The following is a 144,179-nucleotide window of genomic DNA, read 5'->3' as shown; positions in this document are numbered from 1 at the left end:
CTTTGGCCTTTGACATTCTGATAAGTATGTGTCTTGGAGTTGATCTATTTGGATTTTTTTGGATGGGAGTATGTTATGCTTCTTGGACAGGGATCTCTATGTCCTTCAATAGGGTTGGGAAATTTTCTACCATTATTTCTTTAAATATTCCTCCTGCCCCTTTTCCCTTCTCTTCTCCTTCTGGGACACTCATGACATGTATGTTTGCATGCCTTTTGCTGTCATTTCATTCCCTGAGACCTTGTTCAATTTTTTCCATTCTTTTCTTCATCCCTTCTTTTGTATGTTCACGTTCAGAGGCCATTTCTTCAAGCTCACCAATCCTTTCTTCTGCCTCCTCAAATCTGCTATTGTATGATTCCAATATTTTTTAAAATTTCATTGATTGCACCTTTTATTACCATAAGATCTGCTATTTTTCTTTGTATGCTTTCATATTCTTCTTTGTGCTCATCCAATGTCTTCTTTATATCCTTAATCTCTTTAGCCATTTCATTGAATTTATTAAGGAGATTTGTTTGAAACTCTATAATTATTTGTCTCAACTCCTTTATGTCATCTGGAGGCTTATCTTGTTCCTTTACCTGGGCCATAAATACCTGTTTCTTGGTGTGGATTGTAATTTTTGTTGGTGTCTTGGCATCTAGCTTACTAGAGTATTTATTCTGGGTGCAGTTTTTCTCTCTAGTTTAGGGCTTCCTATTGTTTCTCCCTTGCTGGTTATGCAGTAGGAGCCAAGTGTGTAGTTGGTGCTGTATGCTGTGGAGGCTCAAGCTGCCCTCATTGCACCAGGGACCAATGAAGCTTCTTCCAACTTTCTCCTTTACCAGGGGTAGGGACAGAGTAACAGTTATATGGAATAATCCATGTGCATGCCTAGAGTATAGTTGCATAGAGAGACTGATGAAGCTTCACATCCCTTTCTCCCCTACCTGGGGCAGGGATGGAGCTGCATATGTGGGCAGCAATCTATGCAGTATGGGTCCTAAGATGACTGCAGTTGCCCTGGTAGACTTCTGATTTTTAGTTTATGCCAGCCAAAGTTCCTTGCAGTTACCTGTATAGGCTGGTGCAGGGCTCCTCAGCCTCCTCCCTGCCAGAGGCAGGGCTGAAGGTAGGCAGGCTGCAGGCTGATCTGCATGAAAGAAACTGTCAGCCCAGCTTCCCCTCAGATTGAGGCCAGAGTCAGAAAGGCGGCTACTGGCCTCTTTCTGACTTGGGCTGGTTCTCACCCCAGCTGTTCCCAGGGTTATCAGCCATCCAAGTTTCCCAATCAGTAGCTGAAGTTGGCAGCCAACCATCTCCTCCTCCCACTTCTGGGAAATGAAGCTTCCAATTCCCATGACAGAGCAGCTCCTGGGTGGCTTGTGTCACCAGAGTAGGATAGTCACTGGCCTCTGAGGCTTGGCTGGTAATTTCTTGGAGAGGCTGGTGCAGGTCCCTGCAGCTTCTTCCCTGCTGCAGGTGGCACTGGGCCTATGCTAGACCTGCAATATGATCTGGATGGGAAGAAGATGGTCCTCACCAGTACTGTGATATTCAGTCCACTTCACTTCCCCTCGTGCCAGGTATGGAGTTAAGATGGCCTCTTTCTGACCTGGACAGGCTCAAACCTTAGCTGTTCTCAGGATCATACCCACTGAATTTCCTCATCATAGCTGAAATTGGTGCCCAACTGTCTCTTCCTTCCCTGATTTGGGGAAGTGGATCTTTCAATCCCAGCCACTGAACAGCTCCTGAGGCGGCTTGTGCCTCCAATGGAGAATGGGCACCGGTCTCCGCGCGTGGAGCGCTCTACTTATGAGTCTTCTCTGCAGACGCACAATCTCCTCCTTCCACTCCCCCAAGGACATTGCAGGATGCTCTTTTGGTCTTCTGAAGCCCCCAAACAGGTGCTTCAACCAGTTCAGAGAGCTCTCTGGGTGTTTACTAATTGCCCTGTAGCAGGAACTGATTCTAGGAACTCCTTACTTCACCGCCATCTTGCTGGTTTTCCTGTTGGGAGATTTTTGATGACTTATTTAATGTCTTGTAATTGGTCTGTTGAGATCTATTTCTTCTAGAGTCAATGTAAGTAGTTTTTGTCTTCCTGGAAATTTGTCCATTTCTTCTAAGATGTCTAATTTGTTGGGTTCCAGTTGGTCATAGTATCCTTTTATGATCCTTTCTATTTCTTTGGGGTCAGTAGTAATGCCCCCTGTTGTAGTGTGGCAGACTGCTTGAAGCAGATACCATGAAATAGGTGGGTTTTAAAAATGGGAATTTATTAGTTTACAGTTGAAGCTTGAGAATTTCCAAATGAAGTCATCATCAAGGTGATTCTTTCTTCCGGAGGACCTGCTGCCATCAATCCTTGTTCCTTTGCCACACAGCAAAGGTACCTGTGGCAAAGGACATCTGCTGTTCTCACCCTTATCTTCTGGATTTCATTGATATCATCTTCCTGCTTCCATGGTTTTCTCTTTCTTTGTCTGAATTTCATTCTTATAAATGACTCAAGTAAGAGGATTAAGACTCACCTTGGGTTATACATTTATTGAAGTAACTTCATCAGAAGGTCTTACTTACAATAGGTTTATACCCACAGAATAGATTAGCTTTAAGAACAGTATTTTCTAGTGATATATACAGTACCAAAACGACTGCAATCTCCTCTATCATTTCTGATTTTACTTACTTGAATCTTCTCTCTTCTTCTTTGTTATTCTAGCTAAGGGTTTATCAATTTTATTGATGTTTTCAAAGAACTAACTTGTTAAAGCTCTCTATTTTCTTTTTATTCTCAATTTCATCTATTCTTGCTCTAATCTTTGTTATTTCTGTCCTTCTGCTTGCTTTGGGAGTAATTTGCTATTCGTTTTCTACTTCCTTCAGGTGCATATTGGGTCTTTGATTTTAACTCTTTCTTTCCTTTTTAAGGTAAGCATTTGATATTATAAATTTCCCTGACAGTACTTCCTTCACCACATCCCACAAGTTTTGATATGTTGTATTCTTGTTTTTATTATCTCAAGATAATTATTCATTTTCCTTGCAATTTCTTCTTTCTTGTACTGATTGCTTGAGTGTATTATTTAACTTCCATATATTTGTGTGTTTTCCATTTATTGATTTCCAGCTTCATTCCATTATGATAAAAGAAAATGTTTTGTATAATTTTAATCTTTTAAAATTTATTGAGACTTGTTTTGTGTCTCAACATGTGTTCTATCCTGGACAATGATCAATATGCACCTGAGAAGAATGCACATCCTGTCATTTGGGGGTGCTGTGTTTTATATATGTCTGTTAGGTCTAGTTCATTTATCATATTATTTATGTTGTCTGTTTCCTTATTGATTTTATGTCTAGATGTTCTATTTTTTTGATGAGGAAATGTATAGAAGTTTCCAACCATTTTTGTAGAGGTATCTTTTTCTCCCTTCAGTTACACCAATGTTTCACTCATGTATTTTGGGACACCATGGTTAGGTGCGTAAATATTTATGGTTATTAATTCTTCTTGGTAGATTGCCCCTTTTATTAATATATAGTGTCATTTGATTCTTATAAAAATTTTTGACTTAAAGTCTGTTTTGTCTGATATTAGTATAGTTATCCCAGCTCTTTTTTGGTTACTATTTGCAAGGAATTTCCACCCCCCTCCCCCGCCCCCATCCTTTCAGTTTCAACCTATTTGTGTGTTTGGGTCTAAAGTGAGTCTTTTAAAAATAAATATAGTTGGATCATGCTTTATTACCAATTCTACCAATCTGTGACTTTTGATTGTCTTAGAATAGGTATTAACATTCAGTGTTATTATTATAAGGCAATATTTACTTCAGCCATTTTGTCCTTTGGTTTTTATATGTCATCTCTCTTTTCTGTCTTTCTTTTCCTTTATTGCAACCTCCTTTTTCTGTATAGTTGATCTTTTGTGATCTAACTGATCCTTATCTCATTTCTGTATATTTTAAAATACTTTCTTTATGGTTTCCCTAGGGTTTATATTTTACAATCTACATCTATAACCTACTAATTTGAAAAGGTACCAACTTAGCTTCAATAGCGTACATGTTCTCTTTTTCCATATCCCTCTGTTTCTCCTCTTTATGTTGTTTTCGTTCCACTTTATTTTTTATATTTCATGCCCATTATCAGGAAATACAGCCTTTTCTTGTTTAGTTCTATTCTAATTCATATAGGAAGTAGGAGTAGGGTTGTTTATTGAGGATACAGTAGTGTTGGGTTTTGCATTTACCCTTTTAGTTACCTTTATTTAGGATCTTAATTTCTTCATATACTCCAGTCCACTCTCTCTTGTCTTTTCCTTTCAACCTGCAGAAATCCCTCTAGTAATTATTGTAGGGCATTCTTTTGTTGATGTACTCTCTCAATTTCTGTTTATCTGTGAATATTTTAAACTCTCCTTTTTGAATTAGAGTTTTGCCAAATTAAGACACGGACAATTACGGGACACTGTAGATCCCCCCAGGGCCCACTGGATGGAACGTGAGAGAGTCTGGGCTATGATGTGGACCATTGACTATGGGGTGCAGTGATGCTCAGAGATGAACTTACCAGGTGCAATGGATGTATCACGATGATGGGAGAGAGTGTTGCTGTGGGGGGAGTGGGGAGCGGGGGCGGTGGGGTTGAATGGGACCTCATATATATTTTTTAATGTAATTAAAATAATAATAATAAATAAATATTAAAAAAAAAAAGAATTTTTGGCTGGCAGTTTTTCTCTTTAAGTATCTTAAATATGTCATACCATTGCCTTCTCACCTCCTTGGTTCCTGATGTGGAATCAGCACATAGTCTTATTGAGAATCCCTAGCAAGTGCTGAATAGCTTTTCTCTAGCTGCTTTCAGAATTCTTACTTTATCTTTGGCATTTGACATTTTGATTAGTATGCATTTTAGAGTAAAGTTAGTAGAATTGTTTCTGTTTGGATTATGTTACAGTATTTTTGGTTACCCTTTCCTCAGATATTCTTTCTGCCCCCTTTCCCTTCTCTTCTTCTTCTGGGGCATCCATGACATGTATGTTTGTGTGCTTCATAGTGTCACTTAAATCTCTCAGACACTGCTAAAATTTTTTTTCTATTCTTTTCTCTGTCTGATCTTCTGACTGTATGATTTTGATTGTCCTCTTTTCTAGATCACTGATTCTTCTGCCTGTTCAAATCTGCTGTTTTAGGCTTCTACTGAATTTTTAATCTCTCTTATTGCACCTCTCCCCTCATAATTTCTGTTATATATCTTTATTTTTAAATTTCCTAATTTTATATTAACAGCATTTGTGAAAGGCCAATCCTACTCATTAGCCAACATTTTTTTTTGTCCAGATCTCTGGACAAGCTAGGTAATAGGGTAGAAGTGAAAAGAATATAATGCCTCAAACAAACATTCACACTACTCAAACACTTTGTTTTATTATAGTACATGCGTTGGGATCCATGGGAGGGTTGTAGATGTAGTGGGTAACAAATGCCCTCGTTAGTATCGGATGCCCATCCTGATGGCCATGAGTGTACTAAAGGTGCCGCCACTCTGCTTCATGGTTTTCCCAATGCTGCCCATCAGCTCCCGACCCCGCATTCCAATCCTGAGACAGGAAAAGGTGCCAAAGAGCACCCTGGCCACCATGCCCACAGTGCACCCATCACGAAGCCCATCTTCATGCTGTTGAAGAGCTTGGCTGGGACTGTCCATAGGGACCCAGGGCCACTGACATCTCTCTCACAATCTCGGTCACTCGATTCTCTATATTTCCTTATATACTTTTTCTTTTCAGTATCCTTTTAGCTCTATATCTATATTTCCTTTCATCTCCTTGAATTGATTTAGGAGATTTGTTTGAACTTCTTTGATTTGTTTTTCCAAGTTCTGGATCTCTTCTGAAGTTTTAATTTATTTGCTAGACTGAATCACATCTTCCTATTTATTAGTATAGCATGTAATTTTTTCTGATATCTGGGCATCTGATTATCAGTTTCTCCCTCTTGTTTAGGGTTTTATTGTTTACTGGATTTATGTTAAGGCTCTTCTTTGATGTTTGGTCCAAATTATCCTAGATATTAGGCTTATCCTGTGTTTAACTGTTCAGATTTTCTCAACCCTTCTTCATCTGATTCTTACCCTGTATATGCATTACAATTTTTAAGATTGCAGTTTTTTTTCCCAATTGTTTCAGCTGCAGGAGAAAGCTTCCTTTCCTCTGTTTCTTTTCCAGGGTTCTTGATCTGTTCTTTTTGTTTTTGTGAAGAATTTTCTTCCCAACCTCTATGATTTGTTTAAATTCTCTCCTTCACTCAGCCTCCTTTTTCCTTACGCTTTTCTTCTGGGACTTGTTCTGTCTTAGAGAAGTTCAGTTTAACTAGCCCCCTTTTTTGCTGTGAGAATTTTCTGCCTCCATTTTCTTCCCTCTTGGGGTATCCCACCCAAGGGAGCAAGATGAGGACAATCCAGAAAGATTGGTCACTCCAGATTGCTCATTAGTGATTGGAGAACAGTCAAATTTTTGTTTAGGCGGTCCAGCCAAGAGAAACTGGTTTGAGTGCCCTTGTCTCTTTCCATCCATCAGTTCTGCCATATCTCTCTGTTGTTTTTTTTTCTTCCCTGGGGGCCCTTTTGCATGCAGCACTTCTCAGTACCTTGTGTTCCACCCTGGGATTTTGTGGACTTTGATATCTGTGTCTGGATATGTGTGGGGTTCTAAATTGCTGCTTTGAGTGGCTCTAAAATCTGCATCTGCAGTTAGAGGGGCCTGGGCTGTGCTGCTTCTGTGCATCTTCTAAGCTGTGCAAAACCAAGTGAAAAAGAGTGGTCTGGACTGGCTGGTCTGGGATATAAATTTCCTACCTGAACTTGGTGATTATTTTTCTTTTTCTTTGATTTAGCATTTGTAGAATGCTTCTTCAGTTTCTGTCATCCTACAGAGTTCTAAGCAAGTCCTTTTATTAGTTGATTCTGAGTGGAAAGTTTTCCAGGGGATGTCTTAAGTCACCATGTTGATGACATCACCCTTGAATTAATTTTTAAAAGCAGAAATCCAATTTATTTATTTTTTAAATATAATCTTTATTGAAGTATATCATTCATGCATGAACATGCATAAACAATAAGTGTATAGTAAAGATTGTGGACTCACAATATAAACATGCATAACATTGTACAGGGGTCTCATACATCACCCCTCATCAGCCCCTTGCATTGCTGTAAACATTTGTTAAAAGCTATGCAAGAGCTTCATCAAAATATTACTACTAACTATAGTCCCTACCTTATATTTGGAGTATTTTCCTCCCATCCCACCCTATTTTTTAAAAATATATTTTTATTACAGAAGTTGTGAACTTCATTCACTTGTGTAGAATTCCCATACAACACCTCTTCACCAACAAAACACATTGTGGTAGGACATTTGTTACAGATTATGAGATAATATCATCAGACTCTTACCACCAACCATGGTCTATAGCATACATTTGGCACAATTTTTCTATATACCCCCGTTATCAACAAAGTATATCTTTGGCATGGATGCAAGAATATTATAATATTGCTGTTAACCAGTCTATAGGTCACACCAATTGTAGTTTTCCTGTTCTTCTGCACATTATCACCCTCCTGCAATAGTGATGTACATCTGCTGTAGCTTACAGAAGAACACTCTTGCATTTGTACCCGCAACCACAATTCTCATCCATCTCTGGGTTCACTGTGTTATTCGGTCCCTAGATTATTCTTTAGCTTTCTTTCAAATTAACATTTACTTCCCCAAGGTACTCTTTTCATCCACAATCCCATTTATAAACCAGCTGCTACTCACTATAATGTGTTACCATCAACTCTATCCATTTCCACACTTTTACAGTCATTGGTTAAAACTTCTACATACATTAAGCATCAGTTGTTCTTCTCAACCCTCTTCTTATCTCCTAATAACCTATACTCAAGGTTTAACTCCATTTGTTTATTCTTCATATTTAGTTCATATTAATGAGACCACACAATATTTGTCCTTTTGTATTTGGCTTTCTTCCCTTAGTATAGTGTCTTCAAGATTTATCCATGTTATCATATGTGTCCTAATTTCATTTCTTCTTACTGATGAATAGTATTCCATCCTTTGTAATAATAGTAATAAACATTTTCTTATTCGTTCATTGGTTGATGGACACTTGGGTTGTTTTCATCTTTTGACAATTGTGAATAACACCACTATGAACATTGGTATGCAGATGTCTGTTTGTTTCACAGTTTTTAGTTCTTCTGGATATATTCCTAGTAGAAGAATTGCTGGATCAGTGCAGTTCTATATTTAGCTTCCTAAGGAGCCACCAAACTGTCTTCCACAGAGCCTGCACCATTTTACAATCCCACCAACAGTGAAGGATTGTTCCTATTTCTCCACATCCTCTCCAGCACTTACTGTTGTCTGCTTTTTTTTTTTTTAAATAACGGCCAGTCTATGGAGTGTTAGATAGTATCTCATTGTTCTGATTTGCATTTCCCCAATAGCTAGTGATATGGAGGGTTTTTTTTTATGTGCTTTTTAGCCATTTGTATTTCCTCTTTGGAGAAATGTCTATTTAAATCTTTTGCCCAGTTTTAAACTGGCTTGCTTTCTCTTTTATTGTTGAGTTGTATGATCTCTTTATATTGAATAGAAATCAAACCCTTATTGGATATGTGGTTTCTTTTCTTTTTTTTAAAATATTATTCATTTTGTAAAAATATTACATTCAAAAAATATGAGCTCCCATTCAACCCCACCACCCCCACCCCACCATTCCCCCCACAGCAACACTCACTCCCATCATCATGACACATCCATTGCATTTGGTAAGTACATCTCTGGGCATCTCTGTACCTCATGGTCAATGGTCCACATCATAGCCCGACGTTCCATCCAGTGGGTCCTGGGAGGGTTTACAGTGTCCGCTGATTGCCCCTGAAGCACCATCCAGGACAAGGTCAAGTCCCAAAAACGCCTCCACATCTCATCTCTTCCTTCCATTCCCCATACCCATCAGCCACCATGGCCTCTTTTCCCACACCAATGCTACCTTTTCTCTGTGGACCTTGGATTGGTTGTGTCCATTGCACCTCTATGTCAAGAGGAGGCTCAGATTCCACATGGATACTGGATGCAATCCTCCTACTTTCAGTTGTAGGCACTCTAGGCTCCATGGTGTGGTGGTTGTCCTTCTTCAACTCTATCTTAGCTGAGTGGGGTGAGTCCAATAAATAAATAAATAGGAGCTGAAGTCTGTTGAGGCTCAGGGCCTGGCTATCATATTTTCAGTCCAGAGATTCAAATCCCCTAAATATATCTAAAACCCCAATACCAACTACAATTCCAGTAAAGTATCATGAAAGTCTTGTGAAAAGAGATCCCATCTGAGTCCAGTTCCATTACGTAGAAACACCAGCTCCAAAGAAGGGCCATCTGACATGGCAATGAACCCCATCTGTCATGACCATAGAACCCGTGGGTCTCTGTAGCCCTCAAAGGAACCAATACCTGGGGTTGTATCTACTTTATCTGTCTCTTAGACTCTGCTCAGTTGTGCATAAGGGCAATCCTTCTGACAGCCTCCAGACTCTTTTTTAGAGACTCGTAGCCATATAAACTCATTTCTCCTTTCCATTTCCCCCTTACATTAGGTCAAACAGCATTTTAAAGTCATGTTATTATATGTAGACAGGGATATTCTGCTAATCTGCATTGAACCTTTAATTCAAGGTCATTTTCTAGTTGCATCATCAGTTGGTACTTGGTAGTGATCCCTCAGTGCCAGGGAGGCTCATCCCCGGGTGTCATGTCCCACGCTGGGGGGAAGGTATTGCATTTACATGCTGAGTTTGGCTTCAAGACTGGCCACATTTGAGTAACATGAAGGCTGTCAGGAGGAAATTCCTAGGCACAGTGCTGCTCTAGGCCTTGTTCTTATTTCAGGCATATAGGCTCACAAGCATAGTCATTAGTATCATGGTCTCACTGTTGGACCCTCATTCCTTCCTGGTCCTTACCGTTGCACCTGGGGGACTGCCGCTGCTCCCCTAGGGACCACAACAGAGCACCCCCAGCCAGGAACCCAGTACCCCCCCAGCTTTAGTTTTTAATTGTTGCCACTATGAGTATATCCAAACATTACCATGCACCCTGGACATATGCCCTGTATAGCTCCCTGTCAGCCATATATCACCTGTCAATAGTATCCTATACCAGTATTCCTCTGCTGCCATTGTTGAACCACTCTGTGATCCAAAACTTCCTGAAAAGTGAAGCCCAATATAATGTCAGGATCCCTTACTAGTAAAATGGAATATAGCGATGGGTTTAAAGGTTAGATATAGAATACGTGTTGATTTGGAAAAATTCTACATCCTATCTTTTTCTTTTCTTTTTCCTAATTATTGAACTTCTCTTCACAGGAGCCCTAGACCACAGTAATTCATATATACAATATACAGTACTCCCACACATCTACCATAAAACCTTGTCCCTTCCACAGCGATATTCTTACAACTTATTCATATCATATTTACTTAAACTGATGTACAGACTCTGAGACAATAGCTTTCAAACAAGGTGACATCTGTGCTTACATTGTGGTCCATACTTTAGGGTATACAGTTTTCTAATTTTTTAGTCATCCTATGTTTTACATTATGGTTTACATTATTAGTCTGTTGTCCCCAATATGTTTATGGTGTAATATTACATGTTTTATATCCATCCTTGTGTACTCTCGTGAAACTCCTCTCTTACCCCACATTTACCTTGGTTCCACACATTTAACATCCATTTTCCCCTCCCCTTGGGGCCTACAGTGACAGCCAACCTCCATTTCCCGAGGAGCTACGTCCAGAGATACTTGCAACAGTGTTCAGGGCCTAACTTGCTCAACTGCCCCAATGCCCTGGGAGCCACCCTTTCTCTAGAGAGATACAGTTCCCTCTATTTGATGGCATTAGTCCTCCCCAGGATGTGGGTCCACACCCACTCTCACTACTTGGGTCTCTACCCAATGGTACAACCCACTCTGGCAAAATGAGCATTCAGACATTCCCCAGGAGCCCATCCCGCATCAGACCATCCCCTCCGAGCATCCTAAACAGGTAACCCTCCTAATTATATTTTGATACGATTTTCTCAGCATTTTACTCTCAACCGACACCTGACACTCTCCTATGTTCGTATGTTGCCCCTCCCTCCCCCCACTTTTTGGGCAATATTACCCATCCGCCCATCCCCAGCCCCCCTCAAACCCGCAAAGCCCCACCCAAAGGCAACCCCTTGCCCCCATTTTATCTCTTCTTTGTGTTCATACTTACCTCCAGCTCATCATAAATTCCACCTCTGCAGACGTCGGCTCACATCCTTCCTCCACCCCCCCGATTTCCTGTAAGCCTATCGTTCAGTCTCTAGCTCTCTGAGGCAGCTTTCTTGTTTCATATCATTGAGGTCATGTAGTATTTGTCCTTCAATGCCTGGGTTGCTTCACTCAACATAAGGTTTTCAAGATTCATCCAAGTTATCACGTGTGTTTGTAGTCTATTTGTTCTTACAGCCGATTAGTATTCCATTGTGTGTATATACCACATTTTATTGATCCACACATCTGTTGATGGGCATTTGGGTTGATTCCAACTTTTGGCGATAGTGAGCAATGCTGCTATGAACATTGGTGTACATATATCGGTTTGTGTCCTTGTTTTCAGTTCTGCTGGGTATATACCCAGCAGTGGTATTGCTGGGTCATATGGCAAATCTATGGTTAGTTTTTTGAGAAACCGCCAAACTGTCCTCCAGAGTGGTTGGATCCTTTTGCATTCCCACCAGCAGTGGATGAGTGTTCCCCTTTCTTCACATCCTCTCCAGCATTTGTATTCTGTTTTTTTCATAGCTGCCAATCTTATGGGAGTAAGATGGTATCTCATTGTTGTTTTGATTTGCATTTCCCTGATAGCTAGAGATTTGGAGCATTTTTTCATGTGCTTTTTAGCCATTTGTATTTCTTCTTTGGAGAAGTGTCTGTTTAAATCTTTTTCCCATTTTTTAAATGGGTTGTTTATCTTTTTATTTTCAAGATATAGGAGTTCTTTATATATGCAAGTTATAAGTTTCTTATCAAATATATGGTTGCCAAATATTTTCTCCCATTGTGTGGGTTCCCTTTTTACTTTCTTGACAAACTCCTTTGAGGTGCAGAAGGCTTTAATTTTGAGGAAGTCCCATTTATCTATGAGTTCTTTTGCTGCTCGTGCTTTTGGTGTGATAGTCATGAATCCATTTCCTATTACAAGGTCCTGTAGATGTTTCCCTACACTGCTTTCCAAGGTCTTTATCGTCTTGGCTCTTATATTTAGGTCTTTGATCCATCTTGAGTTGATCTTTATATAAGGTGTGAGATGGTAATCCTCTTTCATTCTTCTACATATGGATATCCAGTTCTCCAGACACCATTTGTTGAATAGGCCATTCTCTCCCAGTTGAGAGGGTTTGTTGGCTTTATGAAATATTATATGGCTATATATGTGAGGTTCTATATCAGAGCTTTCAATTCGATTCCATTGGTCTGTGTGTCTCTCCTTATGCCAATACCATGCTGTTTTCACTACTGTAGCTTTGTAGTATGTTTTGAAGTCAGGTAGTGTGATTCCTCCAATTTCGTTTTTCTTTTTCAGTATGTCTTTGGCTATTCGGGGTCTCTTTCCTTTCCAAATAAATTTCATAGTTAGTTCTTCTAGTTCCTTAAAGAAGGCTGTGTTGATTTTTATTGGGATTGCATTGAATGTGTAGATCAGTTTTGGTAGGATAGACATCTTAATAATATTCAGTCTTCCTATCCATGAACAGGGAATATTCTTCCATTTATTTAGGTCTTCTTTGATTTCCTTGAACAGTCTTGTATATTTCTCGGTGTATAAGTTTTTTACCTCTTTAGTTAAATTTATTCCTAAGTATTTGATTTTTTTATTTACTATTGTGAATGGTATTGGTATTTGTTTCTTGATTTCCTCCTGATCTTGCTCATTATTGGTGTACAGGAGTGGTACTGATTTTTGCACATTGATCTTATAACCTGCAACTTTACTAAACTCGTTTATGAGTTCTAGAAGCTTTGTTGTAGACCACTCAGGGTTTTCGTTTTCTATGTATAGAATCATGTCATCTGCAAATAATGAAATTTTGACTTCTCCCTTTCCAATTTGAATGCCTTTTATATCTGGTTCTTGCCTCAGTGCTCGAGCAAGTACTTCTAAGACAATGTTAAATAGGAGCGGAGACAATGGGCATCCATGTCTTGTTCCTGAGTTTAGAGGGAAGGATTTTAGTATTTCTCCATTGTAAACAATGTTGGCTGTAGGTTTTTCATATATAGTCTTTATCATGTTCAAAAAATTTCCTTGTATTCCGATCTTTTGGAGTGTTTTTATCAAGAAAGGGTGCTGTATTTTGTCAAATGCTTTTTCTGCATATATAGATATAATCATGTGATTTTTTCCTTCAGTCTGTTTATATGGTGTATTACATTGATTGATTTTCTTATGTTGAACCATCCTTGCATACCTCGAATGAATCCCACTTGGTCGTGGTGTATAATTCGTTTAATGTGTTGTTGAATACGATTAGCAAGTATTTTGTTAAGTATTTTTGCGTCTAGGTTCATTAGAGAAATTGGTCTGTAATTTTCCTTTCTTGTGGTGTCTTTGTTTGGCTTTGGTACTAGGGTAATGTTGGCATCATAGGAGTGCGGCAATGTTCTTTCTGTTTAGATTTTTTGGAATAGTTTCAGCAGGATTGCTGTTAGTTCTTTCCGAAATGTTTTGTAGAATTCACCTGTGAAGCCATCTGGCCCTGGCTCTTCTTAGTTGGGAGATTTTTAATGACTGATTCTATCTCTTTGCTTGTGATTGGTTTGTTAAGATCACCAATTTCTTCTTTCATCAATATGGGCTGCTTATGTGTTTCTAGGAATTTGTCCATTTCCTCTAAATTGTCATTTTTGTTGGAATATAGTTTTTCAAAGTATCCTCTTATGATAGTCTTTATTTCTGTTGGGTCAGTGGTGATATCGCCTTTCTCATTTCTTATTTTGTGTATTTGCATCTTCTCTCTTTTTTTCTTTGTTAGTGTCGCTAAAGGTTTGTCAATTTTGTTAATCTTCTCAAAAAACCAGCTCTCGGTCTTGTTTATCTTTTCAAGTGCTTTCTTATGTTCTATTTCATTTAGTTCTGCTCTTATCTTTGTTATTTCCTTCCTTCTTCTTCCTGTTGGGTTACTTTGTTGTAGTTTTTTTAATTCCTTCAAATGTGCTGTTAGTTCTTCAATTTTTGCTCTTTCTTCTTTTTTGATATATGAATTTATGGCTATAACTTTCCCTCTTAGTACTGCTTTTGCTGCGTCCCATAAATTTTGGTATGTTGTGTTATCATTATCATTTGTTTCAAGGTAGTCATTGATTTCTTTTGAGATTTCCTCTTTGACCCACTGTTTTTCTAAGAGTGTGCTGTTTAATTTCCAAATCGTGGTGTGAAATCTGGGCCTCTGTCCCTTGCAAATCTCCAGCTTGACTCCACTGTGGTTAGAGATAATGTTTTGTATGATTTCAATCTTTCTGAATTCGTTCAGCCTTTCTTTGTGGCCTAGCATATGATCTATCTTGGAGAATGATCCATGTGCGCTTGAGAAAAATGTATATCCTGCTGTGTTTGGGTGTAGCGATCTATATATGTCTATTAGATCCAGCTCCTCTAATATACTGTTCAGGTGTTTTGTTTCTTTGGTGATTCTCTTTTGAGATGTTCTGTCCAGAGTTGATAGTGGTGTATTAAAATCCCCCACTATAATTGTAGATGTATCTATTGTTTCACTTAGTTTTTCCAGCGTTTGCCTGACATATTTAGAGGCACCCTTGTTAGGAGCATAAATATTTATGATTGTTCGATCTTCTTGACAGATTTTCCCTTTCACTAAAATGTAGTATCCTTCTTTGTCTCTCACAATTATTTCACATTTAAAGTCTATTTTGTCTGATATTAATATAGCTACTCCTGCCTTTTTTTGGTTATTGTTAGCTTGTATGATTGTTTTCCAGCCATTCACTTTCAACCTCCATGAGTCTCTGGGTCTAAGATGTGTCTCTTGTAGACAGCATATGGATGGGTCCTATTTCTTTATCCAATGTCCCAGTCTGAATCTTTTGATAGGTGCGTTTAATCCATTGACATTCAGTGTTATTACTTTCAAGGAATTATTTGTGTTAGCCATATTTTGATTTGATTTGTGTTTGTCATATTTTGTTTGTATTTTTTCCCCTTCTATTTTTGTCTTTTTGTTGCTCTTATCCTCTCCTCCAACTCTGCCTGTACTGTTTTTTCCTTTCTTCCTGCAGAACTCCCTTTAGAATTTCTTGAAGGGGAGGTTTCTTGTTGGCATACTCTTTCAGTTTCTGTTTATCTGCGAATATTTTGAGCTCTCCATCATTTTTGAATGCTTAGTATAGCTGGATAGAGTATTCTTGGTTGGAAATTTTTTTCCTTTAGTACCTTGACTATATCATACCACTGCCTTCTTGCCTCCATGGTTTCAGATGAGAAATCAGCTCTTAATCTTATGGAGCTTCCCTTGTATGTGATGGTTTTCTTTTCTCTTGCTGCTTTTAGAATTTTCTCTTTGTCTTGAGCATTGGATAATTTGACAAGTATATGTCTTGGGGTGGGCCTGTTGGGGTTTATGACCAGTGGAGTGCGCTGTGCTTCTTGGATATGTACATCTGTCTCTTTCAGTAGATTTGGGAAGTTTTCAGCCTTTATTTTCTGCAACACTCCTTCTGACCCCTTTCCCTTCTCTTTTCCTTCTGGAATACCTATAATACGTATGTTTGAGCGTTTTGCATTATCATTCAGGTCCCTGAGTCCTAGCTGGATTTTTTCTACCTTTTAATTGACCAATTCTACTATCTGTTTGATTTTCGATGTACTGTCTTCCACATCACTAATTATCTGCTCTGCCTCTTCTAGTCTGCTGATATTTGCTGCAAGTGTATTTTTGATTTCTTGAACTGTGGTGTTCATTTCCATCATATCTGTTATCTTTTTGCATATGTCTGCAATTTCCCCTCCAATTGTTGTCTTCATGTTGTTAACCTCTTCCTTTACTTCATTAAATTTGTCGGTGATAAATGTTCTGATATCTTTCATTTTCTTGTGTGAAGTTCTGCTCCCCTTACTGATTTTTAGTTTGTTGATTGGATTCAGCCATGTTTTCCTGATTACTGGTTTGGTTTGTAGATTTTTGTTGCTGTCTGGTCATCATTTTATCTTGATGGGTTTAATCAGTTCCTTCGCTTCTTTGTCTAGTCTTGGGGATTAATTAGCTGTTGTTTTTGCGTAAGTATTATATCTTCTTTTTGCCACTTTGTTCTTCTTATTCTAATTTCTTACTGCTGGTTGAGTTCACTTTAAAGGAAAGTATTAGTGCCGGGCAAAGGCAATTGTGTAAGCAAGGAAAAAGTGTATAGTATTATTGGTGATAAATGTTAACAGAGCAACAATATGAGATCTGGGAGGATGGATATTAGATTCATATAAGTTGTGTAGAGTTATAACAGTAGATATAGTACCTATAATGAGGTAGTCGACTGAATATGGGAGGAATATGGTATGAATTAAAAAGCTAGTATTTTTGTGAGAGAGGGAAAGAGAAAAGAAAGATAGTAGTTTCAAGAGTGGATAACAGACAGAAAAGAAAACAAAGGTATTAGAACCTAAGAGTTAGACACTTTGTGGATCAAAGAAAGGGAGGTGGAATATAGGAGAGGCAGTAGATAATGGCAGATATCAAGATGTAGGGAAAAGGGGATAGTGTAGGTAGCCTAAATCAGTTCACACAGAAATGAGTCAGTGGAGGATGAGAAAACCCAGCAAATGTGAGGTGTTCCCTGCAGCACCTATTGTATAATTAAGTTAAAATAAAATAAGAAGAAAATGAGGGATGAGAGAGAGAAAAAAACAGAAAAAAAAAAGAAAGAAGAGAAGGAAGGAAGAAAGAAAAAGGGGGTGGGCAAAGGGTGGGGAACAGGTAGGGGAAAGAAAAAAAAAGCTATACACGAACCACAATTGCAACACCAACCAGAACACCAAAAAATCCCTAAATAACTGAGAAAAAAAAAAGACTTTGGGGGATACGCTGGGAGAAAAGACGAGGGGATAATGCAATATTAGCAATCAGGACATTAAAAAAAGTAAAAAATAAGATAAAATGAAAATAAAAACAAAACAAAATGAAACAAAAAAGAAAAAATACAAACGTTGAAGGCTAGGGCATTCAAGGACCTCAGATGGACCTCAGGGCATGATGGATTCAGGGATGGAAAGTCTGAGATATTGAAGACTCAAGAGTTTGTGAGTCTCTGGAGTGTGGGCCACCAGAGTTTAGGGGACTCAGACCTGGCAACCTCAAATCTGGTCAACCATATACTAGGAGTACCGCAGTATAACACAGCCCTTAGGGATCCCCGCAGCTGGGTGCCAGCCCTATGGGGGAAGTCAGATCCACAAACTCTATGTTATGTCTGAACCCTGCAATTCACTTACTCACTAGGGTCTATTTGTGTGGGTATATCGTCAATTCAGCTTCTGGACAGCTCCCACCCTGTGATCCCCCAGAGCAGCCACCTGAGGGCGCCTCTACACTGCAGCCAATTTAATGACACAGATCTGAAGCCAGGCCCGTGGGTGGGGCTTTAGCCCGAAACGCCGACAACAGAGTCCAAAACCAGAGTTCCCAAGCTTCGCAAAGTATTCCCCAATCAGCTTCCAGACGTGTCCTCCTCCCTTGCTGCACCCTATAACAACCTCCCAATTACATCCCTTTATTGCCAGCAATCTAATTCCGCTGCAGATCGGCAGCCGGGCTTGTGGGGGCGGGGCTCCAGGTGGAAGCGCTATTACTTGTGTCCGCAATCAAAAATTCCCCGCTTCACAACAAAACACTGTCTGTCTCCCCATCAACCCTCCAACAGACCGCCCAGGACTCGCGAATTCCCCAGCACCGCAGAGCCTCCAAAAAGCGCGGCCGCAGCACTGGTTCTGCGGCTCCACCCCCCCCGAAAGAGGGTGCAATCCGTGTGCACATCTCACCTCCGTGCAATAGAACCCCAGTTATATCTTATAGACCAATCCTCTCCGTTACCTTCCCACCAAATCGATGTCCAGACACTTCCTGCCCTGCAAAAATCCTGAAAAAGCCTGGTCCCAGAGAGCCTCCAATGGTGCCCAGCTGCCTCTTCCCAGGAGAGACCGCAAGGCAAGCTCACTCAGCCACCATCTTGCTTCCTTCCCCCTGGGTCTGATATTTCTCTCCTTCTTCAATTCTGCATCTGTGGAGCTCTTCTCCAGTCTCTACCATCCTCCAGAGTATCTGCGGAGTGGATATGTGGTTTCCAAATATTTTCTCCCATTGAGTGGGCTGCCTTTTCACCTTCTTGATGAAGTCCTTTGGATCACAGAAGTACTTAAATTTGAGGAGGTCCCATTCATCCATGTTTTCTTTCACTGCAGTGCTTTTAGTGTAAGGTCTAGGGATATTCCACCTAACACCAGTTCTTGAAGATATTTCCCTATATTTTCTTCTAGGAGATTTATGTTTCTAAGTTTTATATTTAGGTCTTTGATCCATTTTGAGTTAATTTTTGTATAAGGTGTGGGATAGGGATCTTCTTTATTCCTTTTGGCTATGGATATCCAGTTCTCCTAGCACCATTTGTTGATGAATAAACTGTTTAGTCTCAGCTGTGTGGGTTTGACAGGCTTGTCAAAAATCACTTGGCCATAGATGTGAGGTTCTGTTTCTGAACCATCAATTCAGTTCCATCGGTCTATATGTCTATCTTTGTGCCAATACCATGCTGTTTTTACCACTGTAGCTTGGTATATGATTTAAACTCTGGAAGTGAAAGTTCTTCAACTTTACTTTTTCTTTTTAAGATGTTTCTGGCTATTCTGGGCCTCTTACTTTTCCAGATAAATTTGATAATTGTGTTTTGCATTTGGTTAAAAAATGGTGGTAGAATTCTTATTGGGATTGTACTGAATGTATATATCAATTTGGGTAGAATTGATATCTTAATGATACTCAGTCTTCCAATATATGAGTATGGAATGTTCTTCCAATTATTTAGGTCTTGTAAAATTTCTTTTAGCAATGCATTATAGTTTTCTGAATAATAGTGATTTACTTCCTTGGTTAAATTTATTCCTAAATATTTGATTGTTTTAGTTGCTATTGTAATTGGAATTTCCCCCCTGACTTCCTCCTTAGATTGTACATTACAAGTGTATAGAAACACCACTGATTTTTCAGTATTGATCTTGTATCCTGACACTCTACTGAAATCGTTTATTAGCTCTAGAAGCTTTGTAGTAAAATTTTCTGAACTTTCTAGATGTAGGATCATATCATCTGTAAAGAGTGAAAATTTTACTTCTTCCTTTCTGATTTGGATGCCTTTTATTTCTTTTTCTTGCCTAATTGCTCTAACTAGAACCTCTAGCACTATATTGAAAAACAGTGGTGACAATGGGCATCCTTTTCTTGCCCCTGATCTTAATGAGAAACTTTCAGTCTTTCACCATTGGGTGTAATGTTAGCTGTGGGTTTTTCATATATGGATTTTATCATGTTGAGAAAGTTTCCTTCAATTCCTATCTTTTGCAGTGATTTTTATCAAGAAAGGATGCTGTATTTTTTTAAATGCCTTTTCTACATCAATCAATAAGATCGTGTGATTTTTCTTCTTTGGTTTATTAATGTGGTGTATTATTCTGATTGATTTTCTTGTATTGAACTACCCTTGCATACCTGGTATAAAACCCACTTGGCCATGATGAATAATTCTTTTAATGTACTGTTGGACTTGATTAGCAGTATTTTATTGAGGATTTTTACATCTGTATTCATTAGAGAATTATAATGGGTCTGTAATTTTATTTTTTGTTATATCTTTATCTGACTTTGTTATTAGGGTGATAATGGCTTCATAGAATGATTTTGGCAGCATTTCTTCTTGTTCAATTTTTTGGAAAAGCTTGAGTAAGATTGGTATTAAATCTTCTTTGAATACTTGCTAGAACTCACCTTTGAAACCATCTGGTCCTGGACTTTTCATTTTGGGAGCTATTTGATGACTGTTTCAATTTCTTGTGATTGACTTGTTGAGGTCTTCTATTTCTACTAGGATCTGTGTATGTTGTTGTACATTCCTAGGAATTTTTCCATTTCATCTACATTGTCTAGTTTTTTGGCATAAAGTTGTTCATAGTATCCTCTTAACGATCTCTCTTATTTATGTTGGGTCAGTAGTAACGTTTCCATTTTCATTTCTTCTTTCATTTATTTGCATCTTCTCTCTTTTATTCTTAGTCTAGCTAAGGGTTTGTCAATTTTGTTCATTTTCTTAAGGAACCAAATTTTGGTTTTGTTAATTCTCTCTATTTTTTTTTTTTGTTCTCAATTTCATTTATTTCTGCTCTGATCCTTGTTATTTCATTCCTTCTACTTGTTTGAGATTAAAGTTTGCAGTTCTTTTTTCTAGTTCCTACAGCTGTGTAATTAGATCATTGATTTTAGCTCTTCTTTTTTAATGTAAGCATTGAAGGCTATAAATTTTCCTCTCAGCACTGTCCTTGCTGCATCCCATAGGTTCTGATATGTTGTGTTCTCATTGTCATTCACCTTGAGATATTTATTGATTTCTCCTGAAATTTCTTCTTTGACCCATTGATTATTTGAGTGTGTTGTTTTACTCTATATGTATGTAAATTTTCCCTTTTTTAAATGTTTGTTGATTTTCAACTTTATTTCATTATGATTAGAGAATATGCTTTGTATAATTTCAGTTTTGCTGAATTTATTTAGATCTGCTTTGTGACCCAACATATAGTCTATCCTGGAGAAAGATCTATAGTAGTTTGTTATTATTGTTGAATTCCAAAAAAAAAAAAAATTGGATTGCATTTGTAAACTGGTCTGTCCTTACAGGCATACTAGAGTATATTGGATTCAGAGGTTTTGCTTTTATTTGATTAAATAATGATTTAGTCTTTGATTGGGCAACATCAATAGGATGTTGAGCCCCTGCCACCTTTGTGGGCAGGAACTCACAGAGAAAATTACATGGCAGAGCAGAGGAGTTAGTTAGTTTGATGTTGGAGTTTTGATGTTGGAGTTTTGAACTGGAGCCCCAGGAAGTGAGCCCACTGAAGAGCTTTGTCATGAGAAAAGAGAGAAGGCCCCAGGAAGAAGAGAAGCCATTTGCCTGATTGCTTGCAGTTGCAGAGACCAGAGAATGAGCTGCTGAGTCTAGAAGGAGGCAAGCCCTGGGAAGAGAAGAACCCAGGAAGTCTGAACCCATGTAGACATAGGCAGCCATTGTGCTCCAACATATGACAGTAGACTGGTGAAGGAAGTAACTTACACTTTATGGCCTGGTAACTGTAAGCTTCTACCCCAGATAAACACCCTTTATAAAAACCAACCCCATTTCTGGTATTTTATAGCAGTACTCCTTTGGCTGACTAATAGAAGATCCATAAGCATGTGAAAAGAATGTATATCATGCTGTTTTGGGGTGCAGTGCTCTGTATATGTCTATTAGGTTTAGTCTACTTATCATTATTCAAGCTCTCTGTTTCTTTGTTGATCTTCTGCCCAGATGTTCTATCCAATGCTGGGAGTGATGTATTGTAGTCTCCAACTATTATTGCAGTGATGTCTATTTCTTTTTTTTTTTTTTTAAGATTTATTTATTTATTTGTTTCTCTTCCCTTCCCTCCCCTACCCCAGTTGTCTGTTCTCTGTGTCTATTTGCTGCGTCTTCTTTGTCCACTTCTGTTGTGGTCAGTGGCATGGGAATTTGTGTCTCTTTTTTTTGTGTCATCTTGCTGTGTCAGCTCTCTGTGGGTGCAGCACCATTCCTGGGCAGGCTGCACTTTCTTTCGCACTGGGTGGCTCTCCTTATGGGCACACTCCTTGTGCATGGAGCTCCTCTACATGGGGGGCACCCCTGCATGGTACGGCACTCCTTGCGTGCATCAGCACTGTGCATGGGCCAGCTCCATACGGGTCAAGGAGGCCCGGGGTTTGAACCATGGACCTCCCATATCGTAGACGGATGTCCTAACCACTGGGTCAAGTCTGCTGCCAGCGTTGTCTATTTTTTCCTTCAGTTTTGCCAGTGTTTGCTTCATGTATTTTGGGGCATCCTGGTTAGGTGCATATACATTTATGATTGTTATTTCTTCCTGGTGAATCATCCCTTTTATTGATATGTAATGCCCTTCCTTGTCTCTAATAACAGTTTTGCTTTTAAAGTTTATATCATCTGATTTAAGTGTAGGTACTCCAGTACTCCAGCTTTTTTTTTTTTTTTGGTTAGTGCATGCATGGAATATATTTTTCCAACATTTCACCTTTAATGTATTGGTATCCTTGGGTCTAAGGTGAGTCTCTTGCAGACAGCATATAGATGGCTCATATTTTCTTATTGATTCCTTCAATCTGTGTCTTTTTTGGGGAGTTCAATCCATTAATATTTAATGTTATTATTGTAAAGGCAGTTCTTACTTCATCCATTTTGATTTTTGGGTTTTATCTGTCATTTTATTTTCACCACTCTTTTGACACTTTAGTTACTGTACCAATACAATCATCATTTCTAGACTCTCTTCCAAGCCTCTCCTGTCTTTTCTTTTCAGGTTGTAACACTCCCTTTAGTATTTCCTGCAAAACTGGTCTTTTTGTTATAAACTCTTTCAGTTTGTGTTTATCTGTATATATGCTACTCTCATCCCATTTTTTGAAAGATCATCTTGCTGAATATAAATTCTTGGCTGCCAATTTTTCCCTTGCAGTATCTTAAATACATCATTCCACTGTCTTTTTGCCTCTATGGTTTCTGACATCAGCACTTAATCTTATTGGGTATCCCTTATATGTTATGCATTGCTTTTCTCTTGATGCTCTCAGAATTCTTTTTGTCTTTGGCATTTGATGTTCTGATTCATTATGTGTCTTGGTGTTGGTCTATTCAGATTTATTTGGATGGAAATGTGTTGTGCTTCTTGGACAAGGATATCTAGATGGGCAGTCTCCTCCTTCCATACCTTCAAGGCTTTTGCAGGATACACTTTTGGTCTCCTGGGGCCCCCAAATAGGTGCTTTAGATAGCTCTGGGTGGTTATCAGTTGCCCCACAGCACAAAGCAACTCTACGAGCACCTTACTTTGCCACCATCTTGGCTTCCCTCTCTGAATTAATTTTTGCATAAAAATTATGCAAAACTATAGTGTACCAAGCACCAAATGATGATGCAACTAGAAAAAGACCTTGAATAAGAGGGGGAAATGGTACAGATGAATGAGTTTATATAGCTAAGAGACTTCAAAATGAGTCAGGAGGTCACCAGAGGCGTCACCCTTATGCACATCTCAGCAGGATCTCAGAGACAGCCAAAGTAGATACAATCCCAGTTATGGGTGCTTCTGAGGGCTACAGAGACATTTGTTCCTATGGTCATGGCAGATGGCTCTGGAATTCAGTCTTGCCAGTGGGCCGTACTTTGGAATTTGTGCTCCTGAGTGTGATGAAGCTTGATTCAGATGTGACTTCTCTACACAGGCCTCTTCTATCACTTTTACTGAATCTGTGGTTAGCACTGGAGTTGGTGTATGCTCAGAAGACTTGAATCTCTGGGCTGTCCAAGTGCCAGCTGGGCCCTGAGCTTCAGTGGAGTTGCAACACCTACTGTCCAGCTTGTTGGACTTACCCAGGTCAGCTAGCAGAGCGGTGAGGATGGTCAACCACCAAACCAAGGAACTGAGAGAGTCTACACCTGCAAGCAGGAGAATCCCATCCATCAGCAATGTGGGATCTAAGCCCCTTCTTGACTTAGAGGTGGAGTGGACAGCACCATCCCATGGTCCTCAGGATGGAGGAATAAAATATGGACTAGAGTGGATAGACTTACTGGTATTCTACTATAGAATTATTGTGACCCTAGCAGTAGAAGAAACTATCATTGATGTGGACAGGTGGCCACAGGAATTGCTGAGGGCCGGGGGTGGAAAAAAGGGATGTGATATGGGGGCATTTTTGGGATTTGGAGTTGTCCTGAATGATATTGCAGGGACAGATGCAAAACATAATATATCCTGCCATAATCCACTGACTGGACTAGGGGAGCATGTAAATTATAATATAAACTATAATTCATGCTGGGTAGCAGTGCTCCAAAATATATTCATCAAATGCAATAAATTTGCCACACTGCTGAAAGAGGTGGTTGATGTGGGAGGAGTGGGTTGGGGGTGGGAAGTAGGGTATATGGGAACCTCATATTTTTAATGTAACATTTTATGTGATCTATGTATCTTTAAAAAGAAAAAAGTTAATAAAAAATAAAAGTAAATCACCTGCACACAAGCAAACTGGTCTCAGAGTTTGGGAAAATAGAAATCTCACAACTCTGCAATGGCTGGCAAAACATCTTTATCCAGGGGAAGCCAGACTCCTTATAATCACCTTCAATGCCCCATCTCCATTTATCTCTTTTGATGTTTTTCCCATAATTGTTCTGCTCCAGATACTATGGCCTGCTTGTTCTTCACTGAGCAAGTCTGGAGCAAACCTGCCTCTGGGTATTTGCATTAGAGATGTTTTCAACTTGAAATATTCTTTAGAACTCTGCAAGGCTTGCCCCCAATTCATGGAAAGGTTTTTCTCAAATATCTTCTTTTCAGGAGGCCAATCTGAATACTTTATTTAAAATTACAATCTGTCCCTCCCAACACTCACTTTTCCATACTCCTTAAACAGTTATATTTTTCCAACTGCTATTATCTACTTCAAACATGAGACATAATTTAATTTCATTAATTATAACAAATGTAGAATACTAATTTAAGATGTTAATAAAGGAGAAACTGGGTTGGGGTAGGTGGGAGGATATATAGAAACTGTATTTTCTGAGCAATTTTTCTGTAAACCTAAAACTTTAAAAAAGTATAGATTCTTATAAAATTAAAAAAAATTATATAAGGCATGGGATAGTGGTCCACATTAATTTTTTTTTTTTGCATTTGACTATCCAAATCCCCAAAACCATTTGTGGAAGAGGCTATTCTTTCCCCATTCAGCGGACCTGGCTCCTTAAAATTCAGTTGGGCAGGGAAGTGGATGTGGCTCATGTGATTGGGCTCCTGTCTACCATATGGGGCCCTGGGTTTACTTCTCGGGGCCTTCTTGTGAGGGCAAGCTGGCCCGTGCCTGTGTAGAGCTGATAGCCCATGCCCATGGAGAGCTGATGGCCCACACCTGCAGAGAGCTGGCACAGCAAGATGACACAACAAAGGGAGACAAGCGGATACAGAAGAATATGCAGTGAATGGACACAGAGCATACAGCAAGTAACATGGTGGGGAAGGGGAGATAAATAATTAAATCTCAAAAAAATTCATTTGGGCATAAATGTAAGCTTTTATTTCTGAACTCTTAATTTGATTCCTTTGTGCTATAATGTCTGTCCTTGTACCAGTGCCATGCAGTTTTGATTTCTGTAGTCTTGTGATAAGTTCTAAGATAGGGATGAGAGAATCCTCCAACTTCTTTTTTCTTTTTCATGATGTTCTTGGCTATTCAGTGCCATGTGAATTTGATTATTGACTTTTACATTTCTGCAAAGAAGGCTGTTAGAATTTTGATTGAGATTGCATCTGTAAATTTCTTTGCTTAGAATTGACATTGTAATGTATAGTCTTCTCATCCATGAACACAGAATGTCCTTCTATTTATTTAGGTCTTCTTTGATTTCCCTTAGCAAAGTTTTGTAGTGTTCTGTGTATAAGTCCTTTACATCCTTGATTAAATTTATTCTTTTTATTATTATTATTATTTTATTTATTTCTCTCCCCTTCCCCCCATCCCAGTTGTCTGTTCTTTGTGTCTATTTGCTGCATGTTCTTGTTTTTGTCCACTTCTGTTGTCAGTGACATGGGAATCTGTGTTTCTTTTTGTTGTGTTATCTGGCTGCATCAACTCTCTGCGTGTGTGGCACCATTCCTGGGCAGGCTGCACTTCCTTTCTGCTGGGCGGCTCTCCTGACAGGGCACACTCCTTGTGCATGGGGCTCCCTACGTGGGGGGTACCCCTGCTTGGCAGGGCACTCCTTGCGCGCATCAGCACTACGCAAGGGCCAGCTCCACACGGATCAAGGAAGCCCAGGGTTTGTACCGTGGACCTCCTATGTGGTAGACGGATGCCCTATCCACTGGGCCAAGTCTGCTTCCCTAAATTTATTCTTTGATATTTGATTCTTTAGTTGCTGTTGTAAATGGGGTGTTTTTCTTGATTTCCTCCTCAGATTGTTCATTACTAGTTGTGATGTTCAAGTTCATGTGTCAATTTGGCCAGGTTATGGTGTCCAGTTGTTTGTTCAAAAAAGCACTGTTTCTGTAAGGATATTTTGTGGATTTGCACATTTAGTGAATTGATTGCACTTATAGTTGATTCTGCCTTCAACAATGTGAGAAAACTCATCGAATCAGTTGAAGTCCTTAAAAAGACAGGTGATGATTTAACCATCAGAAAAGAGAATTTCCATCTCTACTTTAGCCAGCCAGCTTCTCCTGGGGAATTCATCAAAAACCTTTATCAGTGTTCCCAGTTTATAGCCTGCCCTACAAACTTTGCATTTGTGTCCTCCCACATTATGTGTGAAAATTCTTATAAAAATCTCTTAATATTCATATATATATACATTTGGTTTGTTTTTTCTAGAGAACCCTGATTAATATACCAGTGTACTGGTTTGAGTTTTTTGTGGACCCCAGAAGTTTGTGTTCTGTATGTACAAGCCTATTGTATATACATAAGACCTTTGGTTAGATTCAGTTAAGGGACCCTTAGAGTAGATCACTTTTGATTAGATCAGTTTAGTTAAGGGCTTTTGATTAGATTGTGGGGTTCAGGGTGGATCCTAGTCCTCTCACTGGAGTCTTATATAAACTAAGGACTGAATTCAGAGACACACAGAGAAAGAGAGCTGCATTTTACCCTGCCATGTGGGCAGACTCCCTAATAACCTATAGTTGTAGAATGTCAGAGAAACCCCAAGAGGCTGAGAGAGAGGCTAGAGGCTGGAATTAGTGGAGCAGCTTGAAACTTGGGAAGAGATGAGCCATATGCCTGATGGTCCACAGCTGAGCTTGGGCAGAAAGTGACCCTGGAGGAGAAGCACAGACCAGCTGCCATTTTACATTGCCATGTGACAGGATCTGCCAGCAACAGATATCTGGTTAGACAACATCTGTGTGATGATAACTTAGTTTGGACATTTCCACAGACTCAGAACTGTAAGATTTTATCCTGATAAATTCCCATTATAAAAGCCAACCCATTTCTGGTATTTTACATTGGCAGCTTTTAGCAAACTAAAACACACTAGTGTATGGAAACATAAGTGATCTTTGCATGGTGACCAAACAACTGGGCATCATTATCTAGCCAAGGAGACACGAGCCTAACCATCGAAGTTGACCCCTTGTCAACTTGGCAGCCATAGACATCAACTTAATCCATACTTAATCTCTAAATAAAAACAATGAAAGACATATTTTTTGCCTGACAATACTCAAGTATCCTGTGTACAATTGGATATGCACTAAATCCCTCCAGAATAGGATGCAATTCTTTGGGTAATAATCACTCTTAAACTTGACATCCTATAACTTAATTCTACAACATGTAACTAATACACTTTATGTCATATGATAAGGGGATAAGATAGGGAAGAAAACAAAGATTCATTTTATGTACATATGCAGATATACTCATAACAAAACAAAGAAGAAATATCCATGACCATTACAGTCCTCATTTCTGTAACTGATCACTTGGTCCGAGTTTGTGTTTATTACTATCTTCTTCCACTGACCATTCCATATTTCTTTTACCCTCAGCAAGCATCTTAGCTAGCCATGGTTCCTTGCCTGGTGAGGTAACCCAAACCTTCATGCCTGAATTATCTGAGCCATTGTTAGTCCTACCTGGATTGGGTTGTTGCAGTTTTCCATTGCCTTTAATCACATGGCATGATAGCACTAAGATGCCCTAGGGGATCTCCTGGATTCCAGGTAAACTCTTCTTTACCTCCATTATGTTCATGTAACCCTACTTCATCTTGAGAGTCAGGATCAATCACCCCAACCAGTACAGAAATTCCCTTCTTTGCCTGTTGATTCATAGGCATGAGGAACCCAAAGTGGTCATGTGGCAGTTTCAACTTCCAGTTCAATGTAATTGTGTCTCCTGATGGAAGCACTCCACCTTTTGGAACTAAGACCTGTAGACCAGCAGAACTTAAGTTTGCAGGCACAGGAAGCAAAAATTTTCCTAGTGGACCACCAGAAAGTGGACCCTTGATACCGGATTCATGAATCCTGGCTATGGGAGAAACAGCACCATAAAATGGATGCTGATTTAGAGCATACACATTCTCCTGGAAAACATTGCCCCAGACCTGCTAGGTATTGTCACCTAGTTGACTTGTAATTGAGTCTTCCCTTAGGTCATTCCACTATCTATCAAACCAGCTGCTTCAGGCTAATGGGGAACATGGCTAGACAAGTCAATTCCATAAGCATGTGCCCATCTCTGCACATCATTTGCTGTGTGAAGATGGGTCCTTAATCACAAGCAATGTTGTGTGGAATACCGTGATAGTGGGTAACACATTCTGTAAATCCACAGATGATAGATCTGACAAGAAGATTGCATCCAGGGAAGGCAAACTCATATTCAGAGTATATGTGTATTCCAGTTAGAACAAAATGCTGTATCTTCTATGATGGAAGTGATCCAATGTAATTAACCTGCCATGAGGTAGCAGGTTGATCATCTTGAGGAATGATTCCATATCAGGAGGCTGAGTATGGATAAATCTCTGCTCCTGGCAGATTGGGCACTCAGCAGTAGCTGTAGCCAGGTCAGCCATGATGAGGGGTAGTCCATTTTGCTGAGCACATGCATAACCTCCATCCCTATCACCATGGCCACATTGTTCATGAGACCATTGGGAGTGGCTGGGGAAAGAGGCTGACTGATATCCACAGAACAGGTCATCTTATCCACTTTATTATTAAATTCTTCCTTGGCTGAAGTCACCCTCTGGTGAGCATTCACATGGGACACAAAGGTCTTCATACTTAGAAAGGTCTATCCACATACTTCTTCCCCAGACCTCTTTGTAACCAAATTTTCAATCATGTTCCTTCCAAGTCCCTGACCAAGCCATTGGCAACAGCCCATGAATCAGTGTAGAAATACACTTCTATCCATTTCTCCTTTCAAGCAAAATGAATAGTCAGGTGCACTGCTTGAAATCCCACCCACTGGGAGTACTTCCCCTCACCACTGTCCTTCAGGGACATCCCAGAAAGGCACTGCAGTACTCCAGCTGTCCATTTTCAGGTAGAAATTGCATATTGTACAGAACCATATGTAAACCAGGCCCAAGTTTTCTCTTCTTCAGTCAACCGATTGTAAGGAACTCTACAACAGGCCATTACTGTTGGATAGGAAAGAGAAGGTAATGTGGCAAGAGTGGTGGCCTTGGGCATTTTAGTCACTTCCTCATGCAACTTACTAGTGCGTTCAGGACCCACATGAACCCTATCTCATATATACCATGTCCATTTTATGATGGAATGCTGCAGTGCATACCCAACTTTATGGTTTGGCGGGTTAGATAACACACAGTTCGTGATAGGCAATTCAAGTCTTATGTTATCTTGGTGGCCTGTGGTTTGGTTTTTACTAAGGCCCAATAGCAGGCCAAATGCTGCTTCTCAAAAGGACAGCAGTCATTCTCTGTTGGGAGTAGAGGATGGCAGGGTTTTGCTTCAAAAGCTTAATGGTCAGCATTGTGATTCTCCTATAGGGAACTGTCAAAGGCTCCAGATGACATCTCTATTTAATACTGATATTTCCAGCACCATTGGATTTATTGGATTATGTAATTCAAGTGAAGGTGCAGCTTGCACAGCAGCCTGGACCTATCACAAAGCCTCTATTTCTAGTTCCTACTCATAGCTAGCATGAGAGGGCTGGAGAGTTGATATACCTCTGAGGTAAGACAGGGAAGGTATATTGCTAGCCTTGCCAGCTGAAGGCAAACTGTTTCTGGTGAACCTTGCTATAACAATTGAGAAAAAATCATTTGCCAGATCAACAGTTACATACCAGGTACCAAAGAATATGTTGATTTACTCAAGCAATGATACCACATCTGGAACAGCAGCTGCAGTTGGAGTCACCACCTTGTTAAGTTTAAGGTAATCCACTTTCATCCTCCAAGATCCATCTCTTTTCTGCAAAGGCTAAATAGGAGAATTAAATGGGGATGTGTTAGGAACTACCACCCCTATATCTTCCAAGCCCTTGATGGTGGCACTGATCTCTGCAATCCCTCCAGGAATCAAGTATTGCTTTTGATTTACTATTTTGCTAGGTAGGGGAAGTTCTAGTGGCTTCCAGTTAGTCTTTCTTAACATAATAGCCATCACTCCATGTGGCAGTTTGAGATTATTTATGAACCCCCCAAAATGAGGATTATGTTTATAACTGGTCTCTTCCTCTGGATGTGATACCCTTTTATTGCATTAAATTCAAATGTTTTAAGTTTACTTGATTAAATCAATTTATGGCCTTTGATTTGACCACATTATTAAGGCATGACTCAAGTTAATTCCCTGTCTCCTTTGGCCTGATATAAATGGATACACACTCAAGAAGATGCACTGGAAAAGACAGAGTTCCATAGCTGTAGAAGAGGAAAGAACTTTGACCCTGTTTCCCCAGGGAGAGATGAGCCATTTGTCTGATAGTTGCAGCTGAAGTGAACAGAGCAGCTGAGCAGCTGATAATGCCTGGAAATAAACTGTCCTATGCCAGACTGATATAGGAAGCCTTCCTGAGAGATGAGCCCTATGCCAGCCTACAGCTGAGATGGGAAGAACCTGTGCCTTAAGAGAAAGAAAGTCTGAGAGACCAGGCAGAGATTGCCCACCATCTTGCTTCAACACATGACCACTGACTTTGGTGAGAAAGCAACCTTGAGTTGGACTCATTAGGGCCATGTAAAACTGTACGCTTTTACCCCAAATAAATACCCTTTATAAAATCCAATAGATTTCTGGTATTTTGCATCAGCTCTCCTTTGGCTGACTAATACACTTCATAAGTCAGGGAACCTATGTGGGGATTTTGCTAGTTGCCGATTATGTCTAATCTAATTATGCATTCCATAACTGGGAATGGACCTGACCTAAAACTCTGTCAATCACTTAATCTCCATCAGCCCCTACTCTACCTGGTCTCCTGGAATTAATGTCACTTCTTAGCCAGTGTCTAATCTCTGAAATGTCTAATCATTTCCTTTCCCCCAATGATCAGTTACCCTGGTAAAAAGCTATAGTCTCTGAGGAAAACTGGAAGGAAGATTTCCATTCCCACACATATTCCCCTGATTTCTGTCTATATAAATTGGAAAACTCAGTTCTTTTGGAGTATGGCATTTTTCCTCATGTGTCACACTTCGTACCTCACCTTTTAGGGCTTGGTGAGACTTTAGTCTAGTTATAGGTCTAGAAGAAAAGAGGGATGGTGTGGGTGGGTAACCAGAAGGATTAAGTGTCTTGCAAGTCAATTACTTCAGGGAATTCCATTGCAGTTTCATCTGGTGAGACAGGATTAATCTCTTCAGGTGGAGGTTAGATGGTAGATTTCTTGGGGCACAATGGAAGTCCAGTGACTGTTTCTTCAGGGTGGCCTGGGGTTGGGAAGATATTTCCTCAGGGCAGACCATTACAGGTTTACTTGGCAAAGATGCATCAGAATTTCAACCCTTTATTTTTTTAAAGATGTATTTATTTCTTTCTTTCTCTCCCCTCCGCCCCCATCTCGGTTGTCTGTTCTCTGTGTCTATAACTGTGTCTTGTTTCTTTGTCCACTTCTGTTGTTGTCAGCGGCATGGGAATCTGTGTCTTTTTGTTGAGTCATCTTGTTGTGTCAGTTCTCTGTGTGGGTGGCACCATTTTTAGGCAGGCTGCACTTTCTTTTGCGTTGGGTGGCTCTCCTTACGGGGCGCACTCCTTGCGCGTGGGGCGCCCCTACGCGGGGGACACCCCTGCACGGCACACCTTGGGCGCATCAGCACTGTGTGTGGGCCAGCTCCACATGGGTCAAGGAGGCCCGGGGTTTGAACCGTGGACCTCCCATGTGGTAGACGGATGCCCTAACCACTGGGTCAAGTCCGTTTTCTCATTTTCAACCCTTATGTCTCCATCCCAATTTTCAGGATTCCATTCCTTTCCAATCCATGCCCTTACTTTAACAGCAGACATTCTGCGGAGTTGAGATTTTAGCTTCTGTTGTAACTCCACTATACAATGAGACTTTGGGTCTTGTTTTCAGAGATCCCAAGTCTGTAGGTATAAGAAACAAGATTTTCTTTCATGTGGCACTTTAATTGCATATTTGAAGCCTTCACCCCATCCCTTTCTTTTATAACTATATCCAGTGTGTTTATGAACAATAAGCCAACATCATTGTTTCTTCTAACTCCAAAAACTCTGTTAAGGTGTCAAAAACCCTCTCACCCAGAGTCTTGCCTCTTATAATCATGGAAGTAGCAAAATAGAGATTTCACATTTCTTTATTGCCAACTCATGTCATGGACTATCATTGGCCTCTTGATTAATGGACACATAGTCATTTATGACTTTGAATCTAATAAGAGCAGAGACCCAATTGCAAAAACCACAGAACCAACTTAGAAATTCAATTTTTAAGATTCTGTTTCTCAAGAAACAGCATTCTCTAGCAAAATCGAACTGACAGGAGATATCTGTAAATATTATGAGATTTTGTCTCACACAACATGGGGATGCATGAGTCCAAATTCCATGGGGCAGACTGCAAGCCAGGAACTTCAATCAAGGTCCTTGATAGGTTCCCCTGGAGAAGCTATCTGTCTAAAGTAGAGATGGGAATTCTCTCTTCCAACTGCTGAAATTCACTTCTTTTTTTTTAATGTTACATTAAAAAAAGTGAGGTCCCCAAAGAGACTGCACCCCCTTACCCCACTCCTCCCACATCAACAACCAACCTCTTTCATCATCGTGGCAAATTCATTGCATTTGGTGAATACATTTTGGAGTACTGCTGCACCACATGGATAGTGGTTTACATTGTAGTTTACACTTTCACCCAGTCCACCCAGTGGGCAGAACATACAATGTCCAGCAACTGTCCCTGCAGTACCACCCAGGACAACTCCAAATCTTGAAAATGCCCCCACATGATATCTCTTCTTCCCTCTACCTACCCTCAGCAGCTATCATGGCCACTTTCTCCACATTAATGCTACATTTTCTTCCATTACTAAACACAATAGTTCCAGAAGAGAATATCAGTAATTCCACTCTAATCCATACTCTATTCCTCCATCCTGTGGATCCTAGGATGGTTATGTCCATTCCACCTCTATATCAAGAGGGGGCTTAGATTCCACATGGATGATGGATGCAATTCTCCTGCTTGCAGTTGTAGGCACTCTTGGCTCCCTGGTATGGTGGTTGACCTTCTTCACTTCCCTATTAGCTGGCTGGAGTAAGTTCATTAAATCAGAGGTAGGAGTTGCAGGTCTGTTGAAGCTCAAGGCCTGGCTATCACATGAACAGTCCAGAGATTCAGGTCCCCTGAGCATACACCAAACCCCAGCGCCAACCACAGGCCTTCAACTGATTAGATGAGATGTCTTTCATTGCTGAAGGGAATCTCAGTTGATTTTAGATATAATTAGCCATAGATGCAATCAACTCAAAGAAGAGTTAAGTCCACAAAACGTCCTCATAGTACAATTTGGCCAGTACATGCTTGGCCAAAAAACTGGGCATCATTACCTGGCCAAGTTGATACTTGAGCTGAATCATCACATGTTGATTGAGTGACTCCAACACAAGTCTATTAGAAGATTCTGAAGTTGAGAAAGGAAGAAATGGAAAAGATTAATATTTGAAAAGGTAGTTGAGAATTTCCCCGAATTGAAACTACTCCTAAATATGGTGTGAGAGGAAACGGACTTTGGCCCAGTGGTTAGGGCGTCCGTCTACCATATGGGAGGTCCGCGGTTCAAACCCCGGGCCTCCTTGACCCGTGTGGAGCTGGCCATGCGCAGTGCTGATGCGCGCAAGGAGTGCCGCGCCACGCAAGGGTGTCCCCCGCATAGGGGAGCCCCATGCGCAAGGAGTGCACCCGTGAGGAGAGCCGCCCAGCGTGAAAAGAAAGAGCAGCCTGCCCAGGAATGGCGCCACCCACACTTCCCGCGCCGCTGACGACAACAGAAGCGGACAAAGAAACAAGACGCAGCAAATAGACACCAAGAACAGACAACCGGGGGAGGGGGGGAAATTAAATAAATAAATAAATCTTTAAAAAAAAAATAAAAAAAATAAATATGGTGTGAGATAAAGAAAACTCAAACTTAGATTTAATAAGTTAAACTTTAGGATGTAGATAATTAAGAGAAAATGTCAAAAAGGTACTAGTAAGAAAACTATTAGACTTAAAACAGTCTTCACTGCAGCAATAATTGATGGCAAAAAACAATAGAATAGTAATATCTCCAAATTGCTGAGAGAAAAATAAGTGTCAACCTGGAATTTAGGATTTGGAAACACACACACACAATTCTGTAACTAATAAATAAATACATATGCTATAATCTTTTCCAATACATTTAGGACCATCACAAAAATTGGCCACATGCTAAGATATAAAGGAAAACCTTAAATTACCCAAGATACTATATTCTCTAATGATAATTCAATTAAATAATAAATTAACTGTATAAATCAGTGAAAATATATTTGGAAATTGACAGGCAAACTTATAATAGCTATTGATTAAAAGAAGTCACTGTGGAATTATAAAATCTTGTGAATGAATGAATATAAGATGCCTCTCAAAATCTGTGGGATATAGTAAAGTTTACTCTGAAGTAAATTGGGAGTAATTAATATAATTATTAAAAGAAAGAAAGGGGGAGCAGGTGTGGCTCAAACAGTTGAGCACTGGCCTCCCACACGGGAGGTCCCAGGATTGGTTTCTGGTACCTCCTAAAGAAAATGTGCAAACATAAGCAAGCAATGAGCAAACAATGAACAGAACAAAGAACAAACACTGAGCAAAACAACGCATAAACAACAAGCAAACAGATAAGGGGGCCAACACAGGGGAGTCGATGTGGCTCAGTGGATGAGTACCGACTTCCTGCATATGAGGTCCCAGTTCAATCCCCAGTCCCGGTACCTAAAAAAAAGCAAGAACAAAAACTCTACCTATTTTAATTTCTCTGTTGCTAAAACAAATCTATACAATGGGTTGACTTAAAAACAGGAATTTACTGGCTCAAGATTTCAGAGGCTAGAAGTCTTGCTTCCTCCTGCAGTCAGTACCTTCTGGTTGTCTGGCAATGTTTGAGGTTCCTTGGCTTTTCTGTCATATGGCATCTTCTACTTTCTTTTCTGGGCTCTGTTAACTTTCAGCTTCTGGCTGCTCACCATGGCTTCTTTTTCTAAGTTTAATTTTCTTTGCTTTCAGGACTTCAGTCATAGTGAGTTAAGCCCACCCTTATTCAATTGGCACACCTTAACTAATAACATCTTCAAAGGTCCTATTTACAAATGGATTCACACCCACTGGACCAGGAATTGGGATCTGAACATGCTTTTTGTGGGGAACAGGATTCAATCCCCAACAATACTTAAAGAAAGTAGATGGAAGGAAATAATAAGAACAGAAACTAAAAGAAAATGAAAAACAAAACAAAACAAACAAACCCATAAAGCAAAAATAGGGGGTCAGCAAAAGCATAAGCTGGATTTGAAAAAACTGATAAAATAGGGAAAAAACTTACCAAGTCTAATAAAAACAAAGGCAAAGAGACTCATATGAGAAAAGACAGAAATAAAGAATATTAGGTGTTTAAAAGGCAATATAATTAAATTGGATGTACATGAAAATTATGTATGACTACAATTAAATAAAAACTCTCAATAATTATATGGAAATGTATTTGTAAATTTAGATCAAAAAAATTTTCCAAGAAAAACGTGTTCTCCAGATTTACTGAAAAAAAGACATAGAAATCTCCAAACTCACTAAAAATATAAAATATTATAGATAGATTTTATACATGTTTAGCTAAATCTTCAAGTAGTGTGTCATATACAAGTCAACTATATATCTCAAGAAAAAGTTTGTAATCAATAGTGCCTAGTGTTGAAGGTAAAATTTGATAAGGACTGAAAATTGATCATATCATTAGTAATGTGGGGTTACTGGTGAACTTTACAGAAGCAGTGTTGATAGAGTGTTGAGTGTGAAATACTGATCAGAATGGGTTTTAGAGTGAACGGATAAAGATGATTTGGAGGCAATGAAATGAATAAAGAAGGTTTTGAGAGCCTGACTAGATTTCCATAAAGTAGACCAGTCAAATGGACAGTATATGGAAGAATGATAATGTTGTAGGATCTGGGTATTTCCCACCCTGTGGAAGAATGAACAGCTTACTTATTTTTATGGAAGATAGTAGCCAGGCAACATCTAAAAGTAGACAAGAGAGGATTAGATCAAATACACAAGTGGAGACACTGATCTTGCATAGGAACAAGGCAGTTCTTCTATAGTAACCTGTGTGTACTAGGCAGAGTAGCAGATTGATGTTGGTTGAAGTGGTGGGAAACATGGAAATTTATGCCTGGCCCCATGTTCCAAAAGTCACTTTTTAAAGGGTTGAGAATGAAATTAGAAAAAGGGATGGGCAGATTCATTTGGGGTTGGAGTCCAGGAATAAATGATGGCTGGAGAATCTTGGGATTTCTTTGGTGAGTTACAGAAACAGGGATAAAGCCCTTTATGAAATTATTGATACTCTCAAGGTAGATAATGAAGGTTGAGTCTGTGGATGTTGAAGAAGATGGATGGGTGGGATGTTTTTTAGAAGCCCTTGGCAAATTTCTGCCTTTATCCTCAAACTTGAGGACCACTGAGACCTCTGGGTCACTTATCCCATTTGACTTTGCTATTCCTGGCTCCACTACTTTGGTCAAGGAGTCGGAGTTCAGAGAAGAGAGGTCAGTGCTAGAGATATAAATACATGTTAATTGAACAAAAATCTGAAAACATGATAATGATGGTGATGGTGATAATGATAATGGCTATAAATCATGATGTAGAGATAATGGCAGTTAATATATTTCTAGGTATATATAGTAGAGAAAGGTAAAATCATACTGCATGTACAGTTTGAAATCTGTTGTTTTCAGTTCTCAGTTAATATTTTGTGACTGTCACTGTCATTACATATTCATTTACAACATTATTTTAAATAGTGGCACATTTTAAATGGTTGTTGCATACCTTTCACATAGTTGATGACACAATTTGTTTGTTTGTTAGAATTTTTATTGGGATGCTCTACTAGCTAAATCTGCACATTTAAAAATATTTCCTTAGGATAAATTTCCAAGAAGTTGAAATTAAAACTGCACATTTTAAAGGCTTAATGAACATTATCACATTGCCTCCCAGAAAGACAAACTCCCATTAACAATATGTGTTAATGTGTGTGAGAGCGCTTTCTTCTCCAATATCATATATTATCTTTTTCTTATTTTATTTTCCTTTTCCTTTATAACAGGCTACTGTTGCTTTGAAAACTTCTAAATAATGTTGCTTTATATGAGGACACTTTGGAAAGAAAGGAATAGGAAAATATTTTTACTTCTGTTCCTCTGTAACTATTAATGAATACATATAAATGGGAAATGCATTGCTTTGTAAACATGAGTTGACTCGCCCAAAATATCCGATTCTAATTTCTTTAAGCCAAAGAAACTCTATATCATGGCAATATAAACACTAAATGTCATACTAATTCAGTTGGTGTAGCTACTTTATCCTCTATAAAGTCAGACTGATTAAAACCTCTCTCATATGCTAGGAAATCCAAGATTGACATAAAGATACAGAGAAGTACTGAAACAAAACAGGAAAATATTTAAGTAAATGTAAATTGGAAAAAAATTAGAAATATGGATTTTCACTTATGTTCCTTGGAAATATTTATTAATTTTCACTCATGAGTCCTAATGTCTTTTTAAACTTTATCTCATATTTAATATTTGAATAAGAAACGTTTTCTCTGGGGCTAGTAATAAAACCAAGTTAATGTCTCAGCATAAGGCTTTTATCCTCTTTTTATATTATGAATCTCCTTTCCTTGTTGAAAACAATACCCACCTGTGGTTCTGAAGAGCCACACTCGTATTTTCAAACAGGTCAGCACTGTAGAGGATGTATACATCAATAAATTTCTCCTGTCTCATAAACAGCGAGTTGTGAAACCTGAGTGTTTTGACAGCAGGAGACACTTACTGCTGAGTGACATGTTCTCCCACTCTGGAAATACTGTGAAAGCAAACAAAGCAAGATTATCAGAGCAGTGATGTGAAGATTTTTCCTTTTTCTTTTTTTCAAATTTTGTTTTGTAGGCAGAATTTGTACAACTATGTTTGAAGAAACAGAATCAGGAAATAATGGAGCCTGTTACTGCACAAAAGGACTGGAGGAGATGGCTCAGGTTAACATAGGCAGGAACTCGATCCACTTGGGGGTTGCAGGAAGGTGAATGGATCACCAACACCAATTCTATAGCAAGGAGATTCTCTAATGCCTAGGAAAAAATCACACACAACAGAAGGGATGAATGGGCAAATACCGTATACACCAAAAATAGAATCAGATTGCACATTTAAAACATGCATATTGATTACTTTCCACTTTTAAAAGTAATACATGCTTATGAAAGAAAGCAAAATAGAGGAAAAGTTTTTAGGAATTTTTTGCAATTTTACCATCTGAAGACTTTTTCCATTGTGATATATATATATTTCCTCTATTCTTTTAAATGTACAGGTTTAAATTTTTAAAAATTATGTAAGTAATTCATGTTGATTATAAATCAAACAACTCTGAAATTTATATTGGAGAGAATTAAAATTCCAAATTACCTGAAATTCAGAGTAAAGCACTGTTAAATTTTATTTATTTTTCTAGACTTGATCTACACACCTACCCTATATATATATATATATATATATATATATATAATGCAAATGTTTATATTATACATAGCTATAATCACATTATACACAGGTATAATAATATTTTATTATTATATGAGTCATATATTATATGAGTTATACATCTCAACTGTTGAATTGCAAACATATGAAAGTCTGTTTACCGTTTTGGCGCATGTATCTCCCAGTCATCTCCAGAGAAATATTTTTCCCCTCGATGTTCCCAGCACTTTGTCACCTTGGTCCATACTGAGACTGTTTCTATTTCTCTTTCTGTCTCTCAGGTAACAAGATCTATTTACTCTGTTCTTTTGACAGACCATTGGTAGTCTAATTATGTGTTTGAGTTTCTTATGGATCACACAAAGAGATAAATTGTGTACAAGTAAGTATTTGCATGTGTTGATTCGTGCATCATTTGGCATTCAGACTATAGAAACACAATTACTATTGTTACAGTTCATTTAAAAGAGTTTTCAACAGCATAAAATGTTATCATTTTAGAATTGATGGTCTTTGGAGGAACAGATATTATATATATATATATTTTAAATTCTCTTTCTAGAACTAAACAAAACTAACTGAATCATGCTTAACATAGTTTCTTGTATTTCTAGTTTTTTTTTTTTTTTTAAGATTTATGTATTTATTTACTTTCCCCTGCCTCCCCCGGTTGTCTGTTCTCTGTGTCTATTTGCTGCATCTTGTTTCTTTGTCCGCTTCTGTTGGTTGTCGTAGCGGGAAGTGTGGGCGGCGCCATTCCTGGGCAGGTTGCTCCCTCCTTCGCGCTGGGCGGCTCGGCTCTCCCTACGGGCACACTTCTTGCGCATGGGGCTCCCCTACTTGGGGACACCCCTGCGTGGCAGGGCACTCCTTGTGCGCATCAGCACTGCCCATGAGCCAGCTCCACACGGGTCAAGGAGGCCCGGGGTTTGAACCGCGGACCTCCCAGGTGGTAGACGGACACCCTAACCACTGGGCCAAGTTCGTTTCTCTCTAGTTTTTTTGACAAGAAGAAAGTTTCTCTTTAATCTTCATGATCCAGTTTTAAAGTTAGAAAATGAAAAATCTGTTTTTCTGCACCACTGAATTTTGTTGACTTCCTATAAATTCCAGTAGGTAACATAGCATGGTGTGTGTAGATAGGACCTTCTAAGGGATTTTTACACATTCATAATCTATCATGGGTTACACTTTCTCATTTGGTCATGGAAGGAGCCTGAAATTATTGTAAGAGATTTACCTTTGATAATGTCTCATAGACAATTTTATTCATATATTTGTCAAAACTTTACTTATGACATACTGACTGGTTTTTAAAATTTCAGTTATCACTTGAAGGGACAAACTAGTAATTACCATCGTCTGAGGAGTAGTATAATTGGAAATGATTAAGTGAAGTTACATGTAATCTTTCATGTATAATTGGAAATGATTAAGTGAAGTTACGTGTAATCTTTCATGTAGTGATAGAAATCAGATTAGTATTTGGGATGAGTTGGGAAGGAAGCCACTGACAAAAAAAGGACACGAGGAAACTGTGAGAGGATGGAAATGTCCTATATGTTAATTGGCTTGGTAGTAACACAGATATCAAATGTCACTGACCTCTACACTTAAATGTGTGAGTAAGCTATACCTCAATTTAAATAATTGTAAATTGCACATTAAAAAAAGGATGATGACTAACAGAACAAACAACCCTCTCCTTGATTACTGGTACAGTGGTCAATCCTCAAGCTCCTAACTCTGTGCTATGGGACAGTTTACTGATAGATTAAGTATGGAAACACCATTTTTAGATGACTTTCAATAAGAGTAACATGTGTGTTTACAATGAAATGCTGTTGTCTGTTGTAGCTGAGGTATTTAAATTAAGGAACTACAGGTAAAGTTATAATCAATTAAAAAGTAATTGTCACAGATCATTCCAAAGTCCCACTGCACTGATACCAGTTAAATTAACATATACTCTGATCAGTGAAACGTGCTTCATTTATGGCTGAAGACCAAGGACCCACTTGATCTCCAACTATAGGAGGAAAGTTGCTTCCACATCATGAACATGCCTTATAAACTGGGATTTCTTATGCACATTTTCTGTGTAGACCAAGGCAGCAGATACGTGGTTCACAATTTAGATTGAACCTATAGACATGTTATATATGGGTCACACATTCTTGGTCTGCATTGATTAAATTACAACTTTTTTGCTTTATTAGAGAAATTGTGAGTTTACCGAAACTGCTAAAATATAGGATTTCCATACACCACTCTATTATTAAATCTTGCATTGGTGTGGAACTTTTGTTACAATTGATGATAGCACATTTTTATAATTGTACTATTAATTATATAGTCCATGATTTAACTTAGGGTTCACTGTTTGTATAGTGTAGTTCCAGGGATATTCTTTTAACACTTTTATTCTGTTACTTTATATACAATCTAACAAATCATTTGCCAACAGGTACTCTTGGAGAATTCCCATTTAAATATATTTCACTTAAATAATCTCAACATTTGGCATAATGAGTCTCATTCTCATGTGGTATTCTCTGTACTGCCACAGTTCACACAATTCCCTGTTGTGTTTCCCTACCCTAAGGCTAAGTGTCTGCTCATTCTTGCTAGGGAATGTATCATTTTATTAATCTTATAATTGAACCAACTTTAACCCCCCCCCCCATTGTTTGTATTCCATTTTATTACTTTTTGGTTTTTATATTTTCTTTCTACTTAATCTCTGCTTTATTTTATTTCTAATTCAAGATTCTTGAGCTTGGAAACATAGATAATTGATTTTTTTTCCTGTTCTTTATCCCAGGTAGAAATGGAGTCTGCGGAGAGTGACTCAGGATGATTCCTTCACCACAACATAAAAAGGAAATCAAGTTCATGACATTGATGGAGGACGATAGTACTCATATAAGGTGGTTTTGACCCTAGATTTGTTCTTGACATTGGTCCTCACCTCAGGCTGCCAGGTTTCTCCATACAGGTTATATGGGTCCAGTTGTCCCTAGGATATTCTGCAGTGGAGACATGACAATGGACAGCAGCCCTAAGAGAGGTGAGCAGATGTGAGAGTCTTTAGCCTTTCCCTACTGATCCCACCCAGTATCTGTCTTGGGGGAGGTGAGGAATTGGTTCCTATAACCTGAGGCCTCTGAAGCCACCAGATCTGTTTCCCATGGGAGCATGGAACTCCTCAACATTTAGCCTTCTTTTTTTAATTTCTAAATTTCTAAAATTTATGAACTCTCTACCTACCAAGGAACAACTCTTCTTGTCCACTACTCCCATTCTCTGGTAACCTCTAATAAATTCTCTTGTCTTTACAAATTTGCTATTTCTACTTTGTATAAGTGGAATTGTAAAACCTTGTCCTTATGTGCCTTGCTTATTTTACTCAGCATATTGTTTTCAAGGTTTATCCATTTTTAGCATGGACTATCCACTTATCCTTTCATTTTTTTTTCTCTTTTTTTTCTCTTTCTTTCTTTGGATTAGTTAAGTATTTTTAATGTTCCATCTTATTTCCTCTGTTGTCCTTTTTTTTTTTTTGCTATGACCACTTAAATATATTTAGTGGCATGCTACTTTATATCATCAGAGGATATTTAGAGTCTCACCCCTTCACATTCACACTTCAAGTTTTATCCTTACCTTTTTCTGTTTAACTCCCTCTTCCCCTTTTTATTCATACTTAAAATTTATCACATCCCACTTCCTGATTGACACTTCATATTCTCCCTTCATGTATATAGTAATCTTATAGTAGTGTAATTTCATTTACATTGCCTCCTGTCCTTTGTGAAATTGTTGTCACAACTTTATTTCTATATACATTAAAAACCCCATTTCTCAGTGAGTGCGTCACTTTTCTTTTAAGTAAATTAGGAGAAGAAAGAGAACCTAGTCTTTCATATTTACCCTTTTATTTACCATTTCTGGCACTCTTCATTCCTTCCTGTATATCTATGTTTAATCTGGTATCACTTCCCTGTGGCCCAAGGACATCTTCGGCATTTATTTTACTGCAGGTCTGCTATTGACACATTGTCTCAGCAGCATGTCTCTGCAAATGTTTTTATTTTACCCTCATTTTCACTGGATATAGAATTTGGGGTTGATAGTTACAATTTTTTTTCCCCCTTCCATTACTTTAAAGGATGTTGTCCAACTGTGGTAGGGGAGGATCATTAGTGTGGGGCTTCTGTGATAGCGGATGCATGGGAGGAGGTTCACCTGGGACATACCTACAGGGCATATGAATGAGTTCAAGTGATCATGGGGCATTGTCTTGGTGAGTGGACATAATAACTGAAAGAATATCGAATTCCCATCCTGGGGAGTTCTGCCACATTCTCTAGTGGGGCAGCAAGAATCCCCTGGTTACAGGGGCAGTGACTAGTGAAGGAGGATGGACATTGACAGGCCCTATATATTAATGACTATACTTACAAATCCTTTCTTTTGAAATTGAAACTTAACCAAGTATTACAGGTTGCCTAAGAGTTACCTCTTGAGAGCCTTCTTTTTGCTTAAATGTGACCTCTCTCTAAGCCAAACTCAGCATATAAATGCATTACTATCCCCGCCCTGGTGTGGGACATGACTCTGGGGAATGAGCCTCCCTGGCACCAAGGGATTACTACCAAGCACCAACTAGCATGCAACTGGAAAAAGACCTTGACCAAAAGGGGGAAAGGATAAAGACAAATGGGTTTATAAGGCAAAGAGACTTCAAAGTGAGTTGGGAGGTCATTCCAGAGGTTACAGTTATGCACATCTCAGCATGATCTCATTGACTGGCACAGTAAATATAGCCTCAAATAGCAGGGATCCTGAGGGCTCTTGAGACATCCAGACACTATAGGCAGGGCTGACAGCTCAGGAGTTTGGTGCCCTGCCAATGAGCCCTACTTTGGAATTTATGCTCCCTAGTGTGAGACAGTTGCACTTAGGTGTGGTTTCCCTAAACATGACTCTTCTGCCCCTTCTATTTGAACCTGTAGTTAGTACTAGATGTGATAGCTTTATGCCCAAGAGACTTAAATATTTGAGCTTTCCATGTGCCAGATGGGCCCTGAATCTCAACTGAGTTGCAGTATCTGCTCTCCAGTTTATTGGACACACCCAAGGCAACTAACGAAGAGGAGATGATGGACAATGACAATCCCAAGGAACAGAGAATCTACAACTACAATCAAGATAGTCCCATCTATCTGCCTCATGGGATCTAAGCCCTCTCTCATTTAGAGGCAGAGTGGGTGTCACTATCCCAGAAACCTCAGGTTTGGGGCATGAACGATGGACTAGAGCAGACTTACTGTTATTCTACTATAGACATAGCTATTTATATCAATGGAAGAATTTTATCATTGATGTGGAGGCAGTGGCCACTGGAGGTTCTGAGGGGAGGGAGAGGGAAAAATAGGCCTAATATTGGGGCATTTCTGGGACACTGGAATTGACCTGAATGCATTGCAATGACAGATATAGGCCATTATATTTCTTATTATAACTTACAAAATTGTGCGCGAGAGAGTTTAAACTATAATGTAAACTATAATCTATACTTAGTAGCAATGCTCCAATATGTGTTCCTCAATTGTAACACACACCCAAAAAAGGATGTTATCCTATTGCTTTTCGGTCTCTATTATTTCTAATAAGAAATAAGTACTATTTTATTTCATTGTTCCTCATACATAATGCATCTTTTTTCTCTGTTGCTTTTAATATTTTCTCTTTAGATTTAGTTTCCAGCAATTTGTCTGTGGTATGTTTAGGTGTGATATTCTTCATACTTATCTTGCTTGGGGTTCACTGAGATTCTTGGATTTATGTGGTGGTTTGTTTTACCATATTTGAAATATTCAGGCAATATTTCTTCAAACATTTTTTTTATGCCCCAATCTCTCTCTCTTTCCATTTAGGCACTTCAATTACATGTGTATTGCTCCATTTGTTATTGTCTCATGGATCCTGAAGCTCGGTTCATGTTATTTTCAATCTTTCTTTATCTTTTTAAGAGTGGATGATTTCTTCAAGTTAACTAACTACATTCCTTTTAACATTCCAGGTTTTGTATTCTTTTGATTTAGAAGTTCCATTTAGTCATAGTTTCTATTTCTCTGCTATTTCCATTTCATTGAATAATTTATATAAATAGTTTCTATTTCCATTTCTCTATTTACTCATTAAGGTCATATTTTCTTTTACTTATTTGAACAAATTTTCTTTACATCTTTGGATGTATTTATACAAGCTGCTTTAAAGTCTTTGAGTGCTAAGTTCAACATCTAGTTCAACTTAGTTTTGGCTTCTATTGACTACATTTTTCTTGATTATGGATCATCTTTTCTTTCTTTTCATGTTTACTATTTTTTATTGAATATTGGACAATGCTGATAATATGTTATAGAGAGTTGTGATTCTATTATCTTTTCCTGAAGAGTTTTGTTTCTTATTTTAGAAGATAGTTCAACTGTTGATTGATCATCTTGAAATTTTGTAGGTTGTTTTTATGCTTATTAGTGCAAATTTGTGGGACATGAAGGGGACTTCTAATGCCCCTCTAACTTGGTGGGTTTTCTGAAATCTTGAAATTCTGTCTCCTACGTGGTCTTATTAGGGTTTGTTTTGGGTTTTTTTAAAGTTGATCTGGAGTAGGTCATACTTTGTAAAAAGTTCTGACTCTTCATGCCCTGTTTTATTTATTTATTTTTGGTGAGTGTGTGTTTTAGCCTTCTTCCATGGATACTGAGGAGGTGTTATGAAGGTGTTATGAAGGTCACCCTGCTTTGGAAGTGTCCCAAATATAATGTTCCCTGAAAGTCCTTAATCTCTAGTATTTCTGTTCTACTTTGAAAATACTGGAATATTTTGTCCAATTTTATATTTTTGTATGGTGAGAGTCCTAGTCCAATGCTAGATACTCCATTACGACCAGAGACAGGTTTCCTTCCAAATTTTGAGTAGGTCAGGAGCAGGCCTTGCCTCAGGCATTGGATGAAAAGTGGTGATGGGGCTCTTCAGAAACTATTGGTAAAAAGAGTAGTCCTCACTCTAGAAACTAGGAACACCTGTGGAAGAATAGGTATGGAAAGCATAAAACTAAGTAGATTACAAGGAACAGAATGTAAAGAGGGGGTAAGGAATGTCAAAGAAAAAGCTGCACCAGACAATAGTAAACAGGCAAAAATGACATTATAAAGGGGATGCTACAGTAGGACAGAGAATAGTACTCAACACTTTTGAAACAAAAATTTTTAAGGGCTGGGAGTAGGTTGGAGGAAAAATACTGGAAGATGGTAAGGGGGTTGGTCACTAGGATGAATGAATGAATTTACTGAGGTTGCAATTTGGATGGGTTGGTTCCACCAAGATAGGTGAGGGATTTACTAAGGTTGTGATTGTGACCACGTGGTTCTGAGTGTTTTACTTTGTAGTAATTAGGCTGCCTGGAGTCTGTAAGGGTTGGGAGGGAGGAGGAGGCTTTGTCAGGAGCCTTTCAGGCACCTGAGTAGTGTAAGGGCTAGGGTGAGAGCAAGAGGGGTGAGGATGACAGGGGCAGGATTTATATTTAGAATACTTAGGCTATGAAGTTGTCTTCTTTCATTTTTTATCTGTAGTCAAAGTTGTTTTTCTCTGCAATTCCACTGCTGCAATATTTGTTTCAAGGTAGTCGGGATGGGGGAGGGAGCAGGTAGGGGCATGTGGACGTAAGGGTGGCAGTGTGGTTAAGAGAAAGGTAGTCTTGACCAGTCCCTCTTCTTGTTCAGGATAAACATCAGTTTTTCATTGAATAACTTAGTTTGCTTTTGCTAGATTTTTTTTTTTTTGGTAGAGGACAAGTTTGTTGAGAGGTGGTGGCAATAGGTCAGTTGTGTTAAGATCAGGCATCTCAAAAGAGGGATGTCTAAAAGGAAAAAGAGAAATATGAATGTAAAAGATTGTCTTCAAGTCTAAGGGGTCAGTGGATGAAACTCCTTCTATTATGTAGCACTGCTCTTTTAAGTTTTTTTCCTTCCCCTCCTCCTCCTCTTCCTCTTCCCCCACCCCACTGTTTTTGCTGTCTGTATCCATTTTCTGTATCTGTTTCTCTTTTTGTCTTCTATTCTTGTCTTTCTCCTCTAGGATCACCAGGATCCAATCCTGGGGACCTCTGATATGGAGAGAGGTTCCCTGTCAATTGTGCCACCTGCGTTGCTGGTCTCTGCTGTGCTTCACCTTGACTCTCCCCTTTGTCTCGTGTCATCATCTTGCTGTGGGACTCACTTGTGCAGGCACTGGCTTGCCATGAGGGCACTCATGTGGGCACTTGGCTCACTTCATGGGCACTTGGCTAACCATCAGGGCACTCAAGTGGGCACTTGGCTCATTGTGTGGGCACTTGGCTCACCATGTGGACACTCATGTGGGCACTTGGCTCACTGCATGGGCACTTGGCTCACTGTGCGGGCACTCGTGGGCACTTGGCTCATTGCATGGGCACTGGGCTCACCATGTGGACACTCATGTGGGCACTTGGCTCACTGCATGGGCACTTGGCTCACTGTGTGGGCACTCGTGGGCACTTGGCTCATTGTGTGGGCACTTGGCTCACCATGTGGACACTCATGTGGGCACTTGGCTCACTGCATGGGCACTTGGCTCACTGTGCGGGCACTCGTGGGCACTTGGCTCATTGCATGGGCACTGGGCTCACCATGTGGACACTCATGTGGGCACTTGGCTCACTGCATGGGCACTTGGCTCACCATGTGGACACTCATGTGGGCACTTGGCTCACTGCATGGGCACTGGGCTCACCATGTGGACACTCATGTGGGCACTTGGCTCACTGCATGGGCACTTGGCTCACTGTGCGGGCACTCGTGGGCACTTGGCTCACTGAGGGGGCACTTGGCTCACTGTGCGGGCACTCGTGGGCACTTGGCTCACTGCATGGGCACTGGGCTCACCATGTGGATACTCATGTGGGCACTTGGCTCACTGAGGGGGCACTTGGCTTACTGTGCGGGCACTCAGCTTGCCACACGGGCATTAGCTCACTGCACAGGCACTTGACTCGTCATGTGGGCACTAGCTCTCTGTGCAGGCACTCTTTCTCTTCTTCTTTTTCACCACAAAGCCTCATGAATTGAACTCAGGTCTTCCCATATGGTAGGTGGAGGCCCCATCACTTGAACCACATCCTGTTCCCTCAAGTTTTTTGAAGTTAAGATATAGATGCTCTTGTTGATGATTGTTCACAGTCATGGTTATCTCTCATAAAAGAGCATATATGATTTGAGCATTTTATCAGATATTTAGTGACCTGGAAGAAGCTTGTCCAGGGAGAAATCTGGCTCACACCCGGTTAGATGCCATGGTAGTCCTTTGAGGTCTGTATTAAGTTGTTGGGCTTTAGCTCATAGTACTCATTTAGAGCCTGGGGTAAAGACCAGCTGTAAGACAACCTAGAGTCTCAGTAATGATTGGGCAATCAGGTTTTAGTTTTCAGTGACATTAAGTCAAGAGGGTGGGAGGAAAATTGAGAACATTAGTTCGGAGAATTGTAGCCAGATATTGAAGAAAACTGCAAGAATTGAAAACTTCCATAAAGGCTGGTAATATGTGTGAAATGACAGGATCCAATTCAATTACAGGTCAGTAACAAAATCATGCAGTTGCCTGACCTTTATAAAGCAGGTGTAAAATAGATTAAAGATAATAAAAAGAAGCAAAATCTGATAACCCACAGGAATATGTTATAGTTTTCTGTTGAAACACAAAATTTCTCTTACAGTCAACCACCTGTTGATCAATGATAATCTCCTAGTTGTTATTCCTGATTATACAATGAGGCTGTTTTATTACATTTGACATTATAATTTCCACAGATACAGCAACTGTAGTAATTTATCATATAGGCCTTTGTAATTTTGCTTTTGTTGGAAGTTTTAATAAGTAATCTCAGATTGCACTTTTTTTCAACAAATCAATTTTATTGATACATATTACTAAAGCATAAATCCATCCAAAGAGTACAGTCAATGGTATTCAGTGTAAACACATATTTGTGCATTCATCACTTCAAACATTCCAGAGCACTCTCATTATTTCAATAATAATAATAAACAAAAAACAAACAAAACTTATCATCTGTCAATCTCTCTATGCCTTACATACTGTACATAGCTGCTTTATTCTTTTTGTCTAAGCATATTTGTATTTATATTTTGTATAAACAGTCTTATGTATGCAATATCACCCATAGTCATGTTTTACATGAGATTTTACAGTTTTTAACTTTCCTTCTGGTAATACACATGACTTTAGACTTTCCCTTTCAACCACTGTCATACCCATACAATAGCACTGTTACAAATATCATGATATGTTTTACTCACTTCAACTCATTTCCAAAGGTTTACAAACAATGTTTTAACCATCAGATTGTACTTTCAAAAGCCATTCAGGCTAGGAAGCCAAGCCAAGAATTTGCCATCATGTTTGACACTAAGTCTATAAATTTTCACCTCAGAATTGTGCTGTCATCAGCTCTCTAGCACTTGTAGTTTTCTGTTTGCTTGTTTTTTTTTTTTTAAATTATGGCCATTCTTTAAGGTGTGAAATGATATCTCATTTTACTTTCGATTAGCATTTCTCTAGTAGTTAGCAATGTTGACCTTTTTTTCATATGCTTTTCAGCCATTTGTATTTCCTCTGAAAAAATGTCTATTTAAGTCTTCTGCCCATTTTATAATTGGGTTGCTTGTCTTTTTATTGTTAAGTTGTATGATCTCTTTTTTTATAACAGGGATATTAAACCCTTATCACATAAGTGATTTTGAAATAAATGTTTTCTCCCATTGAGCAGGCTGTCTTTATTTATTTATTTTACTTTCTTGACAGGGTCTTTCTAAATGTTTAATTTTGAGGAGGTCCCATTTATTTACTTTTTCTTTTGTTGCTCATGCTTTGGATGGGATGTAAGATTTAAGAATCTACCAAATACCACAGGACCTTGAAGATGTTTCTCTATATTTTCTTCTAGGAGTTTTATGGCTCTAGCTTTTACATTTAGGTCCTTGATCCATTCTGAGTTAATTGTTGCATAAGTTGTGAGATAGGGGTACTCTTTCTTACTTTTGGATTTGGCTATCCAGTTCTTCCAATATCATTTGTTGAATAGACTGTTCTGCTCCAGCTAGGTGGGCTTGACAATCTTGTCAAAAATCATTTGACCATAAATGTGAGGGTCTGTTTCTGAACTGTCAGTTAGGTTCCATTGATTGGTCTATCTTAATGCATTAAAATCCACTTGCTTCTGTAGTGTAATTCTTTTCATGTGTATTTGGATTTGGTTTGCAAATATTTTGTTGAGGATTTTTGCATCTATCTTCATTAGAGAAATGGGTCTGTAATTTTTTTTTCATATTATCTTTATCTGGCTTTGGTATTAGGGTGATGTTGGCCTCATAGAATGTGTTTGGTAGTGTTCATTTCTGTTCAATTTTTTGGAAGAGCTTGAGCAAGATCAGTATTAAGTCATCTTTGAATGGTTGGTAGAATTCACCCGTGAATCCATCTGGTCCAGGGCTTTTCATTTTGGGGAAGTTTTTGATGACTGCTTCAATATCTTTACTTGTGATTTATTTGTTGAGATCTTCTATTTTTTCCTGGGTCAGTGTTGGGTTTTTGTGTGTTTCTAGGAATTTGTCTGTTTGTCTTCTTTGTCTAGTTTGTTGGTCTAGAGTTGTTCATAATATCCTCTTATGATCTTTCTTAGTTCTGTGGGGTCAGTGGTCCTCCCTCTCATTTCTGATTTTATTTATTTGCATTTTCTCTCTTCTTTTCTTTGTCAGTCAAACAAAAGGTTTTTTTATTTTGTTGATCTCCAAGAAAAAACTTTTGGTTTTGTTGATCCTCTCTATTATATTTTTTGTTCTCAATTTCATTTATTTCTGCTCTGATCTTTATTTTTTCTTTCCTTTGACTTGCTTTGGGATTAGTTGCTGTTCTTTTTCTAGTTCTTCCAGGTGTGCAATTAGGCCTTCAATTTTAGCTTTTTTTAAAATGTAAACTTCAAGGGCTGTAAATTTCCCTTTCAACACTGCCTTTGCTGTATCCCATAGATTTTGATATGTTGTGTTCTTGGTTTCACTTGTCTTGGGATATTTATAGATTACTCTAGCAATTTCTCCTTTGATCCATTGATTATTAATAGCATGGTGTTAATCTCTATTTATTTGTAAATACTCCCTCTTTCTGGCCATTATTGATTCCCAGCTTCATTCCATTATAATCAGAGAAAGTGCTTTGTATAATTTCGATTTTGTTGCATTTATTGAGATCTGCTTTGTGACCCAACATATGGTCTGTCTTGGAGAAGGATCCATGAGCACTTGAGAGGAAATTATAACTTGCTGTTTTGGGGTGTAATATTCTGCAAATGTCTGTTCGGTCTATCTCATTTATCATATTACTCAAGCTCTTTGATTCCTTATTTCTCCTTTATCCAGATGTTCTATCCCATCCTGAGAGTAGTGTATTGAAGTCTCCAACTATTATTGTAGAGATGTCTACTCCCTTCAGGTTTGCCAGTGTATGCCTCATGTATCTTGGAGCACCCAGTTGAGGTGCATAAATATTTATTATAGTTATTTCTTGTTGGTGAATTGCCCCTTTCATTAATATATAATGACCGTCTTCATCGCTTATAACAGTTTTGCATCTAAAATCTATCTTTTTCCTATATTAGAATTGCTACTGCAAATCATTTTTGATTACTATTTGCATGTAATAATTTTTTCCAACCTTTGACTTCCAACCTCATTGTGCCCTTACATCTAAGGTGATTCTCTTTGTAGATGGCATATCAATGGCTCATATTCTTTTTTCCATTTTGTCAGTGTATGTCTTTTGATTGGGCAGTTCAGTACATTATCATTCAATGTTATTACTGTAAAGGCATTACATACTTTGTCCATTTTATCTTTTGGCATTTCATTATCATATCTTACTATTGTCTGTCTTTTTATCCTTTAAGTTTCCTTACTAACAATCTTCAAAAGACTCTTCCACAAGCCTTTTGCTCTTGTTTATTTCCCTTTAGTATCTCTTGTAAATATATGTATGTTTTTTTTGTTTTTTGTTTTTTGTAACAAACACTCTCAGTTTTTCTCTCTCTATGAAGACTTTAAACTCATCCTCATTTTCGAAGGATCATTTTGCCAGATATAGAATTCTTGGTTGGCAGCTTTTCTCTTTCAATATTTTAAATACATACAACTGCCTTCTCACCTCAATGTTTTCTGATGAGAGATCAGCACTTAGTCTTTTTTTTTTTAATATTTATTTTATTTATTTCTCTCCCATTTTCCCCCCTCCCCCTTGCCCCAGTTGTCTGTTCTTTGTGTCCATTTGCTGTGTGTTCTTTTTGTCCGCTTCTGTTGTGGTCAGCAGCATGGGAATCTGTGTTTCTTTTTGTTGCGTCATCTTGTTGTGTCAGCTCTCCGTGTGTGTGGTACCTTTCTTGGGCAGGCTGCACTTTATTTCGCACTGGGCGGCTCTCCTTATGGGGCACATTCCTTGCATGTGGGGCTCCCCTATGAGAGGGACACCCCTGAGTGGCATAGCACTCCTTGCGCGTATCAGCACTGCGCGTGGGCCAGCTCCACACGGGTCAAGGAGGCCGAGGGTTCGAACCACGGACCTCCCATGAGGTAGACGGACGCCCTACCCACTGGGCCAAGTCTGCTTCCCAGCACTTAGTCTTAATGAGCTTCTCTGCTTGTGGTACATTGCTTTCCTCTTGCAGCTTCCAGAAGCTTCTCTTTATCTCTGATACTTGTCATTCTGAGTTATAGGTGTCTCAGTGTAGGTCTTTTCAGATTTCTTCTATTTGGGGTGCATCGTCTTTCTTGGTTTTGATATTTATGTCTTTCATAAGGGTTTGGAAATTTTTGGTCATTATTTTCTCAAGTACTCTTTCTGCTCCTTTTCCATTCTCTTTTCCTTCTGGGGCACCTATAACACATATGTTTGCATATTTCATGTCATTCAATTCCCTGAGACATTCAATTTTTTCCATTCTTTTTTCTGTCTGTTCTCCTGTATTTTCAACTTCAGGTGTTCTGTCCTTGATTTTCCTTATTCTTTCTTATGCCATTTCAAATCTGCTGTTATATGCTTCTTGTATTTTAAATCTCATCCATTATGTCTTTTATTCCCATAAGCTCTGTTACTTTTCTTTGCAGGTTTTCACCCCATGTCTTGTTAAAATCCTCAATTTCTTTAGTCAAATTTTTGTTCAACTCCTTGAATTAATTCAGGAGGTGTCTGTGATTATCATTGATTAGTTATCTTAAATCCTGTGTCTTGTCAGGATTTTTGGTTTGTTCCTTTGGCTGGGCTGTCTCTTTCTGTTTTTTTAGTATGACTTGCAATATTTTGCTGATGTCTAGGTATCTGATCATGTTGAATTTACTCTGACACTGAATTTCACTCTCTTGCCTAGACATTTTGTTCCACCATTCTTTGATATTTGGTTCAATTTATCTAAGACTTTAAAATTGTCCAGCTTAGTTTGGGTTGGTGTATACTCAGGGGACCTGAATCTCTGAACTGTCCATGTGACAGCCAGGCCCTGGGCCTCAGCAGACTTGTAGCTCTTACCCTCTGGTTTCTTGGACTTACCCTGGCCAGCTGACAGGGAGGTGAAGAGGGTCAGTCACCACACCAGGGAGCCAAGAGTGCCTACAGCTGCAAGCAAGAGAATTGCATCCATCATCCATGTGGAATCTAAACCCCCTCTTGATGTAGAGGGGGACTAGACATAGCCATCCCAGGTCCACAAGGTGGAGGAATAGAGTATGGATTGGAGTGGACTTACTGGTGTTCTGCTGGGGAACTATTGTGATTAGTAAGGGAAGAAATTGTAATAGTGATGTGGAGAGTGTGGCCACAGTGGCTGCTGATAGTCGGGAGAGGGAAGAAGAGATATGGTATGGGCACATTTTCAGGATTTGGAGGTGTCCTAGGTGGTGCTGCAGGGACGGATGCTGGACATTGTGTGTCCTGTCGTGGCCCACTGGGTGAACTGGGGGAGAGTGTGGACTACAATGTGTGGACCGCTGTCCATGTGCTGCAGCGGTTCTCCAGAATGTATTCACCAGGTGCAGTAGATATGCCACAATGATGGAAGAGTTTGTTGATGTGGGAGGGGTGGCGTGGGTGGGGTGTGGGGTATATGGGGACCTCATTTTTTTGAATGTAACATTTAAAAGAAAATAAAGAAGAAAAAAAATTGCCCAGGTTAAATTATCAAAATAAGTTCAGGGACCCACTAAAGGGATGCAGATCAGATCCAAGGTGTCTGGGACATGGCAGACTCCAAAAAGCATTTTTTTCCTGCAGTTTCCTGGCCTATCAGCATATGATGCTCATTGGTAAATCTTTCCATAGAGGTGTCTCCTTCTACCTCCACTTTCCCATGTTTATGGTCTGGCTAGAGCTGAAGTTCAAGGTAGGCTCTGCTGGCCAAGCTCACTGAAGAAAAACTACTCTCTGCCCTTCACCACATTCTCCCTTGTTCCTAGGAAGGAAGATGTCTATTTCCCCCTTATTTGACTGCAGAGAGTCATGGGTATTACCTAGGCTGTTTGTCTTGAGGGTGGGGAGTGGGTGCAGTTCCAAGCCATGTAAGTGAGTAACTCAGGGTTTTCATTTCGGCTTCTTTGTCTCTCTGTCCTTCACTCTATTGGATGATGCCTGGTACTCTCTGGTCTGCTCATTCTCAGAATAGCTCCCTTGGACAGCTTTTTGTCCTTCCTCCATTGTTTTTCTAAGAGAGATGAGCTCTGCCTACCTACATTGACGCTATTTTCCTCAAAGTTCCCTATGTAATTGATTCTTGTTGCACTTGATCTTGTGTTAGCAAGCTTATGAACTCATCAGCATTTCCCCACAGTTCTAGAAATTTTGACTTAGTACGGTGGTATGATCTTAAAGTTATTTAAGCAATGTTATTAGAAGCCTGTGCCCAAGAGTACTTGACATAGTCCTTTCCATATGTCTTTGAGACAGTTTTAATTGAAGACAAAGCATTCTGGTTTGAAACTGATGGCAAACAATATCAGGGAAGTATTAGAGTAAAACAAAGACCTATCTCTAGATGACAAAAGTGACTGTAGTTAACTGATTACTCTTTTAAAAAAGTGAAAGCTCTAATGAGGATTCATTATAAAAATAATGAAACTGACAAGAAATTTGGTTGTTTCCATGCCATGTAACATTTTTAAAGAGTAACTGAAATGATAGCAAATATCATTTTATAGTTATTGCCTAGTGTCAGTCAAAGCAGTACCAAGATATATCATGGACAATGAGGAAATTGATACATCGCTAGGAACTTTATTTTGTCCTTTGTCTGTTATTTTATTTTTTTAAGCTGAAATAATATTTGTCTAAAAATGTTTTAAATATTTAAATGAGTAAAATTTTTATCCATACAAATTTAGCCAATAGCAGGTTAAGCATATATTTTAATTAAAAAATATATATTTATTTTTCTAAAAGATACTTAGATTACACAAAATATTACACACAAAATATAAGGGATTTCCATATACCCCTCTACCCTTACCTCCCACCCTTCCCAACATTAACAGCTTCTTTCATTAGTGTGGTACATTCATGGCAATTGATGAACATATTTGGAGCATTTCCACTAAGCATGGATTATAGTTTAAATTGTAGTTTACACTCTCTCCCACTCATTTCTGTAGGTTATGGCAAGATATATAAGGCCTTTATCTGTTGTTGCAGTGTCATTCAGGACAATTCCACGTCCCAGAAATGCCCCCATATTACACTTCTTTTTCCCTTTCCCTGCCTTCAGTACCTCCAGTGGCTACTGTCTCCACATTTGTGTTATAATTTCTTCCATTGCAGGGAAAAGGTTTTATGGTGGATCTGGGGAAGTACTGTATATTGTATATATGAATTTCGGTGATCTAAGACTCTTGTGAAGCTGACATTATGTTGGGATTCACTTTACAGGAAGTTTTGAATATAGAGTGGTTCAACAATGGCCGCAGAGGAATACTGATATAGGATGTTATTGACAGGATATATATGGCTGACAGGGAGTTATACAGGGCATATGCCCAGGGTATATAGTAATGTCTAGATATACTCATAGTGGAAACAATTAAAAACAACAGCTGGGGCGGGTACTGGGCGCCTGGCCGGGGGGTCACGGTCATGGACCCTGGGGAGCAGCGGCAGTCCGCCAGGGGCAACGGCAAGAACCAGGAAGGAAGGAGGGCCCAACAGTGGGTTCCTGATACTAATGGCTATGCTTTTGAGCCTATACATCTGCAATAAGAACAAGGCCTAGAGTAGCACTGTGCCTGGGAGTTTCCTCCTGACAGCCTTCATGTTACTCAAATGTGGCCACTCTCACAGCCAAACTCAGCATGTAGATGCAGTGCATTCCCCCCAACGTGGGACATGACACCCGGGGATGAGCCTCCCTGGCACCGAGGGATCACTACTACATACCAGCTGAAGATGCAACTAGAAAATGACCTTGAATTAAAGGTTCAATACGGATCAGCAGAATATCCCTGTCTACATATAATAACATGACTTCAAAATGCTGTTTGACCTAATATAAGGGGGAAATGGAAAGGAGAAATGAGATTATAAGGCTATGAGTCTCTAAAAAAGAGTCTGGAGGTTGTCAGAAGGAATGCCCTTATGCACAACTGAGCAGAGTCTAAGAGACAGATAAAGTAGATACAACCCCAGGTATTGGTTCTTCTGAGGGATAAAGAGACCCACGGGAGCTATGGTCATGGCAGATGGGGTTCACTGCCATGGCAGATGGCCCTTCTTTGGAGCTGGTGTTTCTACATGATGGAATTGAATTCGGAGGGGATCTCTTCCCACAAGACTTGCATGCTACTTTGTTGGAATTGTAGTTGGTGCTGGGGTTTAAGATATATTTAGGGGATTTGAATCTCTGGACTGATAATAAGACACCCAGGCCCAGAGCCTCAACAGACTTCAGCTCCTACACTTTGATTTATTGGACTGACCCCACTCAGCTAACATGGAGTTGAAGAAGTTCAACCACCACACCATGGAGCCTAGAGTGTGTACAACTGAAAGCAGGAGGAGTGCATCCAGTATCCATGTGGAATCTAAGCCCCCACTTGACATAGATGTGCAATGGACACAACCAATCCAATGTCCACAGAGAAAATGTGGAATGGGTGTGGGAAGGGTAGCCATGGTGGCTGCTGGGTTTGGGGAATGGGAGGAAGAGATGAGATGTGGAGGCATTTTCGGGACGTGGAGTTGTCCTGGGTGGTGCTTCACAGACAATTACAGGACATTATAGACCCCCCCAGGGCCCACTGGATGGAACGGGGGAGAGTGTGGGCTATGATGTGGACCATTGACTACGGGGTGCAGTGATGTTCAGAGATGTACTTACTGGGTGCAATGGATGTCTCACGATGATGGGAGAGAGTGTTGCTGTGGGGGGAGTGGGGGGTGGGGGCGGTGGGGTTGATTGGGACCTCGTGTTTTTTGAATGTAATTCGTAAAAATAAATAATTTTAATTAAAAAAAAATAATTTCTTCCATTGCTGGAATCACAATAAGTCTATAGTAGAATACCAGTAAATCCACTCTAGTCCATATTTTTTCCCCAACCCTGAGGATTCTGGGATGGTGATGCCCACTCCATCTCTAATTGAGAGGGGGCTTTGATCCCATATGACTGATGGATGGGACTCTCTTCCTTGCAGTTGTAGACTCTCTTGGTTCCTTTGTATGGTGGTTGTCCATCCTTGCCTCCTTGTTAGTTGTCCTGGGTGAGTCCAATGAACTGGAGAGTAGTTGTTGCAACTCTGCTGAGGCTCAGGACACAGCTGGCACATGGACAGCCCAGAGATTCAAGTCTCTTCGATGTACACCTACCAATGCCTGCACCAGCTATAGGTTCAAATAGAAGGGACAGAAGAGGCATATGTAGAGAAGTCATGACCGAGTAACTCTGTCACATTCAGTAGCACAAACTTCAAAGTAAGGTCAACTGACAAGGAACCAAACTCCAGAGCTATCCGTGATGACCGTAGGACTAGGTGTCTCCAGGGCCCTCAGGAGCCCCACTATTTGGATAGTAACTACTTTGGCAGTCTCATGAGATCCTGCTGAGACATGCATAATGTTACCCAACTCACTTTGAAATCTCTTAGCCATATAACTCATTTGTTTTCCTTTTCCCCCATTTATTCGAGGTCTTTTTCCAGTTGCATTGCTAATTGGTGCTTCGTATAATAGCAATTCCTCAGTTGTAGGGAGGCTCATCCCTGGGAGTCTTGTCCCATACTGGGGGGAAGGTAATGCATTTATATGCTGAGTTTGGCTTAGTGAGGGGCCACATTTGAGCAACATGGAGTCTTTCAGGAGGCAACTCTTAGGCAACCCACAGCACTAGGTTAAATAGCAATTTCAAGAGCAAAGGCTCATATGCATAGTCATCAGTATCAAGGGCCCATCAATGGACCATCCTTCTTCACTAGTCATTGCCCCTGCCTTTTGGGAATTGTTGCTGTTCCATTCGAGAATGTGGCAGAGCTCTCCAAGATGGGAATCCAATATTCTTTCAGTTATTGTGTGAATGTCAACCACTGTGACAATGCCCCATGAATATTTGAACATATTTATATACCTTATATGTATGCTTAGCTGGACTTCCTCCTGTGTATACCCCATTGCTGACACCCCACACCAATGATCCTCCCTTGCCACAGTTGTAATTTTCCCATGATCCAAAATGTCTTCAAAAATGAAGCCAAGAATATTGGCAAATACAATGAACAGAAAATGAAATAATAATGATAGATTTAAATGTCAGAAAAAAAAATAGTAATTTAGAAAAACTAAAACAAAATTTAAAAATGGGATGTTAAAAAATAAAAATATTAAAAAAGATTTTTGAAGTTTTGCCTGTCATCACTGTACTATCTGTTGTCCTTTATGTACATTGACATTTTCTTCCATTTCTTCCCCAGTGTGTTACTTTTTTTCATTTTGTTTTCAAAGAAATTTTAGGTCACAGTAAATTCACACACAGAACACAGGGATGCACATATAACCAACATCCTCACCCCTTTCCCCCTTCCTGTATCAATAACCTTTTTATATGTGGATGGGACATTTGTTACAATTGATGTACAAATATTGATACATAGCCACTAACCATGGTCAATATTTTACATTATGGTCTACACTCTAGACCCATCAGCAGTGGAAGAGGGTTCCCATTCCTCCACATCCTCTCCAACACTTGTAGTTCTTTGTTTTTTTAATGGCTGCCAGTCTAATAGGTGTAAGATGATACCTCATTGTAGTTTTGATTTGCATTTCCCTAATAGCTACTGATGTTGAGCATCTTTTCATGTGCTTTTTAGCCATCTGTATTTCTTCTTTGGAGAAGTGTCTGTTCAAATCACTTGTCCATTTTTTAAATGGGTTGTTTGTGTTTTTATTTTTGATATATAGGATTTCTTTATATAGGCAGGATATTAGGTTCCTATCAGATAGATAGTTACCAAAATATTTTTTTCCCATTGCGTAAACTGTCTTTTTGCTTTCTTGACAATCTCCTTTGAGGTGCAAAAGTTTTTAATTTTGAGGAGGCCCCATTTATCTATTTTTTCTTAAGGTGCTTGTGTTTTGGGTATAAAGTTCATGAAGCCATTTCCTATTACAAGGTCCTGTAGGTGATTTCACCCATCATCTTCCAAGATCTTTATGGTCTTGGTGCTTATATTTAGATTTTTGATCCATCTTGAGTTGATTTTGTATAAGGAGTTCCTCTCTCATTATTTTGGGATATCCAGTTCTCCAAGCACCATTTGCTGAAGAGGCCATTCTCTCCCAGTTGAGTGGGTTTGGCTACCCTATCCAATATCAGATGACTATATATGGGAGGATTTTAGAACTGTCAATTCAGTTCCATTGGTCTGTATGCCTATTTTTGTGCAAATACTATGCAGTTTTGACCACTGTATCTTTGAGTATGTTTTAAAGTCAGGTAGTGTGATTCCTCTGATTTCATTTTTCTTTTTCAATATGTCTTTGGATATTTGGGGCCTCTTTCCCTTCCAAATAAATTTCATAGTTAGTTTTCCCAATTCAATAAAAAATGCTGTATTGACTTTTTTTTGGGATTGCATTAAATCTGTAGATCAGTTTGTGTAGGATAAACATCTTTTTTTTGTCTTTATTTTTTTTAATATTACGCTAAAAAAATATGAGGTCCCCATATACCTCCCACCCCCTCCCCCCATTCCTCCCCCCATAACTACAGTCTCCTCCATCATCATGAGACATTCATTGCATTTGTTGAATACATCTCTGAGCACCGCTGCACCTCATGGTCAATGGTCTACTTCATAGCCCACACTCTCCCACATTCCACCCAGTGGGCCATGGGAGGATATACAATGTCCAGTAACTGTCACTGCAGGATCACCCAGGACAACTCCAAGTTCTGAAAATGCCCCTACATCTCATCTCTTCCTCCCACTCCCTACCCCAGCAGCCACCATGGCCACTTTCTCCACACCAATGCCACATTTTCTTCAATTACTAATCACAATAGTTCATGAATAGAATATGAGTAAGTCCACTCTAATCCATACTCTATTCCTCCATTCTGTGGACCTTGGAATGGTTGTGTCCACTCCACATCTATATCAAGAGGGGACTTAGATTCCACATGGATGCTGGATGCAGTCATCCTGCTTGCAGTTGTAGGCACTCTTGGCTCCCTGGTGTGGTGGTTGACCTTCTTCACCTCCATGTTAGCTGAGTGGGGTAAGTCCAATAAATAAATCAGAGTGTAGGAGTTGCAAGTCTGTTGAGGCTCAGGGCCTGGCTAGGATAGACATCTTAATGATTTTCAGTCTTCTGGTCCATGAACAGGGAATATTCTTCCATATATTTAAGTCTTCTTTGATTTCCTTTAACAGCGTATAAGTCATTTACATCTTTAAATTTATTCCTAGGTATTTGATTCTTTTAACTTCTATTGTAAATGGTATTTTTTTCTTTATTTCCTCCTCAGATTGCTCATTATTGGTGTACAGAATGATATTAATTTTTGTGCATTGATCTTATAACTGACTTTACTGAGCTCATTTATAAGCTCTAGAAGCTCTGTTGTAGCTTTCTCAAGGCTTTCTGTGTATGGAATCATGTCATCTTTAAATAGTGAAATTTTGACTTCTTTTCCAATTTGGATGCCTTTTGTGTCTTTTTATTTCCTAAGTGCTCGAGCAAGTACTTCTAACACAATGTTAAACAGGAATGGTGAGAGTGGGCACCTTTGCCTCATTCCCAATCTTAAAGGGAAAGCTTTTAGGATTTCACAATTTTATATGATGTTAGTTGTGGGTTTTTCATATATATCCTTTATGATGCTACAGAAGTTTCCTTCTATTCCTATGCTTTGCAGTGTTTTTATGAGGAAAGGGTGCTATATTTTATCAAATGCTTTTTCTTCATCTATAGCAATAATCATGTGATTTTTTTTCTTTGATCTGTTTATGTAGTGTATTACATTGATTGATTTTCTTATGTTGAACCACCCTTGCATACCCACTTGGTCATGGTAGATAATTCTTTTGGTATGTTGTTGAATATGATTAGAAAGTATTTTGTTGAGGATTTTAGCATCTAGGTTCATTAGAGAGATTGGTCTGTAATTTTCCTTTCTTGTGGCATCTTTGTTTGGCTTTGGTATTAGTGTAATGTTGGCATCATAGAATGAGTTAGGTAATATTTCTTCTACTTCTATTTTTTGAAAAAGTTTAAGCAGGATTGGTGTTCTTTCCAGAATGTTTGGTAGAATTCACATGTGAAGCCATCTGGTCCTGGGCTCTACTTAGTTGGGAGGTTTTTGATGACTATTTCTATCTTGTTTCTTCTGATTGGTCTGTTGTGTTATGAATTCCTTCTTTCATCAATTAGGCTGCTTGCATTTTTTTAGGAATTTGTACATTTCCTCTAAATTATCTTTCTTGTTGGCATATAATTTTTCAAAGTATCCTCTTATGATACTCTTAATTTCTGTACATCAATGGTGATACCCCCTTCCTCATTTCCTATTTTGTGTATTTGCATTTTCTCTCTCTTTTTCTTTGTTAGTCCAGCTAAGGGTTTGTCAATTTTATTGATCTTCTAGAATAACCAGTCTTTGGTTTTTTTTATTTTTTCTAGTGGTTTTTATTTTCTATTTCACTTAGTTCTGCTTTAATCTTTGTTATTTCCTTCTTTTTACTTCCCTGGGGTTTGTTGTTCTTTTTCTAATTCCTCTAGATGTGCAGTTAGATCTTTGATTTTAGCTCTTTCTTCTTTTTTATATAACAATTTATGGCTATGAATTTTTCTCTCAGTACAGCTTCTGCTGCATCCCATAAGTTTTGGTATATTGTGTTGTCATTTTCATTCATTTCAAGGTAGTTACTGATTTCTTTTGTAATTCCCTCCTTGACCCACTTTTTGTCTAAGAATGTGTTTTTTAACTTCTATGTCTTTGTTCTAATCTGGTTCTCTGGCCCTTACTGATTTCTTCATTCCTTTGTGGTCAGAGAAATTATTTTGTATAATTTCAATCTTTCTGAATTCCTTTAGAGTTGTTCTGTGGCCTAGCATGTGGTCTATCTTGGATAATGATCCATGTGCATGAGAAGAATGTATATCCCATTGCATTTGGATGTAGTGTTCTGCATATGTCTATTAAATCCAGGGTCTCTAATATATTATTCAAAAATCTTTGAATAATATATTGATTCTCTGTCAAGATGATTTGTCTAATGGTGATAATGGTGTATTAAAGTCCCACCGTATATTTGCAAAGGCATCTATTTCTTCACTTACTTTTTCCAGGTTTGCCTCATGTATTTTGAGGTGCCCTGGTTAGGTACATAAATGTTTATGATTGTTCTTTCTTCCTGAAAGATTACCCTTTTTACTTATATACAGTGTCATCTTTGTTTCTTAAAATAATTTTGCATTTAAAGTCTATTTTGTCCAATATTAGTATAGCTACTCCTGCCCTTTTTGGTTGTTGTTTTCTTGTAAAACTGTTTTCCAGTCATTCACTTTCAGCATTCTTGAATCCCTGGGTCTAAGGTGGGTTTCTTGTAGACAGCACATAGATGGGTCATATTTCCTTATGCATTCTGCTGATCTGTGTCTCTTACCTGCAGAGCTTAATCCATTAACATTCAGTGTTATTACTGTCAAGGAATTACTTATATTAGCCATATTTTCTTTGGGTTTATGTATGTCATATGTTGTTTTTATTTCTTTTTGTTTTAAAAATATTTTTTTCTTACAATCTTCTCCAACTCTCTTTCCTGTGTTTTCCTTTCAACATGCAGCTCCCCCTTTAGTATTACTTTTTTTTTCCCATCTGGTTATATAATCATCTTTTTGGTGCAACTTTGCCATGCATGGCCTGTACCTCACAGTGACACACAGGGGCCTGTGCTTCACCATGGAAATCTGGGACACATTTTTTTCTTTTTTTTTTTTTACCAGGAGGTCCCAGGATTGAATCTGGCCTCTTCATATGGTAAATGGGAGCTCAATTGCTTGAGCCACAGCTGATTCTCAGCTTTTAGTATTTCTTTAATGGCAGGTCTCTTATTGGCATACTCTCTTAATTTCTGTTTATTTGTGAATATTTCGAATGTTATCTGTGAATATTCCATTATTTTTGAATACTAGCTTTGCTGGATAGAGAATTCTTGGCTGGAAGTTTTTTCTTTTAGCAGATTAACTATGTCATAGAACTGTGTTATTGCCTCCATGATTTCATATGAGAAATCTGCACTTAATCTTATTAAGCTTCCCTTGTATGTGATAGTTCTTTTTTCTCTTGCTGCTTTCGGTATTCTCTCTTTGTCTTGAGCATTGGATAATTTGACAAGTATATGCCTTGGAGTAGACCTGTTGGGATTTGTACTGCTTGGGGTGCACTGTGCTTCCTGAACATGTACGTCCATCTTGCCCAATAGGGTTGGGAGGTTTTTAGCTATTATTTCCTCCAACATTCCTCCTGTCCCTTTTCCCTTCTCTTCTCTTTTTGGGATGCCTTTAATGCATTTCGTATTGTCATTCAGATCCCCAAGCCTCTGCTGGATTTTTTCTATCTTTTTAGCTATTTGTTATACTATCTATTTGATTTCAGATGTACTGTCTTTCACATTGCTAGTTCTTTCTGTACCTGTTCAAATCTGCTGTAATGTGCTTCCAGTGTGTTTTTGATTTCTTGGATTGTCCTTTCATCACCATCATATCCATTTATGTATATTTACAATTTCTTCAGTATGTTCTCCTGGAGTCTTCTTAATATCCTTAATTTTTTCCTTAACTTCATTATGCTGGCTCATGATATTTGTTTGGACAGCTCTGACTAGTTGTTCCATGTTTTGCATCTCATCCTGGTTTTTAGTTTGTTCATTGGACTGGGCCATATCTTTCTGTTTCTTGATATGGTTTATAATTTTTGTTGGTATTTAGGCATCTCATTATTTTGATGGGTTTATTCAGTTGATTAGTTTCTCTCTCTCTCCTCCAGGGTCTTATTTAGTTTTTGTTTATGTGTGTTTGGTAAGTTTTCTCTTTGATACTTTGTTCCCCTTATTATATTTCCTTGCTGTTGTCTATATTCCTTGAGAGGAAAAGACTAGGGCCAGAGAAAGGGAAAGAGGTAAGAAGAGAAAAAGAGTAATAATAATAATAATATAAAGGGAAGACGAGGAACTGTACAAGACCTAGTAAAATTAATAATTTACTCATGTAAGAAGTGCAGAGGAATAAGAATAAAAAAGTGGGGTACAAACAATGAAATGAAAAACTGAATAAAGAAAAATATCTAGAATGGATTAAAGGGCAGAATGATAAGAAGAAAGGGAAAGAGAAAAGAAGAGGCAATAAGAAAAAAGTTAAAAAAAGAAAGAAAACAGAATAGAGGAGAGAGAAATATAAACAAGAAAAATTGAAGACTAAACAAAGAGAGATGGAATGTAAGAATAAAAACAGAAAGTAGAAGATAGAAAGAGGAAGGAAGGACAAGAATAGTGTAGGTAGACAAAATTGGTAGACAAAAAAAAGGGGGAAACAAAGGAAGGGGGAATATAGCAAACAAGCCAGGAGCACCTAATTAAAAAAATAATGGGGGGTGTGTGTGAGGAAATGGGGAAAAAAAAGAACAAAAAACAAACACTCAAGCAATCAAACACAAATTTAGGAAAAAGAGCCTTCCCTCTTAGTCCCTTGAGGAGCTTCTCAGGCTGTGGGTGTTCGTCAATAAATTACCCTGCAGCCTGCCCTCTGCATGTTTTGAATATGGTTTTAGCAAGTAAACCAAGTTAAATTTAAAAAATGAACCTTTTTTAAGAAAAAATAAGAGACCCCAGAGAAGCTAAGACAAAAATAATGTTGATGTGTTCCCTGTCCTAAAGTATCTGCTGGGTGTTTGAGAACCCAGTGGATCACTACTTTAAGGAGAGCTGGGAATTGAACCAGGGTCCTCATATATTCAAAGCAGAGACTCCTCCACTGAGCTAAACTTTTTTGTTGGGTTTATTAGCTGGAAAGCTATCCAGTCATTTTCCCAAGGCAGGTTTGACTCTGCAGTAGGGTAGACTCCTGTTGATTAAGATCCTGTCTATCCCTGCCCCCTTTCCATTCTTATTTCTTTCTCTCCAAGGGCAGCAGGATGCAAAAGCCTATGTGATTGGATCCCTCCTCACCTCTCTTGGTCAGGTTGAGTTCCCTTCTGAAATTCAAATGGGACCCTGGTATCCAACTAACTGTAGAGAAGTGATTCTCAACCTCTTCCAGGCCTCCCCCTCCTCCCAGGGTTCCCTAAATAGATCCTTGGAAGGTTATTGTTTCCTGCTGCCCACCTCCCTTAGGAGAGTTAGAATTTTGATTGTTTTCAGGACCCAACTGAAGTCATTTCCCTGACTCCTGCCCTCTCCCAGTCCAAGTTCTTTTCTCCCTGGTCAGCTAGGTAAATCAGGCTGCCTGAGCAGATTTGCCTCTCCTCTCTTACTGGAACCACCTCTTGCCAACTGATATACTCCCTAAAGTTCATACGGGGTCTAGGTAACCAAACCTACACAAAGGAAACCCCTCTCCACCTTTCACCAGAACCCTCTTACTCCCAAAGACCACTCCCTCCCACTCAGTGACTGGTGGGAGTCGGGGTTCACAGTGGCCATTTCTAGCCCCTGGGTTGAGAAACTCATGGTAAAAAAAATGCGTGTTTTTACCTCTTTGTCCTGTTTCCTCCAGATCAATGCCCTGAATCCTCCTGGTCTGTGGGTTCCCAAAACTGCTCACCCAGGGAGAATCTTACCCCTTCTCAGCTGTTTTTTTGCGAGAGAGTTGGTGATTGCCCAGTTAAAGTGACACCATCTTGCTGGATCTCTCCCTGTATCTTTTAATTTCCATGCAACTCATACATATCATATGAACCTAATTTTTTCAAGCACCTCTATTTTAACAATGTGAGTTAACAAATTCTTTGTGGTTTTCCAGGGGCCCTCTAGAAAATCCCAAAGATAGATGAGATCAAGAAGACATTATTTAGAATTGGATTTGGGGGAGACAAAATGTCAGAAGTTGTCCTGAGATTTAAAAGCTTGGTTAAATAGGATCATGGGTCACTTTGAAACAATACTTGGTTCTCTATTTAACCCAAGTATCAATAAAAAATTAAAAAATATTAATATATATAGGAGGTAAAAAAAATAAACCCTTAATTCTTTTAAAAGGTGTTTAATTCTCAAACAACCAAGGGCATGGTAAAGTCAGCATAAAATACAGAAAATTATTCTGATAAGACACAGAATCTCTGTCTTTCATTTGGAAAGTAAAGAAAAACATTTTATAACTTCTTACTAAAAGGAGACCAATAGGCCAAGAAAATTTTGTCAGTTTAACAGAGAAAAAAACCAAGTTCTAGTTTTGCATCATTGTACTACTTGATACTAAAGCACTTACAAAATCTTATAAATAAATCCATTAACTCTTACTGAATTTTGACTACAAGAAATAAAATTACTTTTACACAAATCTTCTACAACTTTTCACATCCATTCAAGTTTTATCCTACAATTTCCTCTTTAATATTCTGTAACAACCAGTCATTTTAATTTAGGACAGAACTACTCTCTTTTTTCTTAACAGAAACACACCTGCATATCTTGCATACATAAAATAGGATAAGCCTAAGGTTTTCAGTTATCAAAAGATCTTGGAATCTGTTTTTAAGCGGACATCCTCTAAAACACAAAATTGAAATAGAGTTTTCAGAATAATAACTCAGGTTTGTTATCTTTTCTGCAACTTTAAAACATCGATTGCCTTACTCCAGTTTCCAATAATAGTTACAACATTTCCTTCTAAGACGTTATCAGAAATATCTTTAAGCTCTTAATTCCTACCAACAGTCTCTGCAAAGCACTCTTGACTTTTTTCCATCAAGCACCTCAGAATTCCTCCAAAAAATACCTCTTACCCATTTATAAAACCTTTCCAGCATTTTTGGTAATTACATCAGATGGTACCTCACTCTCCTGTAATCTCTGTATTTGTCTGCCAAAGGGGGTGCTGATGCAAAGAATCAGAAATCTGTTGACTTTTATAAAGGTTATGTATTTGGGGTAAAAGCTTACAGTTACAAGGCCATAAAGAGTCCAACTCAGGGTTGCTTTCTCACCAAAGTCTTTCTCCAAGTGTTGAAGCAAGATGCTTGCTGATCTCTGCCTGGGCTCTTTTTCCTGGGCTTCCTCTTCCTTCTGAGGCTCCTTGGGCCCAGCTTCTTCCCAACCTCAGCTGTAGGCTGGCTTAGGACTTGTCAAGCAAATAGCTCATCTCTCTTGGGGGCCCCAGGGTAAAACATGACAGCTCTTTCTCTCTTCCTGTGTCTTCCTGAGTGAGTGCCATTATGTAGGCCCACCAAGGGGGTGAGGACTCAATCTGAGTCATGCCTTACTGATGTATTGAATCAAAGCCTCAGTCTTAAGAGGTAATTTAATCAAAGACATCTCAGCTGAATCTAATACAATCAAAGGGTATCATACCCACAGGAATAGATTAGTTTACAAGCATAATGTTTTTCTTTTTGTGATTCACAAACATCATCTCAAACTCACAGTCTGAGATGAGTGAGTGATTTATTAAGGCTGCAATTCAGATGATTTAGTTCCTTTGAAATGGGCTGAGGGATTTAATGAGGTTACCTTTGGGACAAAGGTTCTGAATGTTTTCCTTTGCCATAGTTAAGTCATCTGGAGTCCATAAAGGCTGGGAGAAAGGAGGTGGGTGATAAGGACCCTCTTAGGATCTTCTCTGGCACCTGATTATAATGGTGTAAGGACAGGGACGAGAGGGAGTGGGGAGGGGATGCTGCCAGTGAAATTGATAATTAGAATAGCTAGGACTTTGTGGTAGATTGAATTATGTAATCCATTTTAGGCATGTTCTTGATCTTGATCTGCATTCCTGTGGGTATGAACCCATTTTAAATAGGAACTCTTGAGGATGTTATTTTCAGTTAATGTGTGGCCCAATTGATTGAGAGCGGGGCTTAATCTAGATTACATGAATCCTTTATAAACAGAAGAAATTCAGACATTGTCAGAAGCCATGGGGTGGAGCCAGAAACCATAAGTCAACAAAACCTGGAAGAGAAAGGAGAGAGCATCTTGGAGTGACGGGAGACAAGGATACAAGCCAAGGAAATCCAGGGATCACCATTAGCCAGCACAGATTGTTACAGACTTTGGGGAGAGAGCATTGCCTTTCTGATGCCTTGATGTTGGACTTCTCTTACCCTCAAAACTGTGAGCCAGGAAATTCCCATTGTTTAAATCAACCCATGTAGTATTGGTGTTAGCTGCTCAGGCAAATTAAGACAGGTCTGAAGTTGACTGTTTTCCTTGCAACCCAAGTTGTTTTTCTGTGCAGACCTGGAGGTGCGAGACTGATTTCCAGGTAATCAGGACAGGGGAGGGAGTGTGGAGGGATGGTGAGGAGGAAGGCTGACATTGTGGTCAAGAAAAATAAAATGTTAAATTCGATGAGTAAGTGATAGTTAAGATAGGGAAGAGGCAGATATCAAAGTTAAAAAGAACACAAAAACTGAAGAGTAAGTAGGTCAGTATCAAGTGGCACGTGGGATACGTTGAGGGAAAATTCTAAGTGAACATATACCTTGTAAAATATAAAAATTGATGTGTAAGGATGAAAAGTCAAACACATTAGCTATGCAGCTGATAAAGAATTTTGTGTCAGGAATGTGAACGTTGATCCTTAACAAAATTATGAGAGAAAATGAGCCCCCAAAGGGGTTTGTAGCTGAGAGTAATAAAAAGCTGAATAGTAAGCATTTAGCACTGGGCAAACTCTGACACTATTAGATACTTTCTGAAAATATTTCTTAGCTGGAATTGGCACCAAATACACCTGAACAATGAATAGCTGCTGGATGTGTGAGGTTGGGGAGGGAACTTGAGTGCTAATGACAGTGACAGCTTGAGTAGCTTAGACGGGCAAAGTAGACAAGATAAATACCTTCTCTGGGTTTAATACAATTAAGGAAGTTAAAGCCCATTTCCATCTCTCCCATATCATAAGAAGTTACGTCACTCACTTTAATCTAAGGCAGACTTGGCACTGCTTTTGGCTGGGTTCCTTATATAATATTCCTGGTAAAAATAACATTATTGGAAGAGGCCTCACCTGTGTTGCAAATGGGATGTTTGACAGTGCTAGGCTGAAATAGGATGCTCCTGTTCATGATATTTGAAAAACTATACGAATGTTTTTAGAGTGATTATGTAATGCAGTGGACTCCTTTGAGAATCCATTTATGCATTTTTTTTCTTACCCATAGAAGTAAGTTTTCAGATACATTTGCTTTTCTCTTTTTATTCTTTTTTTTCTTTCATTTTTTTTTCTGTCTCAGCATGTGCTATGCATGTGCTCTTAGAAGCAGAGTTAGTGCAGAAAAACAGGAATGGAAGAACAGCTTATTTATTTATGTTTTATCAAAGATAAATTCGATAAATCTCTATTTATGAAATACATTGTTCAAATAGGAAGTTCTAAATGCTTGAGACCAAATTAAACTATAATATATGAATGACATATTGTAAAAAAGCATAAGATTCCAATTTTGATTAGTTACCTATACCCTTGGACAATACCTTCAGAGAAAATTTTGTATTTCCTTGGAAGTTTGAAAGAAAACAAAAGGAATCCTAATGTAGATAATGTAGATAATCTTGAAGCTTTAAGAAGAAATGGTTTATAAAATATATGTGTGTGACCAAAAGTGTATATATCCAGGTACAGAACTGCCTTTGGATTATCTCCAGGACATTTCATATGTTTATTTCAATATTCTCTTGAACAACACATGTTATATTCATATTAAAAAAAGGAAAATCAAACAATTTTGAGGGTGTTAGGGATAAAATAGGAAAAAGATGGTATAATAGCAATAACATGTCTTCTTATTCTTATACGCTGTCCTCAGGTAGACAATTTCTCAGGAAGAGATTTTTTTTCTCTCATTTGTGCCTTATAATGTATAAAGGATTCTTTTTACTTTCTTTTGGGATCCAATTATTTGACTTGTTCTCAAAGAGGATGTTGTCAAGTTTGAGCTGGATCTCAAGCTATCCTCTCAAAAGCAAGATGTGTGCTGAACACATGCCAAGGTGTGACCTCCAACCACTGTTTTCTGGCAGAGTACAATCTTTTCCTAACTGGTCCTTCCTTCCTTCCTTCCTTCTTCCCTTCCTCCATTCCTACCTCCCTTCCTCCCTTCCTTTCTTCCTCCCTCCCTCTTTCCCTCTCTCCCTTCTTCTCTCCTCTCCCTCCCTCCTTTTGTGTTTATTTTTTTAAAAATACTTTTAAAAATTGTTTTTAAGGATACTTTAGATTACACAAATGTTACATAAAAAGTATAGGAGATTCCCATATGCCCCACTCCCTCCCTCTCCCATACTTTCCCACATTAACAACATCCTGCACTAGTGTGGTACATTTGTTACTACTGATGGACACATATTGATGGTCCTTCTTTCTTAAGATTGCCACTTGGAAAGTGAGCTTTTATGTTCACTAACTTCTTGATGCTTAAGATTCAGTCAAAGTGGTTCACAGACTTACAAATGAAATAGTTTCTTAGAGTAGGTTTCACATTTCTTCATCTCATGTTATCTTTGGTTTTAAGCCTAAAACATTATAATCATTTTGCTTTTATTTTCCCAAAGGTAGAAAACAACAGCAACCATAAAATTGTTAGGAAAATTCTCATACCCGTTATAGGCACCAGCTTAATTTTTATCCCAACTTCCCAAGTTTAGAATTTTAAGAAATGTACTCCATATGAGGAAATAACACATGTATGAGAAACTTGATTTAGAAAGTGGTTGATATCTGTGCAGTTTTAAACAAATTCTGGGTTATATTTACAATATGTTACTATACAATGGGTCCTTGGGAATCTAAGGTCCAGAGAGGAAAAGTGATTTGTTAAACATCACCCAGTTTCTCTTGAGAAACAGAACCAACAGATTATATATGTGTGTGTGCGTGTTTGTGTATATGGATATATATGAAGAGATTTATTATAAGGATTTGACATGTGATTATTGAGGCTGGCAAATTCAGATTCCTTATGGCTGTAGTGTTGAAGTCTTTAGTCTGAGTCTGTAGGGGAATAAGTCAGGAAGGAGTGGAGGGTATAGTCTTGAGGCAGAATTTCTTTGGATTCTTGGAACCCTCAGCTCTTCCTTTTAAGGTCTCGAATGGATTGGATGAGCGCCACCCACACTGCTGAGGTTAATCTCCTTTACTTAAAGCTAATTGCTTTATGAACTACCTCCACAAGTAACAACTAGGCCAGTGTTTGACCAAACAATTGGACACCATAACTTAGCCAAATTGACATACAAAATTAACTGTCATACCCAGTAAGTATTCCTGGTGTCCTAGTTGTCATCCCAGCTTTCTCCTCTTCTCAAGGCTATAGTTTACTGAGGTGGTTAAGAGCATGGGTTGGGAGTCAGACAGACACGGTTCAAATAACTTTTAAAATAATTGTGAACTGCATGGCATGTATAAAATATTTAACCTGAGCTTTAATTTTCCTGTCTATAAAATAGGGATAGTGATAATGCTTATGTCAGTGTTGATGTGTGGATTAAATGAGTTCATGTCAAGTATTTGACTCTGTGTTTGGTACAAATTATGTAATAAGCATTAATGATTATTATTATTATTCCATTACAAAAGTAAATATATGACAATGAAATTAACTCAATACTGTTGAGCCAATAGTTATATTGATTTCCTATGAAAGGTAATGTGTTTGGGCTAAGGTGCTTAAAATCTCCTGGCCATCATTCTTTGTTGTTACTGATACATTTAATAGAAACACAACTTCCAAATTTCAGTGGTTTAACACAAGTGTGTTTATCACTCATTCTATATAGTTCAGTGCAGGTTTGTGGTGGGTTTTTCTCTGCACAATCATTTAGGGATTGGTGCTCCTTTCATCTAATGGCTCCATCAATCTCCAGGCTCTGGCATCCTGCCCTGGCTCCTCTCCATATGGTCTACCATGGAGGATCATGTAGGAAATTTCTAAAGGTCTGATTTGGAAGTGGTAATCACCCCTTCTGCTCACATTTCAGAAAGCTTCACTAAAATTAACTTCATTTCTACAGGTTAGTGCTCAGAAATTCCCAATTTTATTATTAGCAGTATCACTGAGATAATCCATTTAAATAATTCAATATTACAATTTAGGGAATTCATACTTCTGGATACCACATTTACATGCTATTTATGGTCCAGTTTTTACTTTATTAAAAAGTTAGAAAATTTAAAAAAAATTATACAACGCATTTGCCTAAAATCCATCAATTAGTAAAATTCAAGCATAGTATTGTCTATTTTGGAATCTAAACATTTGGGAGTCTGGGAATGTAGTCTAGTGACAGGTCCAGGAAGAAAAGGAAATGAGATTTGGGGAGCATGTGTCAGTTACTCTGCAATAACCAATGTACAAAGTGCAACACACTAACTCACATGTAAAAAATAATAATGAATGTGTACATAATGCTGCATGCCTCCCAAAAATTATGTAATTTGAGTTTTACAGCATCACAGTAACTTTGATATATATTATCAGATGAAGAAACTGAGATGTAAGTTTCCAAGGCCTCTGTGTCTACTTGAATACTTTGTCTAGATGCTGTTATTTGTTTAATTTGGTTTAAGTAGCCAGGTAATCCATATAAAATGCTTCTTGTCTTTTTAACATTTGCAAAACTAAAACTTCAGTCCTACATCCATGTTTTTTTGGAGGCTGCATAATAGATTTCCTAGATCCAATATTTTGCAGGATATTTCTAACTGCCTATAGGTTGAAATTACTTCTACATGTTTCTGCTCAAAAATTTCAAACTTCATTAGTTAAAGGATTCACTTAAATAATCCATATAAAAATATTTATCATTGCCATTAGGATATTCATGCTTCAGAGAACCAAATTTTCATGCCATTCATAGTCCAATTTTTACCTTATTAAAACATGGAAAATTAAAAAATTATACAATGCATTTGCCTAAAATTCATCAAATCAACAAAGCTCAAGTATATAAATTGCCATTTTTGGAAAATTCCTCCAGAAAGAATCATCTAGTTTAATTAATTAAGAGCAGAATTTTTAAAGCATTAAGCCATTTTAAACTCTTATTTAGCTAATGAGATTTAAACAAATGTGCATTATGCTATCCAAAATGAAATTTTATTCAGTCTTCAATTTATTGCCCCTTAATATTTTATCCCAAGGAATTTAATTCTATCATAGTTTATGTACTGGACTTTTATGAAAGGCAGATTATTAACTAACTACCTAAACTGACAGTGTGATGAAGTTGACTCTTAAATAAAATTTTAAGTATATTTTTCATATCAATATACATATATTTACACTTTAGAAATAGGACTTATTTCCAAAGTAAATTAAAATTTCATATTAAAATCTTACCAGAAATTTTCCTTTTGTCTTAAGCCTTTTGTTTATTTCTGCAACCAGCTAGTTGTTCTTCCATGAATGTCATTGTCCTCATTTTCTAACTTATACAGTAATGCAAAAGCACTGTACAATTTTCTTTGAGGATTGTTTTGCCATGTTACATCTGTTGTTTTACATTTTCCTGTAGGGTAGGGAAAGGAAATATCTGTAGCAATTAGGGAAAACTTCCTTTGGTCTTTTGCAAAGAGTCATGTAAGATGACCAGTGAGAGTACTCAATGGATGAGAAAGGCATTAGCAGTTTAAACCTCCCACAATTTACATGTTAAAGTTTCTGTCTCAGCTCCCAGCAATTTATTATTGCCATTTAGGAAATTTATGCTCAGGGTAACAAATTCAGGGATAGGGCTGTGACCCATCCAAGACTGGGTGCCAGGGTGTGGGATCACATTATTGGAGTAGAGATAGCTGGCCTCAGAGGGAAGAAATGAGAGAGAAGCTGAGCAGATTCATAGAGAGGAGTAGACAGGGGAGTGGAGGATAGCCATGATGGTGTTCTGAGTCCTGTGTTCTAGCTCGCTGTGGAGGCCAGCCCCAAACCTCTCCTTTGGTTCTCTGCAACAACCAGGATCCTTTTGATTAAGATTCTCTCTGCTTAAGCTCTTTTAAAATATATATCTGTTATTTATAATAAAAATCCTAAATAATATGGAACTGAGGTATATCTTAAAATCAATTGAATTATTTATTGGAACATGATCTCCCTGATAACAGAGTGCAGGATTGCTTCTTTTATCCTCATATGGTTTGGGAAAACAGCCTTGATTCCAGGCAAATCTCCCATAGGGAGATCTATGAGTCCTGCTTAACCATTTTTTTTTTAAAATTTAATTTAATTTTTTATTTTTTTAATTGATTTTGTAAAAATATTACATTAAAAAAATATATGAGGACCCCTTCAACCCCACCACCCCCACCCCACCACTCCCCCCCCAGCCATTTGTTTTAATAGAGGATATGCTGTTCTCCACAGCTAGTTGAACAGTATGACATATTTTGCTGACTATAGCTGGAACTACTGAAAGAAATTCATCTAAGATAAAGAATACGTCTAAGTGTATTTGGAAGCCAATATATATCTCCCAGGACGATAAATTGCTCCTCCAGAATATCAGTGATAGAAAATGTATTTTTGTGACCTCTGATAGGAAACTGAAATTTACAATAAGAGAAAGAAGAGAACCAACCTTCTACTTAGAACTCAAATATGTGAAGTCATACTTCAACCCTTTATCTATAATATGCTGTTTACATGAAAAAATAAGACACTGGGTTTTGTGTTAGTCATCATCTCACTCAGCATAGGGAAAAGGAAGTAATAAGAATTGGTGATTTATAGGAAAAATATTACTGACATTTTATCTTCCCCATTGAAAATAATCAATCTAGGAATTGGTTAGATTTTTAGCTGTACACATAGAGTGGTTAGGGTTAGTCAAATTGATTGTTTTATTTTGGGAGGAGAAGATTAGCTGTGTACTTCCTTGAGTTTTTAAGTCACTAGTTAAAGGTTCACCAAGGAAGACTTCTCAAAGGTGCCAAAACTCCAAAACGAATGCCTTCAAATGTATAGGCTCATTCCACTCTAGTTTTCATACATGTTTTTGAGTCCTGTTAGTGAGGTAGAAAAATTAATAGGTGGTTTATTTTTTAAAAGTTCTGAGTTAACCAAGCTAATGATCTTATCCTTTCTTTGCTGTTTTTTGTGTGGCACATACACTTATAATCTCAAGTCATTTGCACATCACAATTATGGAGGCAGGTCATTGCTAGTCACAGGTTTTATTCAGATTTTTCCATAATTCCCTTATTTTTCTCTCAGATTCTTCATCTCAGACTCTACTACTCTAAAACAGAGGATTTAAAAGCTTGTTTCAAAGCTTTTAATATTGTTTAATATTGTTATTTTAATGTATAATTTATTCGGTATAGTTTTATAGTTCTTATTTAAAATTATAATTTTAAAATCCCACAGAAGTACTTATATTTGAAGCCATACTGAATTAAACACATCTTATTTTTAGGAAATGATCCTGGCATTTCCTCCACAAAGTTGACCTGGGACCAAAATATAAAGGCTCAAATTCAATGGATTCTGGCATTAATAAGCTATTGCTTCTTGTGAAAAATTGCTGACAATTTGAGGCACTAAATGTACACTATATCAAATGATGATAAATGTTCTGGGTAATAACACTTTTTTCTTCAATTCTGCTCCCTAAGATTAGATGTTTATATCTTTCCTTTTCTACTCTTAGTGTTCTGAGTTTGGTACTTTCAATCATAAGCAACAGCACAAAGGCCAAGTGTATAATGGATACAGACTTTACAAACAACAAAAACAAAACTCCGGTTTTAAACTGTACTGTTTCAGTATGGTAGTCCCTATTCTCTGCCAAACATTTTTCATAAAATATGTGGTTGGAAAAATATTTGATTCCAACATTACCACCTTGCTTTTTAATTGATAGTGGTACCTATTGTTTTTAGACCTTGAGAGATAAAGTAGATGCCATAAAAATAGGAGATTCCAAGTTAACAGGACTGTCTGTAAATATACTATAGGGCAAAGGGGTGGACAGAACTAAATTAACTGTTGATATTTTCTTATTCTACTCCTGTGATAAATTACTATTTTTTCCTTCTGGGGGAATATTTAGCCATTTAACAAATCTTGCTCCACTGAACTCATCAGGGAAGGGCTGGCAAGGTTTAGAATAGGGAGTCGATGATAATAAGTCTGTATTTATGTGACTGAACATAAATATACATTGAAATGGATGGTGGTAATTTTTAAAACAAGACTGCAAAGATAAGCTGAGCTATTAATAAAAACAAATTGCTCTTGATTCGTCAATATGAGAATTTGTGAATTGTGATGAAATCACACAAAATGTGTTATTAATCCTCATGTGAACATATTTTTATAGCAAAATAATCTTTTTATTCAGTGCATATCTATTTAAAATAAATGCATGTGAGTGAATTTTATACTATCAGTACTAGGTTGTTAACATAATATAACTAAATTAGAAATCTGTCAATCTTGGTAATTGTTATTAAATGCTAAGGCTCAAAAACTAAGCATAAATCACCTTATATAGTGAAATGAAACACAACGTCTTCTTTAGATAATCCAAGGCTTAGCTCTAATGAAGGGAAAGTTCAATCAAAATCTATTTCTACTCACATTTATCACTATGATTTCTGAATTGAAATGCCATTTCAGTTTGCAAAACATGAGCATGTTATGAGGGAAAGCTAAGATAAATTTTTTATTGCAATGATTGCCTTTTTTTTTTGGTTTAACCCAATAAAACATAAACTATCTGAAGACAAGGTGTTTTTCTTGTTCAATGCTGAATCTATGGAACTCAGACCAGTGCCTGGCATATATAAATGCTCAGATAATCACGCCCATTTCCCAAAGGTGTTTAAAAGTGTTTTTATCTTAAATAATTGTATAACCCATGATAATTTGGAAGGGGAATTATTATGCACCAGTGACCCTACCCTGCCTTATTTGTGGAAAAAAAAAAGCCTTCCCATCATTGTAGTTTTAACCACAGACGTACGAGTCCCCAGAGTTCACCTATTCCTTCCTTCAGTCCTTCCCGTTCCATGGAGAGTCCATCCCAAACCCATGCAGCTCACCCTCACAATCCAGCACCATTGACCTCACTGACATCTCTGTACCACCATCACCCACTCCACTGCCAAACCACCCCTTTCCACCTTACCATGGGTTTTGCCCATATTAAGCATTGGCTCACCCCATGCTACTCCCTTTCTGTCTCCTGATACCTATCTTCCAGACTCTACCTCTGTGAGTCTGTTCAATAGGCTTAAATCATATCAGTGAGGTCATGCAATATGTGTTCTTTTGTGACTGACTTATTTCATTCAATATGTGGTCTTCAAGATTCATCCATGTCGTCACGTGTGTTAATACTTCATTCCTTCATATAGCTGAGTAATATTCCATTGTATGTATATACCATATTTTGCATATCCATTCACCCAATGATGGACATTAAGGTTGCTTCCAACTTTTGGCAAGAGTAAAGAATGACGCTGTGAACATTGCTGTGCATCTATCTGTTGTGTTCTTACTTTCAGTTCTTCTGGGTGTATACCCAGCAGTGGGAGACTGTTGGATCATATGGCAGTTCTGTAGTTAGCTTCCTAAGGAATTGCTAATCCATCCTCCACAATTGCTGCGCCATTCTACATTCCCACCAATAGTGGGTGAGGGTTCCCTTTCCTCCATATCCTCTCCAACACTTGTTTTTTCTGTTTATTTAATAGCTGCCAGTCTAATAGGTGTATCTCACTGCAATTTTGATGTACATTTCCTTAATAGCTAGTGATATTGATCTTTTCATGTGCTTTTTAGCCATTTGTGTTTCCTATTTTGAAAAGTGTCTATTCAAATCTCTTGTCCATTTTTAAATGGGTTGTTTCTTTTTATTTTCAAGTTGTAGCATTTCTTTATATACACCGGACATTAGGTCCTTATCAGATAAGTGGTTCCCAAATATTTTCTCCTACTGAGTAGGCTGCCTTTTTAGTTTCTAGACAAACTCTTTTCAAGTGCAAAAGTTTTTAGTTTTTCTGTTTTTTCTTTCATGGCTTGTACTTTGGCTGTTAAGTTTATGAAACCATTTTCTACTACAAGATCTTGTAGATGCTTCCCTATGTTATCTTCTAGGAGTTTTATGGTCTTGGCTCTTATATCTAGGTCTTTTGTCCATCTTGAGTCAATCTTTGTATAGGGCACGAGATGGTGATTTTCTCATGTTTTTGACTATGGATTTCCAGTTCTCCAGCACCACTTGTTGAAGAGACCACTCTGTCCTAGTTGAGTTGGCTTGGTGGCCCTGTCAAATATTGGTTGACTGAATATGTGAGTATCTATATCAGAACTTCCAATTAGGCTCCACTGGTCAGCATGTCCATCCTCATGCCAATATCATGCAGTTTTGACCACTGTAGCTTTGCAGTATGCTACAAAGTCAGGCAGAGCCCCCAATTTCATTTTTCTTTTTCAATATATTCTTGGCTATTTGGGGCCCCTTGTCCCTTCAAATAAATTTCATAGCTGGCTCTTCCAATTCAGTAAAAAATACTGTTGTAATTTTAATTAGAATTGTATTAAATATACACATCAATTTGGGTAAGACAGATGTCTTAATGATGTTTATTCTTCCAATCCATGAACATGGGATATTCCTCCATCTATATAGGTCTTCCCGATTTTCTTCAACAATGTGTGTAGTTTTCTGTGTATAAGTCCCTTACATTTTTAGTTAAGTTTATTCCTAGATATTTTATCCTTTTAGTTGCTATTGTAAATGGTACTTTTTCCCCCAATTTCCTCCTCTGACTGCTTGCCATTAGTGTACTACTGATATTTTTGCATTTATCTTAAATCCTGCTACTTTACTGAACTCATTTATCAATTCTAAAAGCCTTGTTGTAGATTTTTCAGGGCTTTCTGTGTACAAGATCATATCTTCTGCAAATAGTGAAATTTTTACTTCTTCCTTTCCGATTAATATGCCCTTCACCTATTTTTCTTGCTTAAGTGCTCAAGCAAGCACCTTTAACACAATGTTAAATACAAGTGGTGACAATAGGCATCCTGTTCCAGATCTCAGAGGGAAAGCCTTCAGCATTTCACAATTGAATTTGATGGTAGATATGGGTTTTTCATACATGTCCTTCGTTATGTTGAGGAAGTTTCCCTCCATTCTCACCTTTTGAAGTGTTTTTATCAAGAAAGGATGTTGTACCTTGTCAAATGTCTTTCCTACATCAATAGAGTGATCATGTGATTCTTTTCTATTGATCTGTTAATATTCTCTATTACACTGATCGATTTTCTTATGTTGAACCATCTCTGCACACCAGGAATGAAACCCACTAGATCATGGTGAACAATTCATTTGATTTGTTTTTGAATATGATTAGCAAGAAGTCTGTTGGGAATCTTAGTATCTAGTTTCATTACAGAGATTCATCTGTAATTTTCTCTTCTTGTGGTGTTTTTATGTGACTTTGGTATTAGAGTGATGCTGGGCATCATGGAATGAGCTTGGCAATGTTCCCTTCACTTCTATTTTTTTGGAAGAGTTTAAGCAGGATTGCTGTTAGTTCTTTCTGGAATGCTTGGTAGAATTCACTTATGAAGCCATTCAGTCCTGGACTTTTCTCATTTGGGAGGTTTTTGATGAATAATTCAACTCATTACCTGTGACTGGTCTGTTGAGCTCATCGATTTCTTCTTTTGTTAATGTACATTGCTCATATTTTTCTAGAATTTTTTCCATTTCATCTAAGTTGTCCATCTTGTTGGCATATAACTTTTCAAGGTATCCTCTTATGACACTCTTTATTTCTGTTGGATCAGTGGTGATATCCTCTCTCTCATTTTTTATTCTATTTATTTGTGTCTTTTCTCTTTTTTTCTTTGTTAGTCTAGCCAAGAGTTTGTCAATTTTATTAGTCTTCTCAAAGAACCAGCTTTTGCTTTTGTTAGATTTTCTAGTGTTACTTTATTCTCAGTTTCATTTAGTTCTGCTCCAATCTTTACTTCCTTCTGCTTGCTTTGGTATTAGTTTGCTGTTCCCTTCTAGTTCTACCTTTCCAATCTGTGTGCCTTTCATTTCTTTCTCATCTTATTACAGCAGCTAGAACTCCCAGTACTGTGTTGAAAGAGTTATGATGTATATATTTATTATTGTGAAGAAACTAGTTTCTCTGGGTAAGCACCAAAAATAATAAACAAAACCAAGTTATCGGTTTCCCTAAACTCATACATATTTTGACCCATCAATGGTTGTATGTCTAATCATAAGCACTCAGAGAAAGTTATCATCATCATTATATCATGTTGTTTTTTTCATAATTTAAAAAACCACTCTTTAATGGTTTAAAAGGTATTTATTCTATGAATTCATTAAGATTGTTGATTTGTTATCTCAAGTTTTGGGGATCTAATATGTGTTTGTTTTGACTTCTGACTCCAACTCATGGTGGGTTGTTCTTTTTGTGTTTTAAGAATTTGTATTATGAACTCATTTTAATCATAAAAAAACTGCTTTCTCTTAGAGAGGTTGATATGACAAGTTTTGGCAAATGTTCTTGGTGGTTTCAAATTTGCTTTTGCCAGATACACTGCCCAACTTTAAAAAATAATTTATTGGCTTGTCATTTCTCCATACCACCTTGTGAGAGATATACCTGTGATTTCCCACAAGAGAATTGTCTTTCTTTCCACATCTAGGACATACCTATCCTTTTGTCTTTGTTTGGTACCTAAGAAGGAGATCCTAGGGTAAGGATTCAAGTCTACATAGGATTCAATTCTTCAATTGGGAAGTTATCCCAGTAGGGGAATGGCAAAGTGAGACCAAGAAGGGAAGGAAACCAACAAAGTATACATTGGCAATCAGGTTACCATTGTGGGCAATAGAAGTTCAATCCTGCTGGAGCTGTTGGACAACATACCCCTGAGTTATCCCAGTTACAAAGGGAGAAAAGGTATAATATTTATTTGCCAATTCTCTATCATTGATTGGATCACTCCTGAGGGCCATTCTCTCCAGTTGTTCAATCATGCCCTATTCACACATAAACCATGAATTCACACCAAACCCTCAGGAAGAGAGTCACAGGTATAAGTTGATTGGAGATATGGACAGGCATTGACAGCCTCTACCAAACTTTCCTTGCCATTTCCCTGAATCTGTGACTACTTTAATTCCGTAACTTTTCAGCAAAGAAAATAATTTTGCCATTTATTTAATTGGAAAATAAATTGTGTAATAAAAATAAAACCAAACCACAATGACTAAATAGATCTGCAAACTTTGTGCTTTGGCAAACCAGGGAAGCTGAGATTAAAGGCACTATCACCACTTGGACAGGAGAAGAAAAAAATAAGTCCTCACTTCTAACTAAAACTAACACCATCCATGGACAATTATTACTTCTCAGCTCCTTGGCTAATGAGGGGTGGTTAGGTGCTGCCTGGAGATATCAGTATGCTAATTAGGACATGTTCATGAAATCAGAATAACTGGATCCTTGGAATTTGATAAACGCTGACGCTTAAAATGTACAGTGTCAGAGTCATCTTGGGATACTTGACTTCACAGATTTCTTGCATTGTTGCCTGGAAGGGCTTATCTCAAACCAGCCCAGTTTATCTCTGTTAAAATGAGCTTCTATTTCTGACATTTCAAATAACAAAATCTCCCAAGCTCTGTGTCAACGTGGCTGTATTTGCAATCTTTCTATGTGAACTGAGAATCGACTTAGCTCTTTTAAAGAAAAAACGATCAACTCTGATGACAAGTATGATTTAGTTCCATTAAAATACAATTCTCATAAAATTTAATTCTACACACTAAAAATAAAGACGTTCTGACTGAATGAAATTTAACTAATTACAATGTAATATATTTAAAATCTTAAGCTTGAAATTTGTAAATTTTAAAGCTAGTAGCTGAATGGAAATTTATTTTGTTGTTATTTGTAGATAAAAGATATACTAAAACATTAATAAAAGAAATATTCAAAACTATCAGAAAGAATAATTTTCAGGCACACCAAAAGCAATATTTAATACAAATATAACTTACATTCTAAGGAAAAACAATGATGTAATTATAAAACTTTTCCTAGATAATCCTCTTTCTAATATTTGTAGTTGCTTGAAAGTTTAAGAAAAAAATGTTTTTCTCTTTTAGAAATGCAAATTCCATTTTTAAGTGAAAAATAACTTTCCATGAATTAGTCATAATGGGTTTTGTGTGGTTTTATTTTTGTTTATATTTACTTTTTTGCATGTTGAGAATTTGTTAGAAGTAAATTTTGTCTTCCAGAAAAACATTTATCTCCAAAGAGAGTTATTATTAATTCATTTCAATCATTTTTGCTTTTGTTGGTGGAAGGGGATATTTAGATGTAGGCACATCTGATTTTTTATTTATTTTTTGGTGAGAGAGAAGGTGAGTCCTAATGATTTTTTAGTTTATAGGTATTATCGTCCACAGTGCTGTCTTGACCCACTTGCTTTGGTTCAGTAAAATTGAGTCTTTATGAGGGACATTTGCTATTCATCACATCAACAAATCTCTCTATCCACTAAAGTTCTACAGCAATTATTTTGTGTTCTTATGATAGCATGTATCATGTAGTGAATTGTGTTATAATCTTTCATGTAAACTCCTTGAGGTAACTGAATCTGTCTTAAGTATTTTTGTGTGCATTCATCCTCAAAACCAAAGTAATTAGTGTGGGATTTTGCACATAGTGAAAAATAAAGACATGTTTGATTGAAATTACCAGTATTTCTCAAGGGAGAGGCAACATAAGGCCATGCTAATGAGAAGAAATAACCCTAGAAGAAATCTCCAGAATAAGTGAATTCATGTCACACAGGTTACAAATTGTACAACTTACAATAAATTGCACAACTAAGTGACATTTGAGAAATATTTGAATGTCATAAGAGATTGAAACATGTAGATATCTGTACTTTACCCATCTTGTTAATTGAACTATTTTTTGTGCCATTTGCTCTACTGAGCTTTGAAGATAAAGTGAGAAACAAATCCTGCCTTTAAAAGTAGTGGGAGAGGCAAAATCAAGCAAATAATCATAAATGAATGGATGATTAAAACTGGGACAAGTGTTTTGAATGAATGTCGATGATGTTTTAATAATGTATGAAAGAAAGCCCTTGACCTAGTTTCAAAGTGTATGTCTAAGAAGACTCCCTTGAGGAAAAAGTGATCTTGAGCCAAGATCTGAACAGTGAGTAGAAATGGACTAGATAGAGAGTGTTGCAGAGAGAAAGGAGCATTTGGGTAGGATAGAGGAGAAGGACGTGCCAGTTGAAAGAACATCCTGGGCAAAGAGCCACCGTAGGTTGACATAGGGAGAAACCTAATGAAGGTGGCTCGTGGCTGGAGCCCAGAGGCTGAGGGGCAGTGTGGGACAAAACAAGCAGGCTCACTGCCTTTATTGCTACTAACTGACAATTGTACTCTGACATTTTCAAAGTGCATTCATATCTGTTTACTCATTTTGTTTTCACTTCACCCATGCGATGCTCTTTTTAAATATGATTGTTAATTTTCTTTCTCCTGATTATCAAAAACTTTGGTTTTTAAATATCCTTCAACTCAGAATTGTTCTCTTTATATTGATTTATGAAAATGTCTTATGACATTACCTCTAGTGTATACTACAAATTATAGAAACACAAAATATCTCTAAGAACTGGTAGATGTATCTGGAGACATTCTGTAGAGGGAGTCAACAAACCAATTTGTCTGAATTCAATATTCTCTTTTTGCAGATAAAAATTCCCTGAAAACGACTTCTCTGGAAAAGTTTCATGTTAAATTGTCATTTCCAACTTAGCATAGAATTACCATTATGTGGCTTGTTTATGGGATTTTTTTATTCCTTTCAAAGCAACTAGCAATTCTCCAAAACATCATTCAAAAGTCAGGTGTATTCATATAACCCAAGTACAAATTTGCCTATATTGATTTTACATCCTCTTTAAAAAGGGAATGCTTCCAATAAAAGAATCAGTAATACAGAATTCTACATTATGCATGTGGCTTTAGTATATTATTAAAATTCTAACTATATACCTCTATGCTTACAATGAAGTTACTTTGGCGAACATAATTTATGAACATTGCATGAAAAACCATCACTGACCCTCTTTTGTTCCCAAATGACTTCAATTTCATACCCATTTTTCTCTTCTTAGAGAAAGTATTTTAAAAATATTTTGTACTCCTTTTTACTTTTGAATTGTGCATTCCTTCTGTCATCAGATAGCCATTTCATCTGATTCCTTAAGTTCTAATATGTAACTCTGTCACACCCCATGAATGAGATGTGCAAATATTCTACAGCTAGAAACCTACAAAATTTCTATAAATACAACTCAGAAGTGCTCCTGACTGCCTGGAACATCTGCTGTTATCTATACACTAGTTACAAAAGAATCAGTTATAAGTCCTAAGCCCAGAGATAAAAACTGACTTTACACTGTATCTATGAAATGAAAAGAGTTAAGGAAATGAGAAAGCTAAGCAAAATTGTAACCAGGAGAAGACAGCTTAAGCAGGCTGGCAAGAAGAGGGTTTCAGTGTTAGGAGAGGAATTTTGACTGTATAAAGATAATTAAGACTTAACATACCTAAAAAGAAAGCTAAGATGCATAAGTCCTATAATAGAGCTGAAGACATAGTGTTTTTTTGAATATATTTTTTATTTATTTATAAAAGACAAATGGATCACACAAAATGTTACATTAAAAAATATAGGAGATTCCCATATGCCAAGACAGGAAGAAGGAAGAGAAGACCAACATCAGCAAGCCTGACAGAAAGGCCAATTCAAAACACTATTTAATAGTGACCTTACCTCTCGCCAGTGAATTCTGGCATTGCATAAATCTGAAAAGCTTGCATTCATGTATTTGTCTAATATTAAACCTCCTTGTCTTTATTATGCCCTTCTCAAAAGAGATGAGAGGACCTTGACATATTGTGTGATATTTACTTATGTCACCTGGATATGAGAAATACTTCAGTTATACTAGTGAGGTTGTCATGGGCCCTGGTAGAAATGATGTGGCATTCCTCTTCATTTCAGATTGCAAAACTCTAATATTATCCATCTAGCACAACTTTCTGCCTGGATATTCAATCCTGTAGCATTCTATAAGCTCTTAAACAAAATAAAAATAATATTTTTCTTAGGACTGTCATCTAATATTCTTCTGATAAAAAGTCTTCATAAAAGCACTGTAAAAGTTCTAGGGAAGATATAACTTTGTTCTGTGATATTGTGGTCTAAAAATTGTGTTTATCAGGGAATCTAGTACAATTAAGATATAAAGTGCTTTATTATAAAACTAAAAAACATTCCAGAGGAAAATTGCTATGATTGCTATTTTTTTGAGGAAGCAATAAACTTAAGAATCATAGAAAACTACAGAACAACAATGAACTTAATTTTCAATGAAAAATTCTATTGATACTCATTATTCAAACATTTATTGAGCGTCCTGTGTCATCCGCTGTGCTAGGGGATACAGATGAGCAAAGAAGTGAGTTTAGGAAATATCTCTAGGATGCATTTAGGAAGAGCAGTGTCTTAGAATAATCTCTGGAAATAGTGCCTGAGACAAAGATTTATGGGCTAGCAATTTATGAAAGCCTTGTTTTCAAGAGAAACCTGGAAGGAAGTAAGGGAAGCAGGAGGGAGAACCTAGCTAAAGAGGTGCCTAGCTAAGGAGAAATCAAGTCTTAGTCTGATCCTCTGGGGAGTTCTGGACTAAAAAATGGTATTATAAATGAAGTTGGGCTTTTGTACCCCTCATGCCAGATAGGTCATTGGATACTGGACTTGTAATATGGAGATCATAAGCCCTATTATGGACTGAATAATTTCTTCCACTATGAATGACATTTGTAAATAGGATCTTTGAAGGCACTGTAATTAGTAAAAATGAGACCAAATTGAATCAGGGTGGGCCTTAACAGAATAAAAGTGGGGTCCTTATAAGCCGAGGAAATTTGGGTACAGGGAACAGGAGATAGGAAGAGACAGATGGGAAGAGAAATGACTATGTGACAGAGGCATTGAGTTATGGATTGCCTGCAAGCCACCACCAGAATGTGCCAGAGGAAGCATGGCCCTCCCCACACCTTGATTTTGGACTTCTAGCCTCCACACCTGTGAAATAATAAGTTCCTGTTGTTTAAGACAACTAATCTGTGGCTTAAACTCTGTTTATAGCAGACCTGGCAAACTAAGAAAACCTCTTTCTTATTTCTGGGGAAGGCAGTGTCCACTGACTAAGGGTATGCCTCCAGAGAAGGTGGCAGATGAGAATCATTAGCAGTAGCATATACAATAAGTGGTAAAAGGGAGTCTAAGGATTTGGACACAGTACCACCAAGAGTGTCTTTTACATGTAGTTGACAAAAGATGGGGAAGAAGTTGTGGAAGGCTATAAGGAAAATTCATGAATGTGCAAAGGGAATTGGTAGTTTTAGATTTGAGAAAAGATGGAGAAGTGGATAATGTATTCTATTTTGCTAGTATTAGTGATGACAAACTCAAATCACAAAAGGCATGGACCCAAAGAAGGGATGTGGAGTTGAGCCTAATAATAATCTAACACTATACCAACAAGTGCCCAAACACTTCTGAATGACATCCTTCATAGATACTTTTCTAGAAAGTGGGTGTACCAGCTGCTCCTTAAGGTCATTGACTTTTATGATGTTGCAAACCCATGTCTCTTTGTGTTTCTGCACACTACTTAGAAAAATTTGTATATTGCCATGTTTTGGAACAGTATTCTAGAAATAATGAATATACTTAAAATTTTGTTGAAATGATAATGGTATATATCTACAATTATCAGCCATCTTAAATTTTCCTGAGACTCTGGTTTAACAAATTGTCCAATAATTTCAATAGTTTCCAGCGGGAGGTAAATACATTTAGGAATAAGATAAGACTGATCTACAGAGAAGGACTGGGAATTAATTATTAAATACAATGGATATTAGTTTCTCAAGGTGAGTCATCTTTTCTGCCAGGATCAGGTACTCACAGGAGCTCTGGAATCTCTATCTTGGGCAGAGAGTTTTTCCTTTGAGAGGAAGTTACAATTTCTGACTCCTCCTGTAAAATGACTTCCTAATCATGGTAGAGATTTTAATTTTGGAGTCCATAGCTGGGCTTGTGACTTTTTGATTTAGCAGGGTCATTCTGGTCTTGCCAGGAGCACCAACACTTTTGGTGGCCCCATTCTGAAATGTGGCTTTATAAGACCATCCTGGACTTCACCTTAGAGAATCTTTGGAAAGCTAGTTGCACTGTTTATTTGGCCTTTGGTCCTCTAACTAGGCCCTATCTTCTCTTGCAAATATCTCCATTTTGAAAAGACAGACTATAAAGTAGTCTGCTCAAGTGACACAAAGTAAGCATCACCTAGTGGCTTTTTTCATGCAAGTGCAAGATTTCCTTTTACTAGCTATTTTTGTCAGAGACTTGATAAGTTTAAATTCTGCCTGAACACAAATGTTTCATATTTCTGTTCCTTCATGAAATTTAACTCTTGTGCTATGGTTTCCCCCCATAACAATATATAATATCCCAGGTTTGACAATTAAATTCAGAAAAGGACATTGTAACTTGCTAGTGAATTATTTATTTCCACTGAGTCATGCATAATATTATATTCTCGGTAATATGATGAAAATAATTCTGGAGAGAATACTTTTAATATGCTATAAATTTCAACGTTATTTTAGAATGGATAATTTGATTTCCAAACAAAACAAAGCTTTAGCTTAATGAAATAGAGCAATGGTCTGGGGAACACTCTTCAGCTTTCTCGATTAAAGGTTACGGAATTATTTGCAGTCTTGAAATGTGACTGAAGGTCCTTAGAGAATGCCACATAAAATTACAATAACAAAAATGTATCAATGTGCTTGGTGCTGATATTGCCATCGACTTGATTCCATTTCAGTAGCATAAGGTTCCTTATCTCTTGGGGCAACAATAGGCGTATATTCATACTGCAAATCTTCAAAAGTTGACTTTCTTCATTCTTCTGAAGGAAGCATTCACCTAATTGAAAAACTACAGAATTTCCCCTGTTCTCTGATGAATAGGAACAAATTGCCCAAGGACAAAAAATATTATTGCATAACTAATACCATATTGGAAATAAACATAATTTTTAAAGTATTGAGTCCTTAACTTTCTATAAGGATGACTGATGTACTGATTGATATTGTTTATCACACAACTGCTTAATGGCAATGTTTGGCAACAGACCATAAAAATTAATGTGCTGAATGTCTTGGTTGTTTTATGGTTAAGGCTAAAGCAATTAACAAATATTATTTTCCATCAAATTAGTTTGTACATGATTAGCACGGTTTATGTTTGCTTATAAAGAACTTGGAAGAGAGGATGTTCTTGTTCTTCCTGGCCCCTAAACATAACTGGTTTGTGTAACTTTTCTAGGGACTTGATAAGTATGTGCATTTGTGTGTGTGTTTTAATTGGCTTTTTATAATAACCTGTGAGACACAGTAAGGTATCATTATCCCTAGTTTAAAGATGAGAAAACCAAAGTCTACCAAGACCTATTAGAAGTGTAAAGTTCTTTGGGCAGAAAAATGGAAAGGAAACCTAAATACATAAATTTCCAAAGATTACATTCTGTTCTGCCATTTATTGATGTTTAGCAAGGAAATAGAAGCTCAGATTCACTGAGATAGACAGAAAAACAAGGTACTAAATATTAAAGAAACTACAATTTTTATATGTAGAGGCAGCTTAACTAGTACCTCATTTAATAAGCACCTATTTATTGCTGGGCCCATTCATATACAAGAATGATTTGATACCCACAGGCTGTGGTATGGGAAATATTAGACCTCCAGGGGTATCTTTTTCAATATACTCATGCTCCAAGATTAAGCCTCTCTGGGAAGGGGGTATCTTTTGCCCACTGTTGCTGATGAGAGCATGTCATCTAGTGCCTGTGACTGAGAAACAAACTAAATGTTGCTGCAAACTGGGACATGCATTGCTCAGTGAATCCTCATGGGTTCCCATACTTGGCTGATCAGCAGAATCATCAGCTGCTTAAAAAAGAAAAAAAATATATATATACATATATATATATATATTCCTGAATCTACCACTTGAGATTTGGATTCAGAACATTAAAAAATGTGTAGTAACTAAAAGTTCCTTAGGTGATTCTACATGCTAGAGCTGTCTGGGAATCATAAGATTACACATGTGGCTTGTCTCAGCTGAGGGAGCATTATCACAATATTTCAGTTAACTGCAGAGTAAATAGGAAGACCCCCCCAAGGACATCCCAAAAAAGGATCAGCAGTTCAAAGGATCTGTAGTGACTTGAGAATTTGATGGTTGAACTAAGGTTCCCAACACTGATCCTTTGTGTTCTTTAAATACTTTAGCTCTGATTCATCTTCTGGGTTTTAAGATTTTCATTCAGCTTTGCCTAGACATGCTACTACATCGACTATAGTCCCAGAGCCAAACTCAAAGTCTGTCTGATTTGGCTGGACCATGTTCCACTTTTTGGCAGAGGAGAGAATGTGTTCAGGTGCATCCTCAGTCTTATATGTAGGAGAATGATACACACTGTCAGTATAGATACTGAAAGTTGGATTTTCCCATTTGGGGGAAGTGGTCTCAGACAGCTATGCAGATATAGCAGGTTGTTAATAACAAGGGGCAGCAGCCATTGACATTAGGGTGGTCATCATAGTCAAATGGGAATATATTCATGTGTTCACAGAGCATAAAAAAGGGCAATTCAGGGCTGCTTAAGGGTAATCTCTTAGGAGACCTTCAGACCTTAGCCAATCCTTAGGAAGAAAACAGACAAGAAAATGGCAGGGTCTATATCCTAAACTCATTAGTGTACAAGGAGTGTGCCCCAAAGAGAATAAGTAGTAGAAATTCATTTAAAAGTCTTGTCCTTAGCTCCAGCCTGCAGATCCAACCATGGCCTGCTGTGGATCTACTGGTATCCCATACTTAACAAATTATAGACATGATCATGCCACTCTCCTTCCCAAGTTACTCTACTTCAGAAGAAAGCAGAAGCTTCTGTCTAAGTGCCAGAGAACTCATAAAGCAGCCTTCTTGGATTTTTATGCCAGGCACTTTACATTTGCTTATGTATCCGGAACTCCCCAAAGTGAATCTTTAGAAGGCTGTTCTAATCATAACACTTACCTGTTACTAACCAGGTGTCAGGTATTGCTCTAAGGAATTTGTATAAATGATCCTCTAAGAATTCTATGAGGCAGGTCCTATTATCGTTGACATTTGGTAGATGAGGAAATTAAGATGGAGAGAGATTCAGTAACTTGCCTGAGGTCACATAGCTAGTAGATGGAAAACTGGAATTATAGCATAGTTAGTCTATCCCCACAGTCCACGCTTTTTGCACTATACTATATTACCTCTCAGTTCTATCATACTGCCAGTTTGGGATGTTATACATGTGTTTCAGGATGTTAATAGGAATCACCTATTAACTTATAGTGTTTTGTGGTAAAGTGAGATTAGAAATGTTGACTTCATGCAGATCTCAGGGCCGTAATCTGTTATGGGCATTGTGAATCTCCTGTTGGGATGGGTATGTTTGTTGGAATGTGTCATGGAGCCAGAATTCTGCAAAATGCCCTTTAAGAAAAGCTGATGTTACTTATTAAAGCAGCTAGTTTTTGCCTATCAGTGTATTTCTTCCAGCAAGGAGTTTCATAGATAAGCTGAAATGTTGTTCTTTCGTCAGAAAACAGTTATTAAAAGTAACCAATTACATTTGCTAATTATTCACTAAGAGTCTGTGGAAGTCAGGGCTAGAATTGTACTCAACTGGAAATTCTTATTCCCAACAGTGTCTGTTGAGATTATCTTCATCTCTCAAGAACCAGGCTCTTTTCTCCATGAAGCTTTTCTAGTCTACATTTGAAAAACAAAATGACTTCAGTTTTCTGTTTACTTTAAAACTTCTTCATGAAGAACCTGGTAGAGCAGTGATTTTTGTACTTTTTTTTTTGTTTTTTTTTTTTTTACTCCTCTATTATATCAGGAGCTCCTGCAGAAACCATGTTTAGACCTCAAAGTAAATTCCCATGACATCTGTGGAAGTTGAAGCTCTATTTTTTGTTATTTGTAGCTTAATGTATTTTAATAGCAACCTTTTAAGGGACAGAACAAAGACAGACACCATTAAAAACAAACATGTACTTGCATGTAGGATAACTCAGTTAGAAAATTGTAGTGACTAGATGGAATCTTCTGCATAATAGTAAGTAAGAAACTTATTTGTTAAAAAAAAATCCAATTGCTGGCATTGCCTAGAAAAATATAACAGGTTTATTTATAATCACTGTAAAATTGAACTGTTGAAACTTGTTCACTGAATCATTTTGACTTGCATTAACGCTTTATGTACCCACATTTGTATTAAAAATTCACAAACAAATGAAAATGGGAAAAGTGCCAATACCTGATTTCTGCCCCCTATTTTTATTTTTTTTTAAGGTACTAGGCTGGGGATTGAATCAGGCACCTCATCTGTGGGAAGCTGGCACTCAAAAATCACTGAGCCACATTGGCTCCAATAAGTTGGTTTTTTTGTTTGCTTGTTGTTATTTTTTGTTGTTGTTTTTAGGAGTCACAAGGAACTGAACTGGGACATCCCATGTGGGAAGCAGGCTCTTAACCACTTGAGCCACATCTGCTCCTCTGCTCCCTATTTTTTCAATTCACAGTAATATACTTAGATACCTTTTGACTCCATTGGGAAAAATATCTAATGTTCAGAACTACCAATAACAGGAAGAAGAGAAAACATTTCTTTTTGAGAATGAAATATTTCCCATCCTAGTGGATTCTTAAGCTTGTCCTACAGGTATATGGTAAGCCAGCTGGAGGTCTTTTGTCATGGGTTACACACAGGTTGGTGTCTTCAAAAAGGCCGGCTAGATGGGACTCATTTGCTCCTGCAAAGCACCAATAGTGGCGCTCAGGGAGCACAGATCTGTTTTGAAATACTGAGCAATTTCTTGCTCCAGATCCTGGAAGGGAAGTTGGTGAATTAGAGGCTCAATGGACTTCTGAAAATGCCTAATTTCATGGAGTGCCACAGAACCAGGCCTGTAATGATGAGGTTTCCTTTACTCCTCCAGTAGAGGGCACACTCTTGCAAGCGGCATTTGTAGCCAGTTGCTTTCTGGGTGCTTTACTGCTGGTTGACTTGTGGGCAGTGTGCTTTGAACAAGCCATGGTGTAAAGACCTCTATACTTACCCCCTTTCTCCTTTGATTGGAGTTTGATGAGCTAGAGGCTGCACGGCAGCTGTGAACACAATTGCAAAGCTCTGTTTTTTGTTCAGTGGATAAAAAATAAAGCTCATGGTTTTTCATCTTGATTTGAAAAACTTCTAGATGGGCTTTTGATTTCTTTGGGGTATGTTTTATTCTATTGTTATTATTAGTTATAATCTTAATCAAAGGTTGAGGAAAGAAAAACATCCCTAAAGCCATCAATCAAATGCATCAGACTGTTTATTGTTTTCTCTGATGGTGGTTAATATTCCTTGCCCCTATAACACACACACAAAATTTTATGTATTTTTGTTTCTAATGCAGACCTATTTTTAGTCTTAATATTAAAAAATCTACAGGGTGTATGTGTATATAGATATATGCATATATATTTCTATTGAGGATTACATTTATTGGCTATATGGAGTTTCATTCAAGAGATGTTCCATAACTTTAAATAAGTTTGCCATTAATATTAGAAATACATATAGTGTCCTCTTTTTTCCTATTATAGTTATCACTAAAATTAAATATATCTGATTATGACATACTCTAAAAAGGGGTTACAACTATCAAAGGGACAATACAGTGAAGGATAGATTAAATTTTGATAGCTGTTTTCTAAAATATCTGTTGCTTAATCTAGCATAAATTTGGAAAGGAAAGTTAATGGAATGAAATTCTGTGATGCTACACTGCCAAAATATGACTGCTTATAATATGAAAAATCATTTATGCAAGTGATTATTTTACTTAAAATTTGAAACAAAAATAGAAATAGGGCATTTGAATAAAATTTTGTTTTATATTAGGGACATCCATTTGAGAAAAGGTCATGGAGCTCAAGTAAAGAAAGCTAAAAAAAAAAAAAAAGAGAGAGAGCTGAGTAAACACTTGGCCCAGCCCAACTCAGGGAAATGTTGACTAGAATAAGGGCTTAAACTCACACTAACAAAGTAACTCAGAAGCAAAGAAAACGCAGCCCTGACATATTGGCCCTGCCGTTGCCCAGATTGGAGTCTTCCCAAAGGGCAACAGCTTTGAATATAAAACCTAAAGTATTTTTTTTACCCTGTTAGAGTAGAGAGAGTAAGGAAGGGATTGTGAGAATTTTTGTGGTTCTGCCTATAGTTTTTCTTCATTCTTTACCTCTTTCTTTCTATTATCTTATTGAAGGCCTTCTGTGTGCTAGACTTTGTCTAGGAGTTGGAGTTATAGCAGAGAATACCTCTGCTCTCATGCAGCTTACATTCTAATGAAGGGAGTCAGAAAATAGATACATACATATACTACCAAACAGGATAATTTCAGATATTGGTAATAAAAATGAAATAGGCTGATGTGATAGCAATTGACAATGAGTGTTGTGTGTATCACTGCTTTAGATTAAGTAATCTGAGCAAGTTAATCTGAGGAACTAAACTTGAGTTAAAAACTTCAGAGTACAAAAGTATAACCATTAAGAAGATTCAAGTTGAAATTTTCCAAACAGAGGAAATAGCAAATGCAGAGACCCTGAACCAAGAATGAGTTTGAACCAGGGGTTGCAATGTGTCTGCAGGTGCCAGTGGTTGAATCTCTGTGAACTATGAGGTGAGGACGCCTGGGCACAGGGACAGCACCGTGCGGTGTGGAGACCCAGAGCTGATACTCTCCGTGTAGAGGAGAGAACACTGAAAATTTTCTCTAAGTTATTTGAAGAGAGTGACTAAATGCAACTGGATCAGACTATCTGTAGTTATGAAGATGTTGGGAGAATCTAAGAACATGAAGGTGAATGGCAGGAGAAATAGAAGCAAGTTGTCTAACAACCATCAGCAGAATCAATCAAAATTATAGCAAACAGGAAGGGACACCTTGAAGACTGGCAAAAGTGCATTTGAGAGGAGGTCAACCAGATAGTTTTATGCTATTCATTGGAACCATAACTGTTCCATGTCAGATCAAGTTACTGCTTCTGTACAAAACCAGGCAGAAATCCTTGCCTGGGTTAGGAGTTGGGAGAGAGCACAAGACTATGTGGACACATCCCTAACCTTCATTTTGTCTTACCCCTCAGTATTTGGTGGGAGCCTGAAGGAATTGAGAAATGTAGTAACCATGTAGTAATATTAATTCAGGATTTGAAGGACAGAGTCATTTGGTATGTACCTTCTTCTGGACTGTCTGGCAAGGAATTTTGTGAAACTGATGACCTTGCTACTAGTTTAGTTCTAGGTCCATATTTAGGTTTTCATAGAAACAAAATGAATGCTAGTGCCTTTCCCTCAAGGAGCTCAAGGCATTTTTCAAAATCTGACAGTTTTTCCTTACAACAATCCTGTGAGATTTTGGCTTATTAAACTATAGCAAGAAAAACTAAAGGAAGCAATTGAACATTTTTAGAAAGTTGAACACTTGGAGAAAGCCTTAAAATGTTTGACTTCAGGTGAATAGGCATTACACTATTTTCTTATCAAGAACAAAATTCAAGAGAAATTGTTCAAGGAACATATATATATTTGCTTGTGAATACTTGCAACTGACCGTGGATGTGAAGTACTGCCTTGTAATGAATAAGGGATACTCTTCAGAACAAAACAGAGTCAAAATAGTTATAATAAAAGAGTGGAAATGAAATGACAAAGCATAACTATTGGTGAGTTGTATTAGCGTACTTTCAGAAATTGAGGAGAACATTGATACTTAAGACTTGGAGCAAATGACTTCAGTGTCATGTATTCTGCAAAGAAAAATTGTGCTTGACTCTGTCTTGGTCACATGGTTCATAAACCATGACTGCATACCTAACTAAGTCTGTGTCAACTGGTTGAGTTGCAACGTGTGTGAGACTGGGAGATATTGAACCTGGAGAAGAAGTTTTTTGCTATTAATGAAGATGGATTCTTTGGAGAAAATGATGCGTTCTGAGAGCTATCCTTGTGAAAGACAGAGAACTGGCATTTTAAATCCAGAGTGGAACTGCCTGTTCCTACTCCTGTTATCAGTAGCAAAAATGGACTTGTAGAAACTGATAAATGTTTAAAGAGTCTTGAAAAGTTAAGTGACAGCAGCAAAAATTTTGACAGTTAATCTGACAGCTCTCGCACTGATGCAGATACCACTCAGGAAAAAACAATACAAATAAGTAAGGGAGGGGGATTTGATATACATACTTTTTAATTTAAATATTTCATACTTTTTGCTTTCCAAAGTATGCTTTAATAATTTTGAACTTTTAAACATTGAAAGAAACTCTGGCACTCATGAGCTTCAACAACTCTGAAAAATTTGAGAAATGATTTGAGTACAAAGGCAAAGTCTTTGTCCCACCTCCAAATTCAGTACCGTACTCTAGACTGACTTGTGTGTGTGTGTGTGTGTGTGTTTAACACCTGGTAACTGGATATAGAATTCTTCATCGTGTGTTCCAGGGTCATCCTATGTTTGAGGGAAACATTTCAGGGTGGTTGTGACTCTATAATGCTGTCGTCAGGCCCGCTGAGAAGACATAGGATGAGGTAGAATCATATAGGCACTATACAAGGTCTAGTGCCTAGTCTGTTATGAAAAAGTGATGCACTTGGGGAGTTCATAACTTTGGCCTTGAGGTTTTAACCTTTTTACTACTTACTTGTCTTTTTCAACATGAACTGACCCAATCCACCAAACTACCAGTTAATGGACTCAGAATTGTGGTAGAGGAACATTTTGTTGTATTGGCCATTACAGAAAATAACAATATGCCATTACAGAAATGTACAATTGAAATTGTACAGAAATGTACAATTACAGATATGTAACAATTGGCCATTACAGAAAATAATATGAAAAGGAGAAACAAGCTTTGAGATACCAGTTGTGTGTGTGGGCAAAATCAAACGGAAACAGGAAAAAGAGAAAGGAGAATAAACAAAGAAAAAGGAGAAAAAGCCTACATAGGCAAAAGAAAATACACCATGTTTGTGGAGCTTTGAAGTACTGGAAACTTTCTACTTGCTACTGTTTCTCATCTGTACAACACCAGTTTTCTCTAGTTGCCACTAAAGCAGTAGCCTCTATATTCTCACTTGTCTCTTATAGATATGAGAAAATGATAATATAAAGTTTTATCTTGGTAGATCCCCAAAGTATGCCTGTTTTGGTGCTGTGTGTCCAGATAAGACTTCTTATGATTTCTAGCACTTAGGTGCCGTCCAAGGAAATGATTATTTTAGGCTATTCTTACCTTCAGATGTTTTCAGCCCAACACTGGTGCTTCCTTACCTACAAAAAATCCTGAAGCAAAGAAAAGGTGTTTTTCCACACGGTAAATATCACTGTCATGAATTCCTGACAATCTACCTGCTGCTGGAAGTCAGAGGCCAGGTATGTAATCTCTGTAGCATAAAAACAATAGCGTGCCAAAGTGAACAAAAGAATACAGTTAGGCAATCACTTTATTGTTGATGGTTGGTTTTTACAAGAAATGCAGTGCAATGGAAAAAAAAGAATGAATTTAAGGGTCCAAGCAATAAGAAGAAGACCAGTGTGGCAGGAATATAGTGAAGCACACTTAGAGAAAAGCAAGTCAATAATCTATTTCCTTTGGTGAGAAAAATAGAACTCTCTGTGGGAATCACACCTTTACAGCAAGACCAATGGGATGGTTTAAAGAACTTGAGATGGTTAATAGAAGCAAGAAGCATTATAGCAGAGCATGATTTTGCTGTTCTTCAACTGTAAATCATGAAAAATCCTTCCCAATGAACAAAATTCTATACTCTTAAGTTGAGTTAGATCACAAGTTAACAGGCAGCATATAAATGTTTGATGCCTAAATTGTTGTATTTGTCATGCCAGAATGAACAGAATAATGCTTGTGAAACTTAATCATTCAGTAGGAAAGAATTCCTTGATGGCATGGTTGATATTTAATTTAACAGGTTAATTGAGGAATAACTCAGGCTTACATTTTAGAAAATCAATTTAGCATTCAATTTGTTAAGGCAAAAAAAATGAAAGGCAGTGTCTGGTTATGGGATGAGGAAAAACACAATGGGATTATGAAACTGCCTTATAGATTTCAGATATTTGGCAGGAAACACCAAAAGATAACACTGTCATCTCTTAAAAACAAAATTCTAAAAGAAAGCATGGATTAAAATAAGCATATTTTACATGAGTCTGACTCAATTTGTGAAGAAACATTAAATCCTCAAATTTCTTCATATATTTGAAGAAAGATGGGCTCGTGCCATGGAAAATGAGCCATAGATGGAATTACTGTTACACTGGGAAATCTTTCAGTTGAATTTCATATAATTTTCTTCAAGCTTTGATATAGCTTGCATTGACTATAGACTATGTAAATTCTAACATACACATCTTGTTTTCTCCCTTATAACTGTTTATATATATATCTTTATTTGGAATTATTGATGAAATTACAAAATTCTTTAATGAGAGAACATGTTATCTGTTTCTTTTTCATGATGTTCTATAGTCTAGTCCCAAGATAATATTATAAACTTGGTAAGCCAAAGGGATCATTTGCTTTGCCTTTGTGTTTTGTAATAAAATCACATAGAAGGGAGCAGATGTGACTCAAGCAGTTGAGAACATGCTTTCCATATGGGATGTCCTGGTTCAGTTCCTGCTGCCTCCTAGAAAAAAACAAACAAACAACAAGCAAAACAAATGAAAAAAACTAACTCAGGGGAGCCGGTGTGGCTCAGTGGTTGAGTGCCAGCTTCCCACATACAAGGTCCCAGGTTCAATGTCTGACCCCTGGTACCTAAAAAATAAAATAAAATAGAATCACATAAAAGATGGTTTTTCTAAAATATTTAATATATGCTACGAACTATAAAGCATCCTAATTTAAAAAATATAGTTGACACATGCTATAAATAAATATTAAATGTATACACAATGGCACAAAAATATATTGTGTCCTGTTGATTGGAAACATGAAGAGTTGCAGGAAAGACTTTACACTGAAGGCAATGACTGAGGAGACAGCAAAAGGCAGAAGGCATTTGCAAGATAGAAAAGGCAAGAGAAGGGGCATCAAGAAGAAATAATGCAAAGCACAGATGCATGAGAAAACACAGTATTATTTGTAATTAGAAAAAAATTAAATGTTTTTAAAAATCCAAGTAGAGGGGGCACATTTTTTCAATTTGATAATTAGGTCTTTTAACAAATAGTGAGATTTCCCTTTCCCCTCCTTTAGGATTATTCTTTGTATTTTTATTTGTCTTAAATAATGTGCTTACTTTAAAAAGTTCTCCTTTATAATAATAACACATAAAGCTATGACTTTGCCATGTTAGTGCCTATGCATACCTTTTGACATAGGTAATCTCAGGTTGTTTATTTAAGTTTTTATTCCTTTTATTATATTCTTAAATGGTTTCATTTTATTGTGATTTGCTATTGTGCCTTGTGTAATTTCAGTTTTGGAGAATTTTCTTAGCAAAAAAAAATATTGCTTATGAGCCTGCTCTTGCCTTCGTCCCCCCTGCCTGGATTAGCATGCAGGTAAACCTAGATATTTGTGATCTGTAATGGGAAATTGTAGTCTGTAAATCAGCCCTCTTTATCTCTTTTCAGACCCTTTCCTCTCTACCTGGGACCCATAATCTGTTATTTTCTCCCATTTCCCTTCTCTCCCTTCCTTAATGAATTATTGGCCTAACTAAACTGGCTTACACTTAAAATTCATTTTTTATTCCTTAGCCAAAACCTAGAGAAAATCAAGCAACAAAACTATTGGAAAAGGGAAAAAAAATTTCCTAAACTCTTTGACCCACCTAGCCCCCAGGGCATTCTTTTTGCAAGAGCTTTGAGGTAGGGGCTATATGTGGCAGATTAAAAGGCTGAGAAATAATATTCTTTCATAATTTTGTAACAGTCTCACAGCAATGCAAGGTGTTGGTGGGAGGCTGATGTATGGGACCCCTGTATGATGTTATGCACGTTTGCTTTGTAAATTCACAACTTTTCCTATACATTTATTATTTACATATGTTCATGTATAAATGATATTTAAAAAATAATAGGGTGGATTGGGGGAAAATACTTTGATGAGTAGAAATGTTCTGAGGATACTCTTCAATCATTATTTAATGTTTTGCAACAATGCAAGATATTGGTGGTAGGGTGAAGTATGAGAGCCCTGTGTGATGTTACATATGTTTGTTTTGTAAGTTCACAACTATTATTATAAACTTATTGTTTATGTATGTTTATGTATGGCTGATATACTTCAATAAGTTGAAAAAAAATCAATTTGCCCTGTAGCCCCCTAAATTAAACCTTTCACCAGCCTTAAAATAAGGGTGGCTAATAATCCAATTGTCAAATTTCGGTAAGTAAAGGAAAAGTCCTTGAAAGCTACAGAGAAATCTTTTCTAAATTATGATTAAAACAAATTAAACAATTATAATGTATTCTAGAACCTAGCAGTCAGTATACTTTTAAGATTATTCAGTTTTAGAATTTTATTAAAGAAAAGAGATTTAAGCCTCCTAAAGAAAAGAAAAAGAACATTCCCTGCATAAACTATAATGATTTCAATTTTATTTAGCTTGGGTGTTTATAGGATACCAATTAAATAAATTAACATATGTATTAAATCTTTAAGATGCTGAAAAGTGTAAGTTCATGTGTAGTGAAATTAAGCTAAAGAAGGAAATGTAGAGCTGCCCTCTCTTAAATGGATAAAGTAAACTTCGTTGGTTGCTAATTACAATATAACAAGCTTATTTGAATGTAAGGTAACTAGTCTATTGGTTATGGTTAACTATAAGAAGTTTGTAAAAGCATCTTGTAAACTGAAGCACTTATTTGTCTAATTTCAGGAAGCCATTATTTACTAGAAACCTAAATTGATAATGATAACAAAAAGTAGCTTCTTAATAGGGAAACCTGTTGGAAGCCACATCAGTCTCCATGTTTAAGTGGTGGTAAGGAAAGATAATTTTGATTCCATTTGGAATCTTAGATTTTCATAAAATAATTGAGAAAGTAGTTTTTCCTCTACTGCTAACCTAAAATACCTGTTAATTAATGTAATCATAGTAAAGGTGTAAAAGTAAAAAGCAAGAACTAAAAAGTTAAGTTCATTTGGTATGTTATACATTGCATTGGAATTTGTATTAGTCAGCCAAAGGGGTGCTGATACAAAATACCAGAAATCTGTTGGCTTTTATAAAGGGTATTTATTTGGGGTAGAAGCTTACAGTTACCAGGCAAAAAGCATAAATTAATTTCCTCACCAAGTCTGTTGCCACATGTTGGAGCAGGATGGCTGCTGATGTCTGTGAAGAGTTCAGGCTTCTTGGGTTCCTCTCTCCACAGGGCTTATTTCTCTCCAGGCTCAGCGGCTCTGCTCCTCTGTGTGCTTAAATCCTGGGCTCCAGATCAAAACTCCCAACTCTGTCCTTTGCCATGTCTTTTCTTTGTGAGTCCCTGCCCCTTGGCGGGTGGACTCAACACTCTACTGACATGGCCCAATCAAAGTCCTAATAATAATTTAATCAGTTAAAGTGATATCCTCAACAGACCAGTTTAAAAACATAATCCAATAACTATTGTTGGAATTCATAAACAATGCCAAACTTCTACAGAAGTGTTTAGAAAGTATATGAAAATCAAAAGATATAGACTTCAGTGTTGTCAAACTTTCTTGTACATTCAAACCAGGCCTTTAATACACTGCATTTTGCCTCTCCATTTGAATTACTGGCTAGGTTGATCACTGATCTCTAAAACAATAAAGGTATCTACTTCATCTCTGGTTGTGTTCTGGAAGTAGGTAGAGACTATGTTGCAGTTTCAAACTCTTGCAGCAGCCAGCGATGGCTCAATATGGCCAGATGCACAATGGATCTTGCCTCCAGACTGGCTGTGTTTCATAGTGCTGAAGGGTACTATACACCAGGCTGGTGAAATACTGGAGCCTACTTTCCTAGCTTCTCTCTAAGGTCAATGGTGCTGCAGCATGCTGACTGTGCGAAGGGCATACCAACAACTACCAGAGTGGAGCAACAACTACCAGAGTGATGTAAACAGAACTTAAACACAATTGACATTATGGCCTGCCCCCATGGAGAGAGAGCAGGTATGGTATTGCAAACCTGGAGCTTAGAGCTATTAATTGCAGCTCAAAGAGGAACTTGTGCATTGATTAGCATTCAGTACTCTATCTATATACCTGTTGATTGTGATGATATCTTTTCTATTCTAGATCATAGGCAGAGGGATATTAACATGTTAAAAGTCCTGGTAAACTTAATACATTTTCTAAGTAGTTAATGAACATGACTGTAAGATAAAGGAATGGCTCTCTTAAGTATTGTCTTTATTTTGCTTGCCATATGTTTGTCTTGTTGTTGCCTATATTGTCTTTGTGAGTTTATGTCTAGGGCAGTGCCTCTCTTCATACCTTTCCTAGCTGTCCTAAGTGTTACCACTGCTGTGGGACCAAACTCAGCAGGTCCACCACAATCTCTCCCTAGAATTAACCAACAGCATAAAAGAGCTCAAGGAAGAATGCTGTTTCTCATCAACTTTGGGAGAATGCAGCCACTGAAGGCACCCGGCCTTTCTCACTCTCATGGTCCAGTATGTCATGCCTGGCCCCCTTATTGGACCTGCTCACCACCATCTTCTTTGTCCTTTTAGCAGGACCATGTATCTTCAAAATTCTAATTAAGATGATTTCTTACAAGATCAATGCCTTATTAGTTATGCAGGAATTTCATCTAGTTCCAACCAGGTACTGGACCCATCTTCCCTCAACCTCAATAGAATAACCAGAGAGGTTTATGCTCTGTCATGCAGGGACTACCACCCTGACCAGCAGGTAGTAACTACAGAAGAATGACCATTGCCTGTAGCACTCCTTTAAGAATAAGGGCATGAACTCTTTGAGGGGGCAGTTGAGGCAGATTAGTATAGTGAAAAGGAGGAGGCACCTGGCCCAGCAGACAACATGGCTACAAGACCCTGCCGAGACCTTGAAGTCCCAGTTGGGACTCTTTTCCGGGCCAAGGGGCAGCCCCAGATATTCCAAACTGGTCTCACCATTGCCCCCAACATTGGTAGGGTAACCAATGACAGCTGGAGCCCCTCTCCTTAGCATTAGCAAAGGGAGGAATAATTAATAATTTAAAAGGTGACCACACAAGGCAGAGCTCATTCTCTCTGCCTAGAGGAGCCGGCACCAAATTTCACTGTCTGTTTCTGAACTCTCCTTTTTTTCAGTGAGCTCTGTTCTTTTCTTCTCCTGATAAATTCTTTTTACTGGCCTAAAAAAAAATGGCTTATGATCAATTTTTGAAACATTAAATGGGAATAATTTCATTGAAAAGCTAAGAATTATTTATGTTTCTTTCAGTATTGATATTTTATAATTCTCATTCTCTAAGAATCATCTTTGTTTCTGAAAATAAAAGAGAATCATTTGTTAATGTTCAACTTCTCATCAGATTTAATGGACTACAAATTTCACTTTAATACTTAGCATTAGGCAAACAAACTCAGAGAATCAAGGACTTCCAGACCATTGCACATGCCCGCATTCATGTAGTTTGTTTTAATTTTTAAAATGATGATTAGTGTTGAAAAACAAACAAACATTTTAAACCATTACTAATACTGTTAAAAAAATAGAGAGTTAATGTAGTATTTCTCTTTCCTGCCTCCCCAGTTGTTAACAGAAGGCTCTAGGTTTTGGGCTTCTAGGTTCTTGGCTGTGTCACAAAAAGGAATTTAAGTACATACCATAGGTAGGCAAGGGAGCAAAGAGTTTATTGAGAAAGAAGAAAAGAAAAACAGTACACAAACTCAGACATGGGTGTGGGCATGCTACAGGGTAAGACAGCACCAGGAGCCCTAGGTTAGGCCTTTTTCAAGCCTTTCCACTTCCCCTTCCCTAATGCTGGGAAGGGACCTTAGCTGTTTGCTGTTCTGATTGGTTGCCTGATGATCCCCACCTGTTAGCTCTCAGGGGACCAATGATGAGGCCTTTTCTTTGGAGTTATCTGGGACCAATGGGGAGGCCTGTTTGGAGTTATCTGGGGCTTCCCTTTGACCCCAGAAAGAGTTCCAAATAGGACCTCATGGCCAGGGTCTTGGTGGGGGCTTTCCAGCCTTGTTATTAGTAGTAGCCTTCCCTCAGGAGGTTTCCAGGTGGGGGGTCTCATGGCCACGTTCTCTGCAGGGTCCCAGCTGTGACTGTCTTTTCCTCTTTTCCCTGTAGTAACCTGACTCACAGTATCTAAGATCGGAAAGACACTTCAAAGAATGTTGCTATTATCTGAAGTTTTAGTTAAGTCTTCCACATGGTGATAGAAAAAAGTAAGTTAGATTTGTTTCTCCAAGGATTATGTGTAACAGCTGTAAAATGAGATATCAGTGACTCGACATTTGATACCATTAGTGAGATGTGGTATGGGTAGGGTTTTCCTACTTCTGTACTTTTACTGGTAGACTATTTTCACCAAGATTTCTTATAATGTGTTTTAAAACATTGCATTTACCAAAAATAAAAGGAAAATTCTGTAAATATTGCATATTTTATGTATTTGGATCAATAGGGTATAAGTAATTAAACAAAAGTGGTTTTTGTACCAATTTTATTAGATCAACTAAAACCACCAGACCTACAATTTTTTTTTAAAGTAAACATTATTATTTACTAGCATGTGTCCATCCTGATTGTTTAGAAATATTTGTTTATATTTATTATTTGAAATAACAATCTAAGTAAACTTTTAAGATTAACAATGAAATGAAGTGAACCACCTATGAGTCAGGATATAAATAGTAAGAGTAAAGGCAAACTTTGTGGTCGAAATTCCTATTGGGCAAAGTAAAAAATCATAGACATTCTTGTGCTGAAAAACTATGTAAGGCAAAAAATAGTGCTGAGACTACCTCAAATTTTCCAGTGAGGAAAATTGTCATGAACATCTTTCTAGGAAAGAGGGTGCTCTTACAACTTGACCTTTTCAAGCCCTGTTGGAGGAATCAGGGAAGTGATAGATTATAGGCTCTTTGAAGAGAGGAAATATGTCCTACTCATCTCTTCAGTGTAGGATATGATTGGTCCTAAATAAATGTCTCTTGAATTGCAATAATGAGTAATCAGGTGTGTGTACAGCAAAGTTAGACTTGGACATGGCGTCTAAAGGTGTTGACTGGGAGCGGATGTGGCTCAAGCAGTTGAACATCTGCCTCCCACATGGGAAATCCCAGGTTTGGTTCCTGGTGCCTTCTAAAGAAAAAACAAACAGACAATGAGCAAAAAACAACAAGCAAACAGACAAGGAAGCCATCTTGGGGAGTGGGGTGTGAATCTATAAAGATATTGACTCTAATCAATGCCTTAACTGTCTACTCAAAATTAACATTTCATTCCTCCTTCGGAATTGTGGCTGGGCTGGCTGCTCTTGTAGCAGGCATGAACTCTTTCCATGAATCCATCCTCTGTCCTTCAAGAATTGATGACTCCATTGCACACAGGTCTCACCTGAGCTAGTGCTCCTCTACCCATTTTCTCCAACCTACTCGTCTTCCAGCAACCTTAAGTTTCTCAAGGAAAGAGACTGTGTTGTATTCACCATTGAATCCTCCATAGCTGGGGCAGTGCTATGACCATGGTTAGATGGCCAGTAACTCAAAGTTGAAAGAAGGACTGAAGCACAGTTTCACCTTCCTTCACCCTGAAAAGATGCATGTGCACACACATACATTCAGATCCACATTTGAACTCTGTTGCTCACAATAAAATAAACATTCAGATTCTAGACTTTTGTATAATTTCATGTAGTATATGTCCCTGATTTTTTAGACTTAAAAGTACATTATGGGAAGCAGACTTGGTCCAGTGGTTAGGGTGTCTGTCTACCACATGGGAGGTCTGCGGTTCAAACCCCGGGCCTCCTTGACCCATGTGGAGCTGGCCCATGTGCAGTGCTGATGCGTGCAAGGGTGCCGTGCCATGCGGGGATGTCCCCCCATAGGGGAGCCCCACGTGCAAGGAGCGCACCCTGTAAGGAGAGCCGCCCAGCGCCAAAGAAAGTGCAGCCTGCCCAGGAATGGCGCCACACATACGGAGAATTGACACAAGATGATGCAACAACAACAGCAAAAAGAAACACAGATGCCCGTGCCGCTGACAACAACAGAAGCGGACAAAGAAGAACACGCAGCAAATAGACACAAAGAACAGACAACTGGGGCTGGGGGGAAGGTGAGAGAGAAAAAAAGTACATTAGCCATGCAGTCTCTTAGAATGTTTTATAACTGTGCAAAATGAAAAGAATAAATTTGAAAAATACAGTAAGCTATGCTGAATTAAAATACCTGAGATTATTGTGCCACATCAGGCTCAGAATAGGACATTTATGGAGAATTCTACACACTTAGTAGCCTTTTTGGTAGGTGCCATTTGTAATTCTTTCTAATTCCTCACTATGCAAAGAAGCATAGGCTTCATTGATTGAATCCCCCCCCCAAATAGGAGTAATTTTGATTAAAACAGAATTATTGAAGCTAAAGACCAGTGAAAATATTCATAAAATGTACATTAACTTCTTGAGAAAGTTTCTGCTTTGCTTTGTATTCCTTAATAGACCAGAATATGAAATGTGGTCTACTTGGTTTAGAGAGGCATATTTCCATGATAAAATTTGTGAGAAGGAAAGAAGAACTCATTGTGTGAATGGGCAATCCAGAAAATGTTCTGAAACTGTACCTATAAACATAAACTCACATGATGAAACAGTTCAATACTTTTCAAAGCATTAAATGTGAGTGGTTTTCTAGCTGTGTTTTTCTCCTCCAAATCTTTTTTTTAGCAGTGCTTGAAAGAAGCAGTTCTGAGTCACCTAAGCTTTTTAAAATATTGGAAACATTCCTTTAAAAGTATGAATCTTCTACTGATCCGACTCTTTTAGTTTGAGCTTGGTTGTGTCAAATATAATGAAATGGAATTTTAAACCTCACTAGAAAAGTCACCTGTGGATTCCGCAGAATCAGATTGATTTCAACCACAGAATGATTTTTACAGTTATCTGTGTCTGAGCATAGATGTCCCTCTCCTGGTTCTTTGTGCCTCAGCAGTTATTACATTAGGAAAAGCACCACTGTGGGATTTGGAACTGTTTCCTGGGAGCAAACCAAGTGAAGCAGAATGGTATATATTTATGTTTCCTGATAGGGTATATAGTCACAGTAGGACTGGAACTTTCCTGAGGAAGGTGTTGGTACTGGCCATGTTCAAATTGAGACCAGTGCTAGTTGTTGTCATGAATTGCCTCTGGATGGGCTGATTAACATCCTTATCAGATGGTGGATCTTGAGTTTCTAAAGCACTGAATCCTTGTTACTGGAAGGTGAGAATGTAATTTTATTTTTTCACAATAATTATCCAATGTTTGGTCCCCTACCCTGAAATGAAAAAAGAGTGAATGAATGTATTTACAGTAAGTGGATACATACCAATTTTGCATGTTTTATGTCAAGGTAGCTTTAATAATTGGTAATGATTTGTTAAAAATAATGTATTTAAAAATGTACAGGTGTAAAAATCTAAAGTTAGGTTTATTTTCTATTTTTATGTCAATACTACATTTTCATTTGAAAGAAAGCGAAAATTCAGATCACTATGTCAACTAACCATATTAGAATCACAGCACTATAGAAACAGTGCTAATAGTCTTAAATCTTATGGGAGAGTAAGGGGAGCAAAGAGAGTCATCAGTAAGTGTATTATTTCTTCATAAAATTCTAAAAATACCTTTAAAATAAAAGACCTCACTGCAGCACATCTCTTAAAGGACAATCTTTCCTTTAAGAACTGACTTAGAATTCTACTTGCTTTGTGCTCTCCAGCAGAACATTTATTTATCATACAACGCAAGAGAATATTTATGTTTGGGAAACTGATAGACATGTCAGTGCCGATATGCCTATATTTTATTCAGAACTACATCAATGCAGTAAACCTAGAGTATTTGGAAAGTTTGATAATGCAAAGTAATAATTCATAGCATTTCAGTCACCAAACCAACAGCAGTTATTTGATGAATACTGATTAAGAACAGATATGTAATATAAATTTTTCCATCATTTATATACAGAGCAATGAAACCTGAGTGTCAGACCACTAAATTATAATGAGCTTTGTTTTCTGTATACGTGTTTGTTTGTAGGAAAGACATTTTTGCCACTGGCTCACTGCTTAGTAGCTGTGTGAACTTGGATGGCGTGCAGAATTATAGAATCTTCTGAATGACAGGGATCTTGAATGTTACCTCACTGGTCACTTGTAAGATCCCTAAATCTTCTCGTCAGCATCCTCATAAAGTAGTTGTCTAGGTTCTGTTTGATTCCTCTTAATGATTGGCAAATTAGTATCTCCTAAGGGAACTCAGGCCTTTTTTGGATATTAATATGTCTTTAGGTTTCTGCCTTAAAGTGATAGACTGAACATATGCTATTTAAAACCCTAGTAAATTGCAGGGACAAATGTTGGACATTGTATGTCCTGCCATGACCCACTGGGTGCTCTTGGGGAGAGTGTAAATTACAATGTAAACCACTATCCATGTGATGCAGCAGTGCTCCAAAATGTATTCACCAAATGCAATGAATGTGCCACGATGATGAAAGAGGTTGTTGATGTGGGAGGAGTGGGGTGAGGGGGGTGAGGGTATATGGGGACCTCATATTTTTTTAATGTAACATTTAAAAAAATATAAAGAAGGAAAAAATAAGTAAGCAAAAAATTAAGATATGACATCAAAATATAAAAGTCAAGTGTATTTCTACAAAATCGTAAATAACATTTATAATTAAATTTAAAATAATAAAGTTTACTATAGCAATAATAAGAATAAAATAGATAAGGCAGAGAGAGGGAAGAAGAGGTGTGATATGGGGGCATTTTCTGGACTTGGAGTTGTCCTGAATGATATTGCAGGGACAGATGCAGGACATTGTGTATCCTGTCATAACCCACCGAATGGACTGAGAAAGAGTGTAAACTGCAATGTAAAGTATAATCCGTGCTGTGCAGCAGTGTTCCAAAAGGTATTCATCAAATGCAATTAATGTGCCACACTGATGAAAGAGGTACATTCAGTGGGTTATGGTAGGATATATAATGTCCTGCATCTGTCCCTGCAGTATCATTCAGGACAACTCCAAGTCCCAAAAATGCCCCCATATCACACCTCTTCTTTCCTCTCCCTGCCCTCAGTAACTCACGTGGCCACTGTCTCCACATCACTGATACAGTTTCTTCCATTGCTAGAGTCACAGTAATTCTATAGTAGAATACCAGAAGTCCATTCTAATCCATATTTTATTCCTCTGTCCTGAGGACCCTGAAATGGCAATGTCCACTCCACCTCTAAATCGAGAGGGAGCTTAGATCTCACATGGCTGATGGATGGAATTCTCCTGCTTGCAGCTGTAGCCTCTCTCAGTTCCCTGGTGTGGTAGTTGACCATCCTTACCTCCCTGTTAGCTGACCTGGGTAAGTCCAATGAACTAGAGAGTAGATGTTGCAACTTTGCTGAGGTTCAGGGCCCAGGTGGGCACATAGATTCAGGTCTCCTGAGCATACACCAACTCCAGCACCAACCACAGGTTCAGTAAAAGTGACAGAAGAGGCATGCTTAGAGAAGTCACATCTGAGTTCAATTCCATCACACTCAGGAGCGCAAATTCCAAAGTAGGGCCCACTGGCAAAGCATGGAACTCCAGAGCCATCTGTTAAGACCATAGGACATGGGTGTCTCTATAGCCCTCAGGAGCACCACTACCTGCAGTTGTATCTACTTTGGCTGTTTCTGAGATCCTGCTAAGACATGTGTAAGCCCTCTGATGACCTCCTGACTCATTTTGAAGTCTCTTAGCCATATAAACTCTTTTGTCTTTACCATTTACCCCTTTTATTCAAGGTCTTTTTCTAGTTGCATCACCAGCTGGTGCTTGGTAGTAATCCCTCAGTGCCAGGGAGGCTCATCCCCAGGAGTCATGTCCCACACTGGGGGGAAGGTAATGTATTTACATGCTGAGTTTGGCTTAGAGAGTGACCACATTTGAGCAACAGAATGCATCAAGTTGAAAGAGAAGTCAATGGAATTTCTAGATGACTCACCTCATGAAGGCAAGCAGGTGAATGAAACAGCTGAAAACATGTAGAAAGGTGCTACATGGGGGTCAAATTTCCTAGGGAACCAGTGGTGTACTTGTGCCAGTTCACACTGGCCAGTAAGCTACAATTGTGCTTCTCTCTTCCCTACTGCAAGTTCAGTGATATCATATGGGTAGTTTGTGCTTCATGCTGGAAGTGAAAATCAGGGCATCTATCTATCTATCTATCTATCTATCTATCTATCTATCTATCTATCTATCTATCTGTCTGTCTGTCTGTCTGTCTATCTATCTATCAATCAATCAATCTATTAACCTATCTATTTATATCTATCATCTATTGTCTGCCTATTTTATTTATCTATTTCTATTAACTGGTTGTTAAGCATTTACCAGCACATTGTTATTAGCTGGTTGTTAAGCATTTACCAGCACATGTCTATCTCATAGATGATCCAAGTTTTGGGAAATCTGGTTCAAAAAGTAAGAAGGAAAGGTGGGGCTCAAAAAAAGGGAGTGGGGGTAATTAAAATGCTAGCTAAGAGAACTGTGCCATCAGCTCATTTTTCCTTTACCAGAATTCTGCTTGTCACTTGACATTTACCTCAATGCAAAAACTGTAGAGGGCTGGTTTCTAAAGCAGTGGTCTCTCAAATCTTAGCTAGATTCATCTTGAGGCTGGTTAAACACAGATTGCTGGACTTCACTTCCAGAGTTTCTTATTCAGTGATTCTGGAGTGGGCCACACGAATATGGAACTCTAACAAGTTCTTAGGTAATATTGTTGCTGTTAGTCTGGGGACCACACATTGAGAACTACTGTTCTAAAGAAATTAAAAGAAAAAATTTAGGGTGGATGTTGACATTGCAGAGAAAAGGGCTTCTAATTCAAAACTTGGGATGGTGGGAGACAGGCTATCAGCCTGTTTCCTGATTCTATACCCTAAAGAAACAGGCAAAAATCCCTGCTCATTACAGAGAGCCCAATTTGCAATATAGATTGGGAGTAAGATGCCTATTGAAGAAACAAAGGCAGTTATACTACAGCTTTCTAGAATAAATAACCTAATCTTTGCTGTGGGGATCAGTCTTTATATAGACATGTCCATGTAGCCTCAGTTAATTAATTTTCAACTTTACAATCATAGTGAAGAAACATGGATCATGTAATTATGTATACAAAATAAAATGTATGTGCTATTAATGTTAGTGTAAAAATAAGGAGACAATATACAGAATTTGAGAACTCTAAGTGATATAAAGGGATGGAAAGGGGGAAACGGACTTTGGCCCAGTTGTTAGGGCGTCTGTCTACCATATGGGAGGTCCGCGGTTCAAACCCCGGGCCTCCTTGACCCGTGTGGAGCTGGCCATGCGCAGCGCTGATGCGCGCACACGCAAGGGTGTCCCCCGCGTGGGGGAGCCCCACGCGCAAGGAGTGTGCCCGTGAGGAAAGCCGCCCAGCGTGAAAAGAAAGAGCAGCCTGCCCAGGAATGGCGCCGCCCACACTTCCCGTGCCGCTGATGACAATAGAAGCGGACAAAAAAACAAGACGCATCAAATAGACACAGAAAACAGACAACCAGGGGAGGGGGGGAAATTAAATAAATAAATCTTTAAAAAAAAAATAAAGGGATGGGAAGGAAGAATAGATATAAATATTTCACATGGTGAACACCTTAGCTATTGTTTAAATTCGATAAATGGCTTTGTAGCCTGCTCTGTGGAATTTGGACTTGTGCATCCCCATGGTCACATGAGTCAATTTTATAAAATCTCGTACTATTTACAGGTATTTCCTGATGGTTCTGTTTCCCTGGAGAACCCTGACTAATACAGGGATAAGAGGCACAATAATAGAGATTAAAAATTCACTAGAGGCATAAAACAGCAGATTTGAACAGGCTAAAGACTCAGTGAACTGGAAGACAGGACAATCAAAAACATACAGTCAGAAAAACAGATGAAGAAAAGAATGGGAAGGATTCAGCAGTGTCTCAGGGATCTGAGTGATAGCATGAAGCACACAGACATGGGAGTTTTGGATGTCCCAGAAGGAGAAGAGAAGGGAAGAATATTTGAGGAAATAATGGCCAAAAACTTTCTAAGTCTTATGAAAGACATGAATATACATGTTCAACAAGCACAATGTGCTAAAAAAAAAAAAAAAAATTCTAATAGACCTACTGCAAGATGCAAGACACATACTAATCAGAATGTCAAATGCCAAAGAGAGAATTCTGAAGCAGCAAGAGATAAGTGATTTATCACATACAAGGGAGCCTCAATAAGAGTAAGTGCCTATTTCTCATCAGAAACCATGGAGGAGAGAAGGCAGTGGTCCTATATATTAAAGGTAATGAGAGAAAAAACTGCCAGCCCCAAATTCTTAGTCTGGCAAAACTGTCCAAAAATGAGGAAGAGTTAAAAATATTCACAGATAAACAGAAACTGAGAGTTCACCAAGAGACCTGCTCTACAAGAAATATTTCTCACAAAAGAAGATAAACAGTTCACACATAAAAAGATGTCAACAGCATTAGTCATCACAAAAATGCAAATTAAAATCATAGTGAGATACCACTATGATCACTCGAATGGCTGCTATTAAAAGAATTTGGTGAGAATGTAGAATAACTAGAACTCTCCTACATTGCTTTCAGGAATGTAAAATGGCAAACAACTTTGGAAAACAGTTTGGCAGTTTCTTATAATGTTAAATATACTCTTACATATAATCCAACAATCTTATTTCTAGGTATTTACCAAAAGAAATGAAATCATATTGAAGAGTTCGACTCTAGGCTGAAAACCCACGTGTGATATTTCAGATCCAACCATAGGCAACTACAAGGCTTTTCCTGACAGACTTCATAGGGGAAAGCTGCTTTCCCCACATCAGACACTTAGTATAAATCCAGTATATTGCAAGCAAGGACTGAGACCCCCCTGGGCCAGCTATGCTTGGACACACCACTGCATTCTAGTGTAGGCAGCGCCATTCAGAGGCCTCTTATTGAGGGCCTCTGCTGAGGTCCTTTTCTCTGCTTTGACTCAGTGCCTTTCCATTTCTTGCCCTTCCCCTTCTCCCTAACCCCAGGCTACATGTCCATAAAGAGGCAGGACTTCCCCTTCTGTGACTGGACCCCCGTTGTGCTGTATTCATCTGTCCCTTGTCTGGTGCTGCTCCATGGGAAAAAATGGAACACAGGGGTCTGGCACCTCTTTTTGTCTCTTGCTTACACTGTTGTAGTAAGTGAATTAAAGGTGAGATTGTTGCTTTCACTGGCTTGTTCTTCTGGCTGACCATCCTGATGCCTGATTGCTAGACACATGTCCTCAGAGATGCTTATACTTACATGCTCATTGCAATTCTGTTAATAATAGCCCCAAGTTAGAAATATCAAATTTCTATCAACAGGACTGTGGATTAACAAAATGTGGTATATTCATACAGTGTATACAATAGAATATAACTGCAATAAAAGGAACAACTGTTGGTACACACAACAACATGGATGAATCGCAGGAAAAATATGCTGTTAAAGAAGATAGACGAGAAAACATTTATATTGTATAATTCCATTTATATGAAACTCTGAAAAAGCCAAATTTAATCCACAGTGATAAAAATCAAATTAATGGTTTCCTGGGGCTTTGTCTTCAGAGGAATTAATTGGCATGAAGCACAAGGGAACATTTTGGAAATGTTCTGTATCTTAATTGTGGAAGTGGTTACACTGGTATATAAACTTGTCGAAAAAGCACATTTAAAATGAGTGTATTTATTGTATAGAAATCATACTTAAGTAAAGTTGATTTTAAAAAACATAAAGTCTATAAATATTGAATGTGGGAAGAAGGGAGAATTTTTGCACAGGCTTAAGGCTATTTTGCTAGGAAGTAAATAAAGGCATTTTTGGAAGATGAGGTATGGAAGGCAAGATTTGTTTGACATCATGGGAAAGGAAGGCCTTGCAGATTGTCTCAGGGCTTGAAGAGTTACAGTAGGGAAAGCATAAAAAGTTGAGCCCATGAAACTGGTAGAAAAGCACTGGAGAAACTTAAATACAATATAATGAAGTTTCTAGCAGGCACATTTTCATATGGATCCTCCAAAACAACTGTAGAGGCTATTTGTAGAGAATTTGGGTTGTCCAAAGAGGAGTTGGTTATCAAGGAACTCAGATTAGATCTGAACATACCACCAGTCAATGGATCTGTTACTTCAGTTTCCCATGTAGGACTTCTTAAAAATATAGATTTCAAGTTTTACTCCTAATGAGTCCAGATCTTGGGAGACCTGGAAATTTAAAAAAAAAATATTTTTCAGGTGATTGTGTTGAGTGACCATGCTTGGGAAACACTTAGTTCCTAGACAATTCATAAGGTATAGGAAAATCTTCTAATAGCAGGAAACTAATGATGAGAAACTGAGGAGGTGGCAACACAGGATTCAGACAGTCCAGAGTTAAAATTTAATAAGGGAGACTTGCAAAAATGTAACACAGAAAAATAAATCTTTCCCAGGTATATTGTGTTCTTGCCTGGTATTGGGAACTGCAGTTTGTCTTGGGCAGCTCTGCTAATTAAACCTGTATTTACTTTGTGTGGTACAATTCCAGGTTAAACCAAAATAAGTAGATTTAAGAAATGGGAATAATATAAAGAAACCAATTCCCAGGCTCTCATAATGAGTTTATTTCATTAAAACACAAAAGACTAGTTTGACAAATACTTTCAGTGAGGAAAAAAAAAGCTTTTTTAAAAATAACACTATTGATAGATTTTCACCTATTTGAGTACCTTTGTACAATTAAAATTTAGCGGGAGAAATCATATGTCTTTAAACATTGATAAGGTAAGTGCTGCTGAGAACTTGTCACATGTGGGATGAAAAATGATAAGATTGACATTCCTTTTGACCTCAATCTCCATGGAAAATGATTAAAGAAAGATAAATTAGGCTGAAAGGAATAAAGGAAAAATATTCCTGTTAAAAACACAGCCATCTTATAAAACCTGATAGGATGAAGGCAGCTTTAAAATCCTTGAATATAATTGACTTCATATCTTTGTAGAGTGAAGACTAAAATATCATTAACATCAGCAAATGGACTTTAAAAAGTTTAAAAATAAACTATTTTATTCATAATTTAGGGACTTTCCCATTTTGGGACTTTAAATTTCAGCCTGTAAAGTGTGAGAAGTTCTTTAAACAATGATATTTGGCTTATTAATGTATTTACACAGAAATCTTTGAGGCCTGGAAACTGCTTGTTAAAGGATTAGGTCAGAGTTAATTTTGGATTTTGTTGTAGATAATCAACTGCTCAGTATTTATGGAGCATATAACATCTTTCCATTCCAAAGTACAAAAGAAATAGAAAATCTTATCATCTGAGTTTAAAAAGGAATTATTAGTTGTCTTTTCATCTCCCCACATCAACTTTTTTATAGTTTACCTTGTATAGGTAAACTGCAGTCTCAATTTCGATATCCTTTGTGAGAGGAAAGTTACCATTACCACACTATTTATTTCATTTCTGTAAATCCTTAATGAAACAAAAGATCTTCTTTGTGTAGAGCATCTCTTTTTATTAACATTTTATTTTTAAATACTTTCAAGCTTACATGGCAGTCACAAAAATAGTAAAATCCCCAAACTGAGAACATACTCCTATATACCCCCAACCCTACCAGATACTCAAATTTGCCAATTTTAAGATTTTGCCACATTCTATCTATCCATTTTCAGAAAACTTTGAGTATAGGTTTTATACATCATTTCTCCTTGACACTTAATACTGCCTTGTACATTTCCTAAAAGCAAAGATATTCACCTATGTGTCCACCTTAAGTACAGTTATCAAGTTCAAGAAATTTAACATTGACATAAACCTCATAATCTATATTCTAATTTTTTCATATGTCCCATTAATGTCCCTTTGAGCCTGTGCTTCTCCCTTGTTAGATTCTGTTTTAGTTTGCCAAAAGCTACTGGGAGCAATATACTAGAAATGGGTCACCTTTTACAATGGGGATTTATTAGGTTAATATGATCCAAATCAAGGCATCATCAGAGATGCTGTTGGCTGCTAGTGATCTTGGACTTCTCTCTCAGATGGCAAGACACATGGAAACAACTGCTTCTCTTCCATTGCTTCAGCTTCTGGCTGTGCTGTCTGTGACTTTCTTTCTCCTATATTCCTCCCTGAGCTCCCAGTGTTCCTTCTCTCCATCTTTATGGCTTTAACTCCTCTGTTTATAAAGGACTCCAGCAATAGGGCCAAGACCCACCCTGGGTTGTGCCTCACTGAAGTAACACAGTCAAAGCCTCCCCCTGTCCTGACAGAATCCACTCCAGTCAAAGGGTTCCATATCACAGGAATGTATTAGCGTCAAGAACATGACCTTTTCTGGGCTCCATAAAAAGCTTCATATTATCACAGATCCTGTCTAGGATCATGTATTGCATTTAATTGTCATTATGTCTTTAGTTGCTCTTTAACTTATTCCAATTGCCTCTACTTTTGTTTTATGAAATACTACAGGAAGCCTCCACTCTTCTGCATTTTACTCCATGAATACTTGAAAAAGTTTAATGTTTCCTATTAATTCTCTATTTCCTATGCTACAAATTCCCTGTTTCTTTACCTTCTCCTTTTATGGAACCTTTGTTTTTACCAGCAGCCTAAAATTCTAAATGCCTTATCATGACAAGGGCCCTAATCATCTGGCCCTTGCTTCCTGTTTTAGTTTCATCTCTCATTATTTGATACCTCCTCTATGTGACAACCATGCTAAAATACCCACAGTTGCCAAAATAAGTTTTTTTCACAGTGACATATTTTGGGACTCGCTTTTCCCTATGCCTTAAGAGCTTTCTTAATCAGTGAGATCCTGTCATCTTTCATGATTCACTCTAGTGTCACCTCCTCTGAAGTCCTCCTTGACACCTCTGGGGGAGGAAAGGTTCTCCCTTCCTTTTTCCCTTACCATCAGAAAATACCTCTGCCCAAGGTGTTTTCATATGGCAACTATGCCATTCTTATTTCTCTGGTATCTCCAGAGCTGCACACAGTGGATATTTGGCAAATGTCTGCTGAATGCATAGACTTATATTTCTGACCCCGAACATTAGAACAGCCCTGAAGCCAAAGGACCCCTGGTAATAATGACATTGCAACCTACTTAAAGGGCATACAGAGAATTGAGGACATGTGATCTCTTTTCTTTTTTTTTTTTCATTTTTTTGGTCTTTATTTATTTTTTTAATATTACATTAAAAAAATATGACCCCCACCCATCTCACCCCACTTCTACCCCCATAGCAACATTCTCCTCCATCATCATGAGACATTCATTGCACTTGGTGAACACATCTCTGAGCACCAATGCACTGCATGGTCAATAGTCCATATCATAGCCCACACTCTCCCATGTTCCATCCAGTGGGCCATGGGAGGACATACAATGTCCAGTAACTGTCCCTGCATCATCACCCAGGACAACTCCAAGTCCCGAAAATGCCTCCATATCTCATCTCTTCCTCCCATTCCCCACACCCAGCAGCCACCATGGCCACTTTCTCCACACCAATGCCATATTTTCTTCGATTACTAATCACAATAGTTCACGAATAGAATATCAGTAAGTCCACTCTAATCCATACTCTATTCCTCCATCCTGTGGACCTTGGAATGGTTGTGTCCACTCCACATCTTTATCAAGAGGGGGCTTAGATTCCACATGGATGCTGGATGCAATCCTCCTGCTTTCAGTTGTAGGCACTCTTGGCTCCATGGTGTGGTGGTTGACCTTCTTCACCTCCATGTTAGCTGAGTGCGGTAATTCCAATAAACCAGAGTGTAGGAGCTGAAGTCTGTTGAGGCTCAGGGCCTGGCTATCATATGGTCAGTCCAGAGATTCAGATCCCCTGGGTATATATTAAACCCCACCACCAACTACAGTTCTGGTAAAAGTAACAGGAGAGGCTTGGTGAAAACAGATGTGATCTCTTTTCAAGTGTCACACTCACTTCTTAAAAAAGCCATAGATGCCAGAACTGAGCTATTTGGACTATTTGGAGTTCATATTTTCTCTGCCCACAAGCTCAGGTTTATTCTTTGTAATTTATGCTCTGATAGCACTCTTAACCCACTTTTTTCCTTTCTTTTTTTAACCTTCTGGTTCTCAGCCTTTGATTTTTTCTGACCTTTGCTTATACTCTCTTCACTGATACCATATGTTAGGCCTTCTCTCTCCTGGTTGTAGCTCTGGCTTAGCTCTTTGTTCTGATGCTCTTCACATTTCAACCCAATAGTTTCTTCTCATGTTGGGTTGATGTTAATCATCATAGTTAGTTCTGGGCCTAATAGAGGAAGCATACACAGTGAATTTAAGCAACGACCTGGGAGAGGAATATCTGGAAACTAGTAACCAGTGGGAAAGGATGGTCTGAAATTAGGTAATCTATTGGAATGATTAGGACAAGTGTGTTGGTCAAAGCCAGGTATGCAGGCCATATTCAGAGTATACACAAATCATGAGGGTGAGAACCTTTACCAGGTGAAAGTTTCAGAAGAGAAGATACGACAAGAACCAGAAAAGCATAAATGCCAGAACACTTACAATGTGATTATTCAAAGTCCAAGCAGATGATTATTTACTACTTACCAGGTTGATATTGTGCTATGTTCTGCAGGGACAGGGCTGAACAAGGGAGTCACAATCCCTGCCCTTAGGTTGCTTAGAGTTGAGTGGAGGGATACACACCAATTATATCTCTTTGTGAGAAAGGCAGTAATGAAGAATATACCATATGCTACAGGAGCACATAGTCAGACCCTCAGTCAGTTGCTCCCATCTGTCTGAAAGATCTGGTCAGGTATTCCAGGGCTGCTTATTTTTCAGAACCCTCTAATCCCAGATTGCTTTTGCTAGGTCCCAACCATCTCTTCTTCTCCATTCTAGTCTCAGACTGCTGCTCTTTATGCTACTTAGCAATCCTTTTACTTATTTCACATTCACTCCCTAATGCACCAGCTGAGCGACTGCTCCAGTCCTGTCCCTTCCAATCAACTTCAGATTTCTTCACCCACAGCACATGACCTTGCCTCCTATCCTTCTGAGCAGATTGAGGTCATTGAGTGAGAACTCCCTCATCTCCCTACCCTTTGCAACCTGCTAATGCACTATCTCTGCTGCCTCTAATTATTCCACATTTTAATATATCCCCTTTATTTTCTCCTGAATTACAGAAAAAGGTAGCCTTTTTTTTTCCCCTCTCTGGCCTCCCCTTCCATGCTTTATTCTTACTTCTCCTGCCTCCTTCTATTTACCTTCACTTTTCCCTCCCTCTCTTTGGCGGCATCAGTTTCTCCCTCCCTATTCACCTCTTTACAAGTACTGGAAGGCATACACAGATGCTAGTTCCAATCTAAAAAAACATCTTTACCAGATCCTGAGTCTCTATTTTATTCCAATATCTCCTTTATTTCACCACCAAACCTCCATAAAAGTAGACCTGTGTTTACATGGCAATATGTCAGTAACTTAGCAAAAGGGCCATCGGATTTGTGTGTACAGGGCTTCTATTTCCTCCCAGATATATTCATTTTTTCTTCTGTTCAGATTATTATCATCAATCTTAGTGGTGATATTGCCATTAACGCTTACTCTGCTCTGCCTGTGTAGCAAATACTTGAAGGAAATAATGGAATCTCTTGGCTAAATGAATAGGTTCAAGGGTGAGCCCACCTGCATTCAAATCCTAGCTTTATCAAGTACTAGCTATTTGAGGTGAGCATGTTCCCAACCATCCCAAACTTTGCGTTCTTTATTTGTAAAATTAGTATAACAATACCACTTACCTAATAAGGTGTGTGATTACTGTATAAATAATAAAGTAAGATATAGTAGCATGCCTGGCAAAAAGAAACCACTCAATATGTTAGTTATCATTCTTTTTTAAGCCATTTTCCTTACCCTATCTCTTTCCCAGTGTCCATAATTATCAGAACTTTCTGGTTAAATGAAGTTGCTAACTGTTTTAGTGAGCCAAAATGGTGCTGATGCAAAAATACCAGAAATCGGTTGGTTTTTATAAAGGGTACTTATTTGGGATAGGAGCTTACAGATACCAGGCCATAAGGCATAAGTTACTTCCCTCACCAAAGTCTATTTCCACGTGTTGGAGCAAGATGGTTGCCAATGTCTGACAGGGTTCAGGCTTCCTGGGTTCCTCTCTTCCCAGGTAGTCTTCTCTTGGGGCTTAGGGTTCCTCTTTTCCCCAGGCTAGCTTCTTTCCAGGCTCAGGGTTCCTCTTTTCCCAGGGTTCCAGCTTCAGCATTAAACTCCAACATCAAAACTCCAACATTAGGAACCCACAAATGTCCTTTGCCATGTCTTTTATCTGTGAGTCCCCACCTGCCAAGGGTGGTGGCTCAATGCCCTACTGGCACAAAATCCAATATAATCTAATGTGCCCAGAAGAAAAGACCAGTTTACAAACATAATCCAATATTTCTTTTTGGAATTTGTCAATAATATCAAACTGCTATACTAACATTGTTGATAATATAGTTTGATGATATTGATACCAATAATTGAAATTTGGCAGGAAGTCAGGATGTCATAAACAGTGATTCATTGGGAAGCATAGTGGGGTCAGACATCTCTGGGTCTGAATCTTAGTTAAACATTAATTAGCTCTGTGTCCTGAAGCAAGATATGAAATCTTCCTGACCCAATTTCTTCATCTATTGTTTACAGATAATTTTTTAAAAACCTAAAATCATGAATTTCTGTCAAATATAAAATGAAAAAATACCAAAGATTTTGTTCAGGTCATTATTTCATGGAAGAACAAGTAAGGTATTGAAACTAGTCAAAAGAATACTTGAAAAATTAAGTATAAGCCACAATTTATGAAGAAGTTTAGAAGCCTTCTGGGTTAGATACAAAACTGATTGATGCCCAATAGATATTATCTGTTCCATCAAAGAGAAATTATGTGTGTTTCTACTAAGCAAAAATCTTCAAATTAACCTTTACCTCTCAGAATTATAAACTGCTCAGCCAATAAAAATCTAGCCTAGTGCTGCACTGATAAAACATCCAGTGATTTCTCATACCTTTTTCCAAGTTCTGGATAATTTTTCTGACAGTCTGAAATGAGGTTATTCTGAACTGCCTCACAGAGTTGTTGTATTAAGTAAGGTATTATAAAACCTGTAGCAAATTATATAGTGATCACTCTTATTCAAGTGGTGTTATTATCATTAGATTGTTATTGTCCCTCTTCCATAACCTCCACAAACTGTATCTTTTACACTATTCATCTGGAATGTTCTGTTGGACAGGACATCCCAATAACCAAATTGATTGGCCTAGTTTGGATATCACTATTAGTGCTTTTTCCCTAGGATTTAGCCCACTTGACTATTCCTTGCTCCTTATAACTTTCTCCTCTTTTGATTTATTTCCCCTGATTCCACTGTCTTCTCACTAGGCATATTTTCCTGACTCATCTTCTTCCTATTCACTGAGTGAGTTCAGTGTTGTGCTAGGTATTGTATGTTAAGAGCGTGTGTACTGCATTCTAAGCATGTTGGGCTACAGGACCACAGAGGAGGGCATTTTGCTTGACCTCAGGGAACAGAGATAACTTTCCAGAATTTCTGGTGTGTGAGCTGAGTCATGAATCTGTTCCATTCAATAATTTTTATTATCTACTTGGATGAAGAACTAGAAATCTATGAAGAGTAAACTTTATGGGAGCAGGAGATGAATTAATATACATAGTTAGTAGTGCCTAAAACCCAGAAAACACTAAATAAATATATGTATATTTTATCTTTTTAAAAAATATGTTTTTTATTTATTTTTAAAAGATACATAGATCACACAAAATGTTACATTAAAAAATATAGGAGATCCCCATATGCCCCACTCCCCCAACCCCAATTTTCCCATATCAACAATTTCTTTCATTAGTGTGGTACATTCATTGCATTTGATGAATACAATATGGAGCACTGCTACATGGCATGGATTATAGTTTTCATTGTACTTTACACCTCTCCCAGTCCATTCAGTGGGTTATGGTAGGATATACAATATCCTGCATCTGTCCCTGCAATATCATTCAGGACACCTCCAAGTCCTGAAAATGATCCCATATCACACCTTTTTCCCTCTCTCTGCTTTCAGCAACCCCAGAGGCCCCTGTCTCCACATCAATGATATAATTTCTTCCATTCTAGAGTCATAATAATTCTATACTATAATACTACTCTAGCCCATATTTTATTCTCCAATTCTGACGTCCCTGGGATGGTGATGCCCACTCCACTTGTCAACTGTGAAGGGGCTTTGATCCCACATAGCTGATGGATGGGACTCTCCTGCCTGCAGCTGTAGACTCTTTCAGTTCCTTGGTGTGGTGGTTGTCTATCCTCACTTCCCTGTCAGCCGACCTGGGTAAGTCCAATGAACTGGAGAATAGGTGCTATAACTCTGTTGAGGCTCAGGGCCCCAGCCGGCACATGGACAGTCCAGAGATTCAACCCCAGCACCAACCACAGGTTCAATAAAAGGGACAGAAGAGGTATGTGTAGGTAACTGACATCTGAGTTCAGCTCTGTCACACACAAGTAGGGCCCACTGGCAAGGCACCAAACTCTGGAACCATCTGCCATGACTGTAGGACCTGGGTGTCTCCATAGCCCTCAAGAGCACCACTACCTTGAGTGGTATCTACTTTGACTGTCCATGAGATCCTGCTGAGAGTACGTAAGTGTGACCCCTTTGATGACCTCCGACTCATTTTGAAGTCTCTTAGCCATATAATCTCATTTGTTTTACTATTTTCCCCTTTCATTTAAGGTCTTTTTCCAGTTGCAGTGCTGCAAAATAAGTGTATCTTGAATGAATGAATAAAATGAATTTTATTGTATTTATGACTGAAATAAAAATGTGTTAATAAATCTAAAATATAAAGATCATTTCAGGCTTGAATAGCTGCCAATAATAATAGGAAATTTCATAGTGAAAAATGTAAAAGGTTGTACTAAGTTCATGTAGTCAAATGCCTAAAGAAGAGTAGAGATACCATGCTGAAATGGCAGCATCTTTTAAAAATGAGTCCCCATTGTGATGGTGTTCTCAAAGAAAGTCAAGACATTATTTAGATTGAAACAGAGTGTTCAGTACAAAGGAATAGATAATGTATTAGTCAGGGTTCTCTGGGGAAAACAAAATCAACAGGAAATACCTGTATATAGTATGAGATTTTATAAGATTTTCTCACGTGACTGTGGGGATGCACAAGTTCAGATTCTGCAGGCAGGTTGCAAACCAGGGGCTCCAATGAATGTCCTATGAAGATCTTTGATGAATTTCTAGGAGACTTTGGCTGTCCAAAGACAAGCTGGGAAATTGTCTCTAAAGGCTGAAATCACTTCCCCTTTTAAGGCATTCAATGATTGGACAAAACTTCACTCATTGCTGATGGCAATCTCCCTGGTTGATCATAGATGTAATGATCCATCTATGTAGTAAAGTCACTGATGGCTAAAGCCCATAAATATACTTGCATTACAATTAGCCCAGCGCTTGCTTGACCAAACAACTGGGCACAATTACCTGGCCAAACTGATACATTAGCCTAACCACCACAGATAATTCCACTGATCTCACAGCATTTATCAGATCCTCAAGGTAAAACATTAACCCTGGTTAAATACAAATCTTTGCCTTTCTTGGAGTTTCAGGTGAACTGCAGAGTGTGAGTGGTGAAAAACCCACAGCAGTTTTGATCTTATTTAAAATTCATGACTGCTAACTTCAGGTTGACTTTTATTGCTGCCTAGAAATCATAACTACATTTCACTAGTTCATTCATTCTGCTACTCTCCTAGACAACCATTTCACACTTACTTCAATTCTCTCAAACCTCTAATACTTTCTACCTTGTACTCACACAAATGAGTATTATCTAAGCTATCTAATGCAAAGTTCTCTGATATACTACATCTTCTTGCTTTTGCTCATACAAGGAACTGACTCCATCAATTTCTTCTCCATCAAATGTTACCTACTTATTGTATTCTTTTTTACCACTTGCATTTACTAGCATTACTATCCCACTAGATCTCCATGTTTCACATTACTTAAAAAATTCAAATTTTTCTTTCAGCCATGAGAGAGTAACAGGATTTGAAATTACCCTTCGACCACATACAAATAGAACACAGTTATACCTATAGAGAATAAATATTTTTAAGTCATTGGAAAATAGGCAGCATGAGATTGTGATCTCTGAGAAGTAGGACAACAAATAAATTTAGTTCTACCTAGACTAGAATTTTTGCCTAGAGGTAATTTTCAGACTATGGAGGAAAGAGGGAGAACCTAAACAGAAGAGACAGAGAACTGAGTTCTGGGAGGCCAAGTCAGAATTTTTTTTTTGAGAGGGAGCAAAGTACCCAATAGGAAAGAACATCATAGAGAAAGAACTCCAGAAAACTGCATAGTGGTCTCCTTGATCCTTTGGCTGAATATAAGTCTGAACATGGATATAGTGAAATCCCATAAGGTAAAGAAATAACAAGTTCTCTGGAAAGAAGCAATATCAAGGAGCTGAAAGCTGAACAATTCACAGGTCTCACAAAGGACTGGAGATATTTGAGTTTCCACCAGCCAAAGTGGAGAGATCTTATTGGCTAGTCATTAAAAGGATACAATAAAATCTAATATTTAAAAACATAAAACTCACTGTATCCATAATCCAAACAAAAACTGTTAGATATATAGAGTAGTATAAAATTTGACCCATAACAAGGAGAAAATCAATAGATTCAAATAGAATCAGATACATAAATTCAGAGATAATAGCATCAGAAAAAGAGAATTAATATAGCTATGGTAAGTATATTTATCATATACTCAAAGATATAAATGAAAACATGAACATAATGAGGAATGAGATGGAATATATAAATAAGATTCAGGTGGAACATGTAGAGATGAAAAATACAGGACCTGATGTGAATTTTTTTTGGTTGAGATTAACAGCAGATTAGATATTCCAGAAAAAAAAATTGGTGAATTTGAATGCATAGCAACGTAAATTATCCAAAGCTAAAAGCAGAATGAAATAAGACTGGGAATAAAATAAAAGAGTCTTGGTGAGCTATGAGAAATTATCAAGCAATCTATCATATGTGTAACTGGAGTTTCAGAATGGGGTTCCAAAGTATAATTTTGATAAATAATGGCTGAAAATTTTCCAGATTTAAGAAGCTCAATGAACCTCATACAGAATAAACACACAAAAAATACCATACAAGGCACACTATCAACAAATTTCAGCAACCTAATGATAAATAGAAAAAAATCTCAAAAGCAGCCAGAGGGGGAAAAATAAGCATATTATAACCAGAAGAAAAATGTATAAGAATTATCACAGACTACTTTTCAGAAATTATGCAAGTGAGGGGACAATGACATCTTTAAGTACAGAAGGAAAAATAATTTCAAAATCTGAGAGTTAGTGATTGCAGTACCATTAGCAGATTGGCAAGAGGTGGTGGTTCCATAAAATAGTAACGCAAAAGGTCTAAGAGTACATTTCTTGCCTATGCCTCACCAGCTCTTTTCAAAGCCTGATACCAGCTTGGTGAGGGGTAACTAGAGTTCAAGCCAGAGAGGAGGTCTTCTTCCAATGGGAATGAGTTCCTTAGCCCCAAATTGCCTTTGCCTATCCAAGTACCAAATAATTGTTGTGAGTGTTTTCCCGAGTTTTCCATTTTTCCTTTTACATTTATTTTATTAAAAAAACCTATTTTCTTTTTGAAAATATTTTTATTTTTAAATTTATCAATAAAAATTGAAATACAGAAAGGTAAAATGAATAATATGAAAAACAGAATGTGAGTTTCATGTGGGTGGGCCCATTTGTCCATTTATTTTTTCACTTGCATCACTTAGAAGGATGGAGAGCATATAGTAGGTACAAAATTTATGTTATGAATGAATGAATTAAAAGAAGCATTATAATCCCACCACCCAGAATAATACCCATTATTATTTCATTATCTCTGCTTCTCTAACTTTTAAAGAAAATAAAAATATTACAAATTAACCTCATTTACTTTTAAAATTTTTATTATTTTTTTTCATTTACTTTTATTTTATTTTATTTTTTTAAAGATTTATTTATTTATTTAATTATTTAATCCCCCCCCCCCCCCCCCCGTTGTCTGTTCTCTATGTCTATTTGCTGCATCTTGTTTCTTTGTCCGCTTCTGTTGTCGTCAGCGGCACGGGAAGTGTGGCCTGCGCCATTCCTGGGCAGGCTGCACTTTCTTTCGCGCTGGGCGGCACTCCTTACGGGTGCACTCCTTGCGCGTGGGGCTCCCCTACGCGGGGGACACCTCTGCATGGCAGGGGACCTCCCATGTGGTAGACGGACGCCCTAACCACTAAACCGCTCTTGGTTTTAATCTCCTCCCTTCTATTCCCAGAGTTAATCTTATCCTGAGTTTGGCATGTATCCTTCTGGTCATCATTATTCCTTTGCAGATAGACGTAGATATAGTTATGCACACACATAAACACACACATATATAATTAATGTGCATTTAGCAAATCTCAATAAATACTATTTAAGGCACTGCACAGTTCTAGGGGGAAGCCATTCATATACTCATATGAATATCTTTACTATCACAGTAGATATATTGTTCTGTATTTACTTCTTTTACATATTATAATTTTGACCTAGCTCCTTCCTTTTAATTGCTTCTTAGTATTCCATTTGATGAGTATGTCACATTTTAGTTCTTTTCCCAGTGATGACTTTTAACTTTTTCTATTTCTCCAATGCTACAATGTTGCAAAAATATGTTTATATATGTATCTTATACAAGGTTTTGTGTAAAAAAAATTTTCCAAGGTTTTTTTGTAACCTGACAAAGTCATGTAGGCTCAGTGGTCAGACTCCAAAGTCTTCTGAGGGCTGCTAGAACAGGGACAAATAGCAGAAGAATTAAAATTGAATGCAAGGGGGAAAGTGGTCCTCTTTGCACCACAACTTAGCCTCTTCCCAGAGGACTGTTAAGTCGATTTTTTGAAGGAGAGGCTCTATGGGCATTGCTCTACCTATCTATGGAATGCAGTGTTTTATGCCGAGCTCTTACCTTCCACTTGAATTTTTGTCTGCTCCCTCTGGTGCCCTTAGCAAGGTGTAGGTCCCTTGTCACTAGCCCAGCTTCCCTGCCCTCCATCTAAGGCCTGTGGGTAAGATAAATCAGGCAGTTGCCTGGGTACAGAGTATTTTATTGATGGTACATGGCAAGATAGGGCCCTCTGAGGTTCTCCCATTCTTCAGGGGGTCTAGGATGGAAGCTGTGCAGGATGGGCCATGCTCAGTGTTGGGGAATCAGTTTGGGTCTAGGACTCCCTGGAAGCTGACTATCTCTTTCATCCTCTCATGCTGTTGCTGGTACTCGTGGTCTAGGGGCTCATAGTCCTTGGAGGTCATGTTGACCATGAGGTCTACCACCCTGTTGCTGTAGCCAAATTCATTCCCATACCAGGAAATGAATTTGACAGAGTGGTCATTGAAGTCAATGCCAGCCCCAGCATCAAAAGTAGAAGAGTGAGTGTCACTGTTAAAGTGGCAGGAAACAACCTGGTCCTCAGTGTAGCCCAGGATTGCCTACAGGGTGCCTGCTTCACTACCTTAATCATGTCATCGTATTTGACTACTTTTTCCAGACATCAGATGGGATCCACAATGAACCCATTACCAGAAATGGAACTACACAATGAACCCATTACCAGAAATGGAATGTATCCTAAGGGATACATTTGTTTTCAATTTTATTAGACTTTGCCAGAGTTCTCCCAAACTCACAAAAAGTTGAAACATTTTAGAATCCTATTAGCTGTATATGGCCCAACCATTTTCCATTTATACTTGCCAATACTTAATAGGGTCAAACATTAATTTCTGTCAATCTGAAAAATAGAAATTATATCATTATTGTTTTTACTTGCATCCCTTGATAATAATAAGGTTGAGCATGTTTTCAAGGGTTTTATTAGGTATTTTTCCCTTTTGGAACTGACCTATTTTTGTCCTTTGCATTTTATCCCAATTATTTCTCTTTAGGATAAGGCAAAGTTCTGGTTACATAGTGGCAATAAATAAATATATGTTGAATTTAATGCAAATGTTCCCCTATCTCCCCAGATAACCAGATCTACCATTTTTAACATTTTGCTACATTGGTCATACCATTCTATCTATCATCCATCAGTCTATTAATCTACTTACCTACCTACCTACCTATTTATTTTCTGAATATTTGAGTGTAGGTTTATGCTGAGACCAGCTCAGCAATAGGTTTGCACGAAGGGAAGGTGACACAGAACTGAAGAAATAAAAGGACAGAAAGAAAGACACAAGAGAGAAAATAAAAATGGGACCAGGGGACTCAACAGCTTCTGGAACTGAGAGCCTCGACCCTATTTTCCACATCGCATTTATTAGAAATTACAAAGCAGTAGTTATCTATGTTTATTTTCAAGGCTGCTTGTTACTAAAGCTGTAGCACCGGCAATGCTAGGGAGCAGCCCATAACAAAGTTCAAACGTCTCCACATGCAACCAATTCTCGTGCTGACCAGACAGCATTCTATCTAGTAAAGGTCAGTGTTCCTAAGCCCACACTTCTTATCTGCATTACGGAAACGTTTCAACTTCAAGCCAAGTTCCCACATTCAAATTCAAGCTATTTTCCCACAGATTTATATACACTGGGCTCCTTGAACACTTAATACTGTCATGTACATTTCCTAAGAACAAGGACATTCACTTGCATATCCACCTTACGTGCAGTTACCAACATCAAGAAATTAAACATTGATATAAACCTTACAGTATATAATTTTTTTCATATGTCCCGGAAGTGTCATTTTGAGCCTTCTCTCCTTTCTTATGATATCCTGTCCAGGATCATGAATTACCTTTAATTGTCTTTGTCTCTTTAGTTGTTCTTTTTTTCAATTGTGGGAATACACACACACACACACACACACACACACATATATATATAAAACAAATTTTCTGATCACAACCACTCCCAATCATACCATTCGATGGGATTAATCACATTTACTATGTTGCTGTACCCTTACCACCTTTCATTATAAAAATTTCTCATCCCCCCAAACAGAAAACCTACCCCTATTATGCATTAACTTTCCATTCCTCCTACCTCTGGTAGCCTGCATTCTTTCTGTCTCTATGAGCTTGCATATTTCCTGATATTTTCTTTGTATTTACTATGGAGCTTATATTCAGCATTCTAAATCTTTAGCAATCTTGTTTGCTTTGACACTGCTGTAACTTCAGTGGTATATACAAACTATATTCTTATACCTCTCAGACCCCCACTTTTATCTAATTCTTTTCACAAATTACATGTTTATGCATATGATACCATAACTACTGATTTATCATTGCATTTTATGCATTTGCCTTTTGGACCGTATAGGAAGTAAAAAGTGGAGTTACAAACCATAAACACAACTAGCTGGCCTTTATATTTACCAGTGGCATTACCCTCACAAGAGATCTTTATTTTCTTCATGTGGCTTCAGTCCATTGTCTATTGCCCTTTCCTTCCAACCTGCAAAACTCTATTTATCAACTCTTGTAGGACTTATTTAATGGTGATGAACTCCCTCGACTTTTGTTTATCTGGGAATGTTCTAATCCTCCTTCATTTTTGAAAGACAGTTTTGCCGGATATAGGCAAAACTTGGTACTTTTTGCTTTTAGCACTTTAAATATGTGCTTTTACTTCCTTCTTGTCTCCATGGTTTCTGATGAGAAAGAGCAATTAAACTTAATGAGGCTTCCTTAAATGTGACATGTTACTTATGTCTTGCAGCTTTCAGAATTCTCTCTTTGTCTTTGTCATTTGGCAGTTTCATTTTTATATTCTGTGGCATGGGCCTATTTGGGTTAGACCTGTTTGGAGTTTGTTGTGCTTCTTGAATGTGTGCATTCATCACTTTTGTTAAATTTGGAAAATTTCAGCCATTGTTTCTTTGAATATTCTCTCTATTCTTTTCTTTCTTCTCCTTCTAAGACTTCCACAAGTTGTAAATCGGTACATTTGATGATATCCTACAGGTTCCTCAGACTCTGTTTACTTTTCTTCTTTATTCTTTCTGCTTCTCAGATTGGATGATTTCAATTGTTGGATCTTTACGTTCTTTCTTCTACCAGCTCCAATCCACTGTTGAATGCCTCTAAGGCATTTAAAGTTTCAGTTACTGTGGTCTTCAGCTCCATTTGGTTCCTTTTCATAATTTTCGTCCCTCTATTGATACTCCTTTTGTCTTCATCTCTTGTTTTCCTGACTTCCTTTAGTTCTTTATCCATGTTTTCCTTTAGGTCTCTGAGCTTATTTAGTAATGATGTTAAACTTTGCCTTGAGACTCTTAAATGTGCAAACACATGTGAAGAGCAGGGGTCAGCTTGCGTTAGATTAACTCAGAAACTGGTGTACACATAATATTTTCTACTTCTCCTTTGGTTTTAAATTTATAGAATGATAGCAACAAAAGCTATGTTTGCTTTGAAAATGCACTGTGGCAATTATTTAATTGGCCATATTAAAGGTATTATTTTTCCTGCATATTTACATAATTGTTTAATATTCCTTTTCAGAGTCAAGAATTTTCCATCCTTAGACAGCTGTGTTCTGAAGGATGGTATTCTTTTACCCACCATCAAACTGGAAAGGCATTTTCATTACAGATTATGTAATTTTCAAATCAAAGTTCCTGAAAACATTTTTTGAATAGATGTTTCATAGTTTACAGAGTGGTAAAAATTATTTCTGTCCTCTATTTTGAAGAAATGAATGAAATTTCAGACTTTTCATTTTGCATCAAATGTCAAATTGCTCAGAAATTATTGTAGCAACTTTTATATGCCAGTGATTGTTTGTAAAAGATATGTTTGCCTAAGTGTTTGCATTACTTACTGTGATACATCATAGGAGCTCATACAGCAATGAAAATTTAATAAAATATCTGATGCAACAAACTATGTACTCAGTTCATAACTCCTCTCCCTCCCCCCCACCCCCACATTTTCCCCTACTACTAACATCTTAACATTAGTGTGGTACATTTGTTACAATTGATGAATCAATATTGAAACATTGCTACTTATCCAAGTCTATAATTTATGGTTACACTTTGCTGTACAGTCTTATAGGCTTTGGTAAACATATAATATCATGTATCCATCATGGCAGTATCATACTAAAGAATTCCAATGCCCAAAAATGTCCCGTGTTCCATCTATTCATCTCTCCCTGCCCCTCCTCCCCAAACCTCTGGTAACCACTAAATCTATATCAAGGTTACAAGTTCTTCTGTTACTACATGGTAACAACTATACTAATAATGAATCTACATTGGTCCATGGTTACCAACCTCCCTTATGTTTGTTCTTTCCTCAGTTTTGAGGAATTTAGAATGAGGTCTATTCTGAATGCTTCAAATTAAAATGGGACTTATACATTATGGGGTGGATAGAAGGAGCTGATTTGCTTGCAGATGTAGATACTTCTTGTTTTGGATGGGACTTGTCCACCACAAGCATATTGTTAGTTGTCTTGGGCAAGTCTGAAGAACTGGAGAGTAGGTGTTGGCCACAACTCTGCTGGGATTCAGGGCTCAAGTGGCATATGAACAGTCCAAAGATTTAATTTTCTGAGACATATATTTAACAGGTATAGTGATAATTATAGGTTCAAATAAAAGGGATAGAGGAATCATGAGTATAGAATTATAAATGAGTCTCTTTTAGAGAGGGGAACTAGATTATCATATATTGCCAGATAGGGCCTGCCAAAGGGGTGTTGATTTCATGAGACTGTGTGCCTTGCCTGTAATGTCCAGATCCCCCTAGAGCCTTGGGGAGCACTTTTGGTTGAGGTTTTGTTTACTGTGGCAGTTAGTGAAATCTGCCTGATACCTTTATAAGCGTACCTCTGGAATGACCTCTTGATTCACTTTGAAATCTTTTAGCCATTAAAAACTCTTTTTTATTTAATGTTTCCCCCATTTGGTCAAGGTCTTTTTCCAAATGCATCACTGATTAATACTTGGTAATAAGTCCTTGGTGCCAGGGAGGCTTATTCCTGGGAGTCATGGCCCATGTCTGGGGAAAAGTAGTGAGTTTATTTGCTTAGTTGGACTTAGAGCAAGGCCACATTTGAGTAACAAGGAGGTTTTCAGGAGATAACATTCAGACACTAATTATAATTAGGCTAACTTTCATTTTTACAGGAATAAAGTTCATAAGTACAAGCATTAAGATTGAGGGCTTGGCATATTGGCGTGTCTTCTTTTACTAGACAAGGCTGATAATTTCCAGAGAATTTTGTCATTTTATTTAAGAAAGAATCAGAACTCCCCAGGATGGGAGTTTACTATTTTGTTACATACCATGTGGGCCTCTATCTATTGAGAATACATACCTATGACATGATGAAAACATTCATATCCCATAGAAGAATACTTCAGGTGCATTTTTCCTCATATATTACCCCACTATTGACACTCTGTACTAGTGACACACCTTTGTTACAGATTCTGAAAGAACATTCTTACAATTGGATTCTTTTTTTTATTTGCAAAGTTTATTTCACACAACACACATTTATATGGAGCTGTAACAGATGGTTTCAACATGTGACATTTATGCAGAAAAATATCACAAGTTCATTGGTTTGGATGATTGTATCTGCCTTCCATATATGAAAGAATTAAAACAGACAGTTTTTAAACTTAAGGCACTGTGCTAATTCATAACAAAGGCATATACTCTAAAGAGCAAAGAATTGGGAAATCAGAAAGAACAATTAGCTCCCTTATCTAATCCAAGACTGAAGGCCCACTGTGCCTGTCCAACTATTCACAATTTAACAGTGGAAACTCCTTAGCATTAGGGCAATTAATTTGCATTCAAGTTTTAGCCAATGGTTTAAGCAGGATTTGATAAAGTGATTTCAGGAAACATATACCCATTGTGTGTATGTGTGTGTGTACATCGTATGAATGAAGAATAACTGCTGCTTTACTAGATTGCAACTATTGGCTGAGAAAGGCAAGCAAATATTGGTTACATATTCCAAGCCTGATGCACTATTGAAGGACATGACTGGAGAGCACAAGCATGAAAAAATTATAGATATCTTGAGGCAACAGCCAAATGCTGCTTTATATGCACAATAAAAATAAAGGCATATTTTTGTACTTTTGATATGTACTTCAAAAGGAAACATTGACAAAAGCATGAAAAATGCAAACTGTTCCAAGCGTCTGCTTTCTGGACTCCTGGCATTGGGGCCATAGTAGTGCCTGTGCACTCACTGGCACAGACCATAGGTCAAAGTGAAAAAGCAAAAGCAAATATAGAGCAAATGTTAAAATATAATTTCCTATATTATGTAGCCAAATCCCTTGCATAACACAGTATGTTCTCTGCAAGATCAAATAAAAGTTTTTGACTGTTAAATAAAATAAACATTATTTCAAGATTTAAAATATGTACTGAAAGCAGGTTATTCTTTCAGTATGGATTCTTTTGGAATCTTGATAACTATCATTTTGTAAAAATATCCTTGGTTTATACTCACTCCAGTACATATCTTAGTAGGAAAACACAAAAATGAGAGACAAAGGAGATTGTTAAAGGAAAGCAAAGATAACATTTTACTCAGAACTTCTGTTTATGGTGTAAGAAAACAATGTGGTATAAATGAAAACAAGGTCTTTCTGAGACACGTCAAGGTGACTCTTTGATGTTTTCCTTTTTCCCCCCATGGTCCTTTTCTTTATCAGGTTCCTGTGGATGCAGTTATTAACTAGTTTGGAAATCGAGGTCTTAGAGTTGAGGTATCTCATGGACGGTAGATGATTAACTTCCCAGACCATTGAGCTATTCACATTATTTCTGACTGAGTTGAAACAGATTTTCTGTCATCCTCAAAGCATGTTGGAGGACTCTGGTGAAACTTCATGCATCTGAAACATTCTGTTTGTGGTTTTCTGGGGGAAAACCATCAGCACATAGCAGAAGTTGCTCTGCATGGCCCAAGATGTCAAAAATTTTATTGCAGATCCACTGTGGCTTCCCATTTAGACCCTCTGAAAGTCCCTCTGAGCAGTCAACTTCACTCACATTCACCATGTTAGTGTCTTAGTTTACCATTTTTGGGGGTTGATGGCCTGGAACCCTTTGCTTGAGTCAAAGAGTCCCTCACATTTCTGTGCTTGAAGATGTTCATGTTGTCGCTGCAAGTTATTTGATCTCTTTGTTTGCAACTGTTTCCAAATAAACCAACTCGGGAGGCATTTTCCTGGTCACAGTTTTAGTTGTTATCTTGACTTTCAGAGGCAAGTCTATTCCATTTATGAATGCTTATCAAAGGATTTGCCGGTCTTGTCCTCATTGTCTCATTCTCCTCATTCATGTTATTTGCTGATGCCTCGGTGGTCTTCTTCAGTTCCAATGGCTCTTGCAAATTTTGTAACGTAATTCTCTCGTGTTCCTTCCTCTGTCAGCTTCATCCTGAGTTTTTATTTTGGCAATCCCCTTCTGAAATAGCACTCCCTGTTCTTCATTCTGACCCCCTATCTTCTTTTTAATGTTCTCTTGTTGTTGCCCATCTTCTAATCTTGAAAACTCTTCTCACCCTTCATCTGCTTTCTTCGCCACATAATTCACTTTTCTTAGCTCCATTTCATTTTTCATTCTTTCTCCTTCCTCTTTTTCTCATTGCATATGAGCAAGCATCATTTTTCTGCTAAAATTCTTGTTACCTCCTTGCCATTCATCATTCCTGGTGTGCTTTTATTACCATATTCTTCTTCTTAGGATGGAGAGTTGTAGTTTCCTTCTCCAAATTAGGTGAGGACATATTGTTTTGACTCATAGCCTCACATATGTAAGGGGTTTTAGAAATTGATTCTCTTTTCTTTTTGAGAGTATTAAATGCACTTGGTGCAAACAGGGTAGATTGGAGAGGTATTGTTTTATAGGAAAGAGAAGATGTGGCTGTTTTAATATGACAGGTGAAGGTGATGGGGGGGTTCTTTGGGATTTGCTTCATGGGTGAGGGTTGACGCCACCTACTCACAGGAGGGAAGATCAACTTTAACATGGTATGCCTGATGGTGGGTGCTTCTTGGTAACAGGGTTTGCAGGCTGTTTGTCCATATCTAATATTTTGCCTGGGGGACACTTCTACGATCCCACTGTGGGAGGTTTCCACACTAGCTTCAGGCACACCTCCACAATCACCTCGAGGAACCCTTCTGCACTCTCCTTGGGGGCTGTTTTCACACTCATGTCAGGGGACGTTTCCACCCTCCCTTCTGGGAACATGTCCACGTTCCCTTGGAGGGATGTTTCCATGCTCATTACTGGGAATGTTTCTACACTCACCTCCAGGGATGTTTGTGGAAACTCGTGCCAGGGGAAGTTTTTAGGCTCCTCAGGGGATTATTCTGTGCTTTGTTTAGGGGATGTCTCTGTGCTCTCCTCAGGCGAAGTTTCCACGCTCACATCTGGGGAGGTGTACATGCTCATCATGGAAGCATTTCTATCTTCTCCTAGAGAGGCATTTCTGGTTGTGCCTGGGGAGACACTTCCACTGTTGACTCTGGAGGCATGACGGTAATCTTCAATTAATCACTACTATTGCTATACAAGGGCATCTTCAGAGGCTGGAGCAAATTACTGATGCCTGAAAAATCTTTTCCAGGGGAGGATAATGGAGCAGCACTCTTGCTCAAAGCTAATGAAGCTTTGTTGGAACAAGTAGACGGCTGATTAAATTGGGCTTCCAGGGACTCATATACTAGCAACAAAAAGAGGCTTTTCTTCCTTCTTCATTTCTTCCAGCTCAGTAGATGTATGCAGCTTACCATCTATCTCTTCAATTCAGAGGTGAGTTTCTATTCTTTTGTTTTTCTCTTAATAGAATTTTGAAGACTTGCAGATGGTTTAGATATTTGTTTATTGAAAGCAGAATTCTCTTGTTCAAGTTTTTCAGTAGACGTGGAATGTTTAGGGCAGATTTGTTCTCAGAATTCAGTGTAACAGAGCCTTGCCATGATCATCATTTTTTTGATGATAATCAACACAGTTGCTCTGTTCCAAAGTATAGTAAAGTATGGCTTTGAATCATTCCCTTCTATCTTCTGTTTTCTTTTTTCTTTTGTGGATGTTCTCCATTGTTCATCTTTTTCTTTCTGTTCTCTCAACTTTTGTTGCTTTCCTTCCATTTGTTTTTCATATTGGAGCTTGAGCTTTTTTTCTTTTCAAAGTAGTTGCCTTTCTTTATTAGCATCTTGCAGTTGCTTGGATTCTTCTCTGTGCTCCTTGGCTTGTCTTTGTTTTATATCATTTATTTATCTTTAATTTTTTAAAAATTTAATTGCCTTTTTTAAAGATACATAGATCACAAAAATATTACATTAAAAAATATAACTGGTTCACATATACCCACACCCCACCCCACTCCTCCCACATCAACAACCTCTTTCATTATTGTGGCATATTCATTGCATTTGGTGAATAGATTTTGGAGCACTGTTGCAGAGCATGGATTATAGTTTACATTATAGTTTACACTCTCCTCCAGTACATTCAGTGGGTTATGGCAAGATATATAATGTCCAGCATCTGTCCCTGCAATATCATTTAGGACAACTCCAAGTCCCAAAAAATGCCACCACATCGTATCTCTTCTTCCCTCTCCCTGCCCTCACCAACCACTGTGGGCACTGTCTCCATTTTAAAGCTCAGATCCATATATCACTGGTTTAAATGCTGATCTTGTATTTGAAGGCTGGGATATAGTAGAACTAATGCCACCTGATTACGTGTCTCTTTAGAAATTTTGTGAGCTGCTGCAAGAGCCCTGCTGCAGCCCCAGCAATGATGTGCTGCTGACCATGCCCGTGCCTCCTACAATCTTGCAGCATAGCTGGGAGTCTCTAGTGACACTCCCACCATAGTGTGCAGGCTTCTGGGCGCCCAGGCACCCAGGGGACAGGGCAACGGTTATAATCGGATTTTTAACCACAAGCCTTGGCCACCCCAGAGTTGACTGAGTTGTGCTGTCATCTGTTATATCCTCTAGCTTTCTTCTAGCATCATGTACAGCCCAAGCCTTCATCTTTCAATTTTGTTCACACTTCACTCACACTTCCGTGCTGTTAATTACACTCATTCGCTATGCCTCCATCACTTCCGGCCATTGCCAAACACTTACCATCAACCTTACTATAAATTCTGCCCAGATAAAGCATCAACTCACCATCAATCTCTACTTTCCTTCTATCTCCTGATACTCTAACTTCCTGACTCTACTGCTGTATGTATACTCAATATCCTTAGTTCATATCAGTGAGGTCATACAATATTTTTCTTTAGTGACTGGCTAACTTCAGTCAACACAGGGTCACTGAGGTTCTTCCATGTTGTTGTTTTTGTCAATACTTCATTCCTTCTTACAGTTCATACCTTTTTCTTAGGTTTTTAAAAAATATAAAAACTTTTTTAAAAGAGATTTTAGATTACAGAAAAGTTACATCGAAAGTATAAGAGATTCCCATATACCCCATCTGTAGCTGAGCGTGAGGGTTTCGTCCTCGCTCAGGCCCAAGAGTCGGGGGGGCTTGCTCCTGCCAGGCAGCCAGCGGGGGGTGCTCCAAGATGGAGCACCGGTTCTCCAGGCGTGGGGGATGCGCGGTTGAGGAAAAACCACGGAGACCACTTGAGCGCAAGAACAGGTCTGCTTTATTACGGAAGTACACTTAGCTATATAGGGTTGGGTAGAGGGAGGGGCGTGATGAAGGGAGGGTTGGCTAAGGGGCGGCTGTGGACAGGCTGAAGCTGATGGATAGACCTGAGGTAAGCAGTTACTGGGGAAGAGGGCAGATTGTGGGTTGGCAATATGGGCGGGACTGGCGGGAAGGACGGCGGGAGCTGGAAGGGGAGGAGGGGTGAAGAAAGGCGGCAACACCCATCCCCACCCCTTCCACAAATGTGTGGTATATTTGTTATAATTGATGAATAAATATTGAAGCATTGTTATTAACTAAGGTCTGTAGTTTACATTGTGGTTTACACTTAATTTCAGTCCCCTAAAGAATGTCCTTATGGTCCACCTATTATTCCCTCTCACTCCCCTCAGAAATTTTGGTAACCACTCCCTTTGTAATGATGCAGTATGGTCTTCTGTTACTAGAATATTAATAGGCTTATTTTGTTCATGGTTGCACTTCTCCCTTATGTTTGTTTATTCCTCAACCTTGAGGATTTAGGAATGGTGATTCCTGCACTGCCTCAGATTGAGAGGGAGCTTAGATTTTATGGGGTAGATGGAAGGAACTGTTTTACTTGCAGTTGTAGACATTCTCTGTTTTCTGGGATGGAGGGTTTACATCATAATCATTTTGCTAGTTGTCCTGGGCCAATCAGATGAACTGGAGAGTAGGTGTTGGCTGCAACTCTTCTGAGTTTCAGGGCTCAACCAGCATATGAACAGACTGAATATTTACCTCTGAGCATGTATTTAATGGGTATAGTGCTAACTATAGGCTCAAATAAAAGGGGTAGAAGATCATGTGTAAGGAAATTATAAATGAGTCTAACTCTGTAACATTGGGGAAAGAGACTGTCATATATAACAAGGTAAGGCTCACTGACAGGGTACTGATTTCAAGGGATTGTGTGCCTTGCCTATATTGTCCAGATGGCCTCAGGAGCACCCCTATTTGAGGCTTTGTTTACAGTGGCAGTTAGTGAAATATGTCTTAGACATATATAAGTGTAACCTTTGAAATAACCTCTTGACTCATTTTGAAATTTCATAACTATTTTATATTTGATGTCTCCCCCTTTTGGTCAAGGTCTTTTTCCAAATGCATCACTGATTGGTGGTTGATATTAATTCCTTGTTGCCAGGGAGGCTTATCCCTGGGAGTTGTGTACCATGATGGGAGAAGGTAATGCATTTATTTGCTGAGTTTGGCTGACAGAAAGGCCGTATTTAAGTAACAAGGAAGCTTTTAGGAGGTAGCCCTTAGGCGATGGCTATTATTAGGCTAAGGTTCAATTTTACAAAAATAAGTTCATAGTTACATGCATTAATATTGAGGGCTTGGCATATTGGTCTGTTTTCTTTTATTAGGTACTGCCTATGTACTTGAGAGATTCTTGTCACCTCTTTTTGAGAATGTAGCAGGACTCCCTGGATGGAAGTTTAATATTTTGTTGTTTATTGTGTTGGTCTCTACCCACTGAGGTAATACCCTATGGCAAGATGAATACACTCATATTCCATAGAAGCATGCCCTAGGTGCACCCTTTTGCACACATTCCCCCCCGCCACCTATACCCTACACCAGTGACCCTCCCCTGCCATATTTACCAAAAGAATATTACAAGAATTGTATTTTCAACCACACACCTCCACCTCCACAGAGTTAAATTGTCCCTTCCTCCAGCCCTGCCCCCAGTTCTATGGATAACCCAAGCCCCCACCCCAACCTTGCTCACCCTCACACTCCAATCCTGTCCCACTGCCAAACCAACCCCTTTCACCTTAATCATAGTTTCTTCCCAGATTGAGCATCAGCTCACCACTCTCTACTCTCTATATCCTGGTAACCTATCTTCCAGACTCTATCTCTATGTGTCTGCTCAATATGCTTAGGTTATATCAGTGAGGTCCTGGAATATTTGTCCTTTAGTGACTGGCTTATTTCATTCAACATAAGGTCTTCAAGATTCATCCATGTTGTCGCATGTGTCAATACTTCATTCCTTCTTACAGCCGAGTAATATTCCATGTAAGTGTGTACCTCATCTTGCTTTTCCAATCATCTGTGGATGGATACTTGGGTTACTTCTATCTTTTGACAATTGTGAATAATATTGTGATGAACTTTGGTGGGCATATATCTGTTCATTTCTCTACTTTCAGTTCTTCCGGGTATATACCCAGTAGTGGGATTGCTAGATCATATGGCAATTCTATAATTAGCTTCCTGAGGAACTGCCAAACGGTCCTCCACAGTGGCTGCACAAGTCTATATTCACATCAGCAGTGGTTGAGTGTTCCCCTTCTTCCACATCCTCTCCAACATTTATAATTTTCTTTCTTTTTTTAAATAGCAGCCAGTCTAATGGGTATAAGATGATATCCCATTGTAGTTTTGATTTGCATTTCCCTAACAGCTAGTGATGCTGAGCATCTTTTCATGTGCTTTTAAAAATAACTTTTTTTTTTAAATCAGAGAAGTTGTGAACCTGCAAGCAATCATGGATAATGTGCAGTATTCCAATACATAAACCCTGACCAACACCTTACATTGTTGTGGAACACTTGGTACAGATTATGAAGAACATGCCCCCTATCAATATTGTACACTTATTAGAATTCATGAGAGAACATACTCATATTTGTCCTTTTAACTGGAGTCCATTATTACCACATGGTTCACTGTGTTATATGGTCCAAAGTCTTGTACATTCTATCCAAAGTGTACACTCAGTAGCTCTCACTTTTATCACTGATTTTTGCCATCTTTCCCCAATAAACCTTTGAACATTTTCTGCTCCAAAAAAACCATCTCGTTTCCCCTATTATTGACCCTTTGTATTGATATAGCACCTTCTTTGACACTGATACAAGAATATTACAATATTGCTGTTACCTACAGTCCATAAGTTACCTTAATTGTATTTTTCCCATATGTCAGTATATTCTAACTACCTTATAATAGTCATGTACATTTGTTCTAGTCCATAGAAGAACATTCTTGTATGTGTGTTATTAACCACAATCCTCATTCACCTCTGGGTTCACTACATTATTCAATACCTAGATTATTCTCTAGTTTTCTTTCAAGTGACATTTACATCCCTAGACTACCCCTTTCAGCTACAATCCCATTTATAAACCAGCCATGTTAGTTATACTCACTATAATGTGTTACCATTAACTCTATCCATTTCCACATTTTTTCAGTCAGGCTAATTGAGAATTCTGCATGCATTAAGCATGAGCACCCCTTCTCAGCCCTCATCCTATCTTCTAGTAACCTACAGTCTAGGTTTTAACTTCAGGAATTTATTCTTTATATTTAGTTCATATTAGTGACTACATAGTATTTGAATTTTTGTGTCTGGTTTTTCCACCCAGACTGTTCTCAAGGTACATTCATGTCATCATATGTGTTCTAATTTCATTTCTTCTCACAGCAGCATAGTATTCCATTGTATGTATATACCACATTTTGTTTATCCATTCGTTGGTTGATGGATATTTGAGTTATTTCCATCTTTTAGCTATTTTGAACAATGCTGCTATGGCTTCGGTGTGCAAATGCCTGTTTGCATTACTGTTTTCAGTTCCTCTGGATATATTCCCAGTAGAGGGATTGCTGTATCATATGGCAGGTCTATATTCAAATTTCTGAAAACAGCCTAACTGTTTGACACAGAGGTTTCACCATTCTACATTCCCACCAACTGTGAAGGAGTGTTGCTAGTTCTCCACATCCTTTCCAGCACCTGTTGCTTTCTGTTTTTTAAAAAAATAATGGCCATTCTACAAGGTGTGAGATTATATCTCATTGTAGTTTTGAGTCACATTTCCCTAACAGCTAGTGGTATTGATTGTTTTTTTAATTTACTTTTTTGCCATTTGTATTTCCTCTTTTGAGAAATGTCTATTTAAGTATTTTACCCATTTTAAAATCAGATGGCTAGCTCTTTTATTGTCGAGTTGCATGATCTGATTATATAGCATGAAAATCAAACCCTTATTGGATATGCGATTTCCAGATATTTTCTCCTATTGAGGGGTGGCCTTTTCATCTTCTTGATAAAGTCCTTTGAAGTACAAAAGTATTTGTTTGAGGAGGTCCCATTTGTTCATTTTTTCCTTTCATTACCTGTGCTTTTGGTATAAGGTGTAAGAAATCACCACCAAACACGAGGTCTTGAAGATGTTTCCCTACATTTTCTTCTAGAATTTTATGATTCTTGCTTTTTAATTTTAGGTCTTTGATCCATTTCAATTTAATTTTTGTATAAGGTGTGAGATAGGTGTCTGCTTTCTTTCTTTTGGATATCGATATCCAGTTCTCCCAGGACCATTTATTGTATAGAATTTTATGCCCCAGCTGAGTGGGTTTGCCAGTCTTTTAAAAAATCACTTGACCATAGATTTGAGAGATGTTTCTGATCATCAATTCAGTTATTGGTCTATATGTCTCTCTTTATGCCAGTGTTATGCTGTTTTCACCACTGTGGCTAGGTAATATGATGTAAAGCCTGGAAGTGAGAGACCTCCACACTTGTTCTTTTTTAACATGTTTCTGGCTATTCACACCCCACCCCCCATCCTTCCAAATAAATTTGATAATTGGGTTTTCCATTTCTTTAAAAAAGGCTGTTGGAAATTTTATCAATTTGGGTAGAATTGACATCTTAATGATATTTAGTCTTCTCATCCATGAACATGGAATGTTCTTCCCTTTAAATAGGTCTTCTTGGTTTCAACAATGCATTGTAGTTTTCTGAATACAATTGCATTGTGGAGCTGGTTATTTATTCCTAAATGTTTTCATTCTTTTTATTGCTATTGTAAATGGATTTTTTTGTGACTTCTTCTTCAGGTTTCTCATTACTAGTGAAAAGAAACACTACTAATTTTCATGTATTAATCTTGTATCCTGCCATTCTGCTGAATTTATTAACTCTAGTAGCTTTGTTGTAAATTTTTGAGGATTTTCCAGGTATAGAATCATATCTGCAAATAGTGCAAGTTTTACTTCTTCCTTTTCAATTTGGACATCTTTTATTTCTTTTTCTTGCCTGACTTCTCTAGTGAGAACCTTTAGCACTATATTGAACAATGTTGACAGTGGGCATTTTTGTGTTTTTCCTGATCTCAATGGGAAAGCTTTCAATCTTTCACCATTCAGTACATTGCAAGTTGTGGGTTTTTCATATATGACTTTTATCATGTTGAGAAAGTTTCCATTCGATTCTTATCTTTTGGTGTGTTTTTATCAAGAAAAGATGCTGGATTTTGTCAAATGCCTTTTCTGTATCAAATGAGAGGATCATGTGATTTTTCATTTTTGATTTAGTAATGTGATGTATTACAGTGATTGATTTTCTTGTGTTGAACCTTGCTTGCATGCCTGGGATAAAACCCATTTGGTTGTGATGAATAATTCTTTTAATGTGCTGTTGGATTTGATTAGTGAGTACTTTGTTCAGGATTTTTGCATCTGTATTCTGTTAGGGATTTTTGCATCTGTACTCATTAGGGAAATTAGTCTATAATTTTCTTTTTTTCATGTCTTTATCTGGCTTTGGTATTAGGGTGATATTGGCTTCATAGAATGAGAACTTGGCATCATTCCTTCCTGTTCAATATTTTTGGAAGAGTTTGAGAAA

The 144,179-nt window shown here is 37.9% G+C and overlaps 1 pseudogene; it reads left to right on the top strand.

Moving 5' to 3' along the window:
- The first annotated feature begins 95,186 nt into the window (after positions 1-95,186).
- LOC101427795 (histone-lysine N-methyltransferase KMT5B-like) lies at positions 95,187-96,608 on the top strand (annotated as a pseudogene).
- The last annotated feature ends 47,571 nt before the right edge of the window (positions 96,609-144,179 follow it).

The sequence above is a fragment of the Dasypus novemcinctus genome, chromosome 6, assembly GCF_030445035.2.
Source record: "Dasypus novemcinctus isolate mDasNov1 chromosome 6, mDasNov1.1.hap2, whole genome shotgun sequence".
In the NCBI taxonomy this organism is placed as follows: domain Eukaryota; kingdom Metazoa; phylum Chordata; class Mammalia; order Cingulata; family Dasypodidae; genus Dasypus; species Dasypus novemcinctus.
The sequence above is the reverse complement of the archived record's forward strand: the minus strand, read 5'-3'. Positions and strand labels throughout refer to the sequence as shown.